The following is a 144,179-nucleotide window of genomic DNA, read 5'->3' on the forward strand; positions in this document are numbered from 1 at the left end:
TACTTTATTCATATAACCATGAATTGCACCACATTATGCAACAACCAAAGCTTAACCAGAAGCATGTAAAGTTGGTAGAATATCTTCAAAGTTTTAATTTTGTGTTGAAACATATAGCTGGCCAATCAAACAAAGTAGTAGATTCCTTAAGTAGAAAAAACATTTTAGTTCAGAAAAGTCAAATTCAAGTATTGGGTTTTGATTTTCTTAGGGAATTATATGAGAAAGATTTAGATTTTAAAGAGGCATTTGAAGCTTGTAGAAATCCTGTTTTGTTAGACAGAAGTAAGTGGCTGGATTAGTTCTTGCAAGAAGGAATGTTGTTTAAAATTAATCAACTATGCATACCAAAATGTTCTATGAGAGAAAATTTGATCAAGGAGAAACATAGCGGTGGAATTGGAGGACATTTTGGTGTAGATAAGTCTTATGAGTACTTGAACTAGTTTTATTTTTGGCTGAAGATGAGATCTGAAGTGGAAAAGTATGTGAAGAATTGTAAAGTCTGTCAATATGCAAAGGGAAGGAGACAGAACACAGGATTGTATGTTCCATTACCTATTCCAGATAGACCTTGGGATATGGTAAGTATGAACTTTGTTTTGGGTTTACCAAAAACTCATAGAGACAATGATTCAATTTATGTAATAGTTGATAGATTTTCAAAATTGGCACTTTTTATTCCATGTTATAAAACCAGTGATTCTACTCATGTTGCTAACTTGTTTTTAAGGAAATTGTAAGGTTGCATGGGTTAACTAAGAGCATTGTTTCAGACAAAGATACCATATTTGTTGGTCATTTCTAAAGGACCTTGTGGAAGAAACTTGGTACCGAACTAAGTTTCAGTTCTGCTTATCATCCTCAAACTGATGGGTAGACTGAAGTTGTAAACAGAAGGTTAGGTAATCTTATGAGAAGTCTTGCAGGTGAACATCCAAAACAGTTGGATCAAGTGTTGGCACAGGATGAATATGCTTATAATGATTCTCCTAACAGTAGTATAGGGCAGAGTCCATTCCATATAGTTTATGGAATTCACCCAAGAGGAGTGTCTGAATTGAGAGATTTGGGTAAAGCTGAAATGAGGAGTGCTCAAGGAGAAGATTTTGCTTCAAAGATTCAAGCAATACATGAATAGGTAAAACAATAGTTACAGGACAACAACACAAAGTACAAGAACAGAGCAGATTTGAAGAAGAGAGAAGTTAATTTTGAAGTTGGAGATTTGGTTTTGGCACACCTAAGGAAGGAAAGATTTCCAAAAAGGGAGTATAACAAGTTAAAATTTAAGAAAATTGGACCATGCAGAGTCTTAAGGAAATTTTCTGCAAATGCATATGAAATTGAATTACCCCTTGGTATTGGAATATCTCCAATTTTCAATGTTGCTAATTTGTACAGGTATGAAAAGGGATAGGCAGATGACACAACAGAAGACAAGGAAGAACAAGAGGTGGATTGGGTAAAATAGTTACCTACAACAAAGGCATTGCAACCAGAGAAGATATTGGATAAAAGAGTGTCTAAGAAGACAAGGGGATATGAGTATTTTCAATACTTAGTCAAGCGGAAAGATCAACCAATTGCTGATGCTACCTAGGTGACAGATGCCATGCTACAGAAGTTGGGCAGTTATGTAGAAGAGCTCATGTACAAGAGCCCATGAAGAATTTTGTCCTCAGGAGTCTAATGCAGGAGCATGAGGCTTGAAGACAAAAGGCTTCATTTTATTCCAAAAATCCAAAAAAAGTTTACAAGCGAAGGAGTGGGATCCTTTAGTTGTCAATTTACAAAGTTTTCTAGATAGGATTTGACCTAGAATATAAGTATTTGAATGATTTTGTAATTAATCCAAGTAGTTCAGACTTAGTTGAGATTCTCGAGGAGAATATCAAGTAGTTTAGGTATTTATCTAGGATTAGATAGATTCTATCCATTGATTGAGGATCAGATTGTTAGATGTAAAGTATTTATGTAAGCTTTGAACTATTGTAAAGGGGATTTGGCTCGATTTGGCTATGGAGAATTAGACTGTAAAAGAATTGAAATATCTCTTTATTTATGTGTATTCTATGCATGAAAGGTTAAATCCTGGAGGTTGAATTCCTTTGAAATATCTTTGTGTATTGTTGAATTCCAGTTTGGCCTATAAAATTAGAGTTCTGTATGATTTGGTGTTATCACATTTAATTCCTCATTCACTGTGTATTAAGTTAAACCAAATGTGTTTAGAGCCATAGAGATTTATTTAGCTAAGCTATGAATTCGATAGAGAAGAGCTAAACCTGGCAGAAGCGCTAAAATCACAGCGGAAGGAGAAAAGTATAATAAATTCACGAGGGAACCCGAAGAAGCATAGAAACGTTCGATCGACAGAACCATTAGATCTATGGTAGTTGCGTGCAAACAAGCACCAGAGTTAAACAGATGAGTAAAGTGGTCTTCATAGGTGAAAGCTATTTTCACGCGGGATCAAGGAGGTAAGTGGTATTTTGGGGTAGTCATGCGATTCCATTTAGCAGCAAACACGTAGCACGGAGAAACTGCTTTTCTCACGTGCTCTCGGCTTGATAAACATCGAAAAGAATTCCACCTGATATTAAGCGGCAACCGTTGGATCAAGCGGGCTTTATCAATTGTGGAGGATCACCCGACTATTTTGTGAGTGGGGAAAGCGCCAATTGTCAGATTAAAGAAAGAGGATCGATGGCGGAGAACTAATGCAATAAAGGTTAGGAGAAAGGCGGATGCGAGAAGTTTATGAACAATGGTGTTTTTTTCCTTTCGGTTCTGGGGTAAGTGAAGTTCTACTAATTTTTTAGGTAATTATAGCAATTCTGTTGTTTTAGTAGAATATCTAAGTTTTGAGGTGGATGACTAAAGTTGGAAAGGAAATTGAAGAAGAACTTCCACCTGCGCTTGAGGAAATCATTTCTGGATTTGAACAATTATCCCTTACACCTACACCCTTACCACCATGGGGGAATGCCAGTAAAGTTAGCCACAGGTGTCACTTTCTGTGGTGACATCAACATTTTTCTTGTTGAGGACCTAGGTACGAGTAAGTCTCAACTACTTCAGTATGTACATAAGTTGGCTCCTTGAGGTATTTATACAAGTGGTTGAGAAATGTTTGTAGTTGGCTTGACTGCTTATGTGTCAAAGGATCCTAAAGCTAGTGAAACTGTATGTTTAATGACTCTAATGTTGCATCATTGAATCTTTTAATGAGCAGCAATGGAACTATCACATCCATTGAAATGATGGATTATTGATTAGTTTTTGAATTTAATAGGTATTGGAAAGTGGAGCACTAGTATTGAGTGACAAAGGAATTTGTTACATAAATGATTTTGACAAGATGTCATATAATTCTCGAAGCATGCTACATGAGGTGGGATTTCCCTCTTCAAATCAGTTCACAAAATACTATGCATTCAATGGTTTTCTCTTGATCAAGATTACCAACATTCTATTGTATTTCCTACACCTTTTTTTCATTTCTTAATGTGGTATGCTATTTTAGGCAGGTGATGGAACAACAAACCATGTCAACTGCCAAGGTTGGGATCATAAAAACCCTTAATGCTGGAACATCTGTGTTAGCATGTGTGAACCCTAGTGGTTCACACTACAATCAGATATTTTCAGTCATTGATAATATCCAACTTCCTCCAACATTGCTCTCTAGGTAAAGTTTAGTCATTTTTGTGGGCATGGAATGAGTCCTTACGATGTTTTCTTACTTTCCAAATCCACAAATGTGTTGGAGGATCTTACCCATGGCTATGTTGAAATGTGCTAGAGGATCTTACCTATCAGCTTTATTCTTCTGCAACACCATGGGATTGTGAAGCGTGTCTCTATTCTTAGTTACTTCAAGGTTTTCTAGTAAGCATATGTTCACTCGACTACAATTGTCCTTGGGAAAATAAATTTATTACACTCCAAACCAATTAAATTGCACAACTACGCTAATGTAATTTTGGAAAAATTTTAATTTCTACTAGATGTCTCTGTTTAAATTCATTTTATTGGTGGAATTCTCATTTTTTTGTCTGATATAAATCTGATTCTTGATAATGAAGCTCTTTGCACAGGCCCAATATTTTTCAAATAGCTAATGGCTACCACCAAAGAGCTAATAATGCCATATGGCTAGAAATGCTATTGGTGGTGTTGGCATTATGATTCTGGTATGGCTTTATGAAACATATGTTGTACTTGATGGCAACCCACTCATCTCAGATGATAAATTATAGTGCAGAAAAGTTCACGCACTTATATGCAGAGAAAAGCTTATTCTATGTAGAGAAAAGTTCACGCACTTATATGCAGAGAAAAGTTTATTTCATGTAGAGAAACGTTCACGCACTTTTATGCAGAGAAAAGTTTATTTCATGTAGAGAAAAGTTTATTTCATGTAGAGAAAAAGTTCACGCACTTTCATGTTGGAGAACTTACCTTTGGTCCATGGTAGTTAGTACTTGGTATTTGAACCTATGGTTTTGGACCATGGTACCTCGTCAAAAGTGTGTATATGTTGGAGAACTTACCTTTGGTCCATGGTGGTTAGTCCTTGGTATTATTGAGCCCCATGTTTTTGGGCCCCTTGTATTGGTTATCTATGGTATTGATCCATGATTTTAGGAAGAAGCTTGCCTATATAAAGCGAAGGAGATCACTTGGCTAATTCATTCTTGCAAATCGAATATCTTAAGATCTGAAATATTCGGTTATTGTTTTAAAAGTTTGATCTATGAAAGGGAAGTTGAAAGCGAATCTGTGAAGGGTGATCTCTCGAGCGCTGCAGCTGCGGAAGTGCGGAGGTTCCACAGAAGGCGCAGTGTGGAGGCGCCACAGAAGGCGCAGTGCGGAGACAGCACAGAGGCGCCACAGAAGGCGTAGTGCGGAGACGCCACATAAGGCACAGTACGGAGGCGCCACAGAAGGCGCAGTGCGGAGACGCCACAAAGGCGCCACAGAAGGCGCAGTGCGGAGACGCCACAGAAGGCGCAGTGCGGAGGCGCCACAGAAGGCGCAGTACAGAGATGCCACAGAGGCGCCATAGAAGGTGCAGTGCGGAGGCGCCATAGAAGGCGCAGTGCAGAGGCGTAGTGAAGAGATGCCACAGAGGCACCACAGAAGGCGCAGTGCGGAGGCGCCACAGAAGGCGCAGTGCAGAGGCGCCACAGAAGACACAGTGCGGAGGCGCCACAGAAGGCGTAGTGCGGAGGCGCCACAGAAGGCGCAGTGCAGAGGCGCCACAGAAGGCAAAGGTGCGGTGGTCGCGGCGCCACAGAAGGCGCAGGTGCGAAGGGTTTTGGGTGCATAACTGATGTTTGGTTACTGGTATTGAGTTTAGATAACAACATGATTAATGACTTATCTTTATGTACTAGATCTGGTTGATAACTCTCATAATATCATTGTATATGTATGGATCTGGTGATTGGGTGATTCAGAAGGTTGTTTGATTATGAGCTTCAATGTTGTTGTTGGATCCAGTTTGAAAATTTATGAAAAGTGGTCCTTGAAAGAAAAAAGGGGTTGTAACTCCCTTCCAGGAGAGACTGGAAAACGAGAGAGAGTTGTAGCTCTCTGCAGGTTGCAGCCTGCGTACTGGTAAAGGACTGCACCAGTACAAAATCATTGTAATAGGAGTTTCTAATTTGAAAGAAGATAGAGACATATTGTAGCAGGTGGTTTTCACCCACATTGGGTTTCCACCTTATATCTGGTGTTCTTTGGTGTGACTATCTGTTTTTCTTGTTCATGCTCATTATTTTATGGTACTGATATGCAAAAATAATTCAAAGTGTAAATAAGGAAGATTTGTTAAAAGAACTTGATAATACTGATTCACCCCCCCCTCTCAGTATTATTTTCAACAATTGGTATCAGAGCAGGTCCTTCAGAGAAGCTTGATCGCTTGAAGGTAGATCATTCATCATGAGCAACTACGAGAGAGAAGCATCAATCAGGCCACCAATTTTTGATGGGACGAACTTCAATTATTGGAAGATAAGAGTTACTGCCTATCTTCAATCTCTTGGTACAGAAGTTTGGGATATCATAGAGACAGGCTACACTTTTCCTTCAGCTACTCCTACAGATTCGGCCGAGAAGAAGAAATATGAAACAAATGCGAAAGCAGTCAATACTCTATTGGGATGCTTATCCCAATCGGAATTCGTGAAGGTAATGCACTATAAATCCGCAAAAGAAATACGGGACAAAATTGTCACGAGCTATGAAGGAGACGAACAGGTAAAGCGTGCTAAACTTCAAACTTTCAGGATTCAGTATGAGAATCTCAGAATGTATAATGATGAAAGTGTGGCTAACTATTTCCTTAGGGTAGATGAAATTGTTAACTACATGAAAAACTTGGGTGAAGAAATAAAAGAGGCTATTGTGGTTGAAAAAGTCCTAAGATCCTTGTCCCCCAAGTTTGAATCTAAAGTGTCCGCTATAGAGGAAAAAGAAAATCTACAAACTCTCACCATGTCTCAACTACATGGAATTCTAACTGCTTATGAAATGAGAAAGGGAGGTCCATCAGACAAAAGAGAAGTGGCTTTCAAGGCTTCAGGCAAAGGAGATTACTATGAATCAAGTCACGTGCCAGAAGAAGAATCAAATTTTGTCAGAAATATTCAAAGGGGTTCAGGAAGGTTCAGAGGTAAGTTACCTTTTAAATGTTTTGCTTGTGGAAGAGTAGGTCATTATGCTACAAAATGTCCTTATAAGGATAAAGGAAAGGAACCTGCTAGATGGAACAAGAAACAGAGTGCAAACAAGAAAAGTTACTACACTCATGAAGATAGTGATGGTCTATCGATTAGTGATGAAGATGAACAAGGTAATGACTATAAACTGTTAATGGCATTTGAAGATGATGATTATATGGATGCTATAGATGTGGATAGCCTTTTTGAAGAAATTACTAGACTCAAGAGATGTATAGAAGAAAAGAATATGATCATTGATACTCTACAATTTCAAATTGATGAAATGGAAAAACATCTTGAAAAATAAGAAGGTGAAATTGTTGGTCTTAGAAAAGAGATTGAGAAAACAAAAGCTATTAATCTTAAGTTTGTCAAAGGATCTGAAACTTTGGATGAGATTATCAATGTACAACGTTCTCCACTAAACAAGACAGGTCTGGGATATAATGGAGAAACTTCTCAAGCAACCACTTCAAAAATTTATCTTGATGCAGCAAGAAGGAATGAGCAAAAGCACAATGAAGACCATCAGGCAAGGAAGGGATGAATTGCAAACAGAGACTATCAAGGGCAATCCGTTTTAAGGGTGAACAAAAGCTACAACCAGCCACAGGTAAAATCTTCTCAATAGAGTTCAAGAATGGATGACAATAGAAATTACAATCATTTGGCCGGTAGATTTGATAACCGCAGAAATTTCTTCAATGGACAATGTTTCTCTTGCCATAACTTTGGTCACAAAGCAGCTCAATGTGTTGCATATAAAACAATCATGACTAGAGAAGCTCAAAAACAAAGAAGTATGATCGGGATTACAAAAAGGACCTATAACAACTTTTCGACTCTTGAAAATGAAGTTGAATGTTCTATTTGCAATAACTTTGGTCATGAAGATTCTGAATGCAGGAGCAGGTTTCAGCAGACAAAGGAACAAGCCTCAAACACCAAAACATGGAGAATAAAGGAACCACAAACAGAAAGATGTGGGATAGCATTCTATGCAGAGGGACAGGAAAATCTATGGTACATTGACAGTGGATGTTCGAAGCATATGACAGGTGATAAAGAAAAACTTGAGTCATATTCTGCTCTAGAAAAGGGAAAGAAAGTTTCTTTTGGAAATGATACTCCTGCAACTATAAAAGGAAAAGGCACTGCTCAGTTAAAATAAAAGGTCAAGGCTGGAAATGTTTTGTATGTTGATGGATTGAAACATAATCTTCTAAGTGTCAGCTAGATGTGTGATCAAGGAACCGAGGTGATATTTAGAACAAATGGATGTCTTGTTCGTGATCTTGATACAGGTAAAACGGTGATCAAAGGTAAAAGAACTCCAAATAATCTATACGTATTTGAAGAAGGACAACAACAATGCTATCTAAGCAAGGATGATGAACACTGGCTATGGCATCGGAGGTTGGGGCATCTAAGCTTTTCACAAATAAGGAAAGCATGCAAATATCAGGCAGTTCGTGATCTTCCAAATATTAAAATTCCAGACAACACCATATGCAAATCATGTCAGTTTGGAAAGCAAACCAGAACTAATTTTCTAGAGAAGGAAGGATCAGCTAGCATGCCTCTTGAGCTAGTACATACAGATACATGTGGTCCATTCAGAAAAATAACACCTCGAGGAGAAGAATACTTGATATTATTCATTGACGATTTATCCAGGTTTGTCTGGTTAGGACTAATGAATCACAAAGATGAAGCATTCGAAAAATTCAAATCCTTCAAAGCCTTGGTTGAAAATGAATCAGGATACAAAATTATATGCCTCAAATCTGACAGAGGTGGGGAGTTTACCTCGAATGAATTTTTCGATTTCTGTGAAGAACATGGGATAAGAAGAGAATTCTCTACAGCTAGAACTCCTCAGCAAAATGGAGTTGTGGAAAGAATGAACAGAACATTCCAACAAATGGCTCGTGCTATGCTTGATGAGTCGGGTACTCCCGCAACTTTCTGGGGTGAAGCTGCACATGCTGCGGTTGTTATTCTCAACAAAACAAATGTCCGTGTTAACAGCACTCAAACCCCTCATGAGCTCTGGTGTGGTGAGACTCCTTCAGTGAGGCACTTCAAAATCTTTGGGAGAAAATGTTATATTAAGAATACTGATGAGAAACTTGGCAAACTTGAACCTAGAGCAGATGAAGGCATTCTTCTTGGTTATTCTCCACATAGCAAAGCATACAAGTGCTACAATAAAAGACTTGGCAGAATTGTTGACAACATTGATGTAGTGGTTGATGAGAAGGGATACATTCCTAGGCAAGTACATCATGAAGACATCGAAGAAGATGAAGGCTACCCTCAAAGACATAATGATGAAGAAGAAGAACCTCAAGAAGAACCAGAGGAGCAGACAAGAATAGAAGAGAAGACTCCATCCAGATATGTTCAGAAGAATCATCCAGAATCTCAGATTGTGGGGCAGAAAGAAGCAGGTGTACAAACAAGAAGAACAATTGCAGAAGCTTCAAGCTATTTGGAATTACTCTCTTCCACTGAACCACAAAATGTGAAAGAGGCATGCAAAGATGAATGTTGGGTCAAAGCAATGGATGAAGAACTTGAGCAGATCGAAAAGAACAACACTTGGGGGTTGGTTCCTAGACCAAAAGATAAGAATGTTATAGGAACAAAATGGGTCTTCAAAAATAAATTGAATGAAAATGGAGAAATAATTAGAAACAAGGCCAGACTTGTTTGTAAAGGGTATGCGCAGCAAGAAGGAATAGATTTTGAAGAAACCTTTGCTCCTGTTGCAAGACTTAAGGCCATCCGAATGTTCCTTGCTCTCTCAAGCTTTCAAAACTTCAAAGTATTTCAAATGGACGTGAAATCAACCTTTCTGAATGGAGACTTAGAAGAAGAAGTATATATTGAGCAGCCAGATGGTTTCATTCTTGGAAATGATCCAAATCTTGTATGCAGATTGAAAAAGGCTCTCTATGGTCTCAAACAAGCTCCAAGGGCTTGGTACTATCGTTTGGACAAATATCTTCATCAACAAGGTTTTTCAAAAGGATCAGTATATAGCAATCTTTATATAAAAGTTGAAAATGACAAATTGCTAATACTTGTTGTGTATGTAGATGACATTATCTTTGGCAGCAATGAAGAAGCTATGAGTCAAAGCTTTTCCTTGGTGATGCAGAAAGAATTTGAAATGTCCTTGCTGGGAAAACTGACATATTTCCTTGGTTTGCAAATCCAACCAAAGGAAGGAGGAATCTTTTTGTCTCAAACCAAGTATCTAAAACAGATTTTGAAGAAATATGGCATGGAAGATGCAAAACCAGTATGTACACCCATGGTCATAGGATGTAGCCTCAGTGCAAATGATGAATCTGCAGCAGTACATCAACCAACGTACATATCTATGATTGGAAGTCTACTTTATCTGACAGGTACCCGACCGGACATCATGCATGCAGTTGGAATAGTTGGAAGATTTCAGGCAAATCCGAAGGAGACTCATCTTCAGGCAGTGAAGAGAATTTTCAAATATCTTCAAGGGACTCAAAATTATGGTTTATGGTATCCTAGAGATACAAATCTCACACTTCATGCTTATACAGATGCCGATTGGGCCGGAAGCGTGGATGACAGGAAGAGCACAAGTGGTGGCGCATTATTTATGGCTTCCAGACTAGTATCTTGGTTCAGCAAGAAACAAAGTTCGATTGCCTTATCTACAGCTGAAGCAGAATATGTTGCTGCTGCATCTTGCTGCACTCAACTCCTTTGGATGATGCAGACCTTGCAGGATTTTCAAATCACTTGTACACCACCTATCTCCATCTTATGTGATAACACAAGTGCAATCAGCATCTCAAAGAACCCAGTCATGCATTCAAAAACCAAGCACATACCAATCAAGTATCATTTTCTTCGGGAACAAGTGCTTGAACAGAAGGTCAAGTTGGAGTATGTTCCTTCTAAGGAACAAGTTGCTGATATACTCACCAAACCATTGCCCAGGGAGACTTTTGAATACCTCAGGCAAAAGCTGAGGGTTGTTGATGCATCATCTTGTTGTTGAATCTCTTCTGATTGTTGGTTGTACGGGAATATGCGTACATGTGATGGGTTGCGGATTGGTTGAAGATAAAATAGCACTGGTTCAGGGGGAGCTTATAATGCATTGTTGGCATTATGGAGGATGTATAGAAGGCGATCATGGATGCTGATATGAATATTACTGCAATATGTCTCTATCTCTTTCATGGTCATTTATGGTGTTTGGTGGATTATGTTTCTTCTTTACAGATCTGGTTCATATTCAGGGGGAGCATGCTCTTAGGGGGAGCATAACCCTTTGCCCTTGATGTCAAAGGCGGAGAATGAGCTGAAGATTTTGAGGTTGCCATCAAGTCCAAAGGGGGAGATTTTTGGCATTATGATTCTGGTATGGCTTTATGATACATATGTTGTACTTGATGGCAACCCACTCATCTCAGATGATAAATTATAGTGCAGAAAAGTTCACGCACTTATATGCAGAGAAAAGCTTATTATATGTAGAGAAAAGTTCACGCACTTATATGTAGAGAAAAGTTTATTTCATGTAGAGAAAAGTTCACGCACTTTTATGCAGAGAAAAGTTTATTTCATGTAGAGAAAAGTTTATTTCATGTAGAGAAAAAGTTCACGCACTTTCATGTTGGAGAACTTACCTTTGGTCCATGGTAGTTAGTCCTTGGTATTTGAACCTATGGTTTTGGACCATGGTACCTCGTCAAAAGTGTGTATATGTTGGAGAACTTACCTTTGGTCCATGGTGGTTAGTCCTTGGTATTATTGAGCCCCATGTTTTCGAGCCCCTTGTATTGGTTATCTATGGTATTGATCCATGATTTTAGGAAGAAGCTTGCCTATATAAAGCAAAGGAGATCACTTGGCTAATTCATTCTTGCAAATCGAATATCTTAAGATCTGAAATATTGGGTTATTGTTTTAAAAGTTTGATCTATGAAAGGGAAGTTGAAAGCGAATCTGTGAAGGGTGATCTCTCGAGCGCTGCAGCTGCGGAAGTGCGGAGGCGCCACAGAAGGCGCAGTGCGGAGGTGCCACAGAAGGCGCAGTGCGGAGACGCCACAGAGGCACCACAGAAGGCGCAGTGCGGAGATGCCACAGAGGCGCCACAGAAGGCGCAGTGCGGAGGCGCCACAGAAGGCGCAGTGCGGAGACGCCACAGAGGCGCCACAGAAGGCGCAGTGCGGAGACGCCACAGAGGCGCCACAGAAGGCGCAGTGCGGAGGCGCCACAGAAGGTGCAGTGCGGAGACGCCACAGAAGGCGCAGTGCGGAGGCGCCACAGAAGGCGCAGTGCAGAGGCGCCACAGAAGGCGCAGTGCAGAGACGCCACAGAGGTGCCATAGTAGGCGCAGTGCAGAGGCGCCACAGAAGGCGCAGTGCGGAGGCGCCACAGAAGACGCAGTGCAGAGACGCCACAGAAGGCGCAGTGCGGAGGCACCACAGACGCCACAGAAGGCACAGTGCGGAGGCGCCACAGAAGGCGCAGTGTAGAGGCGCCATAGAAGGCGCAAGTGCGGTGGTCACGGTGCCACAGAAGGCGTAGGTGCGGAGGGTTTTGGGTGCATAACTGATGTTTGGTTACTGGTATTGAGTTTAGATAACAGCATGATTAATGACTTATCTTTATGTACTAGATCTGGTTGATAACTCTCATAATATCATTGTATATGTATGGATCTGGTGATTGGGTGATTCAGAAGGTTCTTTGATTATGAGCTTCAATGTTGTTGTTGGATCCAGTTTGAAAATTTATGAAAAGTGGTCCTTGAAAGAAAAAGGGGGTTGTAGCTCCCTTCCAGGAGAGACTGGAAAACGAGAGAGAGTTGTAGCTCTCTGCAGGTTGCAGCCTGCGTACTGGTAAAGGACTGCACCAGTACAAAATCATTGTAACAGGAGTTTCTAATTTGAAAGAAGATAGAGACATATTGCAGCAGGTGGTTTTCACCCACATTGGGTTTCCACCTTATATCTGGTGTTCTTTGGTGTGACTATCTGTTTTTCTTGTTCATGCTCATTATTTTATGGTACTGATATGAAAAAATAATTCAAAGTGTAAATAAGGAAGATTTGTTAAAAGAACTTGATAATACTGATTCACCCCCCCCTCTCAGTATTATTTTCAATAGGTGGGAAGGGATGTTTATGATCCATCTTATGCCTAATCATTATGGGATCCATAAAACAAATGTTCACCACAACCATAATGATTTTTTTACCCAGACAATTCAAGTGGGCTTGATAGGATATTGCATTTCAATGCCATTGTTTATAATCTTCTTCAAGTTGTAAGCTGTGATAGACTGAAATGAAAGAGATTAATTTCACAAGGCAGTCATTTTTCTGTATTATAGTTGAAAGAAGAGTGAAGTTGCAAGAAATGAAAAAAATCCTTTATACAGTCTAACATGAATTTATCTAGTATGGATATGAGTCTTGAACCTGGATATGGACAAAAGTTTTCTACAAGCTATAGTGATTACAATTTCAATGTTTCTCCATAAATCATTAGACTTGGAAGGCCTCTCTCTCCTTTGTCAAGGATTAGAGTTGGAAAACCTTCCTCTCCACTCTCTAGGTTAAGAGGTGGAAGGGTTGCCTCTCCACCAAGAGTTGTAATTGGAAGGGATCCTTCTCTATTAAGTGTTGTTAGTAGGAGTGCTCCTCTGGCATCATCAAGGATTGGAGTTGGAAGGACTCCTTCTCCATCAAGGATTGTTGGAAGCTTGAATGACAGGAATGTAGAGAAGGATAATGGGTGGGAAAGGCCTTGGGTTGGAAAGGTGATGGAGATCGCCTTAAGCAACTTGACACTACTAATACGAGTGTGGCATATGGTTCAAGGAATGGCTATGATTGGAGGCATCAACTAATGCATGGTGCTCTAATTGATGCATATGGAAATTACAAGGGCTAGAGATCTCTGAATGGACTACTTTCACTTGTACAACCACCTCAGGAAATTGATATAATATGCATTAGAATGGTGTCTAGAAACTGGCAAAATTCTGAGGAAGAAGAATACTTGTGGGAAGATTTGAGCCCAAGATTGGAAAATCATGGAAGAGGAAGTGATAACTCAAGGAAAGATGATTATTTTCCTGGTGATCTAAAGAAGTGGTTAGGCTTAGAGAGAGAGAGAGAGAGAGAGAGAGAGAGAGAGAGAGAGAGAGAAAACAATGGGTCTGGAACCTGCTCTTCCTAAGAGTGATTGGCATATGCATGGACCCTTGTCTCATGTGGATAGACCTATGATGAGTGAGAAGGAGAGACGACCTCCTAGAAAGGTAGGCTTCCTTTCTCCCTGCTCTCTCTTTTGATCTAATTATTTCGATGACAAATTATTACCCATTTCCTTTTTCATTCTTGTTGTTTTAGTGATTTCCTTAGCATGTAAAGATAAAGGATGTCTGACAATGATATTTTTCTTAATGTAGGAGTCTGAAGAGTGCCATCCATCTTCTCTTCTACAATCAGGTATTGTGTCTCAAAATATCAAAGACACTTCCACAGAGATATCATCTTTGCTGCAAAGTAGTCAAGGTGCATTAGAACTTCGACCTATAATGGGTCAGCCTCCTCACCAGTCACATCAAAATAATATCCCAACTTCACAATCAAGGTTGAGAACACTTCAATTTTTTGTTCTTGGTGACAACAATTCAAGTTCTAGCTTAGCATCTTCATTCAATTTAACATATTGTGTTGGTCACCCTGTGGCTTTAGTGAATGACTCTAGGTCAACAGGTATAGAAATTACATTAGGAATGGTACCAAAATCTCGTGAAAATGTTGGATCTTCCCTTGGCTTTGATACACTAAGATTTGAATTCTTGTTCACTGTGACACCATCACTGACCAACATTCCATTCTCACAAAAGCAACAATCACAAAGACTTTCTTCTGTCATCTATGACACAATCTGTATGGAATTTTATGCAAACTCTACTACCTCTACCTCCATCTACACCACTCCTTCAAAATCAATAGTTTCAAACACTAAACCATCAACATTAGAATAATTTCATGAATCCTAGTCAATCAAAAGTTCAAATTCCTTCTCTTTATTCCGAGGGTCATTCTTCACAGTCCTTTCAACAATCCCCATGATCATATTTTAGTGTTCCCTTCTTACTTTTTGTTTTAAACAGGAAAAATCAATGTGGATCGAGACTGGATGGGCTTTAGATAGTTGGGTTTATTTTGTATCACAACACATATGGCATTTATCTGGATTTTTCCAGCTAATTGGGATCTTTTTGTACAACTATAGAGACTAAATTATTTCTATTTATTTGGGTAATTCAACTTTGCTGCAAGCATGTCCTTTTCCAGTATGGGAATATTATGATGAAATATAGTTGGTTTAAAACCTTTGAAAGAATATCTTGGTTAAGCAGCCACATATGGGGAGTCTGCTCTGCCAGATATGCCAAGGGCTTGCACCTAGTCCCATATCCAACAAGAATTGCATACACAGGCATGATGACTTTCTTGGATGGGCAAGATGGCCCATGAGGCAAAGGGATATGAGATTTCATACCTCAGTTAGGGTATGAATCACACCCTCTTTATCATCATACCAAGACCCTGTTGACCGCTATAGTTACTTTTGATTGAGTTTTAACTGCCATTAGGATATATTTATGGGTGGATCTTCGAAGCCATGGTGAGAATGTGGGTGCCTGATAAGCATGAAATTACAAATGAACGTTGACTTTGTCTGCTTAAACACAAGTATGTATGCCTTCCATACTATCCAAATGCTTGAGAAATGCATTATGGCTACATGGATAACTTTTTTAGATCAATGACATCAACAATAACATTGTAGAATCTTATTGGATGTCGTTCAATATATTACTATTACACGACACACCGAATCTTATTTGATGTCATTCAATATCTTACTATTACAAGGCACACCTTCAGAAAATATTTTAGCATATTGCATTTGCCATTCTTGTGCAACACCATGGGCTTGTGAAGGGTGTCTCTGTTCTTAGTTACTTCAAGGTTTGCTAGTCAGTGTATGTTCACTCGACTACAATTGTCCTTGGGAAAATAACTTTATTAGACTCCAAACCAATTAAATTGCACAACTACGCTAATATAATTTTGGATTTTTTTTTTTAAATTTCTACTACGTGTCTCTGTTTAAATTCCCTTTATTGGTGGAATTCTCATTTTGCTGTCTAATACGAATCTGATTCTTGATAATGAAGCTCTTTGTAGAGGCCCAATATTTTTCAAATAGCTAATGGCTGCCACCAAACAGCTAACAATGCCTTGTGGCTAGAAATACCATTGGTGGGATGGGATGTTTATGATCCATCTTGTGCCCAATCATTCTAGTATCCACAAAAGAAATGTTCACCACAACCATAATGATCTTTTTACAAAGACAATTCCAGTTGGCTTGACATGATATAAAAACTTGTTCTCTTTGTTAGAAAATCAGAAAGGCATAAATATTTTCTTATGTTGATAATTACTTGTGATATTATTATGTTATGGTCTTGAATTACAGTGCCATTATTTGTGATAGCCTGGATCCTTTAAAAATTTCACCATATCCTTGTAGACCCTATCCATACATGACAACATATCATTTCCATCATCTGAAATGTATCAATCCTAAACCATAAGAAATGATTCATCACATTGTATTTATTTTTCATATCACATTTGGGCCATTGTTACCTTAACTAGTAAAGATACTTGTAGCCATAGTTACCAGACTCAGCTGAGTTAACTTGGCTAGTATGACTCAGCTAGGATCTAAATCTGAGCAAATCAGATGGAGTCGAAGCTTAACTTGGACATAATTTAGGGTCTAACTCAGACTTGAGTAGAACTATCTCAAGATTTGACTTGGGCTTGGGCAAGAATCAGGTAAAACTTGACAGTTAAAAAACAAAAGTTTTGTTCAAGTTATTTTCTTTTGACCAAATTTCTTGAATTAACTCTTAAGTCTTGCCTGATTTTAAGTCAAACCTTGTTTCTTTGTCCATGTTGAGTTGGACCTAAAGCTTTATAGAAACAATTTCCATAATGCTATTTCATAGAGACATATAATTGAGTTTAGGATTAGCTAATGTTTCCATCACCGTGCCTATCATTTAGAACCAAGATACAATACATTCATATTTTTGAAATTTGCGTTGCTTTAGAGATAAAACTTTGTAGCAATACTTGCAGGAGTATCGAACTTCAGGGCTTCCTACAAAGAAACATGAAGAAAGAGGAGTGTGTATCGGGAAGTGCACTACAATTGTTTGATACTTCCACACATTTTGAGGGCATTCTAATAGAAATGTCAATGTTGTTGGATACATTGGCATTGGCTAGTTTTAGAAAAGTTCTATTTGTCAAATATGTTGTTTTCATGAAGTAATATTTCTAACCAAGCGGATAAAGAATTGGCATGCCTACAGAATATTGGTGTTATTTATTGCCTTTATTTGTGATTTATTAGTATTCTACCACTAATAACTTCATTACATAGTTGTCCATTTAGTAGTATATTACAACAGTGACTTGTTAAAGGAAATAGATTCTGATTTGTTTGAATGTCATAAACTGGAAGGAAATTTAGCTTTAAATTAGAAAAAAATTTGATCAAATATAGGCATGTTGTTTGATCATTAAAAAAAATAGTCATGACAATAAGAAATGATTTTGGACATGATGAATTACATAACTCTCCAACTCAAAAACATGTTAGCATATTCATTTTTGTCTACATCAGAGAAAAATGAATGAGTAACATTAAGTTTTCTTTGAATATTTATAGAATCATTTCAGAGATTCTAAATGGAATTTGCATCTGCTAATATTTCTCAATTAACTATAGGGAAAAGAAGGTGCATACATAATTTGTTGGCTTTTGGGAATTCGATTCTTTTTACCCTGGAATAGTACGTTGACAATTGAAAGTTACTATATTGAATATATATTCCGAGTTAGTATCATAATTTTCAAAGTCTTGTCTTATTCTTTTTTAGTTTCTTGTTGTAATCTGTATTAGCAATACTTTGCTCCACCCATTAGATTTATATTGAACAATTTTATGGTTGAAGTGTTACTACTTCTTAAAGATAACTAGAGGAAACAATACAACCACAAAAATGGAGCATGATAAATTCTTAGTAGAAATTGCTAGCTCCGCTATGTTTGATTATGTTGGATAAAATCAAAATTGCAGTGTACCATAAGCATGGGAATTCGAAATATTGGGATAGAAATGTGTGCATCTATTTTCATTTATTACTTTAGTTGAAGATAACATTTCATCAACAAATGTTGTACAATGAGAACACATTAGGTAAAAAATTTATTCTATGGTGAAATTTTATTTGTTTTGTTTATACAGGTCGTTTGGCCACATAGCGGCCACTATTGCCCAACTGAAGAAAACTTGTCTGAGTTTCTTGATTTTATGGGGAAAAATGACAGTAACAATATTACTGATGTTGAGGTATATATCCTATAAATCCTTTATAGTCTACTTTAGTGTTCATCGAATTTCATGTCTTATACTCTGCATTGTATCTTTTTTTTCTCTTTCAGAAAAATGACTCAATATTGATGGTAAGAAGCACAGATTGAAGAGAGAGGAGAAAAATAGCACTAGAGCAACAAAATGCAAATTAAAGATAGAGAGAATAGAGCTGGTATAGTGGTATCTGTAAAGACAATATCTCGCATAAGACACACACACACAGATTTATGGTCAAATCTTTAGAGTTGGTGAATTCACCTATAATGCCTTGGCAACATATTGATAAATTTTTGAAGCGATGAAACAATATTCATGTGTAAATTATACTCCAACCAATATTAAGTTGGAAACTCATATTGTAATACTTGACATTTTATACAATATAATTTATGTCGTTGAAATTATTTATAGTGGCACTTGATATTACTTAGTATTGTAATTAACATGTGTAACTTTGCGTTTTCATATTAGGTGAATATGTACATTGTATGCCATTTTTTTTAATTTAGTTGAAAAATCATACTAATTAATTTATGTTGATTAATAATAAACACATAAAATCAATCTAAAACTACTAAATTAGTAATTTATGTTTATTAATGATGAACACAAATAAAATGAATATATGACTAAATTAGTTGCTTATAACAATTGTTAATGAAAGTAAATGAAATGAATATAAACTAATAAAGTAGTCATTTATATAATGAGTATGAAACTACCAAAAAAAATAAATGACTACTGCAAATGATAAATTTGTGATTACAAATGACGACTAAATTTTGCATATATATGACTATTAGTAGCTAATTTACAGTATCTTATAACATGACCAAAATTTAGTCATATTTCTTTGGTCATTAATTGGTTTTGAACGATGACTAAAATTTGCATATATATGACTATTAGTATCTAATTTACAATATCTTATAACACGACCAACATCTTGGTCATATTTTTTTGGTCATTAATTGGTTTTCTCGGGTGATCATTTAGTAATATATTTTGTTGTATATTTGGTCATTAATTGTGGCAATTAATGACCAAATCAGTGACTAAATTAATGACCACATCAATGACTAAATTAATGACTAAACTAATGACCAAATAAATGACCAAATATACTACTAGACAACAAAATTGAGACAACCAATTAATGACTAAGCTAAAAATGGCTAAACGTTGGTCGTGTTATAAGATACTATAAATTAGCTACTATTGGCCACCAACCAGAAAATAGTCATTTATATGAAAACTTTAGTCATATTTTTAGTAACTAATTGCCCATTTTGTAGTAGTGGGCACTCCACAAAGTCCTCTTGCTAGGGGAAACATTCACACCTTTGCATACCAAAGCAGTCCCCTCCATCACATATGTTTGCAGACAGTATCCCATGCTTGGGGGCATATGGTTTTCCCCTGGCCATCTTCTCAATTTATTAACATAAGTCTTGGCCTAGATCCCACTCGATCTAGGTATGGTCGATTATCCTCCCATTCCTTGGATAGTTCATCCTACCAGCCTCTCCGGCGAGCCATATGCACAATGCATATCATAGATGTTTGATACCATATGTTCAAATATTCTACTATATATCCACATAATCCTCATGTTTGACTTAGTGGGCGAGGATGATTCTAGAACTCCTATAGTTGTTCATTCTTTTTTTCCTCTTCCCTTAATTCTCCCCGAGGAACCATCATTCCAAGAAGCATTAAGGCCATCTTTAGATAAGTACGACCACTTTCCTGAAAGTTGTAGATCTTGATTCCAATGGTGGGTTTATCTATTATGATATTTGTATCTTAGTTTTATAAGCCATTAGTACCATTGGAAATCTCTCACCGAGCTCTCTAATGGGCCTTCCTCTATTTTTTATGATTTGACACTTCACTAGGAAGCGACTTTTCTAAGAAGGGTCACTTTGTCACCTCTCAAAATCGAATTTCTTCATAAAGGGATACTTGTACTTTGAGGTCCACCTCCTCTTAATAGTTTTTGTACCATATGTCGACTTTCATCATGAGTAACCATCATTTACTCATGTTTTCATGGTCCCCATCGGGCCTAGTCTGTGTGGCAGCGTCATCGAGTCACCCTTGTTTAGAGCATCCGTGATGAGTCACCCTTTCATTCTTGGAGTCTATTTCATGCCCATTATATCATGTCTCAGTATTCTATCCATATTTTCATACTGGTTATCCTATGTTGTCCATTTTGGCCTCTAGTCATATTTTCCCCATCCCCTCCAGAGTTGAGTCAGTCGCTGCCAGGTCAACCATGCACTTTATGCTCTGACAAGGGAAGTCGTCTATTTTTCCCCTAGTCCCATATTTCCTTTATCCCTAGTGTCAGTCCATCAGTCACATAGCTATTTTTCTTTGTGCGTTAGTCGAGGATCCTCATTGCCTCATCTATCGCGGGCCCTATTCTGTCGACATCAGCTCATTTATCCTAGAAGAACGGCCTAGAGGGTAGTGTATCTTGGTTCCAGCTTCCATTTTTGTTCGGTGCCTTGGATCGAGCAGAGGGTGTCATTATTTACCTTTGACTTGGTTGTTTCATGGTCGTGATTCATACACTTGATGGTCCTGTGATGTAGTAGATTATACCAGTGATTCTTGAGTGTGTGTGATATGTTTCAGAACTCATGAGGGGGTGGCCTTTCATTTAGCCCCCCACATGCCCAAAGTCATACCTATTGTGCTACAGCCTCAGATGTAGTTCTGTAGATTTGATGGGTTCGGTTCCTACCCATCACAGTGTCCATAGCATGCATGTTTCCTTCAAATGATCCATTCCGTTTTTCAAAGCCCTTTGATTGTTCTACCCTCCCTCCCACCCATTTCTTGAGGGAAATGGATTTCTATCTCATGTACTCAGATATTATTGTATTCTGTCATGGCTCATGTTTTTACTAGGTGCATTATGTATATGGGACACATTGTATTATTTTCTAGCTCTGTTATGCTAGCATGTCATGTACCATTCAGCATGTACTTCATTTCTCAATTTCATGTTTCCGGGTGAACCATTATTTTTGTGCTAAGTTATCTCGGTAGGTATGAGTATGCTTGCCCCGCCTCATTGAGGTTTGGTACCACAACATAAAAGGAGACTTGCATTAGTCTTGCCCCTTCTGTCCCTATCCTCTTTTAATTCAACTTCATTGGTCTCTCTCTCTCTCTCCTTGACTCCCCTATGTTGTCTAAGTGTTTGTGTCTTTACAATGTACTTCCATCATATGTTTTGCTCCTAACACTCTATGTTGGGTTTAATCTATTATCACCAAAAAATTTATCATCTAGCCTAATTTTCAAGATGGATCGAAGTACACCATGTAAAACCAATTTTACCATTGTAAAATTTCTTTCATTTTGAGAAATTACTTAATAAACCACCTTTTTGAAGTAATTTATAGTCAAACCCTTGAAGAATAATTAAATAAATCACTATTTATTTGATTTTCTTCTAGGAATAATTAATTACATCATTGTTTTATTATTATTCCTTGTTAAATTTGACCCAATCATGAAAAATAAATAGATAAATCATTACTTATCTTATTCTTCTCCAATAATAATTAATTAATCACTAATTAATTAGTTTTCTTTGTCAAATTTGACTAAATCCCTTAAGAATAATTAAATAAATCATTATTTGTTTATTATTCCTTGAGATGATAAATAAATCATTTATTTGTTTATTATTTCTAAATAAAAGTTTAAATACTTTTTCCCTCCTAAACAAATATAATAAAATATTCCAAGTGGTTATTCCAAGAATGGTATCAATAATATCTTATTATTTCTCGTTATTCGAGGATAACTCAATATTTTTTTATAAATAAAAGGGTTTTCCATTCATTATTCACTTTTGATTATTTTCATTGTTGCACTCACTATTGTAACTCTCATTATTTTCATTGTCGCACACCATATTTTTGTTGGGTTTATGCATTACAGAGGAGAGAGACTCTATAGAAGATGAAGACGTTTGAGGATAGCCAATAACCCATCCCATAGAGGGGGAATGGTAACATTTATCTATTCCCTTCACAAGTGTTATTATAAAATTATTCTTTACGTATCTGGTTTCCATTGGATAATTGGGGTTATTACTCTTTCTTTCGCTGTTTAACTATGATCGTAGCATAGATCAAAATTTTGGTAGGTTTTGTTTCTATTAACAACTGCAAATCTACAATGTTTAGCAGCCATTTATATTGTTGAGATTGTTTTTCATCCAAAATCTTAAGTGGATTCTTTTCGTACATCTTTGAGAAGAAAATGCTACAACAAAAATGCGCATGAGGAAACCATACTTAAACACTCAGTGATTTAAACGAAAGAATTTATAACATGAATTTATATGTTGAATGGACTAGATACTTATCTGGAAGTATGGATTGGAAATTGTGTCTAGGACTCTAATTTTCCACCCAACCTTAGGTTGGGCTACACAGTGTTGTTTCTTGCAGTCCAACCACCTTGAGCTAGATTCTAGAGCATGGAGTGAAATTACTCAAAGGATTGAACTGAGATTACTTAGCTGGAAGAAGGACTCCAAAAGTTCACTTACTTCCATCTTCCATCCAAAACACAACACTTAATTTTGCATATGTAAATTTGGTAGATTTTCTAGCTCCACCGACAACTACAAACGAAGTTAAAGGATCCTACATACTCAATCCTTTCTTAATTTTTTTAGCCATATTTTCCCAATATTTTTTGAAGGTTATCTGCACTATCACATTTCTATCTTCTTCATTTCTTAATGATCTTCGAAATTCATTTTCACTTTACTTCATAGTTTTCTCCTTGCCTCTGCGATCATCTCCAACGTACCCAAAAAGGTAGTTGTATTTTAATGTCATGCAACATCTTACACCTCACAGATATTAAATATTTTTTAGGCCTAAGACCAACTTAGATAAGGATGAAATCTAACTCTTAAAAGGGGCCTCTTCTTTTCCATGTATTGAGTCTCATCCAATGCTACTATTATATGATTGGCCAAACTTTCTCATCGTGAAACCAACTATGGCATCATGTATTTTTCATCAAGAAAACAATTACAACATATAGGAAAACTCATTGGTGCCTCTGAACATAGCGAATACTTCAAACCATGTCCCTTGTTTCTTAAATTTATTGACCTTATCGAGATCTCAAACCTTGCTCGAAATATTCTTTCCCACTAGTAGTTAGTGCCTACTATGACCTAGACCCTTAGAATCAATGAAAAGTGTCCCATCTATCCTCTGTCTCCAAAATTTTATGGTTGGACCTATCATTATATTTTTTTTTGTTGTATTTTAGTCTTACAAGCCAATAATTCTCATGCAATTTGGTCATTTTCCCCTTGTGCACACTTGTCAGCCTCCATGTCTTTCATCACATCTTAAGCAATTTACCCCTTTCCTCAGTTTTTGAATCCGTGTCCATAACTTAACCTATTTTTTATTTAATTTAATTTTCAATAAATGGGAAAAACAATTGGGGCTATCAAAAACCTCTCTGCCTTGGGAGAACGTCATCCTCAGTGTTCAATGACTATATGAGATATTATAAAAATACCAAACACAACTAATATGGAGCTTTATAGAGACAACTTGTTTCAACTTTTACAAAATGTATTATATGCATTGTGGCTTATCCAACAACTCAATAAATATTAATTTATAAATTCAATTATCTTCTAATTAACCTTTTCGCAGTCTTTTTGGTGCTTGGTGTATTTAATCCAACTTGGATCTATTCCCTTTTTCTGGAATCCTTCCTACCTCCAATGTCCAACACTGCTATAATTGCACTCCTTGTTCCTCTAGTGAACAATTCATAGCTTATTGTTTTTTTGGCACACCCCCAGTGTGCTTATGATTCCAATCAAATATGTTCATGACCAAAAACCAATTTATTTTCTAGCCTTCCCTTCTCTGCTTCCTAGTCCCTTGGGAAATTTAGTGCCCCCCCCTTCCATGTAGTCGCTCACCTTTCAAGTTTAGGCATAACCTTATTTTCTTCACAGTCCCTCGGGTGATCCATTCTTGGCAAGAGTTCCTTGCATTGAAGGTGTCAAGACCAAGGCATATCCATGCCTCAACTATCATACTACTCATAACATGCTTTAGGAAAATCAGTTGGCACCATAGGTGCTAATGTCTCATAATGGACCTATTCCTAAATATTTAGCTTTTGCATACTACTGTTGTTCAATATTGTGGCTAAATTTGATTTTCTATTCCTAAAATATAGACACATAGATCCCATGAGACTCATCATAAATGAAAATGTAATGAATGTAAATTATACCTTATTAGCAGTTTATCCTTGTAGTGAGCTTGAAATTTTTCATAATTCCTATAGCAAACCAGATTAGTGCATAAATCAAATCATCAAAAACTAAAACATATCATAAGGTTAGCTCAAAAATCAATAAATCATAATGATAAATCATACACATATTTAAAGGTTCATAATATTAGTAAATCATTGGTACTTATCTTGATTTGATGCCTTTTTCTTTTCTCGTACACACATGGGGCCGATTTCCTACCCTAGTAAGCACCTAATGATAACATGTTATCCATAGCCAAAGTGCCAACCCAAAGTGGCTACTCCAAGGCCCTAGGTACCCTCCAGATTATTCGTCAAGGTACCAACTCACCATTCATGTTTCTCTAGGGCTCGAGGTACTCTCTAGGCTAACTATGCAGGTATCCACCCCAAGTCATGCTAGATCAGTTTCCAAAGAAACAAGGGAATCCAAAGGCTCACCTCCACACTGAATCATCAAGGGAATGTAATGTTTTATACCCCTCCCAATGATGATTATATATATATATATATATATATATATATATAGAGATATATATATATATATATATAGAGATATATATATATATATATATATATATATATATATAGATATAGATATAGATATATATATATATATATATATATATATATATATATATCTATATCTATATCTATATATATATATATATATATATATATATATATATATATATATATATATATATATATATATATATATATATATATATATATATATATATAATCATATTTACGACTATGGGAAATACGAAACTAGGTAGTCTTCTATTGATAAAAATAGTGGGAATCCAAAGGCTATCCCGCCTCCACAAAAAAACAATACATAGCATGAGGGTCTACATAAGTAATAGACACATATACATATATTCATGGCACCATATCATGTACACATAACACAAACACATATATTACATGATACAATGTATACACATTTACACATGTATGGCATATGTATATGTATATGTATATGTAGAAGGAATAAGGGCATCCAAAAGATTATGCCTACAACTTAAAATAAATACAGGAATCTAGAACTCTATTTGAGCTACACCTAATACACAATAATAGTCTTGAGCACTTGCTCCACCTACATCTATTTTCCTTTTTGTATCACATGCATCCATATTTGCATTAAATGACTATAGTCCATCATTCATCCACAAGAATGACTCCTGACAAAACCTTCTAGTCAAAATGAAATCCTCATATATAATATGCGTTAGCATAATCATGTACAAAATATATAATAAAATGTTCAAATAAATTTATGGTTACGAGAACTCTCTTTTACCATTTTGTTATCCTACATTTCATTGGATTCAAACAACATACTTGGCTGTCATGCCACATTCCACTTATCATTTTTATTTTTCATATTCCTATTACCATGTTCATGCCACTTTTCCTCATGGTGTTCCATGTTACCTTTCCTTAGCATATTCTTATCCATGCAAATCATACATTACCTCTTCCTCATAAATCCATGGATTTCCTGCCACCCAACCATCTTGTCCCAAGGATACCAAGTATGTAGATCAAGGTAAAATTATAAAATCAAAAAGTAATGCAAGAGGTAAAATAAAAAGGAAACATTGAAGATGGAAATAAAATTTAAATCACAATCATCAAATAAAACGACACACAAACAACTTTTCGATGCATATTCATAAATCAAATCACGCAATTAAAGTTCAAATAATAGAACATTAATCACCAATTAAAGTAGTTCCAAATATTGACTCAATTTTTTGAGTCCAACATTCATGGCACCCTCCTCCATCATACCATGCATACATATGTGTAACAAAGTCAACTTCCCTTCCCTGTCTCCATCACTGGATCTTCCCATGTGCAGTAAATTCAACCTATTGCCCTATAGTTGTTCGTGTATCGATAGGATTGTTAGTATATGTGTGTGTGTGTCTATATATATATCGCAAACGAAAAATAGCATCTACATAAGTTTGCTTCCAAATTTAGGGACATAAATGTTGGAATGTGGATCACTAATAGGGGGGGTGAATCAATAGTGATGTTCTTTATATCAATTTTAATTCTTTTTTCCAGATTAATAATTTGAAACACACATCCACAATATTATCTTATAAAAACATGAAAGAAACAATAAACTCAAAGCATAATAACCATGGAAAGCATCAACATAAATAAGCACACATGAAAACACAAATATTTCTAGGAAAACCATTTCGGGAGAAAACCATCCTACTACTATTGCGCTCCTCAATTATTTTATTAATATATTGAACAAATTTTACATGGATTAGATTGCACCCATAAGTTGTAAGACTTCACTTCCTTCACAGTATGCTGGCACATATTAGATGGGAATTGTGTTTCTCTCACAGATCTCCCGAAATCTATCCTCTGAAATCTCCCATGACTAATCATCCTCGTGCAACTGCAATTAGACTGTCCAAACACTATTGGATGGAAAAATATATTCCTTCTACTGAATTTTCCAAATAACTATCTACTCTGAAGCCTCCATGCCTTCACTTCCTCCATGTGAACCACATTTCATAAATGTTTCGTATTGGATTCTCAATTTTTCTCAACATGAGCAACCCAACAACACCATCGTTCTACATATAATGTATGAATCAAAAACTCTACTCGTATAGGGTTACTTCTTCTCTTATACTTACCAAATATCTTCTATATAACACACCACAAGCTGCCATTTCATATCCTCTATAAACATTGTCACCTACAAAACAATTGCTCTAAAATTCTCCTCAAATCATTCTTTGAATTCTGCATACACGAATCTGATGTATCTCTACATGAGTAGCTGCTACAATATATACCTACTCATAATTCCCTCACAATGGAATACTCACACACTCTCAAAACAACCAATCAGATAGACTCAAAGACTTCCTCTATTTATCAATTTTCTATGATGATTAACTTACTAAACACTATAGGTTATGGACCAGTCAACAATTCTTTTCACACACTTCAGATTTGGTTGAGATATACTTCTTGACCAAATAAAACCACTAAGTCAACTATCCTTTCGATATCTTCATCTTTGATTAGCTTCTACAAATCCCACGAATTGTCTTGACTTTTTTCTGGAGAATTTTGACCATAAGCTTTGCCACAATACCAAAATTAGTTGTGTTGCATGAGGACTGCGGAGAATTTTTCATGAAAAATCTTATTTGCACACACACCACTAGAAAACCTTGACTGGAGCTCTTCAGTATCTTGCAAAATCATGTCTCCCAAAAACTGGAAACTTCCATTTGCTCTCATGGCCCATGATCCATGCGACTGGGGAAGAGGATGGTCAAAGTCATCTTTCCTCAACTCAGAACCTACGCAAACTTCTTACAGATATTTACAAGCCTCTATAGGACATCTGGAAATCATTGAAACCTCTGCAACACTTCACCAAGTCACTACCACATCACTATTATAATCATAATCATAATTCAAACTAGGTTGACTTGGATGCTAATCAACAACCATACTAGCTCCTGGGCCACAAAACTACTCCATGATGACTCTTCCATCAATATGTAGCTCCAGAACATGTCACACATCCTCCAACACCTGTACAACCATCTTAAGAATTTACTATTTCTAATAGGTCCTCTCCAAGTCCTATATCTCATAGCAACAACATGCATACCTAATCAGGACATGGAGATCTAATCAACAAAGCTCCTCAACTCTAACTCATGTATCAACCACCAAAACCTTTATGCAACAACATGATAAATAATATCATCACATATTCAAGCTATTACAAGTTAGTAGACATTCCAAGGACCATCTATACATAATATATACACAAGCCACCTGCAGCTACACATACAAATTCATAACCAACTCACATGTAACCAAAGCAACCAGGTTGACATCAGTGCCAACCCACAACACATCTGCAACACTCATCAATTCCAAACCCCCCCACCCCGGCCCCCACTCCCCCCTCCCCTTTGGCATTGATGGGAACCCAGCTGAAACAATCATTTGAAATTGTCCTTTGAAAACTGATCAACATCTTCACATTCTCCCCTTTTGACATCAATGGTAAATGGATAAATATTTCAAGGACAAATGGTATTTTCTCCTCTCCATTCAATGGGCTCCATTGACAAAAAATTATACTCTAGTCATTAACATATGCAGGTGATGAACAATGGATTTCAAGACTGAAAGATAAGAATAAAAACAACACTCCCCTACATAACTAAAAAATATGTGCACCGAACTCTCCCCGGACATAAGCTATGCCTAATCAACAACGTAAGAGAGCAGCAACATACATATTCTATCAACAATAACAATAAAATATCTCACTCCCAAGGAAACATGACAATAACCAGCAACAACAATAATTGAAATGCATGCTCTCTCCCCTAAAGCAACAACAACATAATTCATGTCATCATAGTAATAAAAAATCAAATCACCAAACGTATAGCAACAATAACAAAATGTTACCAACTAGCAACAAAAATGTTGATCAACTCCTTAGTATCTACAACATATATCCAACCAACTCTAAAACAACAAAATCAAATACATCCTCTCCATAATGTACTCTCCAACAACAGAAAACTCATATATCAGCAGCAAAAATGACTATCTAGAAGCAACATCTCTCTGAAGTAGACATGGTAATAGAAAATACATGATGAAAGGTCACAACAGTATGACCAACCATACTCCATTGAATGCAAACATCTCCATGGATGAATGTAAACTAATATATATATATATATATATATATATATATATATATATATATATATATATAGCTACCAATGCCTCCTTTCCATATGAAAGAGGCTACTCCACATGGACCAATGACTATGACCAAATGATATGCAACAAAGTACAAGGCTTCACAAGCCTATTACATGGCTTCCAAAATGATAATACATGATTTTACAATGACAACATAAGCCCATATATGGCTGAACCAACCCTCATGACTTACTATGAAACACATGCCAATCATGGCTCATGACTCTATGACCAATACCAAATGGCTTATAATAAGAATCTATGATTTCATGAGCATAATATAAGGCTCCATCATTGAGATATATCACTGATAAATGACACCAAGTGATGTAGCATCAGAATGCATGGTTGAAATATACACTCACTACAATGGCCAAACACCATGTCTCACCTCTTGCATGACATAAATAAGTATATGACATAAATGATCAACAATATATGACTTGTATGAAAAGAAGATAAGAACAATGCATATCATATGAAAACATGGTCTAGTCTCTCTAAATCACCAGCCATAAATGAATATCTTAGCAGTAGTAATCAACAACACATAATAATACACAGTGGCCCAACAATAGTATGTATCAACAACATGAATAAGAAATATAACATACCAATCAACTCTCTATGGAAAAACATAGCAACAACAACAATCATCATATGTAGCATGAGTCTATATAATATAACTTAACTGGCAGCAACACCAAACATATAATGATGTAGTGACAGCAATAATATCATATCAGCAAAACATCCTCATAAATATAAGCATCATGTACCATCATCATACTAATCTCCATGGCACCAACACATGCATAAAATCATCAACCCAAAATGCATGATACAAGCCAACTGCATATGTAGCATATTATCCATGCACAACCAAAATGCAAGTTCTTGCAACTACCTTATGTCAAATAAGAACATAACATGGAACATATAGTAAACTCCTCCAAGGAACCATGATGCCATCAATATCATTGAAAAACATTGGAGGCATATGAGATGCTCCCCCTGAGCATGTGCCATCCTTCTTCCTAATCATAATAACCTTAGCAAAAACAACATCATTAGAAAAAATCCATCATCAAGAAATCATAATCAAAGAGATAAGAATCATTATCATCACAACCTAACTGCATGCAAAAGCAAAATGTGTCATATACTCCCCATAAGCCTATAAAGGCCTCACATTGATTTTTCAGTCCAAAAGATCTATCATGTAAGAGCAAACTACAAAATGTGTTGGTTTCTTCTACTTAGAATATGAAGATGAAGAGTACTTCTTTGATCTCCTTTCTTTGCTTACTCTTCCCTTCAATACATAAACATTATTTCATGTCTCGACTCCTTTAATTATCACCCTTGTTGATCCTTATTTCCGAATGAAACAACATTTGGAGTTGAATACCACTTCCTTACCTCCATCAACCATTTGGCTCACACTTAGAATATTTTTCTTAATATCTTCAACGAGCCATACACCTTCTACATTGGTCCTCCTTTCACCAAGGTTGGCCTTGCAACTTCCCAATATTCTTGTTGGCTCAATCCCTTAAGAAAAAATATGGCCACTTTTGATTCTCTTCAAGAAGTGAAATTTGTTACTATCTCCTAGCATATTATGTGAATATCCAACATCAGTATACCATTTATCATCCTCATCATGCGAAAAAAGAGCAATACCACACTTTCCTAACCATTCCTCCTTTTTCTTCCACATAGCTCCTAGTTGGTTCCTTCGTTGTGAACGCTTCTTTAGTTTTTTTTTTTATACCAAAGGTCTCATGGAGCTAGGCATTTGGAAATCCTTGGCCATGTTTCCAAATTTGTGACACATATAACACTCTACATGACCAAGATAAGAAGCCAAAGGATCTGATCTTTTGTTGCTCATGCTAGGTTTCCATCTTCTCGTACTATATCTGCAATCAATGGCCTTATGGAAAAAAATATAACAAGAGTAACATAAACCATTAAAAAAAATTGTATACCTGAAATAATATCCTCTTATTTATTGTCCACGTTACTGCATAGATGTGTCAAATTTATTCCTACAAATAGCTACCACATGTCCAAACCGGTGACAATTGAGACACTCAATCTCGTTCAACAAAGGGGAAAATGAGTTATGATTTATTCTTTAAGCTATGCTACTATCAACTATAGGAGTGTATTATTTTCTTGTCATGGAATCTCCTTTTGATTCTCTTATTTACTATTGGTGATGAGTTTGGTGTCTCGTTTCTCCAATATTTTCATGGTTGCTCACAATCTTTGTTGTAGGCTTCTTTGATTTTTCTTTGTTAATATTTCCTACATCCAAACTTGTATTTCCTCTTTGAAAGTTAGGCCTAGATCTATTCATTGCTATGCTTATCTTAACATTTTCAAGCTATTGGTCTTTTTATTCAAGTTGCTTCCTCAATTTATCTACTACATTTTCGAGTGCTTCTACATAGTCTTTATTTTCCTTTTGTTTGTTGCACATTACTTCTTCAATTATTTTTGAGTCTGCCAGCTGGGTCCTCAAGGTAGTGAGCTCCTCCTTGAGATTTTTCTCCTTCTCATCACAAATCTGCAATAGTTTCTCATGATCTCTACGTGCAACAGTTAGTCTATCCACTTGAATTGCTAATTATTTTATTACAACCATTGTTGATTCAAACTTGGCATTAACAAGAGAAATATCCATGTAATATCCACTATGTAGCTCAACAAAATCATCAGAATCATAATTAAAAAATTGTTCTAAAATATTACCACATGACACAACTAATTTGGCAGAGATTTTAGAATTTGTTGCTTCATTCTTAGTGGACTAAATATTTTCCTACTCCAAACCATTTATATTTTGGGACATTTTCTTCTTGCTTCTAGACATGATCCATGATATACTCTCTAAGTAGTTAAGCTTCACTGAAGAGAACCATCTCTGATACCAATTATTGGAAACTAAATCACTACTGAGGTGGGGGGGGGGGGGTGAATGAATAGTGATGGCCTTTATATCAATTTTAAATATTTTGAAAGATTAACAATTTACAACACACATCCACAATATTAGCTTATCGAAACATGAAAACAACCATAAAATTAAAGAATAATAACCATGGAAATCATCAACACAAATAAGCACACATTAAAACACAATATTTCTGTAGGAAACCCTTTTCGGAGAAAACCACCCTGATATTGCTACGTTGCTTAATTGTTTTATCAATTTTCTTCTTTTTTTTACGTGGATTAGATTACACACATAATTTGGAAGACTCAACTTCCTTCATAGTATTCTAGCACCTATTACACATGAAATATGTTTCTGTCATAGATCTATGGAAATATATCCAGTGGAAGCTCCCAAGACCGACAATCCTCACCCAACTTCCATTGAAATATTTATCCTCTATTGGGTGGAGTAATCTATTCCTTATACTGAATCCGCCAAATCACTATCTACTCTGAAGCTTCCGTGCCTTCACTTCCTCCATGTGAACCACATTTCATAAGTGTTTCATACTGGGTTCTCAATTCGCTCAACATGAACAACCCAACAACACCATCATTCTGCACATAAAATATGAATAAAAAACTCTTCCAAGAAGGGGTTACTTCTTCTTTTCTACTCACAACAATATTTTATTTGTAACAAACCACAAGCTTCCAATTCTTCTCCTCTTTAAACACTTTCACCTGCAAAACGCAAGCTTTGAAACTCTCTTCAAATCATTCTCGTAATTATGCATACACAACTCTGATATATCTCTACAATATTTTGTGAGTAGTTGCTACAATCTCTACTTACTCATAATTCCCTCACAATTTCATACTCACACACTTTCAAAACAACCAACCAAATAGACTCAAATCCTTCCTCTATTTATCAATTTTATGCGATGATTAACTTTGTAAATTCTACATGTTATGGACCACTAAACAATTATTTTAACATGCTTCATATTTGGTTGAGATAGGATTGTTGACCACATAAAACAACTCACTCCACTAGCCTTTTGATATCTTCAAATTTGATAAGCTTCTAGAGACCCCACGAATTGTCTTGACCTTTTTCTAGAAAACTATGACCATAAGCTTTGCCAAAATATCAAAATTAATTGAGTTGCGTGAGGAATGTAGAGATTGTTTTATAAAAAAACTCAATCACATGCACAACACTATCAAAACTAGACTAGAGATCTTTAGGCGCTCACACTAGCCTGTCTCCTAGTGACTGAAATTTTTTAGTCACTCAAATGACCCATCATCCATATCACTGGGGTAGAGGATGGTCAAAGTCATATTTCCTCAACTCAGAACCTGCCCAAACTTCTTCCAGAGCTTGACAAGCCTTTGTAGTAAATATGGAAGTCACTGACACCGGTGCAACACTTCACCAAGTCACTACCACATCAATATCATCATCATAAGTCAAACTAGGTTGAATTGGATTCCAATCAACAACCATACTAGCACGTGGGCCATCAAACTGCTCCACAATGAATTTTCCATTAGTATGCAGCTCCAGAACATGTCATACATCCTCCAGCACCTGTATAACCATCCCAATCCTTTACTAGAACTTATAGATTCTCTCCAAGCCTTATGTATCATAGCATCAACATGTGGACCTAACCAGGACATGGATACCTAATCAACAAGGCTCCTCAACTCTAACTCATGTAGCAACCATGAACACCTGTATGCAACAACATAATTAAAAGGATCATCACATATCCAAGCTATTCCAAGCTCGTAGACATGCCAAGGACCATTTACACATCATCCATGCACAAGTCACCTACAACTACACTTAAACATGAATAACCAACTCACCTGCAACCCAAGAAGCTAGGTTGACATCAATGCCAACGAGAAACACATCTGCAACACTGCAACACACATCAATGCCAACGACATATGCAAATTGGTCATAACTATTATTTGCATCTGTAAATGTTAGATCCATGCTAAAATGGTAATCATAATCATCCAATTTTCCAAAATAACCATTAGCACCTACCAATTCCTAGGATCAACTAGCATGCATCATATTCTTAATATTCACATTCATAAAAAAAGGAGTGCATCATAAATCCTACAGGAAATTTCATGTTAGCAATTAATTAATAGACGATCCAACATCATAGCACTATAACCACACTTATCAATAAGCATTGATCAATTACTTAACTTTCTATAATATACCTCTAGTTAGACAAACCATGGGTTTTCCCCCATCCCCTACAGAACCATTCAAACAGAAAGGTTGGCATAAATAGTTTCAACAATGCACTAATGGGTCATGGCTATAATATCTTTAGCCCATAAATGAAAAAAACATACTTGGCAATTGATGTTACTTGAAATATAGTTCAAATTGATTGTAGTCAACAATAACTGGTCTAAAGTTCAGTTATATAAAGAAATCATATATCAAGCCCTTCCTTCATATGTTATAATACCATATTTGGGAAGTGTTTTAACTAGAATCCATTTACGTATTGCTTGATCTAATGGAAAGTGTCAACCACGACTTACTTGGTGGTATAAAAAATATTTTTGTCAACCTAATCTAAGTATATATCGTAATTAACATTTGAGTAGTAGTTTCCAAATGCATATCAACAATTCTCATTGACTGTATACTAAAGATTTAGTTTTAACAATTCTTATATATCAGGTCTTTTTCTGGTATGTTAGAATGCCATATTTGGGATTTGTTTTAACTAGAATACATATATGTGCATATATATTGCTTGATATAATGGAAAGCATCAAATAGGACGGACTTGGTAATATAAAAATATTTTTGTCAACCTAATCTAAGTATATCTCCTAATCAATGTTTGAGTAGTAATTCCCAAATGCATGTCAACAATTCTCATTGACTGTATACTGAAGATTTAGTTCCAACTTTATGTCATTTTATCTACTAACAATTTAGTTATAGAAGAGCCTATCTATCATTCACATATTATTATTCAACCTAGTTTATATATATATATATGGAGAAATCAACACTCATTTTATATTTTGAATATTCCTACATCAACTTGTTAAGACCATTAACAATTTAATGTGCATATTTACATGAACCATGAATTTAAGGATGCATACAATTTCCTTAAATGCTACTCCATTTGACATATATTTCTAATAACATCATAGACAATGAATAACTATTATATGCAACTCCAGTTAAACACAACGTGATATAAATGGGTACTATCAAATGGATTTGTGATAGAAGAGAGTGAACTCTATGCATTTAACTATTTAGCATTGGAAGGTCCTTGTCGAAGAGTTTCTCACATATATGATATGACTCGTAGTGTCATATACATATTTATATTTGGATTCAAACAAGCTCAACAATAGTCAATAATAAAATAGATCAACAAGCATCAAGGGAGAAAAATTTATCAATCATTGTCCAATACCTGTAGAAACTTCCCTCACAATCATAGGAGAAACAATATTGTTTTTACAATTACTGCATGCCATGTATTTCCCTAACTATAGAGTATAAGAAACTATGATAAAACTATAAATCTAAAAATATATGCACACAATTCATGACAAGTAAAACTCTAAATATACACTAAGTAACACTAGCATTCCATGCACCATGCTTCCACTCCAAGGCCCTTAATCTGGAGGTATCTATGAATATGGCTTAGAATTAATTAACTAATACATGAATTTTGAGGTAAAAAATGGACCTCAAAATAGAAACAGGAAAAACAAGACATACTACAAAAGTCAATTTTAAAAGAATCAATAGGATTCAAGATGATGATGTCAACCATAATGGTGAATATATAATAAAAAATAAAGAGCATTATGAAAATTTCATACCATAATAATGTTGGAAAAATGACATTACTAAGAGGTCGGGGGGTGGTGAATCAATATTGCATTATTATCAATTTTTACTATTTTCTTTCAAAGATTGAATCAACCATTCATTAGAAGATTAACATGTGAGAGTATCTATGTGTAAATATGTATCATATGTAGATATAACATGAGAATGTGAACATATCAAAACATACACATAAATCATCAACACAAGGAGACACAAATATATCTGGTGGGAACCCTTTTAGGAGAAAAGCCACCCTTCTTGTTGATGCATTTATTTGAATATTCTATTATGTGTCAAGAAAATTAGATCTTTTACATAGATTATTGGCCACCACCAACTATGATACTCAACCTCAAACGTAGTTAGATGGCCACCACCAGCAAGGAGACTTGATCCCAAAATACAGTTAGTGAGCCAACACTAACTATTATCTAACCACTATTCTCATAATATTGTGGATAGCCAAAACTAGCACAAAATCACTGCTCCAACTTGGCAAGACACCACTTGTTGGGAATTATGATTGTCATTAGATGAAAACCTGTAGGTGTTAACCAAGAATCACATTGTAGGAGATAAGGATCCAAGAGAGGCGGTTAATCCATGTCGTGAAACACATGGGGAGCATTGGCTTATCCAATGTCCAACAATTCCCCCCCAACATGAGCTAGGTTTGTATCAAACTCTTGACCTATGCTCTAATACCACATGTTGGGAATCACGATTGTTGTTAGACCAAAATTGGCAAGTTTTAGTCAACAATTGCATCATCAGAGATAAGGACCCATGAGAGGTGATTAGTCCATGTTGTGAAACACACGGTGAGTGTTGCTTTATCTAGTGTCCAACACCACTTTCCAGAGGTCACTCCTTCATAAACTGTATGAGGACTTTGTTGCAAAATTTTCATATTATATCCCCAAGATACTATGCCCAAAATAATCAGCTCTACTATTAAACACCAGTAGCAAGACACTTTCAACAATATCAACATAAACAACCAATAGAAATACTACAACTCACAATCCCTCAATAAATCAGAAACTTAACATACATGAAATGATTCTCACACACAAATCCATATTAGTAAATCAAACCCTCATGCAAGAATCCTCCTACATATTAAAATCCTACATAAAATGACCATCAGTAGTGTCGCAATCTAAAAACAGGAACTGATCCAAATAATGGCATATCAACCATATCAATCAATGTCGCAACCAAGAAAATGAATATTTTCCCCAAAAATCACAAAAACATCAGTCACATAATCATGGAGCTACAATAAACTCTTCATCTTTGCCATTAAGCTCTGAAGCAACACATTCGGTCTCTGATTTTTCTCTACTACAACTTCTTCAAACATTGTCACTACCCGTAGATCGAACTCTACCTCTTCCACTAATATTGGCCTCTCCATTCACCTCTTTGTTCTATTATGCATGCCATTACCTCTTTGTCTGCACATGCTTCAATAACTAAACCTTTGTATACTCATATGTTGCAAGAGTTGGAACTTCTCTCTCTACACTCATTTTTGTTTGCCCTACACTCCATTGTCTAACATATTCTTTTTGACACCCTAATATTTCATAATTGATGGAAGGTGCATTTAATATCCATCACTAATTCTTTTTATCTTTGACGTGATCACCTCTAGATGATAGTTAACCTTTTCTAGCCTTTTTATCAAGAGTCTCAATAAAAAACAATCTGAAAAGACCCAAAAATAATTTGAAGTGCATGCATAATCTAGAGAAATTCACTTCGAGGATGTACATGTAGTTTACCTTCATAAGACCTATGTATTTCCCTCAAAACTCAAGTTTTGAACTCTACAATGGCTCGAAACTTCCAGAAGTTGATCCCCTACTTCTCTAAGCATCTCTCAATTCTATAGATCTTACATAAGCTCATGTAAGGCGTCTAAAACATCGCATCAAAGCCTCAAGCCTTGTTCATTAATCAACATGTCAAGGCCTCCAAACTTGTTGACTTCAATGTCACCAAGTCATCTGCTCTTCCTTAGACACTTGGACACCTTCAACACCTCTGCAAAAGTCTATAGAAAATTTTTGTAGCACATCAATCAACCCACTAATCCATAAAAGCCAATTTGACTGTCTCACTTCGCCAGGTTGACATCAATGCAACATGGTTGACATCAATGCCATCACAAACCAACTACAACCATGAAAATCATAATGCCAACAATCTCCCCCTTTGGCATTCATGGAAACCGCACACAAAATCTAGACCTTCTTCCTTCTCTTCTCTCTCTCCCCCTTTGACATCACTGGAAAAGGGTTAACTCCTTTTGATAAGGGAACAAGAGCTTTGTAACACAAGCACAAGAGCTAAACCATCTGAACTCTATATGGCTGAATAGTAATGCATATAAACAAATATCCATGATTTTCACATCATCAACAATAAGTAGCATACCAGACCAATCATCAAACAATCTCCTATGAGTAGCATGTCAAACCAATCAATATCTAGCAGCAAAAACAATATATCAATTAATATGCACATGATGTAACCACATATAGCATCAATGAACAACATCATAATGAATAACAATGTGGCAACTATGAGAAACATCCATCAAAATATGCAACAATATCGACATGAGGAAACAACCCCTACTCTCCACAGTAGAAAACACACAGAAGTATCAAAATATGCTAAATCAATACTTCTGCAATAGCCACCGACCATCTCTGAATTCATATCTCCAACAACAACATCAATAGCCAATCATCAACCTCTCTGCTCATATAATGAGGTCAAAAACCCAGGCAATCATAACATAGCATGAGGCATATGATGAGAACCTCCAAGCATACCATAATTCCAACAATATATGGCTGAAGTAAATAACATCATATAAGATGCTCCCATGAACACATGCCATCTCCAAAATAATCTCCAAATTGTAGTGAACTGGTTCCGTTGCAATCATTGCTTCCTTTCCACAAGAAAGATGGACAAGGTGGACCAAGGACCCATATGACCATGAATAATTGACATATAACATAGTAAATGCATCACTATAGTAGTGATACAACACCTCATACATGACTATAACATGCCTTCATGAATCTCTTTCAAATGAATGCCCAATTCTTGGACCAATCCACTAGTAGAGCCAATGATAAAGACAATATAAGCACATGGCTTCCCAATAATTTTACATGGTTTTATCAATGAATTACATTGCTTCTATAACATCTCCTATGGACTAATGAGCCAAAAACATAACATGATATGGCTGTTACAACATCATTAGCCCATACATATGGTTGTAAGAAGACTTCATGAGACTCCTCCAAAAACATGCCTATCACCATGAAGACTCAACTCACTAATGACTAGACTCTCAACCAACATAATATGATGAAATAATAATAATTACATGGTTGTAATGATGAGCATATAACATCCCACACATGGATGGTCCATGTCTCAAGTCACTCTATGCATGTCATTTCCATAATGCCTCCAAGCTCAGGTAAGGTTAGTTGAAAATTAATCAACGAAAGTTGCAACAAGGCTAATAAAGCATGTCCTTCCACTCATAAACAAGAAATACACCAGCTATATGAAATATGAGTGAAAATAAATATAATTATAAAACAAATACTTGAAATCCTATAGGTAAGAATATATGCCCCCCGTGAGTCAAATATACCTCATACGAATATGTTGATCATGTTGTATTGAAAATGCATGAAAGCACTAGATTAAAATTTGCTATTGTTTGTATTCATCAAACTACCAACACTCCCCATGATACCATTCTAGTCTCATATGAAACTATGCAGTCAAGTAGATCTATTATGAAAGAATGGATTGCAGTAGGGGTTGATCTCTCCTACTCATAATATAATGAGGAAGATTCCTCCCTTGATCTCTTCCTTCTGCTCACTCTTGCATTCAACACATACATATTATCTAATGTCTTAACTCCTTTCGAAATCAATCTCTTTGACCCTTATTTCCAAAGAAAACAAACTTTGGAGTTGAAGAACACTTGCTTGCCTCAATCAACCATCTATCTCAAAATATTGTGCTTCAGGACTTCAATGAGTCACACATCTTCTGCATTGGTCCTTTTCTCACCAATATTGGATTTACCACTTCCCAACATTCTTTTCGGTTCATTACCTTCAAAAACAACATGGTCACTTTTGATTTTCTTTAGAAAGTGAAATATGATCCTATATCCTAACATATGGTGTGAATATCCATTATCAATGTACCACTTTCCATCCTTATCACATGAGAAAAGAGAAATAACACACCTTCCTAGTTGCTCCTCCTTTTTCTTCCACATGGATCTTGGTTGGTTCCTTGGTTGAGTACTCTCCTTTGTTTGGTACTTTTGACTAGATGATTTGAAGGATCTATGAATCTTACAATATTTGGCCATGTGCCCAAAATCGTGACATACATAACACTTTATATGACCAAGATATGAAGCCAAATGATTTGATTAATTTTTTCTTATGTCCGATCTCCATCTCCTCATGCTAGATCTGTAATCAATGGCCTTGTGGAAAAAACATGGTACAAGTATAACAATAACCATTAAATGAAATTGTATACCTGAATTATGGTCCTCTTGTTAACTTATAAAACTACTTCATAGATGTGTGCAATCTGTTCATACGGGTAGATGCCACATGTCCAAAATTGTGACAAATGGACTGCTCAATCTTGTACATCAAGGGGGAAAATGAGTTTTGACGACTCCTCTGAAATCTACCATTATCAACTATAGGAGTGAATGATATTCTCTATGTGAAATACCTCTTGGTTCTCTTCTTTGTTGCTACTAATAGATCTATTGTATTTTTCCTTCATTACTATCATTACTAGTCCCATTTTTTTCTGCACGCTTCTTTGGTACTTCGTTGTTGCCCTTGCCTAGTTGCATGCTAGACTCACCAAAGCCGAGACCATATCTATCCATAGGAGATCTTTGGCTTTGTTTAAAACTATCCAAGAGCTTGGTGCTCCCATATTTCTTCAGTTCAACATTCTTATTCTCTAGTTGTTTCCTCATGGAGATCACTTTTACTTTTAACTCTTTAACTCGACCCTCTTTCTCCTTCAACTTATTTGATAAGACATCTTCGATTCTTTTTTATTCTTCTAGCTGGGTCCTCAAAATAATGAACTCCTCCTTGTGATCCTTATCCTTTTCATCACAGATCTACAATATCTTATCATGCTCCCTACCTGCATTTCTTAGTCCACCAACTTCTCTAGAAATTTTTTCAATGATATTCATGGAAGATTCATATTCAATCTTAAGGAGCATGAAATTATGACCAACATATTCTTGACAAACTAGATTTGAATTATTATCATCACAACTATCTAAACCAAAACTAAAATATAAATCATTATGCCTTATACCTTCAAATTTGTTGTCCTATAGCACAAATGATTCAACCAAAGCTTCTTCCTTCCAGGATCTCTTCTTCTTCTTCTTCTTCTTCTTGGTCTTATCTACTTCTTCATTACTGTTGGTGTTGCTGGCCCCGTATTACATAAGTAGTTTGTCCCAAATTTCGATGGAAAATTTTATATCTGTTATTTTGTCAATATATGTAGTATGCATATTATCACAAATAATGCCCCTTGCTCGAGAATTTTTTTGCATCACACTTGTTGGCATGGAATTCTATCCACATCCTTCACAAACACATTGTCAAATGTCAACACCACAATTTACCAATTGAGATTTGACTTTTATTTCCCATACTTGGAACTTTGTAGCAATTAGCACACATACTTGATGATTCATTTTGAAAAGAAAATGTCAATATTTTCCAACCATCCTCCCAAGTCTACTCTTCAACAACTAAGCTTCTACCAAGAGCCCCGCTCTGATACCAATTGTTGAAAAACTAGAAATACCGCGAGGTGGGTGAATCAATATTGCGTTATTACCAAAATGTACTCTTTTCTTTCAAACCTTAAATCAACCATTCATTAGAAACTTAACATGTGAGAGGATCTATGAGTAAACATGTACCATATGTAGATATAACAAGAGCATGTAAACTTATCAAAACACACGGATAAATCATCAATATATGGAGACACAAAGATATCTAGTGGAAACACTTTCAGAAAAAAAACGACACTTGATATTTTTGCATTGCTTTGAATCTTCTATTATGTGTCAAGAAAATGATATCTTTTACATATATTGTTGAAAACCATCAGCTAGGAGATTCGACCTCAAACATAGTTATTTGACCGCCAATAGGTAGGAGACTTGATCTTAAAATATAGTTAGTTGGACACCACCAACCATCATTGGGCAAAAGCTAATACTCTTGCAATACTGATGCTAGCCACCACTAGCATGGAATCACTACTCCAACTTTGAAAGCCACAACTTACCAGAGGCCACTCCACAAACTCTATGTGGATGTTGTTTCAAAAATTTCTAACTAGATCCCCAAGATACTATGCTCAACAAAATCAATTCGACTATCAAACCCCAACATTAAGATATTGTTAACAACATCAACATAAACAAATAGTAGCAATTTTATAACTGATAATCCCTCAATACATCGTAATCATAACTTACATGCAATGGCTCTAATGAACAGAACCATATCAATAAATCAAACCCTCATGCCAAAATCCTCCTGCATATAAAACTCCTGCATCAAATCACCATCAATACCATCACAATCTAAAAAAAAGAACTCAACCAAATAATGACAGATGAACTATACAAAGTAATGTTACAACTAAGCAAATGAATTGTTGGGTTGTTATATTCTTTCCACGACTAGCCTACATTGGGAGACCTACCTATGGTTTTGTGCATGGTTTTCGCACATGGTTTTGGACGCGATGGTTTTCGGTCCATGGTTTTGGACTTGATGGTTTTTGGTCCATGGTATTGGACGCTTCGGCATGTATAAATATGTATTGTAACATTGAAAGGAACATAATGAAAAATCAAGCTGGTAGTCCCGGTTTTGGGATCTAGGGGAAAATCTTTGTGTATATGTGTTTTATGTGTTATGCTCTCACATTGTTTATTTTCTGTGTTTTAGAATTCGTATGCAGGGAATTTATGTATGGGTTAAAACCTACATGAATCTCTACCCCTAAAATAAAAAAAAACAACAGTCACGTAATCATGGACCTACACTAATGTCTCTAGCTCTGTAATCAAGCTTTGAAACAACACATTCCACATCTAATTTGTCTTTACTACAACTTTTGCAAACATTGTCACTAACCGCAGATCAAACTCTGCCCCTTTGCCACTAATATTGGCCTCTCCTTGAACCTCTTTGTTATCTAATGTCTACCATTATCTTTGTGTATGTACATGTTTCTGTATATCAGCCTCTATATACTCATCTGATGTAGGATCTCAACCTTCTCTCTCTACACTCACTTCTTCTTGCCCTACACTTCATTGTCTAACATCTTCTTCTTGAGACTTCAGGATTTTATAATTGATGGAAGGTGCACTCAATATCCATCACTAATCCTCATTATTTTTTACTTAATCACCTTCTAGATGATGGTTAAGATGTTGAGACCTTTTTATCAAGAGTTCCAATAAAAAAACCATCAAAAAAACCAAAAACACACTTGAAGTGTACGCATAATCCAGATAAATTCACTTTTACGATGTATTTGATTTTTTTTACAAAGACTTTCATATTCTCTCAAAACTCAGGTTTTCAACTCTTCTTTGGATCTAAACTTCTAGAAATTGATCCTTTTCTTCTCTAAGCATCTCTCAATCCTATGGATCCTCTATAAGGTCATGTAAGGCCTCTAAAACATCACATAAAAGCCTCCAACCATGTTCACTTATGAACATGTTAAGGCATCCAAACTTGTTGAATTCAATGCCAACAAGTCATCTACTCTTCTTTAGACACTTTCACACCTTCAACACCTCTGCACAACTCTATAGCAAGAACTTTGTAGAACATCAATCAACCCACTAATCCATCAAAGACAATACGACTTGCTCATTGAACTAGGTTGATATCAATGCAGCGTGGCTAGGATCAATGGCAACACAAACCAACTTCAACCATGAAAACCATAATGCCAACAAATAAAGTTAGAAAATGAATTGTTGGGTTTTGTTATATTCTTTCCACGACTAGCCTACGTTGGGTGGACCTACCTATGGTTTTGTGCATAGGTTTCGCACATGGTTTTGGATGCAATGGTTTTCAGTCCATGGTTTTAGACACAATGGTTTTTGGTCCATGGTATTGGATGCTTCGGCATGTATAAATATGTATTGTAACATTGAAAGGAACATAATGAAAAATCAAGCTGGTAGTCCCAATTTTGGGATCCAGGGGAAAATCTCTGTCTATATGTGTTTTATATGTTATGCTCTCACATTGTTTATATTCTGTGTTTCGGAATTCGTATGCAGGTGATTTCTGTACGGGGTTAAAACCTACATGAATCTCTACCCCTAAAATAAAAAAAACAACAGTCGCATAATCATGGACCTACACTAATGTCTCTAGCTTTGTTATCAAGCTTTGAAACAACACATTCCACCTCTAATTTGTCTTTACTACAACTTCTGCAAACATTATCATTAACCGCAAATCGAACTTTGCCCCTCTGCCAGTAACATTGGCCTCTCCATGAACCTCTTTGCTATCTAATGTCTACCATTATCTTTGTGTATGTACATGTTTCTGTATATCAGCCTCTATATACTCATCTGATGTAGGAACTCAACCTTCTCTCTCTACACTCACTTCTTCTTGCCCTACACTTCATTGTCTAACATCTTCTTCTTGAGACTCTAGGATTTTATAATTGATGGAAGGTCCACTCAATATCCATCACTAATCCTCATTAGCTTTGACTTAATCACCTTCTAGATGATGGTTAAGATGTTGAGACCTTTTTATGACGAGTACCGATAAAAAACCATCGAAAAAGCTGAAAAATCACTTGAAGTGCACGCATAATCCAGATAAATTCACTTTTAGGATGCACTTGATTTTCTTTTACAAAGATTTTCATATTCTCTGAAAATTCAGGTTTTCAACTCTTCTTTGGATCTAAACTTCTAGAAATTGATCCTTTTCTTCTCTATGCATCTCTCAATCCTATGGATCCTCTATAAGGTCATGTAAGGCCTCTAAATCATCCAACCATGTTAACTGATGAACGTGTTAAGGAATCCAAACTTGTTGACTTAAATGCCGACAAGTCATCTACTCTTCTTTAGACACGTGCACACCTTCAACACCTCTGCAGAACTCTATAGCAACAACTTTGTAGAACATCAATCAACCCACTAATCCATCAAAGACAACATGACTTGCTCATTGAACTAGGTTGACATCAATGCAACGTGGCTGGGATCAATGGAAACACAAACCAACTTCAACCATGAAAACCATAATACCAACAAATAAAGTCAAAAATTTTGAATTTTTTACCACTTATTTCTTGTAGTTCAAGATGATTCATTTCAAATATGAGAATGGACAATGAAAGGGTGTTCTCACCTTTTCTGTTAGGTCCCTATACTACTAGTCTAACCCCTTATTGTTTTAGTAAAAACCCCTTATTATATTGTTGTGCCCATATAGTCCCCATATTCTTATTATTGTGCCCCATAGAAGCCCACTATTGTTATTTTTGTGCCCTTACATTATTATTGTTATGTTGGATTTGATTATATTATGACCCCTTAGACTCCTATATATAGAAAGGAGGTCTTGTCATTTGTATCATCAAAGAATTTTTCATTTGTGTAATGTAAAGGAGGTTCCCCCCTTGAAGAGGCTGATTTATAAGGCATTGATCTTTATTTTCTATCTTTTTGTTAGTTGGTTTCATAACATTTGGAATGAGAGCTTTGGATTCTAGGGTTTTGTTGCTCCAAATAGGTCATTGTCGAATTTTCTGTATAAATTTTTTTATGCAATGTTTCGGAAGTGAAACAAAAAACCCATTTGAGATGAAATCGTTTTGAAAATTTGTTCTGAATTTCAGAGCTTGTCTCACTATATTTTCGGAGATATGATCTGAGGAAGTTAGGGTTTTTGCGGACTCTCAAATTACATCCCAAACAGGTGACCTAGGGAAAATCATCATAACTTTTGTTCTGAGCATCATATTGAAACGTCACAAGAATTTTTAGAAAGAGGACGACCTTTATATAAGTGTCAGGTACTAAGGTCGAAACAGTGACATGTGGTACTTTGTACAAGTTCATACTACTGAACTAGTCTATAATCAGGTCATCGTGGGAGATTTGGCATAACTCTTCCTTGGAGAATCCAAGCTTGATTAGACTTGTGGGGTTAGAAAGAGGACTCAAAGGGATATTGTATTATGTCATTTTAGATATTTGAGATCTGCAATCACAGAGATACAATAGGTTCAATAGCGAGCTCTTACAAAGTGAAGAAAAGGTGTGTAGTTTTTTTTAAATTTTACATAAGATTGGTTTGAAGAATTAGTTTGAAGGAATTCAAAGGGAATAGTGAAGAATTATTAGCAATAATTGATGCCCCAAATAAATAAAATGGAAACACCTAGTAAGCAACCTAGAATCTCTAGGATGACTCGTGAAGAAGAGGAAGAAATGCAACATGATATATCAAAATTACAAGATCAAGTACAAAAAATTTCACTTTCACAAAAGGTAACTGAAGCCAAGATGAATGGCATGGAAGCTAATATGAATGGAGCACAAGTTAAGATGGATGTCGTGGAAACTATGATGGATGGCATGGAAGCTAATATGAATGGCATGGAGACTAAGATGAATGGCATGGACGCTAAGATGGAAGAATTGAAGATAAATTTGAATAAGTTGCTACAAGAAATGGTTATTAATGGTGAAAGGGTAGTAAAGGAAACTGATGATGAGAACAAAAGACATGTTAATCATGATTTCATAGACTCGAATGTTGGATTTAGACCCACCATGTTCCAAAAATCGATATGAGGAAGTTTGATGGAAAGGATCCCAGAACATGGATACTACAAATGGAGCAATTTTTCGATCTCCATAATGTGAAAAACACAAAAGGTACGTATTGCAACTTTATATTTGGAACCAAATCAATTTGTACGATATCGATGGATTTTCTCTAGTAAAAAACTTGTCACTTGAGGAATTTTTACAGAAGAAGTGATAGCACATTATTAGGATACAAAAAGCAACCCCTTTTCTAGACAATTGATAAATCTCAAACAAAAGGGTTCAATGATGGAGCACATTGAGGACTTCCAAAGATTGAACATAAGGGTAAAAGATATTCCAGAGGAGCATAGGATTGACGTCTTCATAGGGACTTTAAAGGATAATATCCAGCATAAGGTTCACCTTTAGGAACCTTATTCATTAGAGAAGGAATTTAGGTTAGCAAGAAAAATGGAAAGCAAAATTATGGCAACCGAGAAGCCTACCACTCACAACTATAAAGACGGAAGTGTTGCTTCCCCTAGCCTTCCACAACCTACAAGGTTGACACCACAACAATTGGAAGAAAAAATAGCAAAAGGGATTTGTTATAGTCGTGATAGCAAATACACTAAAGGTCATAAGTGTGCTGAGAATAATTTTTTCTACATAGATTGTGAAGAGGAGGGAGAAAAGGAACAAGAAATGTGAAAAGAAGAGGATATACTCCAAGAAAAAACCTTATATAAAGAAGAAACGAATCGGACCATATCTTGTAATGCATTGGCTCGAATTACCATTCCTGAAACTATCAGGATAGAAGGATATATCAAGAAGATAAAGGTAATAGTGTTGATTGATTCGGGAAGTACCCATAAATTTATTCATTGTAAGATAGCCAAGGAATTGAATTGCTTCCTATATCTAGAACCAGAGTGTCAAGTGATGGTTGCAAGTGGAGGAACCATAAATTTCTCTAGAAAGTACCATAATATCAAGCTATCCATGGGAGAATATGTATTTAATAGCCCAATGCTTCCCATTCCAATGGGTGGTGATGATGTTGTATTAGGAGTCCAATGGCTACAATCCTTGGGACAATAGCTTTTAATTTTCAAGAACGTTTCATGAAATTTTGTGCGGAAGGAAAGGAAGTTGAATTAAGGGGTATTGCAGGGAAACTGAGAAATATAATCAACTCTAAAGGTATGACAAAGCTTCTAAACAAGGAACAATGAGGCATAATTACGCAATTAAGTTCGCTAGAGGTTCCCACATCGAAATCATCTATTTCTCCAAATCTCCAAAAAGTCTTGGACAATGATTCGAAGGAATTTGAGACTCCCAAAGGTCTCCCACCTATTCAAGATCATGATCATGCTATTCATTTGATTCTAGGAAGTGTTCCTCCAAACATCAAGCCTACAGATATCCCTATGCCCAAAAGAGTGAAATTGAATGTATGGTTGCATAAATGCCAGAGGTTGGTATAATTCAACCTAGCCAAAGTTCTTTCTCTACTCCAGTAGTATTGGTTCACAAGAAGGATGGATCATGGTGCATGTGTTTGGATTATAGGGAGCCCAACAAGCTCATTATTAAAGATAAATTTCCCATTCCTGTCATTGATGAATTATTGGATCAATTGCATGGATCAATTTACTTCACCAAGTTGGATCTTCATTCAAGATATCATCAAATCTAAATGAAGACTGAAGACATTCTGAAAACAACATTTAGAACTCATGAGGGTCATCATGAATTTTTGGACATGCCTTTTGGCCTTACCAATGCACCTTCTACATTTTAAGGTTTGATGAATTGCATTTTGAAACCCATACTTAGAAAATTTGTGTTAGTTTTTTTTGATGATATACTAATCTACAGCAAGTCTTGGAAGGATCATGTTCAACATGTTGACAGGGTGCTCAAACTATTGGAGGAGAAACAAATATATGAAAAAATCTCCAAATGTTTCTTTGGAGTACAAGAGGTGGAATATCTGGGTCATATTGTATCTCATGAAGGTGTTAAGGTAGACCCTATAAAAATTAAAGCCATTAAGGAATGGAAATTCCCCACATCCATAAAGAATCTATGAGGATTTCTCGAGTTGACAGGGTATTATTGCAAGTTTGTTAAGAATTATGGGAGAATAGCAGCACCTCTAACAACATTATTGAAGAAAGATGCATTTTCATGGACTCCAGAAGCAACAGAGGCCTTCGAACATCTTAAAGAGGCAATTTGCCAAGCACCGGTCTTAGCTACGCTGGATTTCACAAAAACCTTTATTGTGGAATGTGATGCTTTAGGAAATTGAATTAGTGTTGTTTTAATGCAATATGAAAGGCCATTGCTTTCGAAAGACGTCCAATCAAAGGAAAATCTTTACACAAAGATATTTATCAGAAGGAAATGTTGGCAATACTACATGCACTTAAGAAATGGCAACCTTACCTAATGGGAAGACACTTCAAGGTAAAAATAGATCATTATAGTGTTGTTATATCTTCCGGATCCATTGCATTTTGTTATTTTATGCATCGACGTTTCGAACCATCCTCTGTGGTTCATCATCAGGATTTAGATTTGTGAAGAAGTCAGAGACAGATGAAGATAAATAAATAAAGGTTAAGGAGGGTAGTTTAAGGAGCCGACAAGTTTTTATGAAGGTAAGGTTTTTTAATTCATTTATGATTAATTTAATTTTAGTTTAAATTTATATTTAAATTTTATTATGATCTTTGATTTAATCTGATTTTATTTAATTTAATTTGGATTTAATGTAATTTTCTAATAATTTAATTTAATTTAATCTAACCTAATTTATTTAATTTTGATTTAAATATTTTTTTTTTCTTTCTATTATGATTTAATACAGTTTATATTTATTTGGTTTTAATCTAATTTAATTTTGATATATTTTTATTTAATTTAATATAATTCAACAATAATAATAATATTTATTTATTTATTCATTTTTTTATTTTTTTTTTATTTTTTTTTATTTTTATTTTTAAATAAAATCGTCATGTATTTTTATTTAATTTAATATTAATATTATTATTATTATTATTATTATTATTATTATTATTTAATAATAGACTAGAAGATTTAATTTATTTTAATTATAATTTTTATTTCAATTTAATTTATTTTAACTATAGAAGATTTAATTTATTTTAATTATAATTTTTATTTCAATTTAATTTATTTTAAATATAATTTATTTTAATTGAAATTTTATTTTAATTATTAATTTATTTTAATTATAATTTTATTTTAATTATAATCATATTTTTGTTATAATTTGTTTTAATTATACTTTATTTTAATTATAATTTTATTTTAATTATTAATTTATTTTAATTATAATTTTATTTTAATTATAATTCATTATTATTTTATTTTATTTTATTTTATTTATTTATTTATTTTTTAGGGTTTTAACCTGGACTAGGGAATTTAATTTGTTTTAATTATAATCTTATTTTAATTATAATATAATATAATATGTTTTAATTTTATTTTTAATTTAATTTAATTCCAATTATATCTATATATATACAAATATGAAAAAAAAACAAATATGTACATGTATGTAAATTTTTATTTTGAAATAGATTAAATTAAATTGAATTAATTAATTATAATTTATTTTAATTATAATTTTATTTTAATTATAATTTATTATTATTATTATTATTATTATTATTATTTTAACATGGACTAGTAGATTTAATTTGTTTTAATTATAATCCTATTTTAATTTATAATTTATTTTAATTATGATCTAATATGTTTTAATTTTTAATTTAATTTAATTTAATTCCAATTATATCTATATATATAAATATGTAAATGTATGTAAATTTTTATTTTGAAATAGATTAAATTAAATTGAATTATTTAATTGATTAATTAATTATATATATATATATATATATATATATATATATATATATATATATATATAATATGATTTATTTTAATTAGGTTTGTTATAATTTTAATTAAATTAATTAAATTATGTTTTAATTTGGTTTTGATTTAGTTTTAATGTAATTAAATTATGAAGATGAGCGAGTTTAATTTAACTAAAGATTATTAAGGATCGGGATATGTTTAGGATGTGGTGGACCCCCCTGTTAGCGTGGGAATCCAGTTATCACTTATTTTCCAGTTGTCATCACGATTAAGGTTATTGGGGTCTTTTCTTATTTCGATAGCTTCTCTAAATTTTTTGTGGTGGTAATGCTCTATTTTGGCCATAACATAGGAGTTTTCGATGCAAATGTGATGATTGGTTTTACTAGAATGTTCAGCCAAAGCCGAGGTTTTGGTGCGGTTATGGTTGATGTCAGCAGCATGTTCTTGAATCCTGGTTAATATAGATCTGCCGGTTTCACCAATGTATGTTTTGCCACATGAACAAGGGACCAAATAGACCCCTTTGTGGTGTTTAGGGTCAATAGGATCTTTTACGGATTTAAGACATCTGTTAATTGTTTTCATAGGTTTGAAAGTGGTTTTTATGTTGTTCTTTCTTAAGATGTGTGAAATCTTATCAGTGGTGCCTAGAATGTAGGGAAGGTGAACTGTACCAGCATAATCATTCTTATGTTGTTTGTTTATGGGATTCTCAACTTTCTTGAAAACCTTAATACCTTGGTGTCTTTTGTATCCATTCTTTTCGAAAACATCCAAGAGGTGGTTCTTTTCCTGCTCAAAATTATCATGATCTGAAATACGGATTGCTCTTGTGGCTAGAGTGTTTAGCACCCCAAGTTTCTGAGCCGGATGATGGTGAGAGTTAGCATGCAGGTAATGTTCAGTGTGTGTTTTCTTACGATAGACCTGTTGAGATATTGTGCCATCCTAGTTTCTTTTGATAAGGATATCAAGAAATGGAAGACAACCATTTTTTTCCACTTCCATCGTAAACTTGATGTAATTTGATTGGCTGTTAAGGTGTTCTAGGAATTTGTTTAAATTTTCTTTTCCATGAGGCCAAATGACATAAGTGTCATCAACATATCTTTCCACAGTTTAGGTTTTAAGGGGGAAGACTCAATGGCCTTGGTTTCAAAATGTTCCATGAACAAATTAGCAATGATGGGAGACAAGGGTGATCCCATGGCCACACCACAAGTTTGTTCATATATCTCATCCTTGAAGCTAAAAAATGTTGATTTTAGACAGATTTCCACTAATTTAGCTGTGTTGGGGTCAGTGATTTTGTAAACAACATCCATGGCTTCATCTATAGGAATGTTGGTATAGAGGGCTTTTACATCAAAGCTCACTAAGATGTCATCTTGGTCTAGTTTTATCTGCTTGATTTCATTGATGAAATGATTGGAATCTTTGACAAAGGAGCTAGTGTTACCCACCAAGGGTTTGAGCTTTTTAGCAAGATGTTTCGCAAGGTGGTAAGTAGGGCCTCCAATCGTGTTGACAATGGGTCTAATAGGTATACCTTCTTTGTGAATTTTAGGGGCTCCATATATCCTAGGGGTGTAGGGGTTGGTTTCAATAAGATTCTTCATATTGTGTTCATTGCTTAATTTTATTAAGTTATTGACATTCTTGGATATCTTCCTTATGGGATTCTTTTTTAATTTGATGTAGCAACCACTATTGGTCAAGTGGTCTAGCATTTTCTCATTGTAGTGTTTTGTGTTCATTATAACCATCGCACCCCCTTTGTCCGCCTTTAGGACCACAATGTTAGGGTTTTGGTTTAAAGTTTTGAGAGCTAGGTATTCTTGTTTTGAGATGTTGCTTCTGGGTGGTTTGGCTTTTCTGAGGATTATGGAACAATCCTGCCTTATGATTTCTTTGATGTTGTCAGGCATGTCCTTGATCCCATATTCTATGCTGCACAAAATATCTTCTTTGGGGATGGTGCGAGGAGAAATAACAAAATTCAAGCCTTTTTCTAGAAAACCTATTCTAATTTCGTCAATGTGGGTGTTTGAGAGATTTATTATACTTACTTTTTCATCTGCTGTTTTAGTTTGACTGTTTATTTTAATTTGTTGAGATTTTAATCTTTCCTTACTCATGTCATCCAACATGAGATTAATTTCTTCATGAGGGGATTTATTATAATCTTCGTTGGCGCTAATATCATAATTGTTGTTCACTATTTCATTATTTATATTACTGCTTTTAATCCTACTGATCTCACTGTCATATGATGTATCGATCCATATATGGTTGTTCAGTGAATGAGGTAGCTTGATTCCCCCAATCTTATCTTCCCCTAGATTCGATGACTCAATATTAAACAAATCTCATAGCTCGGTACTGTTATTTACCTGTAGTTTTCGTGACAAGGTTGCTTCGTTTTCCATGTTGTTCGGTATTTGCAGTGCTGTATTATCTATTGGATATGCGCTCTCCAGCAGATGTGCGTGTGTCATCTTACAACTATTAACAGTGCCGTTTGTGATGGTTCCATTTTTGTTGGTTGTTTCTATGAGAATCGAATGTGGATACAGCGTATTATCCTCACTGGCATCGTTTTCTTGATACGGTGATGCATAAACCACATCTGTTTGCATGATCTTTCCACTGTTTTCCACGCTGTTCATAGTTTCAATTTTTAGCAGATGTGCATTCTCCGTTGACTGTGCGTTACCTACAACATCGTAATTGTTGGACTTAATGCCTCCAAAGATGGGTTTAGATGTTGTTTCATTCCCATCTCTACAGTGTGTTTCATTATTAGAGATTAGTGAATTAAGAAATGATATCTGTGTAGGTACGATTCTGGAACATGCATGAGGTATGGCAACTACGGAGGAGTTTGTACTAGTGCCAAATTTCTTTTCTAATCTTTCAAATTTTAGGGCTTGTTTTTGTTTCTTCCATTCTTCAGCTTTAATGGATTTAAGAGTTGCACATGAGTCTATTCTGGACCATAGAGGATGGTTGGAAACGTCGATGATGAACCACAAAGGATGGTTCGAACGTCGATGCATAAAATAACAAAATACGATGGATCCGGAAGATATAACAACACATAATGCAGATCGCAGAAGTCTCAAATCCATTAGATCATTATAGTCTTAAATACTTTTTAGAACAAACAATATCCTCTAAAGGGCAACAAAAATGGGTCACAAATATGTTGGGCTATGACTTTGAAATCATCTACAAAAAAGGGAAGAAAAACTTTGTGGGAAATGCACTCTCAAGAAAGGATGAGGATGTGGAAGAATTACTATAGGCCATTTCTATTATCTAACCAGATTGGATAAACGAAGAAAGGGATGAATGGAAGAATGATGAAGAAGTGTGGGCACTCATTCAAAAGGTGCAGAAGAGCCCAGTTCAAATAATATTGCTAGAACTTGATGAGGAAGGAAAAATCATATTAGAACCTGAAGTAGTCACAGAAACAAGAAATTGACAGCTACGAAATCGATCAATTTTAGAGTATCTCATCATGTGGAAGAACTTACCCGTTGAAGATTCGACATGGGAGGATGAGAATTTTATACAGAATCATCCAAAACTACTCAAGTGTTGAGGACAACACTTTTTGAAGGAGAGGGGCATGTTAGGTTCCTATACTACTAGTGTAACCCCTTATTATTATTAGTACAACCCCCTTATTATATTGTTGTGCCCATGTAGTCCCCATATTGTTATTATTATGCCCCATAGAAGCCCACTATTGTTATTGTTGTGCCCTTACATTATTATTGTTATGTCGGCTCTGATTATATTATGACCCCTTAGAAGTCTATATATAGAAAGGAGGTCTTGTCATTTGTATCATTGAAGAATTGTTCATTTGTGTAATGTAAAGGAGGCTTACCCCTCAAAGAGGCGGATTTCTAAGGCGTTGATCTTTCTATTATATCTTTTTGTGAGCTAGTTTCATAAAATTTTCCATATGCACAATAAATATATTCATGATAGCAAATGTAATCTCAACAAGAAATAATTTAGGGTTGTGAATATAGTAAACTCTCATTTGTTTCAAAGAACTCTTGCCCTACTGATGTTAAGAGAACCAAAAATTAGATCACAGCAAGGCCAATTACTGATGCTTTCAACCAACTTTGTTCTACCCAAAATTTGTAGAGAATGATTTGCATGTTTTGTATGGACTAATAGGATTTCGAGTTGATTGTATGAGTGATATAGCTCCTAAAAGCTTAAATGTTTGAGTAATTAACAAAGATATAGCCTTATTCTATGGATCAAGATTATCTTGAAACAAAACCTCTACAATAATTGATAACCCTCACAAGCCTAGCAAAATCTGCATGAGAAAGGAATATGTTGCCATATTAGATCATTCTTGGGATGGGGTCCCTGGGTCAATTTTGTTGAGATTTTGAATCATTTTTGTAATATATTTTTGTAGCGAAGGTAAATTCTCCATGAGTAAAAGGGGCTTTAGTCCCTTAGTTGGGTAGGTGATAGAGTTGTTTTGAGACCCGCCCATGGTCCGTGGACCATGGTATTGTAAAGAAAATGCTATAAATAGATGATTGATAGTGAGTCTGAGAGATATATTTGAGGAACAAACCATTGTAAGGGCTAGGTGCTAAGGCAGGAAAAGTATGTTTTGTGTACTTAGGCAAAAGGGAAGGCTCCTACAGCTGAGTGCACAAATACCTTGACAAGTCCGCAAGTTGAGTGTGCACCCCCTACAACTGAGTGCGCTAGGAGGAGAAGTCTGTAATTGAACACTTATTCATAAAAAAGAGTGTTTGGGAAGCAATTTTAATGCATCTATGCCTTGTTGTTTACTTTTGTTTAATCTTATGTATCTTTGTTCGGTGATCTATTTTATGTGAATTAATTTTATTTATTTCCTGAAACATGTAGATCTATAATATTTATGCATAATAAGTATAATTAACCACCTTCGCGAAGATCGGGAAGTCATTAGATAGATCTGTTGTAGTTAGCTTTTTGGAAAGGGTAGATCTGTGCGACGACATATTTAGGCCATAAGGGCTTCAAAATGCACATTTACTACAAGGAACGGGTAGATCTATAATATTTATGTATGATAAGTACAATCAAGTACCTTCGCTAGGACATGAAGGTCATCTGAATAGAGTTGCAATAATTGACAGTCAGAAGGAATAGATCTGCGTGAAAATAATTGACCGTCAGAAGGAATAGATCTACATGAAGGTAGATATAAACCCTAGGAAACTTAGGAAACCATCACAAAGGCCTCTGGATGTAGAAACCTGGTTCTAGCATCCCCCAATATTGCTTCAGGTGAGACTACAGCATGCGCTATGCAGTTTGTTGTCAAAAAGGCCAGCAGTTAGGGTTTTGTTACTTGGTGCAGTTAAAGCTGAACCTGGGTCAGGCCCCATCAAGCCAACAAATGGTTCTGTTGTCAGGATTGGGATCAATCTAAGGAATGTGTGATGTCAAATAATTGGTTCCCTGCTAAGAAATAAATTGAGAAGTGGCTTGATCAACAAGAACACTCATTCACATCTCAGGAGAATAGAAACCCACAGTTGTCCATTGAATAGTGATTGAATAGATACCCATACTCAGAGGAAACCGATTTTTTTTTCTATTTCTTCCCTTGCAAATTACAGGAGTAGCTATCTAGATTGTCAGATAGTCAGGGTACATGGAGACTTGACGACCCTATTGTGTGGACTCTAGAGTGGGTGAGGCTCTTGGAAGCTTCAAAAAATAACATTATGCAAGCTTTGGATCATTGGATTGATCGTATCATAAGAGGATTCGTCACTAATCTCACGATTGATACGGCCATTAGTTATAGTGAATCAAAGCGCAATCTCTTCAAGGGACCACGAGGTATGTATTTAAAATCTTTGAAAGCTTAGATTAAGATGTTGTTGTGTGAAAAATAGGTTATGTTTTTACCTTGATGTTTGGGACTACACAAAGCAGAAAACCCTTTAGAAGGATCGAAGAATCGGGCTATGAATATAGTTTTCTATTGGGATCCTCTTCAAGCAACGATGAAGGAAATATTCTGAATACACAATGTAGTGCACTACAGTTAATAAGTTAGGGTTTCCTGTAGATACCTCATCCATCCACTCCACCTCCAACTCCACCTCCACTGCATAAACCTACACATTCATCTCCACCTCCATCTCCACCTCCACCTCCACCATTCAACCTGGAAAACACAATAAAGATGTCGATCTTTAAAGGTGCAGGGAGTGAAGACCCCGAGCAATTATGGTTTGTTGCAAATGTTGTGTGGACAGTGCAGCAGATCACTTATGATGATGTAAAGAAATCACAACTAGTCACAACACTGCAGGATAGGGCACTGACTTGGTATATCAAGTACTATCAAGAAAAACCTGGCGCAACATTGGTAGAGACTTAGCAAGTGTTGAATAGTGAGTTTAAGAAGCCTAAGTCTCAAGAACAGTCTGTTACAGAATTTAAGGAAATACAAAAAATGGTAAATGAATCCTCGTGGGATTTTGATCAAAGGCTAAAATTCTTGATCCAGTAGCCTAGTATGAACATCATGGATGAAAAACAAAAATTTTGGTACATTTCTTCATTGTTTCCTCACCTAAGATTACCATTATCACAACAGAAGGTAGTAACAAAATTTGAAGTTGCTGACATTGAGAAGAGATTGGAAGCCTCACTAGTACAAGCTACAAACATTGGAGTACAATAGATTCACTCACAGCTGGAAATTATGCACCTGGAGTTGTACATCCTAAAGAAGGGAAAGAAATCATAGCTTGAAGTTTGCGCAGAAGTTTGGTGATTGAAATGCAAGTGCCATGGACACAATAAGGACCATTGTCCGATTTATCATAATTATCTTATTGGGGGGCTCCTGTCCACCTGAAGCCAGAAAATATCATTGGGCTAAGCATAGGAGTAGTTCCATGGTGTGCTATTTGTCAGGTTACAGGATAGCATGCACCAAACAATTGCCATCTACAAAATTTTGTACGCACTCGTCAGCAATTGTTTTGTAATTTCTGAAAATCTGTAGGTCGTGATGAGTGCCATTATCGAAGTTATGAATTAATGATGGATAGAACCCATACATATCGAAGGCAGGAAAAAACTTAGCCTTAGGATCAAAGCGCGAGTGCAGCGTGTAGAGGATTTCTAGGTCATGGTGGAGGAAGGGGAGGAGGGGATAGAAGAGGTCATGGACAAGTTATTTTCTATAACTGTGGAGAGGTTGGACATTTTGCGCATGACTGTACGAACCTAACATATCCATCTCGTCAATATTGTAGACAATTCAACAATGTGATAGAATATTTCCCTATACTTATAGCAAAGATGAAAGAAAATAAGATGCAAACCCATCAACCTACCTAGAATAACCAGATGATGAGGGTGGAGCCTCGCTAAGAGAATCATAACATCAATGTCATAACATGTAGTGGTATGGCCACAAATGAAGATAAGGGAAAGCAGCCAGAAATCGAGCTATGGGTGTGCAAGGCTGTTGAGAAGGAAGTTGGGTTTGACCTCAACCAGGCTAATGAAACGCTCATGGAAGCTAAGAAGAAATTTGCTGAGACTTCTACGTTGGGGAGTCAGGAAAAATGGGTAGAAATAGTGAAGTGCACGATGTGGATCCTTCGATGTTAGCCACTTTTCTCAAAACTTATATGAAATTATTGAGGGATCAGAAGGCGGTAGAAAGGCTCCAGGAGATGATCGTAAATTGTATGAGTAAGACTAATATTCCTTCAGAATAGCATGATGTGAGGAAACTAGGTAAGCATAAGAAGTGAATAGGATGAGAGATGAGGTTGACTGCGCAAATAGGAGAGTATGAAATGGACAAAGTCATCCTGGATTTTGGTTCTGATGGGAACGTGTTGCCTAAACAGACATGGGAAAGGATGGGGATACCTGCACTGCAATTGTCTCCTATACAGCTACGCATGGTTAATTAACAGAAGATTATTCCTATGGGGCGCTTGTACGGGGTAACGATAGACATTGAAGGAGCAAGCACATTGGCTAATTTTGAAGTAATTGAAATTCTGGATGACAACAACCCTTACACTGTGCTACTAAGAATTTATTGGGCCTTCAACATGGATGTGATTATTAATATGAAGAAGCAGAAGATGACATTGGGGAAGAAGGCGCTCAGGGTTATTGTGCCACTAGACCCTGTTGAAGGAGAGTGCTACACTGAACCGATCCACGACTATGAGGAAGATGATGATTTGGATCAAATCTATAAGATTACTACACATGATGATGATTGGATCAATCCCACTACATATGGGTGGATGACGTGGGATAGAGACAACTCCTGTACCTAAGACTCATATGAGGAGCTCGAACACTAGAAAAATAGGTTGCATGAGGTCTCTACGCTACATTGCAATATCATGATAAAATCGTCATGGTGTGTATCTATAAAGGTAAGAAAATTTCTGCATTATTATGGCTTAAATGATGTTAATCTATTTTTGGATGAGTTTGAAAGGGAGGCACCTAAGGAACATCGATTCCGGGCACTTGATCAGCACTACATGCTATGCCTTCCCGATGTTGGGGTACACATAAGGAAAGCTTCGCTAACTAGAAGGAATACAAGTGAATGATGAAGCTGAGTTTTGGATACGCTAATACCTAGATGACTGAGAAATATAATGGAAGGGATGATCTGCACGAGCACTTGGTGCAGTGGACGAAAGCTTGGGGAGAAGTGCTGCAGCTAGAGTGGGTAAATATCTTCTTTCACACGCTAGATACTATTCCAATAAATTGGTTTTTGGAAACAGAGCTATGCCATGGGATGACCAAATGGGACATCATGAGGGAGAGCTTCTTATTAAAATTTAGCTTTGAGGCCATTATCTTTAGAATGTCTGAAGAACTGATGGAATGGGTACCACTAGACTAGAATACACAGGTACGCAACGCACTAGAATGTTACAATGTCATTTCTAAAGAAGAAGAAGATGATCCAAGAAAAATCAACATTCCAGAGATTGAGGGACAATGCAAGGTTAAATGACCTTAAGAAAAGAACCCTGATATATCAAAACCTTTGAATATCAGACAAGTAAATATTAGGTCCGAGGTGCATCCAAATTTTGCAAAGATAGACGATTATTGGGATGAAGATACAGTTGATAAAGTCGCAAAGCTGTTGCACAAATACTAGGACTTGTTTCCTACCAAGTTCGCGTACCTGAAGGGAATAGTAGGGGATTTGGGAGTAATGAAGATCACTTTAAAGCCGGATGTGAAGCCCATAAAACAGTGACCCTATTGACTAAATCCTAGGTATAAGGAAAAGGTGCACAAAGAGCTCGATAAAATGCTGGACACAGAATCATTGAACCAATTGAAGAATCTGATTGGGTAAGCCCTATGGTGGTTCAAGAAAAGAGGAAGAGGGTGAAATTAGAATATGCGTAGATTTGAGAAAGTTGAATGATGCATGTGCTCATGATCTGTTTCACCATTTACATATGAAGTTTTAGAGAATGTTGGAGGACAGGAGGTGTATTCATTCACTGATGGGTTCTCAGGGTACCATCAAATTACGATTTCATCTGAGGATCACAGAAAGACAACCTTCGCGACCCAGTGGGGATGTTTCCAGTACATAGTGATGCCATTCGGGCTAAAGAATTCACCAATGAGCTTTTCAAGGGTCATAATTTCCACGTTTAAAGAATTTATCCATAAATTTCTCGAAGTATATTTTTATGACTAAAGTGTGTTCAGATTGGTAAAGCACCATGTTGCAAGTCTGCGAATGATGCTAGATACTTGTCGTGGATATCAAATTTCACTGTATTTGAAGAAATGCATATTTTTTATGCCATATGGAATCTTTCCAGGTCATGTGGTCTGCAAACAAGGGTTAATGGTAGACCCCGCGAAGATAGCGGTGATCATCAATTTAAAAGCTCCGAGGAATGTAAAGTAGTTGCATGCAACATTAGGGCACACTAGTTATTATAGAAAATTTATCAAGGCTTATGCTTAGATAACTGCATCGATGGGAAAATTACTTAAGAAGGACACGACCTTGTGTTGGGATGAAGAGTGTTAGCACAATGTGGATGCATTAAAGGAAAAGATGATGACTATGCCTATTTTGGTGTTCCCAAACTGGAAGAAAGAGTTTCATGTGCATGTGGATGCTTATTATATTGCACCATGTGCGGTACTAGCTGAAGCAAGAAAAGTCAAGATTAATATTCTGATAGCCTTCGCAAGTAGGAAACTATCTAAGGCCAAGAAAAACTATTCAACTACAGAGCACAAAGGGCTGGCGATGGTCTATGCACTGTTGAAATTGAGACACTACTTATTGGGTGCATATTTCAAAATATATATAGATCACTCCGCTCTCAAATACCTGGTCAATAAGCTTGTGTTGTGGGGGAAAATCTATAGGACTCATGGAAAATTTTAGGGGCTAATGTTCGCCCAGTGGGCTAATTTTCCATGATTTTTCCATAAAAAAGATTCGCCAATTTCCAATTTTGTAAAAGACGATTCGCCCAAATTTTAGAATATAAAATTATTTTACCTTAAAAATCGCCAACATTATATAGAGACTATATATAAAATAATTATAAATTTGAATAATTTTACAAATATATCAATAAACATTTATAATTTGCATATTAGGGATTAGTGAGATTCACCAATGTTTGAAACTTCAAGAAAATTTTCCATCCTTAAAATTTTCCTTGCTATAGGTGGTTACTACTATTTCAGGAATATGATTTTGAAGTGATTTTCAAGCCTAGATGGTTGAATGAGGACCAGATCATCTATCCAAGATTGAGACAAGTGAAGAGCCAACTAATTTAGATGAAGGGTTGCTGAATGCGCAACTCTTTTCTATACGAGTATTAGATGATCATTTTGCAGATATAATTCAGTTTCTAACTACTGGAACAACTATGGAAGGGTATTCTACTCAGTAGAAGAAAGAATTGGTGTTGTGCGCTGCTGAATTTTCTGTGATAGTGGACACTTGTATAAGATGGGTATTGATGAAATATTGTGCAGATACATTATGGATTTTGAACGCTCTAGTGTCCTCACCGAAGCACATGGAGGAGTGGCAGGAGGACACTATGAGGGTAGAGCGATTGTGCAGAAGATTATGCGGGTAAGGTTACGGTGGCCAACAATGCATAAGGATTCTAAGGCGTACTATAAGGCATGCGATGCGTGCCAAAGCATGGGAAAGCCATCACGAATACATGAATTACCCTTAAATCCTCAAACTTCATTACAAGTGTTTAAAAAGTGGGCTATTGACTTTATATGTCCGATACGACCATCGGGTAAGAAGACAGGTGTATGGTACATTATTACTATGACTGAGTATTTGACAACATGGGAAGAAGCACAACCAGTGAAGGACTGAACCACTGCTATAGCCGTGAAGTTCCTGTTTGAGTATGTGTTGATAATTTTTGGGTATCTGAAAATACTGATGAGTGATAGGGGTACGCACTTCCTCAATGAAACTATTTCCACGATGCTTGAATAATTTCAGGTGTGTCATCAGAAGAGTACACCCTATCACCCTTAGGAAAATGGGACAGTTGAAGAATTTAATAAGATCCTGGAGAATGCATTGACTAAGGCCTGCAATGTGTAGAGGATCAATTGGGATATGTGCATATTAACGGTCCTATGGGCATATAGGATGACATGTAAGAAGCTAACAGGACAAACCCCATTCAGGCTAGTCTATGGGATAGAAGTAGTCATGCCGATGGAGTATATTGTGTCAAGTCTATGGATTGCAGCATTGACTGAGATGGTTGATTGTGAGACCATGGAAGAGAACCTTACGTAGTTACTAGAACTTGAAGAATACTAATTTCTAGCCGGATTTCACCAATAGGTGTAGAAGAAACGTGAGAAGGCCTAACATGATAGGCATATTAAGTTGTGCACCTTCAAGGTAAATGATCTCGTGCTGCTATATGATAGCAAGTCCACAAAGTTTCCAGGAAAATTTCAATTTCATTGGTTAGGGCCATATGTTGTTAAGGAAATCACAGATGGTGGTGCAAATCAGCTTGTGAAGTTGAATGGGGAACCATTCCTAGGAAGAGTCAATGGAAGCTGACTGAAGTTGTATCAAGGAGATCCTACCCCTATGTGATGACTATATGATGAAAAGATAGTCTTAGTACTCCAGGCATATGCAAGGAGGTATGAGACTATAAACTGCACTATCGAAATAAGGGGGAAATGAAGTAAGGGGTTTGCGTGAGGAAAGAAAGTAGAGTGCTAGGAGGAGGTGCACTAGGAGGGTTGCGCCATGGAGGCTGGTGCTATGCAGCTGGGTCCAAAACTAGTCGTATAGTGCACTGTAGCTAATTTGATGGTGAAAATCCCATTAGGAGGAGTGGGTATGTGACATTTATGGAAAAAATATTTGGCAATATGCTGCCAAAGATGCATTTATGATAGGATTTTGGAGGGAATGGTCAGATTTGAATTCGAAATTACCTATAAATCTGGCATGCTCGCCTGCATTACAACACTTTTCTTTTAGCAAATTTGTTGCCAGAAAGATTACTATATGTCTATGAACTGAGAAGATTGGGAAGATATTTTTAAGCATCCAGGGCTAGCTAACATATCTGAAACCTTCCAAAAGGCCTTTGTAGAAAACATGATAGCCACTAATCCCTCAAAAGCGGTGTCTCTGAATCTGCTCTATCTGAAGCAGCTGTCTCTTACACCGCAGCCCCTGAAATTGCGATGATGGAAGCTACACCATCTTTACCTACGATGCTGAGGTTGCCTAGGTCGAAGCCATCTACTGCTAACAAAAATCAGAAGAAACCCCAAGCTATTCCAGTGAGGTAGTCACCGAGGAAGAACCCTGCAGAGGTTCAACAAAAAGGAAAGATGGACAAGAAAAAACATCCATATGAACCCCTAGATCCAGACGAAGAAGAGCTTCACGACAAGGTTGAAGAGTTGTATGATAAGGAGCATGAGCCTATCACTTGGTTCCTAGATTATATCCCTCCATGAAAGGGCAAAGCGAAGGTAGAGAAGGATCTAGATTCTGGCAAGTTTATGGTCTCTACCCCACTATTAACAGAGAAAGTACCATTTGAAGGCCCGCAGTTAGGATGTATCCTTGCACTAAAAATGGAGGATTAGGATCTCGTTGATCACAATAAATTCCCGCATCTAGCCACAAGCAAATATCCAACAAAGATATATTATGAGGAGAATGGAGTCACGCGATTGGAGATGATGAAGTGGGTCATGGGGGTTGAAAAATCCGAGTTGCTGAATATGTTATGGGTACCACACATTAGCTTATCCACTATCAACATGGTGTGCATACTCCAACTGCTTGCATTCACACGTGATGGGTGTCTCTGGCTAGGAGAAGCCATCCCCATCACAGATATGATGATCCACCATATCACAAGGTTTCCCTGCCAAGCGTTGGATCCTACCAATGATTTTGGAGGCAAGAGTCAAGAGAAGCAAATTGCGGACAAAATGAAGTGTGAGTATGGCTTAATCAAGAAGTCACACAAATACTCCATTTTCTCCATCATTGATAATGTTAACACCCAGGTTGTTCCCTATGACTCCCAAGGGAATACGGCCGGGGTAACCACTAACCAATCTTTGGATCACAATTTCTAGCCAAACTGTAATCAGAGAGGGCTCTCTCTTTATGATTTGTCTCTGTTATGATGGTGTTTTAGGCTAGCTATTATTCTCAGATTTTGGTTTATGTTTTGGTTGAAGGATTTCTTTCAGGGCTTAAGATGTAGTGTTTAGAGAGTAATATATCATTGGGCAATGGAGTCTGGAGTTGTGAAATGCTTTGAAATGCAGGATTGGTGGTGTTCAAACTGCAGGGCCAATTGTGTATCTCAGACAAACAAATTTAACTTGAATGGTGAGGCATGTCAGCCAACAGAAAGCAATTAAGAATTTTCTATTAAGCTGGTGAGGTGAAACTGAAACACGTTGCACAGGAGCAAACTTGAATTCCTGTGACAAAGGTCACTGTGAAAGATGTATTCTGAAAGTGCATCAATTAAGAATTACACTTATCAAGATTACAGCTGAAGAAAAACATTCATTAACAACACAGATTGAACTCAGGGTATTCATTGAATAAATCCTGAAAGTTGTTCTTTTTCCTTGTTGCTAAATATTCAAAGTTAGAAAACACATATGGATTTCAAAAAATCAAAAATACATAACAGAGAGAGTTACAGAGACTTATTGTATTGTGTAATACACAGGAATCCAGCTGTTTTCAACAGACACCAGAATGCATTCAACACTTTAGAAATCCGAGAAATTCCATCACTTTCTTTATTAAACTTCTGAAAGGATTACAGCATAAGAACTTCTTCAGGAGAAATCAACAACAACCCTTGCAAACTCATGCGAAGGGGACTTTATAGAAGTGTTTATACAAAATATCTCAGGCATTGAGTCATCTGAGAGAGAAAATATCTTCATTACTTCGTACAGAAAAGTAGAAAAAGAAGTTATTACAGCTTTGAATGCAGCATAACTGCTCTTTAAGTCTGTCAGAGGATAATTTGACCTTTGGAGGTCCTTGAGTCGGTTTAACTGCTTTGTTTTAATGCTGGAAATGCGTCTTTACTTTTTTGCTGCGCTGTATCTTCTCGGCTCTGCCAGCTGTGGTTTCCTACTCTTGCTTTGTTGGCCAAAATTTTTTGCTAAGTTGGCTCAGCTTTAATCTTTAATGCATGCTGATTTTGTTAAACTGTGCTTTGCATAACAATTCATATTTAAAAAACAAAATTTGGTGAATGGCTCACTATTTATAAATTTTTCTGTATTGTATTTGCCCACCAGTCTTGTGTAGGGAGTTGATGCCTGAGAATTGCATCCATAGTCTCCTCTGCTTCTGTATACTTGTAAAAATTGGGTGCCACATCAAACATGTGATTGATCTCATTCATTATAAAAACTAGACTTTCTACCTTGTTGTAGATAGTATGTCCTGTAGCTGGCCCTGTTTCTTCTGAGCTGTTGGGCTTCTCATGGATTTCATTTGTGGCAAATGCATTCACTCTCTTGGCATACTGCTCATGAATGAGCAGTCTCCCTGCGCTGTTCAGTAAGCTAGGGAGTCCTCTGTTTTGCAGCACCAGGAATTTATCCATGAATCTTTTTACCTCGGTCTGCATGTCCTGGGTTCTTCTCTCCAATGTCTGCACCAAATTTCTCAATGTGAGAACCCTTTTGATCAACTGAATGGCCTCAGTTCTATTGGGAATTCCCATGTTTGCCAGCTGAGTACTTGTTCTATTATTCAGCACATTGATCATCGTGGTGGCAACTTCAGGCATGTTGCCTAGAGCAGCCCTTGACTTGTGAATTTCAGCTTGTGCTTTTGGGATGAGCTCTAGCTGCTCATGGATTGTCTCTATATACTGCCATTGGTCAGTAACAGACTGGCCAATGTTGGCCCATAGCATTGCCTTAATACCAGCTATAACTTTATCTAATTTGAGCTCATTTTCTAGCTCTTTTATCCTGTCTTTGAGGGCTTTCACCTCCCTGCCCTTCTCTGCCACCGCTTGCTTGGATTTGTCATATCTTTCATTCACCTTGGCCAATTTATCCCTGGTCTAATTTATCTCTGCCATTTGAGCTTCCAGGGCTTGAATTTCATTTTTTAGCTTTTGCATGTCCAAGCTAGGGGCCTGTTCTATTGGTGGAGGTGCTGAAGTAGGTGGTGCAGCTTAATCAGTTTGTTGGGGGGGAGGAACAGTAGTTGGGGCAGCTTCCTCAAGGTTTATGATTTGAGGAGGAGCCTGAGAGGTCTGCCCTTCTTCTCTTTGTTTTAAGGCTACCTGTAGTGCTGTTTTTGCAGCCTCCGATTCTCCCAGCTTTTCCTGAGTTTGGATTAGCTGCTTATACAGAGATATCAACAAGGTTGTGGCCTGTTGATCATGTCTTTGTTGGGCAACATCATCTGTTTGAGGGTGAATTGTGGCTGGGAGTTTGATCTTTCTCCTCAAGGCTGCCATGTCTGCATCCCTCAATTTTAATATCTCTTGTATGCCCTTGATATCTTTGGGATCATGCCCCATTTCTATGATGATGTCCTCCAAGGACCTTATTCTGTTGTCCTTTGCCTGGGATGATGCTCTCTCCAACTCTAGCTGAGAGGCTGTATTGTTAAGGCTATTTTGTAGCCTGTAGTTGTCCAACGTTTGGTCTGCCAAGGAAGCATAGACCATCTCACCCGTTTGCTTATGCAGTTCTATCTTATCCATTGGGTGGATATCCTTGGCAAGGACTTCCAGGTTAGTCCTCAAGTAGTCAGAGGCAGATTGGGGTTGCACTGCTGTTGGCATAAAATGACTCATGATCATTTTGCCTTCCTGCACATCATATGCAGACATGAGTCTTTGTTGATTGGTGGGAGCCATGTTCAACAGATGGTTATATAGCTGTATCTTGATGGGCTCATTTCTCCTCTTAATGTCGACGAACTGCTGCTTAATGCTGGGTCCACCTTCCCTTTGCTGATTTGAGGAACTCACCTCTCCCCCCATTGCTCTCTCCTGCTCCTGTTGAAAGGAACTTGCTGATGCTTCCCTGCTGGGTGGGACCATACCAAAAGACTGTCCTATTGGCATTTCTTCCTCTGAGAAGGGATTAATTCTCTTTCTTTTCTCCCCATGAGATGCTGATGTGGTAATGGGAGTCTCTCTGTCCCTTTTCCTGCTTGTATCCTCCTTTTGTGGAGTTTGGAGGATTGATGCCTCAGCTGAAGTTTCTTGCCTTGGAGGCACAGTTTGTTCAGTGGATTTAGGGGCTTCCACTGTTTGCTCTTGCTGGACAGGTTGTTCCTGCCTTTGTTCTTCCCGTTGTTGCTGTTCTTCTTGCTGTTGCCCTTCTCCTTGCTGCTCCATTTCTTCTTGTTGCTGCACTAGTGTTTCCATCTGTTCCTCGGTCATAGGAGGTGGCTGTTCCACCTGCTTTTCTTTGCCTTTGCTGGTTGTCTGTGGAGTATTCATGGCAGCTTGCTGATGTGTTGTTGAAGCTGAGGAAGCTGCTCCAAGTTGTCTTTTGTATGAGAGGGGGACCTGTCCACAAGTTTCTAAGTCAGTTTCCTTTTGAATATTTCTGGCCTCTCTTTCTAGTAGCTCTTCACTAGTGATTTCCTCTTCTAGGGTGCCCTCTTCCCAGCTTAATGCATTGGCATACTGCTCAATCTCAGGCTGCCTTATATGTGAATAGGTACCCAATTTGTATCTTATCCTCCTGAGGGAAACAAAATGATTGGGGTCATAGGGTATCCACTCAAAGCTAGTTTGCAGTTTGAGGACCTCTAGGATACTGTTTGCCTCTTTCCATCCCTCCTCTTTTCTGTTATATAGGAAAGGGCCCAGCTGGCTCCTTACCTTCAACTGTGCCTTCTTGTTCTTACTTTGGAAGTGGAGGTAGTTGGCATTCCCAAATTTCCTGAACTATTCAAGGGCAAAAAGCCTCATGGGGACATACCTTGGCAGCTTAAAAGGCTTCAACTCACAGCCATATACTCTGATGACTGTGTGGTCTTGGTAAAGGTACCAATTACCAATGCTGTAGGTTTTGTTTAGATGGAGAATTCTCCTCATGTCATCAGTTAGCCTTGGAGGGGGAACACCACACAATAATGTCATAGCTGGATGTATGAATAAGTCTATGAACTCACAGTATGTGTATGGTGACACAGAGGTGCAGTGAAAGACAGAGGTCCAAAACACAACTGATCTTGGATTCCCCTGGGCATTAACTTGTTTCAGGGGAATAAAGAAGCTGCCTGGCTAATTAAACAAGAATAGATGGTAAATGAAGGAAGTATATCTGAACAGTCTTTCCCTTTGCAGATTCATCAGCTGGTCATGGATCCTATCTGCAATATATGTGGCATAGTCATAATGTACAACTGGAGGCTTTCCAGGAGAGAATATAGACAGCATTGCCATTATGATTTCATCCACATCTTCCATTCCCTTGAACCATAGGACATAGCTGATCAAATCCACTAGCATTCTGCCCAATTCATTTAAGTATACATATCCAATAGGAGGGGTTCTGATGGTTTCAGAGCCTGGTTGTACAAACAGCTGGTTGATTTTGATGATCTGGTCATTTGACAACTTATTCCCCTTCTTTATCAAGTTCTGCATGTAGAGGGGGGTCAATGGTTTTGCATTGTGGAAATGCAGCATCTCATTTATGCTCTTTGGGGTGATATGGAACAGAATTGATCCTGTAGGGCTGAGGACAGCTCTTTGGCATGGATCATAGCACTCCTGGCATCTGTGGATCAACTCTGGCATAGAATTTACCTGGGGGAGGTTGTAGATGGGCAAGTTTGAATCCCAAATCCCTAGGGTATCAGCTCCACTAAGGTGTTGGGCTTTCAACTCATTTAGCATCTGAGTATTGTATTTGGAGCCTAATGGAAACCAGTCCAACATTTGATAATCCATATCTCCCAGGGCTTTCCATTCTAACTCCCTATGAGGGGCATTGAGAGGCTTGATGTTCAGTGCAATTGGAGTTTCCATGGTCTATTAAGCTTCTGTTTTGCAGGTGAACCGTCTGAAGTAGGCAGAACAACACTGAAGTAATTACTTGCAAAAAGTGTGAATTTCAAGGACCAAAGGGTGAAGAGGGCACATAGCAATTGAAATACTGTCTGAATTATGAATAAGACCAATGTCTGGTCTCACTTTGTCTTCTGTGGCAGGTTTTTAATGGGTTGACCAACTGTTTCACGATTGCGCGAGCAGTTCACAGTTTTTTTATAAGAACTCGGGAAATCAAGGCTCAACTGGTGGTTTTCAAGCTTGCAGTGGTAAATGGGGGCTAGGCATCAAGATTCACCGGTGAATTTTGAGAGTTTTACGTCGCTTAAGCTCTTTCGAGGGAAATAACAAACAGAGTAGGTATATGAAGGTTTTTAATGGACAATACCTGGTAAAGAGCGAGCAGTGGTCATGAATGACTGTGGGAATGGTGCGCTGGACGTCTCCAAGTCGGCTTCAACAATGGTGGTGTAACTTGGACGTAACAATCATGCAGAGAAAGAAACAGTTCTGGTAGCAAAAGTACGAAAAAACGCAAAAATTGGCCTAAATATGGACTTTTGGCATTTTGGCGCGTTTTCTCAGATGACGTCAGCATGACGTCATAGGGTGGGGTCAAGCTCAGATGACATCAGCATGACGTCACCGGGTGAGGTGGCGAGCTACTATTGGTCCATGGGGATGATGCGGTGGCAGACACGCTGGCACAGGGGCGGACAAGAGTACTGATGCGATGGCAGGGTGGCGATGACGTGGGTCTGACGCGGGACTAGCGAACCGGGCGGTGAGTGAGACAGCGGTTACGGTTAAGTGCCATAGCGGTTACGGTTTCTCGGAGCGGTTAGGATACGGCCCTGGTTTTGTCAGAGGCCGCTCCGAGAGACCCGAGAGGGTGACGCGTGGCCGCGCCATGACGTATCCCTTCGTCATTTTCTCGGGCGCTAAATGTTTGTCGTGGGGGTCGCTCCGATATCAATGAGGGCCGTCGGATCCCATGGGTTCGATCTGACGATGGACGGGAGGACGATGTGATCGGTGGATACCGATGCGGGCGGGTATAATTTAATATTTGTTTTTGAAAGCAGCGCCCGGCGGAAAACCTTAGGGTATGGGTTTTTTGTAAGGTTTTCGATGTATTTGGAAAATCACATATATGCGCCAACTTTGGTTAAGCGGTGAAAGTGGGTTTTTCTTTGCAAATGATGGTTTGATGAGTGGAATGACTTGAAACAAGGGGGTGAGAGGAGGTATAGGTTCATCAAAGTGACCAGATGTCATTTTGATTCCTTTTTTAAGAACATATGGCTATAATGCCAAGGGGAGGGATACTTATACACAATTTGGGGTTTATACACCATGGTGTTACTACTAGTAGGGGAAAGGTGATATAGGGGATTTACATAGTAAAGTTAGAGTTAATATGGATGAAAGAAGTGGATTAGGGGAGACAAAGCTAAGTTTATTTGAGGAACACTTAGCTTAGGGAGTAGATCAAAATGAAAATATTTTTACACAAGAAATGTGGCTTTTGAAGGAACAAGAACCACCATGAAACCATAATCTTCTTCCATGAATCTCAGCTGATGAGGGAGTGTTAGTAATGAAATGGAAAGGGGAAGAAGGGAGGTTAGACATGCTTCCTTCTTGCTGCAACTTAATGAAGAAGAACACCTTCTCAATTGATTGACTTTGCTTTGGTAAACAAAGTTAACACACCTGCAATGGTAAAGATAACCTTTCTGCAACCCCAACTACTTACCCAGCTACTTGCCTAGCATTTTTTATTTCTTCTTGGAGGGTGCACTTGGACTTGCAGACCCTTACCTGCCTTTTCTTTTCTTTGGCTTTTTCTCTTGTTTTTTCTATCTACTTCTACCCTTATTTCTTCCAAGGTCCCAGATTGAGCTGTTGGGAGCCTTTTCTTCTCTACCTGAACTATTTGTCTGCCAAGATTAAACAGTTTGGACAAACTCCTTTCTCTATTCTACAACTGAAAAATTTAAAACATGACATGATCCAGATTAGACTGTTGGACCATCCATCAGAATTTAAGTCCTTACCAAGCTATAAGCACAGCTTGGGTTCTTTTGGAAATATGTGATCTTTGAATCATCAAAGCAGAGCATATTTGGACCTTTTCATAGCAATCATGAAATATGAAACCTATTGGTATAGGTAGCTAATAGTGGCTCCACATGGGGATGGTGTTTCATTTGAAAGACCAAGAACAACAGGTCAGATTGCCTTGCTCCTTGACTGCTCTTGCCAATCTTGAAGTTTGCTGCTTTGAAGTGCCAAAATTGTGGGCTTCTCTTCTTGGTAGACCTCTGATTCTATTTACCCTTTGCTGGCAGATTTAAGAAAACTTGGAGAAATTTCATATTTACATGTTATCAGAAAGTAATATATACATTTGGGTATGTACAATGGAAGCTCATGCTCTACTTATGGGTGGTAGTCAAAATAGTGCTTCAGCATCCTACCATTCACAGCACCTTCATATAGGTGAGTTTCAGTTAGACTTTTAAGGAAATAGGTATTGTTTCCTTGCACTGCTTGGACAACAAATGGTCCTCTCCAAAGGTAGTCAAATTTTCCATGTTTTCCTTTGTCTTCTCTTCTTGCATCCCACTTGAGGACTTTGTCTCCCACACTGAAATCTTCTGCCTTAGTTTTGCGGTCAAAAGCCTTCTTTAGCTTTTCTTGTAATACTTGAGCTCTGCTGAACACTTGATCTCTGGTTTGCTGCAAACATATGATTTGATTGATTCTTCTTTGCATATCATTTGGTTCAGCTTGGCTTTCTTGAAAAAGCTTCATAACAGGCACTCCTAATGATGAGGGGAACTTGGCCTCTAATCCATAAACCAACTCATATGGGCTGGTCCCAATTGATCTTTTGGTTGTTAGTCTATCTGCCCATAGGGCATTCACAAGCTTCTTATGCCAATTCTTTTTGTTCTCTTCTAGCACTTTCTTTATGATGTTTACCAGACTTTTATTTGATGAATCAGCAAGGCCATTTCCTTGGGGATAGTAGGCAGTGGAATGGCCCAGAGTGATGTGAAATTTATGGCAGAAGTTCACCATTTTCTTGGATCTGAAAGCAGCAGCATTGTCTGTTATTATTTTGTCAGGACGGCCAAATCTATCCAATATGTTGTTCTCCAAGAACTGAATAATTATTGAATCATTTGCTTGTCTGCATGGGGCAGCTTCAATCCACTTAGTGAAGTAGTCTATTGCTGTTAAAATCCATCTGTGTTGGCCTGAAGATGAGGGATGAATTTCCCCAATGAAGTCCAATCCCCATTGTTGAAAAGGTCTCTCTGTTGCAATAGGCCTTAAAGGAAGTGGCAGCAACTGTCTCTTTCCCTCAAACACTTGACATTTATGACATGAGGTGATGAATTTCTTGACATCAGAGAACATGGTGGGCCAGTAGTATCCAGCCCTTAGTATCTTGTCCACAGTGGACTTCCAGTACAAGTGCCCACCACAGTCACCTGCATGAAATTCTTTTATGACATTGTCAGTTTCATTTTCAATTAAACAGTGCAGCAATATACCTTCATGGTTTTTCCAAAGTAGATTGCCATCCATCACACAAAATCTTGAGGTTTTCATTTTTAAGAATCTACACTTAGTTCTGGACAATCCTGGGGGAGCACACAGGTTTTGTAACACATAACAGATATCAGAATACCAGAGGGATTGTTCAAAGGCTACATTGATCTTTGGAGTCGCCAGCTCCGGTTCACTGTCCAGTTGGTTAATGTCTAAGGCTTGAAAATTTGTTTCTGTCATTAATTTGTCCAAGCCTTGCCCTTTTATTAGTTTTGTAGGTTTTATCTCAATGTCAAATTCCAAGATGTTGGCAATCCATTTTCCTCTTCTGCCCTCTAAATTTTCTTGGGTGAGAATGTCTTTGACAATAGGACTTGGCACATATGCTATTACATGGGAATAAAGGATATAAATCCTAAAGTCTTTAATGGCTTTGACTAAAGCATAAGCTTGCTTTTCCATGATTTGATACTTTAAAGGTGCATCTCTAAGAGCTTTGCTAAAGAAAGCAATTGGCTTCTCATTTCCTTGGTCATCTTTTTGCAATAAAACAGCAGCAATTGTATGCTGGGAGGCAAAAGAGAAAATGATAAATTCTCTGTCAAACTGAGGATTGGTCAACACTGGGGTTTGGGTAAGGGCCAATTTTATACCTTCAAAGGCTTGATTGGCTTCAACAATCCATTTGACTTTTGAATCCTTTTTTAGCATGTTATTTAATAATCTGATTAGTTCTGCTAAGTTTGGGATAAACCTTCTTAAGAAATTGATTTTTCCCAAGAATCCTTGCAATTCTTTGACATTTCTTGGGTGGGGCATTTGCAGGATAGCCTGTATCCTATCTGGGTCAATTCTAATGCCATCTTTAGAAATGATGTGGCCCAATAGCTTACCTTCCTCTAAACCAAATAGGGATTTCTTGGGATTCAAGGAAATTCCATATTTTCTGCATTTTAGGAAGATCTGTCTCAGATGTTTTATATGTTCTTGGTCTGATTTTGAAAAAGGTGTAAGGTCATCTAGGTAAATGACTAAAAAGTCATGAATCTCTTTGGCAAAGGCAATATCCATGGCTCTTTGAAAAGTTTCCCCTGCATTTTTCAATCCAAAAGGCATCTTTACATATTTGAAAGTTCCCCATGGGGTTGTAAATGTTGTTTTGTCCTGATCATCAGGGTGAACTAAGATCTGGTTGAAACCTGAGAATCCATCAAGTAGAGAAATTCTAGAAGCCCCCACTACTCTTTGCAAAATGTCATCCATCTTGGGTAAGGGGTAATTGTCTTTGAGGGATACTTGGTTCAGATTCCTTAAATCCACACACAGCCTAATTTCACCAGTCTTCTTTCTTGTGGGGACTAGGTTGGAGATCCATTCAGAGAATCTGATTGGTGCTATGATGCCTGCCTTGAACATTTTCTGTACTTCTTGTTCCATTGCTGGGAGAAGCATAGGATTGATTCTCCTCAGTTTTTGTTTAAAGGGATTTTGATCAGGTTTGAGAGGGATTGTATGCTGGATAACAGAGGTGTCATAGGACTTTAAGTCCTCATAACTCCATGCAAAGACGTCCTGGAACTCTTTAAAGAGGTCAATGTACTTAGGCTTTTGGTCAGGAGGTAAGGAAGCAGATAATTTAATTATCTTGGGTTTGTCAATTGTACCTATGTTGCATTCTTCAATGGCTGCATTTAAGGGCTGCATTTTTGGTTTTCTAGGGATATCATTTGAATCAAAGATGTCTTCTAGTGGGGTTAGGCCTGTTGGTAGAAAATTGTCTTTCAGCTCGATGATTTCAGTTTCAGCATTGGCCACCTCCTCACCATTGATTGATTGAATTTGCTGAATGTTGTCTATGTTGAAAATAGTTGGATTTAGTATTTGTTTTGTTGTTCTGGGTGATATTGGGTGAGCAATCTGTTGAAACTGTATTTGTGATGGACTTGCTCCATCAAATATTTGTGATTGACTTGCTGTCTCAAGTATTTGTGATTGACTTGCTGTATCAGTGTCAATATTTAGTCCTGCAAATTCTTGCTGCAGAGTTAAAAAATGGTTTATTTGCTTGTCATCCTCAAATACTTGCCAATCATTGATATTGTTTGGAATGGAGGGTCTGTGTTTTACCTCAGCTGTAAAACAATGATGGGGCTCAAAGGGCAACTTGCAGGTACTTGCAAAGGTGGCTAAACTATGAGCATGTAGATTGTGGGTTCTGGGAATTTTAGTAATTTGGAATTTAGAGAAAAAGTTTAGTACCTCAGCAACAGCAGACCTATAAGTCCTTAGTCTTTTGTCATTGGTGACAAATTTTCCCTTCACTTGTTGGATAACTAAATCTGAATCACCCATGATTGAAACCCTGGCAGCTTGTAAGAACTTTACTAACTTGAGGCCTAGTGAAAGAGCTTCATATTCTGCCATGTTGTTAGTACATCTGAAATTCAATCTATAGGCTCTGCCTTCTGCATGACTATTTTCGTTATTGTGTACCCAAACTCCAGCTCCGGCCCCTAATTTGTTGACTAAGCCATCAAATTCAAGGAACCATAGAATATCCTGTTGGGAAGGTGTTATAGACATTTTTGTGCCTTACAGCATAGAGCATGAAATGTCAATAATCTGAGGGATCCAAAGTCCCTAAACATGTTGTTCTTACCCTTAGAGGAACAAGGTCAGCAAACCACAACACTGCAAATCAGTTCTCCACTGAAAAACACTCAAAAACAGGTAAATTTTGGATCAAAGCAGCTGCTCCACTAGGCATCTGCGCTGAAAGTCAAAAGCTCTGTGGTGTACCTGCGCTGCATAGCAAGTGCAACAAAGGCTACCTGCGCTGGGCGTACTTTGACATGTGGAGGAATCTTTTCTCAATGTGCCAATGCCCAGGAAGCTTCCAAATGACACTTGGATCAGAAGATTCGCCTAATGATGAGTTAAGAGCTTCTAAAACTCCAAGTGGAAGGTAGAAACTCCAAGTGAAGGACTGAAGAACAACTGGAGTTGAAGAGGACAACAAGTCACACATCAAGCTGACTTATCTTCACTCCAAAACTCTATATAAGGATCTCATCCCATGGGATCTAGAGGGCGGAATTCGGTGCAAAGAATTGCTGTTGGTTTACAGTTGAGAGTATTGGGTGATTGCTTGAGGGAGGTGAAGAATAAATTTCTCTCCGTCGGGAAGGTGATGCTGGATTGGACCTCTCATGGTTGTATCACCGCCTGAACCTTACTTCCATGGAAAATTTTAGGGGCTAATGTTCGCCCAGTGGGCTAATTTTCCATGATTTTTCCACAAAAAAGATTCGCCAATTTCCAATTTTATAAAAGACGATTCGCCCAAATTTTAGAATATAAAATTATTTTACCTTAAAAATCGCCAACATTATAGAGAGACTATATATAAAATAATTATAAATTTGATTAATTTTACAAATATATCAATAAACATTTATAATTTGCATATTAGGGATTAGTGAGATTCGCCAATGTTTTAAACTTCAAGAAAATTTTCCATCCTTAAAATTTTCCTTGCTGAAGTTACTTCCATATATTAATAAAGCATTTGAGGTTCTTCTATTCGCATGTGTTTCAATGGTGTATTGTCTTACTTGCGTCTTTGATTTATGCTAATCCTTGAATCGATTATGAATGCATGCTTCTTGTAGTTTCCTTTTCTTGTCTTATTTGCAGGATCTCGTGTAGCTGGGCCCATGAAAAGACTTGGAGCTGGGAGCAAGAGGCAAACAAAGGAGATTGGATCGACCATTTTCGCAAGACATCGGTAAGTGGATCTCTCCCTTTTATCTCTTGCATGTCATAAAGAAGAAACTTTAGATAGCTTTGCTTTCAGCTGTTGCTAAGGAACTGTCACCCTTAGAGTGGGTTAGGGTCATTCCGAGTTGGATACTTTCCCCCACAACAGACTGGCGACTCCGCTGGGGATCGTGTCTTGTTGGTAGCTTGTGTTTCTTGCTATTCATTTCTTAAACAAAGGGAGTACCGAATCGAACTGCATTCGTGTCCTTCGAATGCAAAGTAGAGGGCAGCTACTCTAGCCCAGTGCTAGGCATGTTTATGATTTGAAGAGCTGATCCACAAGGACTCTTTTTAGCTCTTTGTGATAGTGTTCATCTTACTTTAATCATCCTCTAGTGTATACTTGACTGACAGCCTTTGATCTGGCCAAAAACCACTGATTTTTGAGCAAACTGTGACCCGGAATCTGAGAGAGACGAGAGTTGTCTCTTCAGTGCAGCTGCAGCAAAGGCTACCTGTGCTGCAACGCAGGTCCCGAAGGGGCTACCTGCGCTGCATCTCAGATTAACAATGCAGCACCTGCGCTGATCCAGTTTTGCCTTGTGCAACTGGGATTCCCCACTGTCTGTTGCCCAGTTTTCAGTATTGTTTTTGCAGCCTGTTGTCAACCTGTATACCCAGCTGAAACTACCTTTCTTTGCCTTCATTCCGCCTCAGTTGTATGAAGAAACCATGATTGTTCTTATTGTATTTCTTGTTGTCATTCATAGTTTCCCATAGTGAAAGTGAACTAGTCTTGCTATGACCTCTTGGATCTAGACCTGTGAGAAAGTGTCGTTGTGATTCTAAGAGCTAGTTTATTGCTGTTCATAGCTGCTTGAGCATTTTCTTTCGTTATACGATTCGAATTTCAGTATTTCTTGTGTTGAAACGAGTGAATCTTAACGTTTTCTTTTGATTATTGGACAAAACTTGTTTGCTTTCGCTTGAAATTGAATTCAAAATTATACAACAGCTTTCTTTTTGTAATACATCAACATTAAGGAAGAAGAAAAGAAATACTTGCATTGTGCATGTGCATTTTGACAGCTTGCATGTCGATTTAGGGAAAGTGCATCAGTGTGTGCTCTATGATCTGTTTGAAAAGATGATGTCTTTCTTTTCCTTCAGTAGTTAAGGTTTTCATAAGTTGAAAGAATTGAAAAAGCTTGCTTATCATTCTTAGACTGCATTTAGGAGTTGTATCATACATCACATGGTGATCCATAAAGGCAAACTGCTAAGCAAGATCAACCTAAAAAGAACTGAATTTATCTAACAACGCTTTGAAACATAACGAAACACAGTAGAGGTCTAGGTAGAGACGTGAACCGGCGTCGTTAAACATAGTGACTGTCGATCTCTACGAAGGTGGGTGATTCCTCCTGAGGGACGATAGCACTAATACGGACTTGTGCCCCCGCGTACCATCGCGTATATTGGGGGACCCCTATAGGAACAAAGCCTTTATCCATAGGAAGCCATGTCAGCCGCCCTACTGATCGCGATGCAGTGAACACAGCATTCACGAAGATCGACCACTCGTACCATAAAACGTATTCTGTGGTTTCGCGAAAGGTTTGGCACACCCTTTGCCTAGAACTCTAGAGTAGTTTCTTTTGGCCTTTTTCAAACTCTATAACTGAAAAAGTCCATCCGAGCATTTGTCACTTCGGGCTCGTTAATACATCGAAGGAGACTAGAGTCATCTTTAGCTTTTTCTCGACTCTTAAAAAGTGAAAAAGCAAGTTGTGTCTAAAAGCGTCGTCATATAAAATTCATTCTAAGCGGAACATAATCACCCCTTATTCCTACGTTGATCTTTAGGTTGAGAACATGGAACGCACCAACCAAGGGATTCCACATGATGGGACCCCTAGCCCTTTCTCCTCTTGGGGAGAAGTTGGTGCGCCTCACATGGCCACATTGTCGCTTCCAGGACTGACAATTGGCCTGCCAGTTTGGCTATTCTCAACCGCTGTAGTTCAGACCACCACGGTTCCTGAACAGTCGAGTCAACAGTTAGACCAGTCTAGAGCTACCCTCCAGCCTTCCACTTCTTATACGCCTTCCTCCGATCCTTCTTCTTCGAAAGGTCAAGCCGCCAAAAGCGGAGCTCCCATAGAGAAGAAGAAGGAAAAGAAGAAGAAAGAAAAGAAGCAGAAGCAGCCAAAGGCACCTGGGGGCAAGCAAAAGGTATCTAACGAAAATCCACACACAGCACGGACCGGGCCCAAATCGCCATGTGTCATATGTAGAGGAGACCACTTCCACAGTGATTGTCCCAGTATTCCCCGGATACTAAGGGACTGGTCCCCTCGTTTGCATAGTTCGGGAGCGTCAACCTCTGACAACCAGGTTGAATGCTCACCGTCGACCAGCGAAAGTGAAGGTTCTAGACGACGAAGGGGAATGAGATTCCCCTGCGAACTGTGTGAAGGCAATCACACCCTCCGCCATTGTCCCTTCTTAGACAAAGCAAAGAGAGTTTTGGAAGATCAACCGGTTGCACCGTTGCTACTTCCTCCTGGATATCAAAAACTCGCGCCAAGTCCTTCGCTGGTTGAAAATACAGCTGCCCCGCGCATAGGGCCAGCTGAAGTGTCAGTCACTGAAAGTGAACCTACTGAATCTGGACCGGACGAAAGTCCAAAGGTCGAAACGACAGTTGACCCGGTTCTCCCTTCAGAAGTTTCATCTTCAGATACCACAGTCACTGAGGATTCATCTTCAGCTGACACCCCTACCGAAGAGAGTAAGGATGACACCGTCCAGATTCTTTTCATCAACACTGATTCTGATGAACATCAGGGCAATGTGCCCACTCCTTTATCGCAGGAAGGAGCATCGTCAGGGTCATACCCGGCCTTATATTCGGTCCCACCACCAAGCAACCTGGTTGTGTCCTTTGATTGGAACCAACTAGGCAGACCCCGGTTACCAGCCAGTATACCATTTAGAATTATAGTCCAAATATACAAAATGGTGATGGTTGGAACTATCATTGATGAAGGGGCATCTGTGAGTATCCTGTCCTCTATTGCTTGGAAAGCGCTGGGTTGCCCAGCGCTTTTACCTGAGATAAGAAATCTCTTGGGTTTTGACAAAGGAACCAGTCGGCCATTAGGGATTCTACCTAATGTGCCTATTACCTTGAAAGGGAAGGCTGTCAAGATGAATTTGATGGTCGTCTAAGGACCCTTGGATTATAACCTACTCCTTGGACGAGACTACATATATTGCATGGAAGCAATAGTCTCCTCACTCTTTCGAATAATGTGTTTTCCATACGAAGGAAGAATGGTCAAGCTCGTAGACCAACTTTCACTTCCGGGATCACCCATCGCAAATAGTCACATACCTATCCTGAATGGACTATTTGATCAAGAAAGGTCTCTACCTCCGGTTCTTCTTCCTGACGAGTGCGAGTAATTCGGGAAAGGAAGGCCGGAACCCAGGGGGCATGCATCCTGGTCTGCTCTGGAGGCAGAAAAAACCTTGGGTGTAAAGTAGAATTTCCGCGGGAGAATATGACTAGTCCGTACCCCGTCCCCTCCTTCTTCTTCGTAAAACAGAAGAGCCGGCAAGAGCTCTCATGCGGAAGAAGGGGCAGTTAGCAATGGGGTTGTTCTGGAAAAAGATTCTTTTGTTAAAGTTATGTGTGTGGCGGAGCGTCGTCATTCACCTTTGTCTAGAAAAGTGGGCTCTGCCAAAGAAGGGGATCCGTTTGCGGCAGCAAGTAGTAACCATCTTTGGATAAAAGGCAAGCCTCACCCATTAAAACAAATGTTTTAGAGGATAAGTAGGGGCAGCCTCCAAAGAAAGGGATTCAATTGCTGCAACAAATTGTAACCATATTTGTGTAACCTAATGATAGACATCGCCGAAGAAAGTTCTGTTTGAAAGAATTAGTAGAACAATCTTTGGGTAACCTGAAAGAGGTAAGCCTCACCTGTTGAAAACAAAGGTTTTTAACGGAAAAGTAGCGGCGACCTTGAAATTAGACTTACACCTGGGGGCATGCAAACCTCTTGGAATGCAAGCGCGGGCGGTTTTTAGTTTTAGGTAGGACTAACCCCGCTAACCCGTAGATAAGCCGATACCCAGCTTGCACAAAGAGAGGATATGGAGCAAAGCGTAGGGAGATGAAGATCCTTAAAAAATAGCAATCTTCCAAGAGACCTTCCTACTTTATGACTGGTAAAAACGAGCAGTTTTGGAAAAGTTCATGCTCGTTAAAAAATAAACGCAAGATCCAAGCAGTTTTAACGCGGACTTCATGCTCGTTAAAAAATAAACATAAGCATGTGAGCAAGCTCCCCCCCAGAGTTCAAGCTCATCCAGAAAAAATGAACTGGTAAATAACCATTTGAGACCGTAAATTCATCAGCCATAAAAGGCTTGGTCGTGTTTGTGCACCGTCACCTCCACTTTTCATTTAGCCGATCATTCACATCCACTTGATTGTTTACCTATTTTGAGGAACAGCTACGAAGAGTGATTCCACCTAGCCATCCTTGTAATACTGCCGTGATTGGAAAATTCCAACCTGTACCGGGAATCTGCTGCTATCCCTGTTTATCACTCGTTCCTCAAAATATGAGTCTTCTTTGAGCTCTTTTCACTGACTCGTAAAATATGAAAAGTTTGCCGAGTTTTGGCCTTCCAGCTCGTTAAAAGGACCGGAAGAGCTATCCCTCCTCTAGATTTTAATCTTTTTGGACCCGAGGGATTATTGCACGAAAAGGTCGAGCGCTTGTCTAGTTCGGCTCGATAAAGCTATCGAACATTCATCCCTTCTGTATTGTTTTATACTTTTTCAGACTTAAGGGATTAGATGACGAAAAAGGACCCCTGGAGTCTACTTTATGTACACTTTTCAGACTCTCTAAAAATGAAAAGGACCGAGCTGTCTTTGTCACTGGGCTCGTTAAAAATATTAGATAGCGACAAACTTGTCTTTAGACGAGAACGAGTTTCCCTATCGCTAGGCTCGTTAAAACATAGCGATGGGCTTGCCCGAAGGGCAGGTTATAGAACAAGCATATGTTATCCTCCTCAAGCTTGACAAAAATAAAGAGGTACTGGTCAGAAATGACTGGGGAAAAATTGGGAGAACCTCAAAGCTTAATGGTAGCAGATTGCTCTTGAACATGACACTTTTGCCTCCGTAAATATCGGGTTGGGTTATTATCATTCACCGGTCCCTTCACCATGGTCTCGCCATACCATCCATACATGGGGTAATGCTACCGATCCATCACATCAGTGTCGTTATATGTTCAAGAGATGTCATTCAGAAAGTATCAACCGGGTCCCATCCACTACCATACATCATATTTCATCCTTCCATGACCGCCACCCTGAATCATATTTCACAGATCGTTTTCACCGTCATCACTAGCTCCGTTCCGTGTCACTGATGTGGGATTCATTAAGGCCCTCCTCTGACGGATCACTTCTTGTCGACATCAGCTCATTATCCAAGAAGTTGGTCTAGCAACACCCCCTCAGTACTTTGAAGCTTGCATGCCTCAATGGCAAGTTTCTCACTCCCGGCGATAGGTATACATTAATGACCTTCGACCAGGAGACTTTGCGTGGTGTTCGACGTCAGATCCTATATTCACACCACGTGAATTGTACTGCAGTACCTTGAGGGTAATCATCATTATCGGTGATTCCTCTCGCGCTTGTTAACAGTTTACATTATTGACTGGTAATCAAGCGATGTCTTTCCATGTTCGACTTCAAGAAATTCTCACATGGATCGACTTGTACTAGAGTGAAGATCGGACAAGTTTGAAGACCCCGGATCTAGTTTCATCCATCCGGGCTGCGATATATATTCAGGAGATAAAAACATAGACATGTGCAGCAGATGATCATCCTACTAAAAGGATGATAATTAAAAGCAGAGAATTATCAGTCTATTATCAGACGATCATCTGTCTATGTACAACAAATGTATTTATAAAGCTGAGCATGGGAAATGCCCGCATCAGCTAGATCATGAAAAGAAAGTATGAAAAGATAATGTATTGTATTGTATTTTGTTACAGGTCACCTCCCGATGATTGAATGAACTTCGGATCCTCCTAATAAAGCATTTCACCCGATAAACGACCTCATACTTTAGGGGGCAACTGTTATAGACATTTTTGTGCCTTACAGCATAGAGCATGAAATGTCAATAATCTGAGGGATCCAAAGTCCCTAAACATGTTGTTCTTACCCTTAGAGGAACAAGGTCAGCAAACCACAGCACTGCAAATCATTTCTCCACTGAAAAACACTCAAAAACAGGTCAATTTTGGATCAAAGCAGCTGCTCCACTAGGCATCTGCGCTAAAAGTCAAAAGCTCTATGGTGTACCTGCGCTGCATAGCAAGTGCAACAAAGGCTACCTGCGCTGGGCGTACTTTGACATGTGGAGGAATATTTTCTCAATGTGCCAGTGCCCAGGAAGCTTCCAAAATGACACTTGGATCAGAAGATTCGCCTAATGATGAGTTAAGAGCTTCTAAAACTCCAAGTGGAAGGTAGAAACTCCGAGTGAAGGACTGAAGAACAACTGGAGTTGAAGAGGACAACAAGTCACACATCAAGCTGACTTATCTTCACTCCAAAACTCTATATAAGGATCTCATCCCATGGGATCTAGAGGGCGGAATTCAGTGCAAAGAATTGCTGTTGGTTTACAGTTGAGAGTATTGGGTGATTGCTTGAGGGAGGTGAAGAAGAGATTTCTCTCCGTCGGGAAGGTGATGCTGGATTGGACCTCTCATGGTTGTATCACCGCCTGAACCTTACTTCCATATATTAATAAAGCATTTGAGGTTCTTCTATTCGCATGTGTTTCAATGGTGTATTGTCTTACTTGCGTCTTTGATTTATGCTAATCCTTGAATCGATTATGAATGCATGCTTCTTGTAGTTTCCTTTTCTTGTCTTATTTGCAGGATCTCGTGTAGCTGGGCCCGTGAAAAGACTTGGAGCTGGGAGCAAGAGGCAAACAAAGGAGATTGGATCGACCATTTGCGCAAGACATCGGTAAGTGGATCTCTCCCTTTTATCTCTTGCATGTCATAAAGAAGAAACTTTAGATAGCTTTGCTTTCAGCTGTTGCTAAGGAACTGTCACCCTTAGAGTGGGTTAGGGTCATTCCGAGTTGGATACTTTCCCCCACAACAGAAGGAGATTTGATGATCTGTTCATGGGCTGGCAATGTGAGTAGAAGTTGTGGTTTTTAATCTAGCTTGTCTTCTAGGACAGTTTCATCATTTGATTGGGTATGCTTGAGATTTAGAACAGCAGCAGTATCTAGTGTTTGATTGACTGTTGTTTCATGGGTGGTGATACTTTCATTTGAGTCTTTCTCTTGTATTAATATCTTGGTTTCAACCTCACCTTTTGAGGGCGTTGTGGTGTCATTGAAGAGAATGTATGAGTCTGTGTCTGAATGGACAGCATATATAGGAAAGTTTTGAGGCTTTTCTTCACTGCTGACCATGTATTTCATTAGTGTTTCTCTGTACAGTCTTTTTGGTTGCCCAAAAACAGAGATAGTGGAATATGACATGTCTAATTGCAGGGAACCTTGGAGTTTAGCTCCCCATGATCTTGATAACAACATCCCATACTTAGGTGGAATATCAGCAACTACCACGTCCATTAGGATTGTCTTGTTTGGGTATTGGACCAGAGATACACATAAATATTTTATGAGACCTAGACACTTGACTTGGCTGGAGTCAAAGGAAAACAGGTCCTTGTATGGTCTTGTTATGTCTAGATTCAATCTTTCCATGACTGCTTTTGGCATGAGATTGTGAGAGGCACCTGAGTCAAACATTGCATTATGTAATATTTTATCATGAATATGTAAGCTGACATAGAAAGGTAATACCCCTGTGACTACCGTTTTTCCATCCACTTCTGGGCCAAACAGGAGTTCTGGGGTATCATCCAGCACATTGACATCATCTTTGTTGCTATTGAGTTGAAGGGACTTTTTGATCTGTAATTTATAGATGTCATGTTTGGCTAGTTCCGAGAGAGGAATTGCTATCTTTAATTTGCCAATTTCTGTTTCTAGATCAAAAGGTTTTTCAGGTTGGGTCTTGGGGTTATAGGTGACAGTCTTCTCCTTGTTCATTGAATTTTCTTCTTGATTTTTATCTTGACTTTGGGACTTGCCTCTTTTACTCATCTCTTGAGGAGTAGTAGTTGAAATGGGTTGAGAAGGTTCAGTGGCCATAGGCTGCTGTTTTAAGGACAGTGGTTCAGTGATCTCCTCAACAATCACTTCTTATGTATGTGAATTCATCTTGTCATTAGGTTCTGTGACTATAACTCTTTCAGGCTGCTGATTATCCTTTTTCTTTTCAGGCTCGTTAACATTCACAGTTCTGCTCCTCAGCTTGTATTGTTTATGGACTTCATAAACAGCGGTGTCATAGCCTTGTTTGAAGTCAAAGGATTCACCTGATTTAGTTTGGAACAGTTTGATTTCATCATCCTCATGATCTTCTTGTGTTAAGAAAACTTGACTTTCACCATCTAGACCCAATAAATTAATCTCAGGATCTTCATTGGGCTCTGTTGATGTGGAAGTTTCTGCATAATTTTCTTGGAAAGGGGGTCTTATGTCTTGGTCAGCACCGGTCTTGCTGACATTTGGGTTTTGAGTTCTCCTAAAATTTGGATTCCTAGGAGGGTTATTTTGTGGTGGTTCCCATGATGATTTTCTTTCAACTGATTCCACTCTCTCCCCCAATCTTTTCATTCCATTGAGTATTGCATCCAGCTTCTGATCAAAGGTAGAGGGTTCCTCTTTGAAAGCAATCCTTTTTTCCAACCTTGCCCTGTTCCTTTTGGCAATAAGGTTGGCTTCCACTATGACAGCAACCCTTTGGGCTGCTGCAAGGGATTGAGGATCTCTTTCCTTCAATTGATAGGCCATGTCAGGGTCAAAACCATCAGGGAATTTGTATAAGGCTAAATCAGGAGGAGGTCTTAAATTTTGTGGAATTGCATTATATACATTGTTAAATCTTGCACAATACTCCAAAACAGTCTCTTGGGGACCTCTTTTGATAGTGTCATATTCCCCAAGTATGTGCAGAGGATCTTTCTTCTTCTCCCATCTACTAGTAAAGGCTTGATACAGTTCATCAGGAGTTGTGATGGAGTTTGCATTCAGGGATCTAAACCAAGTTCTAACATCCCCCGTTAGGCTTTGAACAAACATCCTCATTCTGACACTGTCATCATCTATTTCATAGGTCTCAAAATGGTCGTGCATCCTCTTAGCATGCTGAACAGCTGTTAGAGGGCCATTGGAGTCAAAATATGAGATTTTGGTTTGGTAATCTTGCGGTAGAGCTGTAGCATTAGCTGGTATCTGCAAAGGTGCATATCTATTAGCCATATTTACAGGGTTTAGAGGATTAACAGGGGCAGCTGGGATAATAGGAACAATGGGTACCACAGGGGTGACAAGTAGGGGTGAACCTAGAGTGTTGGTCAAGGGGATATGTGCAGTGGATGAAGATGTGAGAGGAGGACTTTGAGATGTGGATGGTGAACTAGGGGAATTAGGGGTAGACCGAAAAAGGACCTTGCATGGGGTAGAGATAAGGCTAGGATGATCTGAATCTGAGGTTAAAACAGCAGGCTGCTCCTACTTTTGCTGCCTCCTAATGTTTCTTGGGATGGTATTTGGATTATCAACAATGATGGGTGGATTAGGGTCAGGATTTGCCCTAGTGTGCCGTGGATTTTTCTTAGGAGCCAGTTTCTAACTGTTTTTCAGGATTTTACAGGAAGTTTTTATATCTGCAAGGACTGGATGAAGATTTTGGAACGGCTATATATATTTCAAAACTAAGATGAAGATTCCCTAAAATGCTCCTCCCTAAAGCTATTAATGTGATACAGAAACAGATTAAAGGCCTCTTGACTGATTTCAGGCTTTGACAGTAGCTATGGAAGATATATAGTAATTGAAAAAAACTCAAGCACTCCCCAGTGGAGTCGCCATTTATGTTAACACCCAGGATTTTCCCTATGACTCCCAAGGGAATACGGCCGGGGTAACCACTAACCAATCTTTGGATCACAGTTTCTAGCAAAACTGTAATCAGAGAGGGCTCTCTCTTTATGATTTGTCTCTGTTATGATGGTGTTTTAGGCTAGCTATTATGCTCAGATTTTGGTTTATGTTTTGGTTGAAGGATTTCTTTCAGGGCTTAAGATGTAGTGTTTAGAGAGTAATATATCATTGGGCAATGGAGTCTGGAGTTGTGAAATGCTTTGAAATGCAGGATTGGTGGTGTTCAAACTGCAGGGCCAATTGTGTATCTCAGACAAACAAATTTAACTTGAATGGTGAGGCATGTCAGCCAACAGAAAGCAATTAAGAATTTTCTATTAAGCTGGTGAGGTGAAACTGAAACACGTTGCACAGGAGCAAACTTGAATTCCTGTGACAAAGGTCACTGTGAAAGATGTATTCTGAAAGTGCAGCAATTAAGAATTACACTTATCAAGATTACAGCTGAAGAAAAACATTCATTAACAACACAGATTGAACTCAGGGTATTCATTGAATAAATCCTGAAAGTTATTCTTTTTCCTTGTTGCTAAATATTGAAAGTTAGAAAACACATATGGATTTCAACAAATCAAAAATACATAACAGAGAGAGTTACAGAGACTTATTGTATTGTGAAATACACAGGAATCCAGCAGTTTTCAACAGACACCAGAACGCATTCAACACTTCAGAAATCCGAGAAATTCCATCACTTTCTTTATTAAACTTCTGAAAGGATTACAGCATAAGAACTTCTTCAGGAGAAATCAACAACAACCCTTGCAAACTCATGCGAAGGGGACTTTATAGAAGTGTTTATACAAAATATCTCAGGCATTGAGTCATCTGAGAGAGAAAATATCTTCATTACTTCGTACAGAAAAGTAGAAAAAGAAGTTATTACAGCTTTGAATGCATCATAACTGCTCTTTAAGTCTGTGAGAGGATAACTTGACCTTTGGAGGTCCTTGAGTCGGTTGAACCGCTTTGTTTTAATGCTGGAAATGCGTCTTTACTTTGTTGCTGCGCTGTATCTTCTCGGCTCTGCCAGCTGTGGTTTCCTACTCTTGCTTTGTTGGCCAAAATTTTTTGCTGAGTTGGCTCAGCTTTAATCTTTAATGCATGCTGATTTTTTTAAGCTGTGCTTTGCATAACAATTCATATTTAAAAAACAAAATTTGGTGAATGGCCCACTGTTTATAAAATTTTCTGTATTGTATTTGCCCACCAGTCTTATGTAGGGAGTTGATGCCTGAGAATTGCATCCATAGTCTCCTCTGCTTCTGTATACTTGTAAAAATTGGGTGCCACATCAAACAGGTGATTGATCTCATTCATTATAAAAAATAGACTTTCTACCTTGTTGTAGATAGTCTGTCCTGTAGCTGGCCCTGTTTCTTCTGAGCTGCTGGGCTTCTCATGGATTTCATTTGTGGCAAATGCATTCACTCTCTTGGCATACTGCTCATGAATGAGCAGTCTCCCTGTGCTGTTCAGTAAGGTAGGGAGTCCTCTGTTTTGCAGCACCAGGAATTTATCTATGAATCTTTTTACCTCGGTTTGCATGTCCTGGGTTCTTCTCTCCAATGTCTGCACCAAATTTCTCAATGTGAGAACCCTTTTGATCAACTGAATGGCCTCAGTTCTATTGGGAATTCCCATGTTTTCCAGCTGAGTACTTGTTCTATTATTCAGCACATTGATCATCCTGTTGGCAACTTCAGGCATGTTGCCTAGAGCAGCCCTTGACTTGTGAATTTCAGCTTGTGCTTTTGGGATGAGCTCTAGCTGCTCATGGATTGTCTCTATATACTGCCATTGGTCAGTAATAGACTGGCCAATGTTGGCCCATAGCATTGCCTTAAGCCCAGCTATAACTTTATCTAATTTGAGCTCATTTTCTAGCTCTTTAATCCTGTCTTTGAGGGCTTTCACCTCCCTGCCCTTCTCTGCCACCGCTTGCTTGGATTTGTCATATCTTTCATTCACCTTGGCCAATTTATCTCTGGTCTCATTTAGCTCTGCCATTTGAGCTTCCAGGGCTTGAATTTCATTTTTTAGCTTTTGCATGTCCAAGCTAGGGGCCTGTTCTGTTGGTGGAGGTGCTGAAGTAGGTGGTGCAGCTTGATCAGTTTGTTGGGGGGGAGGAACAGTAGTTGGGGCAGCTTCCTCAAGGTTTATGATTTGAGGAGGAGCCTTAGAGGTCTGCCGTTCTTCTCTTTGTTTTAAGGCTGCCTGTAGTGCTGTTTTTGCAGCCTCTGATTCTCCCAGCTTTTCCTGAGTTTGGATTAGCTGCTTATACAGAGATATCAACAAGGTTGTGGCCTGTTGATTATGTCTTTGCTAGGCAACATCATCTGTTTGAGGGTGAATTGTGGCTGGGAGTTTGATCTTTCTCCTCAAGGCTGCCATGTCTGCATCCCTCAATTTTAATATCTCTTGTATGCCCTTGATATCTTTGGGATCATGCCCCATTTCTATGATGATGTCCTCCAAGGACCTTATTCTGTTGTCCTTTGCCTGGGATGATGCTCTCTCCAACTCTAGCTGAGAGGCTGTATTGTTAAGGCTATTTTGTAGCCTGTAGTTGTCCAACGTTTGGTCTGCCAAGGAAGCATAGACCATCTCACCCGTTTGCTTATGCAGTTCTATCTTATCCATTGGGTGGATATCCTTGGCAAGGACTTCCAGGTTAGTCCTCAAGTAGTCAGAGGCAGATTGGGGCTGCACTGCTGTTGGCATAAAATGACTCATGATCATTTTGCCTTCCTGCACATCATATGCAGACATGAGTCTTTGTTGATTGGTGGGAGCCATGTTCAACAGATGGTTATATAGCTGTATCTTGATGGGCTCATTTCTCCTCTTAATGTCGATGAACTGCTGCTTAATGCTGGGTCCACCTTCCCTTTGCTGATTTGAGGAACTCACCTCTCCCCCCATTGCTCTATCCTGCTCCTGTTGAAAGGAACTTGCTGATGCTTCCCTGCTGGGTGGGACCATACCAAAAGACTGTCCTATTGGCATTTCTTCCTCTGAGAAGGGATTAATTCTCTGTCTTTTCTCCCCATGAGATGCTGATGTTGTAATGGGAGTCTCTCTATCCCTTTTCCTGCTTGTATCCTCCTTTTGTGGAGTTTGGAGGATTGATGCCTCAGCTGAAGTTTCTTGCCTTGGAGGCACAGTTTGTTCAGTGGATTTAGGGGCTTCCACTGTTTGCTCTTGCTGGATAGGTTGTTCCTGCCTTTGTTCTTCCCGTTGTTGCTGTTCTTCTTGCTGCTGCCCTTCTCCCTGCTGCTCCGTTTCTTCTTGTTGCTGCACTAGTGTTTCCATCTGTTCCTTGGTCATAGGAGGTGGCTGTTCCACCTGCTTTTCTTTGCCTTTGTTGGTTGTCTGTGGAGTATTCATGGTAGCTTGTTGATGTGTTGTTGAAGCTGAGGAAGCTGCTCCAAGTTGTCTTTTGTATGAGAGGGGGACCTGTCCACAAGTTTCTAAGTCAGTTTCCTTTTGAATATTTCTGGCCTCTCTTTCTAGCAGCTCTTCACTAGTGATTTCCTCTTCTAGGTTGCCCTCTTCCCAGCTTAATGCATTGGCATACTGCTCAATCTCAGGCTGCCTTATATGTGAATAGGTACCCAATTTGTATCTTATCCTCCCGAGGGAAACAAAATGATTGGGGTCATAGGGTATCCACTCAAAGCTAGTTTGCAGTTTGAGGGCCTCTAGGATACTGTTTGCCTCTTTCCATCCCTCCTCTTTTCTGTTATATAGGAAAGGGCCCAGCTGGCTCCTTACCTTCAACTGTGCCTTCTTGTTCTTACTTTGGAAGTGGAGGTAGTCGGCATTCCCAAATTTCCTGAAGTATTCAAGGGCAAAAAGCCTCATGGGGACATACCTTGGCAGCTTAAAAGGCTTCAACTCACAACCATATACTCTGATGACTGTGTGGTCTTGGTAAAGGTACCAATTACCAATATTGTAGGTTTTGTTTAGATGGAGAATTCTCCTCATGTCATCAGTTAGCCTTGGAGGGGGAACACCACACAATAATGTCATATCTGGATGTATGAATAAGTCTATGAACTCACAGTATGTGTATTGTGACACAGAGGTGCAGTGAAAGACAGAGGTCCAAAACACAACTGATCTTGGATTCCCCTGGGCATTAACTTGTTTCAAGGGAATAAAGAAGCTGCCTGGCTGATTAAACAAGAATAGATGGTAAATGAAGGAAGTATATCTGAACAGTCTTTCCCTTTGCAGATTCATCAGCTGGTCATGGATCCTATCTGCAATATATGTGGCATAGTCATAATGTACAGCTGAAGGCTTTCCAGGAGAGAATATAGACAGCATTGCCATTATGATTTCATCCACATCTTCCATTCCCTTGAACCCTAGGACATAACTGATCAAATCCACTAGCATTCTGCCCAATTCATTTAAGTACACATATCCAATAGGAGGGGTTCTGATGGTTTCAGAGCCTGGTTGTACAAACAGCAGGTTGATTTTGATGATCTGGTCATTTGACAACTTATTCCCCTTCTTTATCAAGTTCTGCATGTAGAGGGCGGTCAATGGTTTTGCATTGTGGAAATGCAGCATCTCATTTATGCTCTCTGGGGTGATATGGAACAGAATTGAGCCTGTAGGGCTGAGGACAGCTCTTTGGCATGGATCATAGCACTCCTGGCATCTGTGGATCAACTCTGGCATAGAATTTACCTGGGGGAGGTTGTAGATGGGCAAGTTTGAATCCCAAATCCCTAGGATATCAGCTCCACTAAGGTGCTGGGCTTTCAACTCATTTAGCATCTGAGTATTGTATTTGGAGCCTAATGGAAACCAGTCCAACATTTGATAATCCATATCTCCCAGGGCTTTCCATTCTAACTCCCTATGAGGGGCATTGAGAGGCTTGATGTTCAGTGTAATTGGAGTTTCCATGGTCTATTAAGCTTCTGTTTTGCAGGTGAACCGTCTGAAGTAGGCAGAACAACACTGAAGTAATTACTTGCAAAAAGTGTGAATTTCAGGGACCAGAGGGTGAAGAGGGCACACAGCAATTGAAATATTGTCTGAATTATGAATAAGACCAATGTCTGGTCTCACTTTGTCTTCTGTGGTAGGTTTTTAATGGGTTGACCAACTGTTTCACGATTGCGCGATCAGTTCACAGTTTTTTTATAAGAACTCGGGAAATCAAGGCTCAGCTGGTGGTTTTCGAGCTTGCAGTGGTAAATGGGGGCTAGGCATCAAGATTCACCGGTGAATTTTGAGAGTTTTACGTCGCTTAAGCTCTTTCGAGGGAAATCACAAACAGAGTAGGTATATGAAGGTTTTTAATGGAGAATACCTGGTAAAGAGCGAGCAGTGGTCACGAATGACTGTGGGAATGGTGCGCTGGACGTCTCCAAGTCGGCTTCAACAAAGGTGGTGTAACTTGGACGTAACAATCATGCAGAGAAAGCAACAGTTCTGGTAGCAAAAGTATGAAAAACGCAAAAATTGGCCTAAATATGGACTTTTGGCATTTTGGCGCGTTTTCTCGGATGACGTCAGCATGACGTCATAGGGTGGGGTCAAGCTCAGATGACGTCAGCATGACGTCCCCGGGTGAGGTGGCGAGCTACTATTGGTCCATGGGGATGATGCGGTGGCAGACACGCTGGCACAGGGGTGGACAAGAGTACTGATGCGATGGCAGGGTGGCGATGACGTGGGTCTGACGCGGGACCAGCGAACCGGGCGGTGAGTGAGACAGCGGTTACGGTTAAGTGCCGTAGCGGTTACGGTTTCTCGGGGCGGTTAGGATACAGCCCTGGTTTTGTCAGAGGCCGCTCCGAGAGACCCGAGAGGGTGACGCGTGGCCGCGCCATGATGTATCCCTTCGTCATTTTCTCGGGCGCTAAATGTCTGTCGTGGGGGCCGCTCCGATATCAATGAGGGCCGTCGGATCCCATGGGTCCGATCTGACGATGGACGGGAGGACGATGTGATCGGTGGATACGGATGCGGGCGGGTATAATTTAATATTTGTTTTTGAAAGCAGCGCCCGACGGAAAACCTTAGGGTATGGGTTTTTTGTCAGGTTTTCGATGTATTTGGAAAATCACATATATGCGCCAACTTTGGTTAAGCGGTGAAAGTGGGTTTTTCTTTGCAAATGATGGTTTGATGAGTGGAATGACTTGAAACAAGGGGGTTAGAGGAGGTATAGGTTCATCAAAGTGACCAGATGTCATTTTGATTCCTTTTTTAAGAACATATGGCTATAATGCCAAGGGGAGGGATATTTATACACAATTTGGGGTTTATACACCACGGTGTTACTACTAGTAGGGGAAAGGTGATATAGGGGATTTACATAGTAAAGTTCGAGTTAATATGGATGAAAGAAGTGGATTAGGGGAGACAAAGCTAAGTTTATTTGAGGAACACTTAGCTTAGGGAGTAGATCAAAATGAAAAGATTTTTACACAAGAAATGTGGCTTTTGAAGGAACAAGAACCACCATGAAACCATAATCTTCTTCCATGAATCTCAGCTGATGAGGGAGTGTTAGTAATGAAATGGAAAGGGGAAGAAGGGAGGTTAGACATGCTTCCTTCTTGCTGCAACTTGATGAAGAAGAACACCTTCTCAATTGATTGACTTTGCTTTGGTAAACAAAGTTAACACACCTGCAATGGTAAAGATAACCTTTCTGCAACCCCAACTACTTACCCAGCTACTTGCCTAGCATTTTTTATTTCTTCTCGGAGGGTGCACTTGGACTTGCAGACCCTTACCTACCTTTTCTTTTCTTTTGCTTTTTCTCTTGTTTTTTCTATCTACTTCTACCCTTATTTCTTCCAAGGTCCCAGATTGAGCTGTTGGGAGCCTTTTCTTCTCTACCTGAACTATTTGTCTGCCAAGATTAAACAGTTTGGACAGACTCCTTTCTCTATTCTACAACTGAAAATTTAAAACATGACATGATCCAAATTAGACTGTTGGACCATCCATCAGAATTTAAGTCCTTACCAAGCTATAAGCACAGCTTGGGTTCTTTTGGAAATATGTGATCTTTGAATCATCAAAGCAGAGCATATTTGGACCTTTTCATAGCAATCATGAAATATGAAACCTATTGGTATAGGTAGCTAACGGATAACATAGTACAGTTCGTTGTTCAGATCTTGGCCTGCAAGATCATGAGGAAATGCCACACAGATGAAGTGTTGGTGCCAGTAATCTCATTAGTTGCACAATGCATGAAAGGGGTGTGATATAAGTGGATGCATTACCTATGCAAATAATTCTTGTTGAACCGTCGTCAAGCATAGGATGATGGCAAGGCTTTTCACTATGCCTAACTTTTGTTATCAATTTTTCTCATCACATGGAGACTCCTAGAGGATAGCCACTTCCATCCACAGGATGAGGATTTACACGAGGCAATGAATTTCTCTTCGCTGTGGGCAACAAAGGACCCAGAAAGGGTCATGGAAACAAAGCTATTCTAGGTGCTGATGGAGATGGACCTTCGCATCGTGATCAATCAGAGGCCAAGGTTGTCACCAACATTGTTTGGAAAATTGGAGGCCTACATGGAGTTTAAAGTCGATTTTCATAATGTATTCATCTGCGAAAGTAAAGACCCTAAGAAAATATGGTATAATATACCATACATAGTAATGGATGTAGATGTGAAGGAAATCATCAGAAAGTGGCCAACTGAGTGGAGGCAACCATCAGATCTTAGCGCAGGAACAAGCATGGAAAGGAAAAGTTCCACTGCGCATGCCACAATAATGCAGAAGAAAAAAAAATTGCACTGCTACTTGCGAGAAGGTAGTGAAGAAAAAGAAAGAGGCCGAGCAGGAAGCAGCCAAAGAAAAAGAAGAATGGGAAAAGAAGGAAGTTGCTGCTAAGGTAGCCGATGATAAAGAGGACATTGCAAGGGAGGCCACAGTGGAAGTATAGGCATCTGCTTCTTAGCAGACAGGAGACAAGGAAGGGTCCAAGGAGGAGGAAGGAGGTGGTGGTAAGGAGCAGAGCACCCCCTTCAAATTGTAGAAGTGGACCAAGGAGACGAATTCTGGACCCAGGAAGAAGAAAAAATCAGATAAGCAGGCATGTGCAGATCCAATGGTCCTTACTGAGGGGGACTTGGATGAGATCAAGGATAAGTTCTGTGACACAATGAAAGATATGTGGAATCAATTTGAGAAGCAATACATGTAGATGTTGGGGAGTGTGAAAAAGGATATGTGCGAGTTTTAGATTCAAACACGAAGAATTAAGGTGAGCGTGGGACAAGAAAATGGGATTCAAGTGAGCCTATAGTAAGCTAGCACTTCGGTATTATGTGCAGAAGGGACTCTAGACCTCAGAGTCAGTCCATTACCAGAGGGATCACTATGTGCAAATGCAGATGAAGTAAATACCCAAATTGGATACATCAAGGACATCGGTATCAGCTTAGCTACGCTTCCCATTCAGACCCTCCTTGCACTTTATGATGGGGTCTCATATGAGTTTGGGATCGGAGAGAAATGCAAGTTATTAGTCATCAGTGAGGTCAAGATGAACAGTGAGCAGATCTTTGCAGAAAAGGCTCACGTGCTGAAATAAAAGGAAGAAGTGGGTGCGCGAAGCCAAAGCTTGGAGGAAACAATTGCACAGGCATGCAAGACGTTGCCAGAACTTCACATTCTAGAGGATGTAGAAGAAGCAACGAAGATCTGGAATTTGGCTGCCAAAGTCAGAGAATCAAAGGATGAGATTGGCCGAGTAACATTTGACTTCCAAATGAAGATCATAGAGATACATTTGAAATTGCAGCCAACCACTCTGCCAAAGGTCCAGGAGTAGTGTAGAGCAGCCATCAGGGAGAGCATGGGAAGTTTGGATGCAACAGTCACAAGCTACATGCTGATATTTGAATAGGCCATGGAGCTATGGACAACTTTGCAAGAAAACCCAAACCTATAAAGACTTGGCATAGACATGCGGGAGACACAACATTAGTTTGATGAAACCAGGGCGATTGTGTGCACTATGGCACTAGTCCAGCGCCTCGCTCAGTTACAGGAAGGAAAAAAAATGCAACCAAAAATGGGAGAGTTGCAAAGAAAAGAGGTCATTTTAAAGGAAAAAATATAGCCATGGAAAGAGGAAGAAAGTCAGCTTACTCTGTCAATCCAGGAAAAGTTGAAGACACTTTAGCAGAAATAATGAACGATGCGCCTGGCGGTGGAAGGCCGGATGAAAAAATTCTTGTGGAGGAAGTGCAGCAGGCTATAATATAGTGTTCTGCTGACATAGCAACATTAGAGATCGAGTTTAGTGAACTCTGCAAAAATATTGAGGTGCCCGCTGTTGGGAATGGGTTCCCCCAAGAGCCGTTTTGGGGCTAAAAGCCCATGTTTTGGGACAATTTTGTAATAAAGTTGTAAAGTCTCTGCATTTTGTGGTCTTGGAGTGCGAAGGTGTCAAGAGTCATAAAGTGTTGTCCACCCTTATTTTGTAAAGTGTCAAGTTGGTTGTAAAGATCTACCCATGGTCTGTGAACCATAGGATTGTATAAAAAGGAGCTAAGTAAGTAAGATCTAGGCAGTTAGAGAACAATTAAGCTTTGGAAGCTTTGGCAGAGAAGTCTAAGTGTTTTCGGGTCTTAGCATGGTAGAGGCTCTACAACTGAGTGTGTAGAGGCCTAGGGTGGTAGTTTGTGGCTGAGTGCACGGACCCCTATAGCTATGTGCATAGGGTGGATAGAGTTTGTATTAAACTGGAAGATATCAATAAAGACAATTATTCTGCAATTACTATGTATCTAGTCTCTGTTAATGCATCTGATTATATTGCGATATGGGTTTATCTTACAATGTTTATTTGATGTGCTAATGTATGTGATTATATCTGTTAATTGAACACAAGTTAATATACCAGTTTACATGATGCTAACTATAATTGATTGGTAAGATAACTAAAACACTTGAGATAACTTGGGAACCTATACAAAACATCATCATAGCTGCGAGAAAGTACCTGAACCATGGGTTAGGGGAAATCATACATGTTCGGGGAGGTATTGAATGATGGAATAAGGGGTAGATTGATAGATCCCTAAGGCTTAGCGACCTGCACGAAAGCATGAGTGGGGGGTATAAATTGACATCATGACCATCTCTAGGTGCAGAAACTTGGTTCTAGCATCCCCCCATACTGCTTCAGGTGAGACTTCAGTCCTCACTCCATGGGCTGATGCTGAAAGGGCTAGTAGTGTAGGGATTTGTTTGGATGACTAACACTGAACCTGTGTCAGGGCCCACAAAGCGAACAAATGGTTCTATTTCCGGGAGCCGAAATTTGCATGAGAGATGTGTGATGTTGTATCACTACAATCTAACTAAGTAAGAGATCAGAGAATGGTTGGATAGGAGGATCCATGAATTCACAATGCAGGAGAACATAAATTCGTGGCTGACAAAAGAATAGTGGCTAGACAGATACCTGTATACATAAATCCATGAGATCTTTTTCTGTTCCTTTCTAGTTGAGTTATACTGGTGGATTACGAAGCTAGTGGATAGCCAAGGAAGGTTGAGGCTTGACAGTCCTATTGTCTGGACCTTGGAGTTAGTACAGAAACTGGAAGCCTCTGAAGATAAGATCACCTACACTGTCAATCGTTGTCTCGATCGTATCATAGGAGGATTTCTGACAGAATTTGTGGTCGATACCTCAGCCAGTTACAGCAAGACAGAGCAACGCTTTTTCAAAGGTCTGTGAGGTAAGTACTTTAATTCTTTAAATACTTGGATTAAGATGTTATTGTGCGAAAAACGGGTTATGCAACTACCTTGATGTTCGGAGCTACGTGAAGTGTAAAGACTTACAAGAACAAAGGGTCCTAAATATAGCCCATTGATTTCACTTCCTTTGAGTGATGAAGAGGGAGTAGTACAGGCTTCTCCGCGAAGTGCAGTTAGTTGATAAAACAAGGGTTCCTGCAACTACCACCTCCAGCCACATCACCTCCACCTTCACCACCATTGCCTGCGACTTCATGCACACCACCACCACCTTCACCCTAGTTCAACATGGCGAATTCAGTGAAGCTGCCATTGTTTAAGGTATTGTGAAATGAGGACCCGGACCAGTTCTGGTTCATCGTAAAAGCTGTATGGGAAGCTCAAGACATCACAGACGATCACATGAATAAGGAAACATTGGATAGTGATTTGCAGGATCGTACGCTAACTTGGTACATCAAGTACTCTAACGATAACCCAAACATTGGGTTGGCAGAGGTCCAGACCATGCTGAATAAAGAGTTCAGTAGGCCTAAATTTGAGGTGCAGTCAATTGTGGGGTTCAAGGAAATCGCGATGAAACCAGGTGAGACACCTTGGGAGTTGGATCAGAGATTGAAGTGTAAAATCCATGAAGCTAATATGAACTTAACAGATTGACAGCACTGCAAGTGGTTTGTGGCTTCACTCCTGCCTCACCTAAGGGTTGCACTGTCACAACAGAAGATTATGACTCAGGAAGAGGCCTTGGAGATTGCAATAAGACTACATGAAACACCGATGCATGATATGAATCTGGGGGTTCAGTAGATCCATGCGTAGTTCCAAAGTCTTTGCTTTGAAATGAAAATCTTAAAGTAGGACAAAACAGTTCGACCGAAGGCACATGAAGAGATATGGTGCATGAAATGTAAAGGTCAGGGGCTTGACAAAGACCATTACCCAGTATTTTAGAACTATATTGAAGGAGGAGGACTGATGCCTTTGAGTCCAGAAGCCCAATCAGGACCAAGCACGCGGCCTGCGTTGTGGTGCACTATATGTTAGGTAGCAGGGAAACATACCACTGATAATTGTCATTTATTATAGAAGTTTGTACAAACACCACAACAACTGTTCTCCAACTTCTGTAGGTCGGTAGGGCATGATGAGCACAACTACTGAAGTTATGAATTGATGATGGACATAACGCCCTCCTATAGAGTTCAAGCAAAAACACAGCCTCCTGAACAGAGCACTGGGATGGCGTGGACAAGCTTTTAGGGGCGAAGACAAGGCCGAGGTAGAGGAGGACCTGACAGAGGTCGAGGACAACTGATCTGTTACAATTGTGGAGGACCTGGGCACTATGCCCATGAATGCACTAACCCAACATGTCCATAGTGCAAATATTGCACTTAGTTTGATCATGAGACTGAGGAATATCCTACACTGATAGCAAGGATACGCGACAAAGGGGCACTACCACCGTAGCCAAATCAGAACCCATAGATCATGAAGGCTGAGCCTCTTGAAGAGGACCAGAATGTGAATATCGTACTCTGAAGTGGAATTAAAACATGAGACAATAAGGGGAAATAGCTTGAAAACAATGTGTGGGTTCCCGAAGCTCCAGAAAAGGAGGTTGAATTTGATTTGGAGCACGCACATGAAACATTCATGGAATTAAAAAAGAGCTTCGCTGAGGCCTCTACCTCAGGGGTCCGAGACAAACCTATTTAGGGAATGGACCCTTATATGCTTACGACCTTTCTAGACACATGCATGAAGTTGTTGTGCGATAGCAAGGCTGTAAAGGGATTAAAGGAACTTATAAATAGATGTGCCAGAATCACTCTGGGTGAACCACATGTGGTACAGAAGATCGGTAAGCATGAGGCAAGAACATGACAAGAAATGAGACTCACCACGTAGATAGGAGAGTATGAAATGGATCAAGTTATTCTGGATTTGGGGTCAGACACGAACTTTTTTCAAAAGCAGACTTGGGATCAGATGGGGAGACCCACGCTATAGTGGTCTTTGATTCAGTTAAGGATGGAAAATTAGTAGAATATCATCCCCACGAGACGATTATAGGGAGTAATTGTAGATATTGAAGGCATGAGCGCATTGAAGGATTTTGAAGTAATAGAAATTATGGATGAGAGCAATCCCTACCCTACACTCCTTAGCATTGATTGGGCTACTCACATGAATGGAGTAATCAACCTAAAGAAGTGAAATATGATATTTGAAAAGAAATCACTTCGCATAATAGTACCCTTAGATCCTGCTGAAGGATCATGCTATACTGAATCAATCCGTGACTACGAAAGTGATGATGATTTGGACTGCATATATAAGATAACAACACGAGACAAAGAGTGGGTGAATCCAATAGTGGATGGAAAAATTACATGGGATCACGAGAGTTCCTGCAACTCAAACTCGAACGCAGAATTAGAGCGTTGGGAGAATTGGCTACATGAAGTAACCATGCTTAGCTATAACATGATGACCCAGTCGCTACGCTGCATGTCATCAGAGGTAAGAAATATTCCCACTTATGATGGCTTGAATGATGTGGATGTGTTTTTGGATTCATTTGAGAGGGAAGTACCAGAGAAGCAATGCTTTCAGGCTTTAGACTAGGCACTACACACTACGCCTGCAAGATGGTGGGGTACGCACAAGGGTAGTTTTTATGATTGGCGTGAGTGTAGGAAGATGATGAGAACATGCTTTAGGAAGCCGAAGGTACGAGTGACAGACAAGTATGATGGGAAGGATGATCCATGTGCACACTTGGCCAAATGGGCTAAAGCCTATGCAGTGAAGCCCCAACCTGAATGGATGCACTTGTTCTATCACACCCTGAATGGCATCCCGATGAACTAGTACTTGGAGACAGAGCTCCACCATGGCACAAGAGAATGGGATATTCTACGCGAAGGGTTCATAATGATGTTCATCTTTGAAGATGGGTTTGACTGTATTGACAAAGCGCTACAAGAGGTTAAAGCAATGTTCTTTAGGATACTGTAGCATCCTTTAGATCTTATTCAACCCTATTGGACTACTCAACTGAGCCACGCACTGGAATGCTATAACGTGACTGCTGAAGAAGAAGATGAGGACCCATGAAATATTAATATTCCTGAAACCGAGGGTCACCGCGAGGTCGAGGGACTACCGATCGAGAATCCTGATATAACCGTGCCACTGAAGACTAAATAGATAAATATTGGTATGGAGGCGGAGCCCAAATTCGCAAATATTAGAGATTATTGGGATGAAGCGATGGTAGATAAGGTCGCCAAATTGCTCCACGAATACCAAGATTTGTTCCCTACCAAGTTTACAGAGTTAAAGGGGATAATAGGAGACCTGGGCATTATGAAGATACCGTTAAAACCTGACACGAATCTAGTTAAGTAAAGACCTTACCGTCTCAATCTGAAGTATAAAGATAAGGTTCGCTTAGAGTTAGATAAGATGTTTGTGGCAGGCATCATTGAGCCCGTAGAGGAATCTAATTGGGTGAGTCCAATGGTGGTATAGGAAAAGAAGTAGAAGGATGAAATAAGGATATGCATAGATCTCAGGAAGTTGAATGACGCTTGCATGCATGATATTTTCCCAAAACCATTCACTGATGAGGTATTGGATAATGTAGGTGGCCAGGAATCGTACTCCTTCATTGATGGGTTTTCTAGGTACCATCAGATCAAAATTTCACCTGAAGATAGAAGCAAGACTACCTTTGAAACTGAATGGGGATTTTTTCAATGCACCGTAATGCCTTTCAGATTAAAGAATGCGCCTGCAATTTTTTCACGTGTAATCATTGCTGCATTCAAAGAATTCATTCATAAGTTTTTAGAGGTGTACATTAATGACTAGACTGTGTTTAGGTTGGTAAAACGCCATGTGGCAAGTTTGCGCTTAATGCTAGATACCTATCAAAGGTACCGATTGTGCTCAATCAGAAGAAATGTCTGTTTTGTGTCCCTTTTGGTACTTTTCTGGGTCATGTGGTATGTAGACAAGGATTGATGGTAGATCCTGTAAATATCACAATGATAATTAACCTAGAGGTGCCGAGGAGTGTTAAACAGCTGCGCGCAACCTTGGGACATACTGGGTACTATAGGAAGTTTAGCAAGGGCTATGCCCAGATTATTGCACCTATGAAGAAGTTGTTGCAAAAGGATGTCACGTTCTATTGGAACGAGGACTATTAGAAAAGATTGGATGTGCTGAAGGGAAAAATGGTCACTGTGTTGATTTTAGCCTTCCTATATTGGAAGAAGGAGTTTCATGTACATGTAGACGCATCATCTATAGCATTGGGAGCAGTACTAACATAGGCTAGCAGAGGAGAATTGGATCATCCTATAGAGTTCGCAAGAAGGAGATTATCCAACGCTAAGAAGAACTATTCCCCCACCGAGCGTGAAGGATTAGACATGGTATACACACTCCAAAAGTTTAGACACTATTTGCTAGGTGGAAATTTTAAGATGTATACAAATCATTTTGCGTTGAAATACCTGGTCAATAAGCCTGTGTTGGGGGACAGAATCTGTAGGTGGTTGTTATTGTTCCAGGAGTATGATTTTGAAGTTATTGTGAAACTTGGATGACTGAACGCGAGACCAGACCATCTGTAGCGCATTGAAATGGGGGAAGAGCCCACTAATTTGGAGGAGGGATTTCATAATGCACAAATCTTGTAGTGCGCGTTGCAGATGGTCATTTTGAAGACATCATACACTTTCTAATGACAAGAACTACCCTGGAAGGCTACACCACCTAGTAGAAAAAGGAGTTAGTGGTGCACACGGCAGACTTCTCTGTCATTGCTGGACATCTGTACAAAATGGGGTATGATGAAGTATTATGATGATATGTAATGGATTTTGAAAGGAGTAGTATCCTCACAGATGCTCATGGGGGTGTCGTGGGAGGGCATTACGTAGGAAGGGCCACTACATAAAAGATCCTACGCGCAGGGTTGTCGTGGACAACCCTCCATAAGGATTCGAAAGCCTATTGCAAAGCATGCGATGTGTGTCAAAGGACTGGTAGGCCATCGCAAAGAGATGAACTACCTCTGAACCCATAGATGATGTTACAACCTTTCGAGAAATGGGTGATAGATTACGTGGGACCCATTCAGCAACAAGGAAAGAAGATGGGAGCGCGGTACATTATCACCATGACTGATTATTTGACTCGATGGGTGGTGGCATAACTTGTGAAGGACTGCACAGGTGCAGCTATTGTGAGGTTTCTCTTTGACTATGTACTGATGCGATTTGGGTGTCCAAAGATTTTGATGAGTGATCGTGGTATGCACTTTATTAACAAAACGATCAGTGCGCTAATGGATGAATTTCAAGTATATCACCAAAAAATCACGGCTTATCACCCACATGCTAATGGGATGGTGGAAGCATTCAATAAGGTACTGGGGAATTTACTGACCAAGGTTTGCAATGCTCAGTGAAGTGATTGGGACTTGTGCATACTCGCAGTACTATGGGCCTATCGAACGACATGCAAAAAGTTGACTGGACAAACACCCTTTAGGCTTGTATATGGTGTTGAAGTAGTGATGCCCATGGAATACATTGTGCCTAGTTTGTGCATAGCGGCACTCATGGGTATGACGGATCACGGAGCCCTAGAAGAGAGGCTCACATAGTTTGTTGAGTTTAAGGAAGAAAGCTTTCTATCTGGATTTCACCAATAGGTCCAAATGCAGAGTGAAAAAGCATGGCATGATCGACACATTAAATTGCACACCTTTAAGGTAAATGATCTAGTTTTGTTATATGACAACAAGTTTGATAAATTTATAGGGAAATTCGGGATGCACTAGCTATGTCCCTATGTCATTAAGGAAATTACTGATGGTGGAGCAGTTGAGTTGGTTAAATGGAACGGAGACCCCTTCCTAGGAAAGGTGAATGACAGTCGATTGAAGCCATACACCGGTGATCCAGCCAGGTGACTATATGATGGTATCATAGCCTTAGTGCTCAAGGCAGCTGAAAGGAGGCACTAACTATAAAATACACTGCCCGGCTTGGGGAACTGCACGATTGGAGGATTGTGTGGAATGAGGAGATGTCACAGGGTTCGTGACAACGCAGAGAGAGATGCGCTACCCAAGGAGAAATTGTGCAGATCAGCCAGAAAGTGATCGTTAAAGTCATAGTTCATGATTTGACAATGAGAATGCGGCCAAATGGAGCGGACAACCGACATTTAAGAAGAAATTTATGGGTAATATCCTTGAAAATATACCACCAATCTGGCATTAATAAATAGAGTTTAGGGGGAACAGTCAGATTTGAATTCAAAATGGCTTATAAATTACATGTGGTCACCCAACGAAAAACACTTGGCATTTTGAGCATTGAGTTGGTGAGCTCTCAAACGTGCATGGACCATGCATTTTTCAAAGAATTGCTTGACTCCCTATCTTTTGGTCGATTTCCAAAGTCCGTTTGCAATTTTAACCATGACATTATCTCAGGATCAAAATCTATGGACATCGAAGCAGTGACAACCGAGGGGGCTATGCCCGAGGTTGTTATGGAGGCAGAGGGAGCTACTCTGGAGGTTGTAGAGGTACTACCTAAAGTCCCCAAGTCACCATGGATGCCTAGACTGAAGCCTACCCCAACCAAGGAGTCTGCGAAGGATAAGAAGGGAAAGTAGGCTGCGATATTGGTGCACACGTCGCCTAGAAGAAACACATAAAAGGATAAGCCCATTGCATAGTAAAAGGGAAAAACTATTAACTTGGAGCTGAAGGAGGAAGAGATTGAGGACATCTCGATGGATGATGAGGATTTTGGGGTGGAAGTGGACGATGTTAAAGTTTAGGTTTCTAACCCTATCACTAAGTTCCCTGAATATGTTCCTCTGTGCAAGGGCAAGACCAAGGTGCTAAAGGACATTGACGAAAGAAAGGTCACCTTGCACATACCTCTACTGTCGAATGAGATTGTCGTTGAAGGACGGTGCTTGGGGCAAGTTCTGTTGTTGAAACTAGAAGATTGGAACTTAGATCACACTTAGAAGTTCCCTCACTTGGCGAAAGAATAACCAATGTACCGCATTGTTCACACAACCACCGGGCTTACTGCATTGGAAGCACGGAAGTGGCTTAGAGGGGTAGACAAGGAAGGTCTACTCAACCTGCTATGGGTGTCGCACTACAATCGCACACCCATTACAATATTGGTCATCAAGCAATTGCTATGCTTGGTGCATGATGGGTGTTTGTGGCTAGAGGAGTTGATACCCATCACTGACAGGTTGATCCATAGGATCACACGACTACCCTATGTAGGGGAAAATCTGGCCATGATGTTTGGCAAAAAAGGTGGCGAGTAGGCCCTTGCAGAGGCCATGAAAGAGAAATTCAAGCTCGTGAAGAAGCCGTGAGGCTATGCCATCTCGAGTATCCATGATCTTGGGGTAAAGGTGGCCACACAGATTTTGACAGGAAAATTTATGAGGAAGTGTCACACAGATGAAGTTCCAGCACCTGTCGTCTCTCTAGCGGCCCAATGCACCGAAGGAGTTCAGTTTAATTGGGCACACTATCTTTGCGGTGAGTTCCTTGTGAACTTCCGCGAGGCATAGGATCTAAGAAAGACCTTCCACTATGCATGGCTCTTATTTTCCATTATGTTGGTAGCTTGGGAGTTGCTTGAAGATAATCAATTCCCCTCAATCATGCCAGACTTGCAAAAACTAGTAAAGTATGCTTCATTATGGGCGACAAAGGATGCTCTGCACAACAAGGATAGTAACATCTTCTAGATCTTGATGGAAATGAATATACACATGGCTATCAATCATACGCTGTGAATGTTGCCTACTGTGTTTTCCAAACTATAGGAGTACGTGGAGTTCAAGGAAGAATTTCAGTGCGTTTTGATCAGGGTATGGAAGGACCCTAAGCAGAAGTGGCATGATTTGCCTTAATTGGAAACTGACAATTTGATTGGTTTAGTTCTTGATTGTTGGCCGACAGAGTGCTGCACTGCCTTAGACTCAGTGGTGGGGTCGAGAAAGTCTGCCGCATAGCACAAAAAGGAGGAGGCCAAGCTCAATATGCGCAGCTGGCCGAGAAGAGGAAGAAGGAGGTCAGTGACAAGGCGCAGGTAGAGCGTGATGTCGCACAGTAGGTGGAAAAACAGATAGGTAGAACAGAGCGCGACTCTCACAAAGGTGCAAGGTCACCCTCGCCCAAAACAGAGGAAGAAACAGACGAGAAGACAGAACAGCACGAAGCAGACCTGCAGACAACGTTGTACCATATCAAGCATCCAAGGGGACAAGAAAAGTGAGGCCATGAAAGAAATCCAAGGCCAATAAGATTTCACAAGACCCAAGCACCCTAACAGAGGGAGATTTGAATGACACTAGAGATAGGGTGTGGGATGTCACTGCGGAGGTACTACAAAAGTTCAAGCAGTAGCAACAACAACAACAAGTATTGGGGGGCATCTAGATGGGTCTGCATGAGTTGTAGATCCACGCATCATAGGCTGTCGCGGTGTCAACCAACCTCACCATCGGTACTTTGGAAGCTGCCATGATGTTTTGTGTGAAGAACTCCAAAGCAATAGTTCTACCGGATGGAGCATTGACCACATAAAACGAAGCTGATATGCCCAGTGTCAGCCCCCTCAAGGGAGTAGGGTTGAACTTGGCAGTGCTTCCTAGCGAGGTGCTCCACCTACTACAGGATGGAGTGATCATGAAGTTGAGGGCCTACAAATAGTGCATCGTGCATGTGATCAGTGAGCTAGAATTCAATAATGTGTAGCTAGCCCTTAGTGAGACTCTGCCATCACCACCATGACAGATGTAACCGACCGAAATAAGCGCATAGTTCAGGTCGTGGAGGAAGCGTGCCAAATGGTCCAAGAGTTGGCCATTCTTGAAGGAGAACTGGTAGAGGTGCACATTCGCAAGCTTGTTACGGGGGTGCGTGATGCTCACATAGAGTTGGATAAGGTTTAGCTGGAGCTAAACCTATAGATTGCAGATTTGTAGTTGAAGGCCCAACCTTCAACTCTTCCAGAAATAAAGGAGCAACACACAAATGCTACCATAGAGACGATAGTGGCAGTAGACAATGCAGTAGCAGATTTCACACGATTGTTTGAAGATTTGTTTGTGGTCCTGACCAATCTTCAGGAGGACCCCAATGTATAGCGGATGGAGATTGAGGCGCGAGAACTACAACAATGCTATGATGAGATAAAAGGAATAACGTGCACCATCGCTCTCACACAGAGACTGGTGAAGCTACAGGAGGCCAAAACATTGAAGGAATAGGTAGATGTAGCACAACACAAAGAGGTAGTGTTGAGGGTGCGCTTGAAGCCTTGGTTGAACGAAGCTTAGTCAGTGATGGCTTCCATTGAAGGCAAGCATGCTAGTCTACAAGCGACTCAGCAAAAGCTTCCGGGTGACAGTTCAGGACCAGTGACAAAGAAGTTGGTTCAAGAAGTGAAGTAGGCGGCCTCGCAATGCATCGTTGAGGTTTCCATCATATAGGTTGAGCTTGGCAGTCTTCTCTCCAAGATCTATGCGCCTGTAGAGTGACTCTAGGGAGAGTCACCATGGGTTCCCCTAAGAGCAGTTTTGGGGCTAAAAGCCAATGTTTTTGGAAAATTTTGTAATAAAGTTGTAAAGTCTCCGCATTTTTTGGTCGCGGAGCATGGAGGTGTAAGGGGTCATAAAGTTTTTTCCATCCTTATTTTGTAAAGTTTCAAGTTAGTTGTAAAGATCTACCCATGGTCTGTGGACCATGGGATTGTATAAAAAGGAGCTAAATAAGTAAGCTCTAGGAAGTTAGTGTTAAGATTAGGTATGTTCTATGCTAGAGCAATTTATTTAAATTTTCACAGTTAGCAATCACATCAGCATTATGATAAACTGCAGATAGAACATAAATATAAAACGTAGAAGACAAGCCAAGACAAGAGGACAAAAGATGTGGCGCAAGCCAAGGACAAACCCCACGATGTGTGGGGAAACCCTTTGATCAAACCTTCTTTTATCTTCAAAGTTCAGTAGAGAAAGAGAGAGAGAGAGATAGTATATTTACAATAGAAGTCAACACTTTGACTTATCTAGATCTGAGCAAAGACCATTTAGTATAACAATGAGATCAGTTGAAGACACTCTGCTTCAACTGATTCTTAAGGTGCTGCATCTTGTCCTCTTGCTGCACCATGCTGCACTTATCATGACCATGTTATGCACTTCATGTTGCTGCTTCTATCACTGAGCTGCTCCAATCATTGAGCTGCTCTTTGATCACTGATCTGCACTCAATGACTTATATGCTGCACTCATCAAACAACATCCATCATCACTTTGTTGCCCCATCATGTTGCAACCAACACCTTGCTGCATCCTTGTCATCTGAAATACCCTCAACATAGTCATAATAACCCATGACAATAGCTTTGTCCATCTCACATTATAGCAGTGTCATACAACCATCTAATAGCTTGAGATCTCAACAATATTAGACACGACAACTCCATGTATTATGCTAATGATCTGAGCCCTCACATACTCATACGAAAAGCTTGACTGTGGTGTTATGGCCTGCGGCCTAACACACAGTTTTCCTGTAGCAGCATAAACGTTATACTTGTTCTTCCAATGATACCTCAACAAGTTTGTTCCACTGCTCCATTTAACTCGGCCTTCTAACAAGAAGAAACCACTCTCAAATGGTTGCACAAGGGATGCTCAAACAGTCGCTTAACCTTGTTGCATTATGGTTCCTTCTACTGCAGCTAGGGCACAATAGAATCCTTACTTCAACTGTGGTTAGAACTCATGGTTGGACTGCGGCTTGAACAGCAGATCTGGTCTCCTTTTTATCAGCGTATCAGGGCCTCCTTATTACTGTGTATAGGGCTGCTGATCAGCCCTTCCTTTGCTGCGGAATTTTCCAGCATGGTCTCTCTGCCCTGCGTATAAATGATGAGGGTATTATGTTGACTGTGTAGAGAGCATAATATATCATGAACCATGAAATGCGTATATATATATATATATATATATATATATATATATATATATATATATAGATATATGTGTATATATCATGAATCATGAACAATGCATATATATGTCTCTATATATATCTTGAACCATGAACAACATAATATGTCCAGCGTATAAATCATGAACCATGAACATCATAATATGTCCAACGTATAAATCATGAACCATGAACAACGTATATATATGTCTCTGTATATATCTTGAACCATGAACAAGATAATATGTCCAGCATATAAATCATGAATAGCATAATATGTCCAGCGTATAACATAAACCATGATCATCATATATATATGTCTCTGTATATATATCTTGAACAACGTATCCAGGTATGCCTGTGGCTTCAATTCATGACAGCGGCCAACATGCCTGCGGTTCTTAACTTCAAACTTGACTGCGGCCAGATTTTGCGGCTAGGGTTTACTGCGGCTAGATCTATATTATATGACTGCGTTCCTTTGCTTCATCACTGCGTATAGACTGCGTTAGATATAGTCATGACAACATATATACATATATTCTTCATTGTTGTGCATATAGATGACAGCGTATAAGTGCCTGCGGAACAACGTTAAGATTATACTGCGACATTTCCATATGACAACGAAATAGATACATTGAACGCCTTGTGGAATGACTGTCTCCATAACCTATATATATTAGCGTATGACTTGTCTCCGTGACCATCGTTTTACCATGACTGTGTTGTACTGCGGCTAGAGCATTTTCATAAGGCCAACATATCACTCTTGGTTTATCACTCCTTCTCCAAAAGCCCAAGACGTGGAGAGGAGGAGATCACTCAAGAATATGTGATTAAATGACATAAAATCCTCATCTATTTATACTAAAAATGTAGAGGTTGAATAGACACGTCGGTTGGGCTTCTAGAGCCTACATAAGAGCTGGTCGGCTTGACTATAAATACATAAACAAAATAAATTCATATCTCCATAAATACTTATCGGAATCGGATGATCTTTGGATCAATCCTACACCTCTCGGCGAGAGGGATCCAATAAAAATATCAGCTGCCATAAATAAGCCGAACCACATGGAGTTTGGCCCTAGTTTCCAATTTAACACTCCCTCTCAACTAGGGAGAAGTCCATCTACTGATCCATGTGTACGTCTGTACTATCTCTGCCATCAGTGCCCTACACTGTTCTGCTCAGCCCTGTTGGCTCTGTTCTACTCTGCTCAGCTCTGCTGGCTCTGCTCTACTATGCTCAGCTCTGCTGGCTCTGCTCTGCTCAGCTCTGCTAACTTTGCTCTGCTGGCTCTGCTCTGCTCATCTCCGCTGAACTATGAAGAAGAAGAATTGATCGAGAATGAGTCATATCATTCTCCACTGACCTGAAGTCAGTCTCAGAGTGCATACCACTAGTCCCATACTAGTCTCAACTGACCCGAAGTCAACTTCATAGTAAGTATCACTCCTACCATTGGTCCCAGACCAGTATCGCAGTATCAGAGAGTGTACCACTGGTCCCAGACCAGTCTCAACCGACCCGAAGTTAGCGTCATAGTATGTACCACTCTCACTGGTCCCATACCAGTACTGCACTAACACGAAGTCAGTCTCAGAGTATGTACCACTGGTCCCAGACCAGTCTCAGTCGACCTGAAGTCAGCGTCATAGCATGTACAACTCCTACCACTGGTCCCAGACCAGTATCATTGATCCCAGTTCAATGGAGGACATCCTAGCGTAGGGAGTACGGTAGATACAACGATGCGTCCATCGGTATTACTATGGTCCCTAACTTCATTTCCCTGCTTATTGATCAGATGAGAGCTACTTCCCATGAGTCCCAGATTGCATGGGTAGGAAGCCTCGACAAGAGAACTTAATCAATCCTGTCCTCACAGGAGAACACATCAATCCTGCTACAATTTCCATGGAGAACACATCAATCCAGGATGCCATGGAGAACACATCAATCCAAGCCTCACAGGAGAACACATCAATCCTGCTACAATCGCCATGGAGAACACATCAATCCAGGCCTCACAGGAGAACAGATTAATCCTACTACAATCGCCATGGAGAACACATCAATCTAGGCCTCATAGGAGAACACATCAATCCTGGCCTCACAGGAGAACTAATCATCCTGCTACACAAGAGAGCGAATCATCTTGTCCCACAAGAGATTGAATCATCTTGTCCCACAAGAGAGCGAATCATCTTGTTTCAGTGTGCACCACCAGGGGAGGGTGAGTCACCCTGTGGTCGTATGTTGCTCCAATAGAACTGCAAGCCCCCCAAAGCTCCTAGAGCTCAATGTATGCAGCATGCAGGACCCTTTTACAAAGGTCTCTCGACGACTCCAAGTCGTTCGGGAAAATCACAAATTTGATATTTCCTCAGGGCTCTGTCCTGTACATCATCTCAGTGTGATAGAGCCTCCTTGATCATCGACTTACCATATCCCAGATAAGGCAGAAGTTGATGTCTATCTGCTAGAGAAATTGTCAAATACGGGATTCCTCAATAATCGAATCCCATCTCTGGTTGTCACAGAGATTCACAGTGGTATTCATCATGTGTACAAACAGCTTACTGAAGAGCTTCAGCAACTAGACTGCCTCATAGAAGGCCATACTATCAACAATGTATTCTGCCTTGGTGGTGCTCAGAGTCACCGACTTCTGCTTCCTGCTCATCCAGGATATCAAGGCAGATTCCAAACAACACTGAGAAGTGCTCTAGTGATCCTCCATACTTCCTGCCCACTCATCATTCGAATAATCATGTGGTTTCATATTTCCGGTAGTGTATCTCAATTCATGAGAGATTGTGCCCTGAAGATATCTTAGAAGATTCTTGGCACCAACCTAGTGAGGCTCAACCAAATATGGGCTCACCATGCTAACTGCAACACAGATGTCTGGACGGAGGTTCTCCAAGAACATCAACGCGAATGAGTTTATGAAACTCAGAGGCATTTACCAAATCTGGTCCGACATTATTACCATATAACTTCTGAAAGTTAAGATCCTCGAGGTAGTCACAAGCTTGCATCTTATCTTCCCACATTCAGAATCCATCTCCCTCTGTCTCCTATAAATGAGAGGGTCAGCACATGTCAGACATAGGTGCCGGTACGAGAGGTGTATCATCCACAACCTTTGAGTAATGGTTTGGATCAGTTTCACTCCTAGTGAATCTCAGCTGCATTAGACAGCTATCAATCCTCTCATATTATGCCTGAGGTGTTTTTCTTCAAGCCATAGAGGGCTTTCTTCCACCTATATACATGAGATTCCTTGATCATGATTCTCAAACTCCTCGGGTTGTTCCAAACCTATGAACCTGTTGCATGAGGGGAATGGTACCCTTATAATATTTTCCTTTGGTACATTTCAGACATGTACCTTCATGCTTCCTTTCGAATTCAGGCATCCTAGTCACCATTTGACTCACAAACGTTGAGTCAATGGACATGGTCACCAGTGGACTTCCTGCAACTTGATACAACCCTGAACTCAAAAACATCTTTAAAAGATATATTTTCAAACACGTACCTTTCCATCGATAAGTGCCACCCTGCAACCTTTGACTTCCATTTCCGAGATGGACATCAGGTTCGATCAGGTACATAAAAGAGATTTTGGGGTTCCTTGCTTTCGTGGAAGAGTCGACCATTTCCTTGATGACCTGCATTACCAGTCATTCTTTTGATCATAGAATATGTCTCAGGAATGATTGTTATCTTGATCAAGAGATGTGTCTCTGCCATGCACAACGGCCGAACTTATTTCAACAAGGCATCCGCTTTTCCTTCCACCCTTAGATCCGAACTTCCCAATGAAGTGATCATTAGATGGGCCATCAGAAACTTCCACTGCGCCATTCTGATAACATTCTCTGGTTCGACTTCACCCTAGGTGAATTATGAGGAACCTATTGATCCTTATGTCTTGTCCCAGTTGTCTTCAGTGATTACTCTTTCACTCTTGCTTGGGCGTTGTCTTCACCTCTGCTCTAATACCATGTTAAGATTAGGTATGTTCTATGCTAGAGCAATTTATTTAAATTTTCACAGTTAGCAATCACATCAGCATTATGATAAACTGCAGATAGAACATAAATATAAAACGCAGAAGACAAGCCAAGACAAGAGGACACAAGATGTGGCGCAAGCCAGGGACAAACCCCACAATGTGTGGGGAAACCCTTTGATCAAATCTTCTTTTATCTTCAAAGTTCAGCAGAGAAAGAGAGAGAGAGATAGTATATTTACAACAGAAGTCAACACTTTGACTTATCTAGATCTGAGCAAAGACCATTTAGTATAACAATGAGATCAGTTGAAGACACTCTGCTTCAACTGATTCTTAAGGTGCTGCATCTTGTCCTCTTGCTGCACCATGCTGCACTTATCATGACCATGTTATGCACTTCATGTTGCTGCTTCTATCACTGAGCTACTCCAATCATTGAGCTGCTCTTTGATCACTGATCTGCACTCAATGACTTATATGTTGCACTCATCAAACAACATCCATCATCACTTTGTTGCCCCATCATGCTGCAACCATCACCTTGCTGCATCCTTGTCATCTGACATACCCTCAACATAGTCATACTAACCCATGACAATAGCTTTGTCCATCTCACATTACAGCAGTGTCATACAACCATCTAATAGCTTGAGATCTCAACAATATTAGACACAACAGCTCCATGTATTATGATAATGATCTGAGCCCTCACATACTCATACGAAAAGCTTGACTGTGGTGTTATGGCCTGCGACCTAACACACAGTTTTCCTGTAGCAGCATAAACGTTATACTTGTTCTTCCAATGATACCTCAACAAGTTTGTTCCACTGCTCCATTTAACTCGGCCTTCTAACAAGAAGAAACCACTCTCAAACGGTTGCACAAGGGATGCTCAAACAGTCCCTTAACCTTGTTGCATTATGGTTCCTTCTACTGCAGCTAGGGCACAACAAAATCCTTACTTCAACTGTGGTTAGAACTCATGGTTGGATTGCGGCTTGAACAGTAGATCTGGTCTCCTTTTTATCGGCGTACCAGGGCCTCCTTATTACTGTGTATAGGGCTGCTGATCAGCCCTTCCTTTGCTGTGGAATTTGCCAGCATGGTCTCTCTGCCCTGCGTATAAATGATGAGGGTATTATGTTGACTGTGTAGAGAGCATAATATATCATGAACCATGAAAAGCATATATATATATATATATATATATATATATATATATATATATATATATTATATATGCGTATATATCATGAACCATGAACAACGCATATATATGTCTCTGTATATATCTTGAACCATGAACAGCATAATATGTCCAGCGTATAAATCATGAACCATGAACATCATAATATGTCCAGCGTATAAATCATGAACCATGAACAGTGTATATATATGTCTCTGTATATATCTTGAACCATGAACAGCATAATATGTCCAGCGTATAAATCATGAACAACATAATATGTCCAGCGTATAACATGAACCATGAACAGTGTATATATATATGTCTCTGTATATATCTTGAACAGCGTATCCAGGTATGCCTGTGGCTTCAATTCATGACAGCGGCCAACATGCCTGCGATTCTTAACTTCAAACTTGACTGCGGCCAGATTTTGTGGCTAGGGTTTACTGCGGCTAGATCTATATTATATAACTGCGTTCCTTTGCTTCATCACTGTGTATAGACTGCGTTAGATATATTCATGACAACATGTATACATATATTCTTCATTGTTGTTCATATAGATGATAGTGTATAAGTGCCTGCGGAACAACGTTAAGATTGTAGTGCGGTGCTTCCATATGACAACGAAACAGATATGTTGAATGCCTTGTGGAATGACTGTCTCCATAACCTATATATATTAGCGTATGACTTGTCTCCATGACCAGCGTTTTACCATGACCGCGTTGTACTGCGGCTAGAGCATTTTCATAAGGCCAACATATCACTCTTGGTGTATCACTCCTCCAAAAACCCAAGACGTGGAGAGGAGGAGATCACTCACGAATATGTGATTAAATGACATAAAATCCTCATCCATTTATACTAAAAATGTAGAGGTTGAATAGACACGTCGTCTGGGCTTCTAGAGCCTACATAAGAGCTGGTCGGCTTGACTATAATTACATAAACAAAATAAATTCATATCTACATAAATACTTATCGGAATCAGATGATCTTTGGATCAATCCTACACCTCTCGACAAGAGGGATCCAATACAAATATCAGCTACCATAAATAAGCTGACCCACATGGAGTTTGGACCTAGTTGCCAATTTAACAGTTAGAGAGCAATTAAGCTTTACAAGCTTTGGTAGAGAAGTCTAAGTGTTTTTGGGTCTTAGTGTAAGTAGAGGCTCTGCATTTGAGCGTGCAGACGCGTAGGGTGGAAGTCTGAAGTTGAGTACGCAGACCCCTGCGGCTGTGTGCGCAGGGTGGATAGAGTTTGTATTAAACTAGAAGATATCAATAAAGAGAAGTATTCTACAATTACTATGCATTTAGTCTCTATTAATGCATATGATTATATTGTGATCTGGGTTTATCTTAAAATGTTTATTTGATGCACTAATGTATGTGATTATATCTATTAATTGAACACAAGTAAAGATATCATTGTACGCAACACTAACTGTAATTGATTGATAAGATAACTAAAACACTTGAGATAACTTGGGAACTATACAATACATTGTCATAGCTGTGTGAAAGTACCTGAACCACGGGTTAGGGCTGCACGAAGGTCAATCATACACCTTCACAGAGGTACTGAAGGGTGGAATAAAGGGTAGATTGATAGAGCCCTAAGGCTTAGCGACCTGTGCGAAAGCATGAGCAGGGGGTATAAACAAACATCTTGACCATCTCAGTGTGCAGAAACTTGGTTCCAGCATCCCCCCATACTGCTTCGAGTGAGACTTCAATCCGTGCTCTGCGGGCTGATGTCAAAAGGGCGAGTAGTGTAGGGATTTGTTTGGCTAACTAAATTTGAACCTGGGTCAGGGTCCACAAAGCCAACACTAGCTGAGTGACTTGAGGGAGAGTGTCACCATATTTTTGTTGGGGACCTGTTGGGATGGGGTCCCTGGGGTCAATTTTGTTGAGATTTTGAGTCATTTTTGTAATATCCTTTTGTAGTGAAGGTAAAGTATCCATGAACTGTGGAAAGCAAAACATGAAGCTAAGTAGAGTCAAAGAGGCTTCAGTCCCTTAGTTGGGTAGGTGATAGAGTTGTTTTGAGACCCACCCATGTTTCGCAAACAATGGTATTATAAAGAAAATGTTATAAATAGATGCGTCATAGCGAGTCATAGAGGTATATTTTGGGAAATAATCATTTTAAAGGCTAGGTGCTAAGGCAGGAAAAATTTGTTTCATGTACTTGGCGAAAAGGGAAGGCTCCTGCAGCTGAGTGAACAGAGACCTTGGTAAGTCTACAAGCTTAGTGCATGGGCCCCTACAAATGAGTGCGAAGGGAGGAGAAGTCTATAATTCAGTGCTTATTCATAACAAAGATTGTTTGGGAATGAATTATAATGCATCTATGCCTTGTTATTTTCTTATGTTTAAGCTTATGTATCTTTGCTTTGTGATATGTTTTATGTCAATTAATGTTTATTTATTGCATGAAATTGGTAGATCTATAATATTTATGCATAATAAGTATCATTAACCACCTTCACGAAGATCAGGAAGTTGTTAAATAGATCTGTTTAGTTAGTTGTCCGGAAAGGGTAGATCTGCGCGACGGTAGATCTAGGCCATAAGGGCTCCAGAATGAACATTTACTCCGTGGAATGGGTAGATCTGTAATCTTTCTACATGACAAGTAAAATTAAGTACCTTCGCGAGGACCTGAAGTTCATCTTGATAGAGTTGCAATAATTGACAGATGGAAGGAATATATCTGCGTGCAGGTAAATCTAAACCCTGGGAACCTTAGGAAGCCATCACACAGGCCTTTGGATGCACAACCCTGGTTCTAGCATCCCCCAATACTGCTTCAGGTGAGGCTGCAGCCTGTGCTATTCAAGTTGTTTCTGAAAGGGCCAGTAGTTAGGGTGTTGTTGTTTGGCACGGTTAAAGTTGAATCTGTGTCAGGCCCCATCAAGCCAACAACCATACACTTCCTCTATTCCATGTGAATTTTGGTGAAATATTTGAAAATAATTTAAGGAATTAGTTCTCAATATTCTTCTAATTATGTCCATTAGAGGAACAATTTCTAGACTATCTTCTTCTAATTCCATTGTTCTCAAATGAGAATTTCATCCCACAAACCCTGAATTTGGCGAGGTAAATATTGGGAAGAGGATCAATAAGTACATTGAAGGATGTTGTATGCCTACTAAACACTGTGACAACAGTTTCCATGTTTCCATAAATTAAGCTACACCAACTTGGTAGAATCCTATCCTTACCTATATTGAGTTCCCTTATTCATTGTGAATAAGGGTCGTTTATGCATAATATCTTACTTCACCAAGGACAAGCTAAGGAAAATAGAGGGTTCAATTTTAAATTCCAAATAATTTTTTTTTTGTTTTTTTTTTTTTTTTTTTCAATTAGATTATATGATGAAGTATTTGGTCCAGAATGTGTTCCCATGCTAAGAAATGGAATCATCAAGATGAATTCCATTTCTATAAATCTTAACCATTATAAAATTGGTTGTGGAGCAAGTTTCTATGATCAAATATGAAGTTATGATCAGAAGCACAATTGTTATCAGTCCATATCTATGAATTTGAATCTACAAGTTGTCCCAGATTCATATGAAATTCTCAAAAATTGGGGGGAGTAAATAAAAATGTTTGTCAGTGTCAACATCCTGTTGTAATGGAGAATAGTGGCATAGCATAATTATCTAAATAAATGACAAGTATTCTACTATATTGGAAGCTAATATAACCACTTGCATTAGTTAACAGGGGATTAAAACAAACAATTCAAATATAATGCCACTCTAACTACAAGCCACATTTCCAAGCTTATAGAAACATCCTTCAAGAATATCATGTGTTATGATTACTTAGGTGATATGGGTTTTCATGCAATGTACCAAACGGGAAAATACCCAAACCTAGTGCAAGAATGGTGCTATGGGTACATGGAAGGGAGAGGTAGAGGAAATAATGATTCCAACTCACAAGCATGCTCTACAACCCCATCTACTTAGTTGTATAAGGTTACACCTTTAACCCTTACTTATTTTTTCATAAAGACCATTTAGTCCAAGTATTGACTGTGAGAGCTTTTATACCACTCTATAATACATCCCCTTACATAAACAGAGGTTGACACTATATTAACTTGAGACTCGATGTGCGGTTAAGAGATTATATTGTCTATTTATTATAATTTACTAATATCCAAACAGTTGTTTTATATGATCATAATCCAAACAATCGTAGAAGTCAAAAATTCAATCACCATATCCATTCAATTTTCTTTTTGTAATGGCATTGAAATTTTGTAATGACATCTTACAACCTTTTATTGCTGTGGAATATTACTCTCAGCAAAGGGTGCACTGTGGTTCCTAGGCTTTTAAAAATTTGAATTGTGAATTTTCTTTTTTTTTTAATCTACAACAATTAAGCATGCATCTTAATTTTCACAGGAAGACTTTCTACTGCCACAAGGTCAAAGACGCCCATAACTTCATGACTAGTCTTGATCATCTGCCTCAATTCACCTAGATAATCCTATTTAGTGTGATAACCTCGATTTTGGTTGGGACTAGACCAAAGTTCCAAACCTTTCATCATTGAGGGTTATATATTTTAAACCGATGTCTCTTCTCTTCTATAGGTCAAAATCATCTCTACATACAAACTACCTACATATAGATTATATTTACATTCTTCCCCTCACCTCTTGGTAATTAAGAAAAAGGAGGGAAAGGTTTTCTTGGAGGGCATCTATTAAGAATGCCTTTACTATATGGTCACTATACATAGGGATTTTAGCCTAAAAATATTATTTCAAACTAGATATATCCATCTTATAAGGGTATCTCTATTGTCTTTAGTCTCAAGGGTTATCATACCCTCTTGGAGAAAACAAAACTTCTCTTCAACTTCACCTTAAGATAAATTGTCATATTTGAAGAGGCAAGCACATCTATAGGCCCTGCTTTAACCTTTTTGATAGAGGAATCCAAAGAATACTTGGTCTCAATGAGATAAATCATTATTACCTAAATATCAACATACAAATCCATAGAAATCACTCTTCAAAAGCCAAATATGGAGACATTTTGTCTTTTGGTGATCTGAAAATGATATCTTAAATCAATATTAAGGTATTACAGACTCATGTTTAGGAATGCCTATATTACTTAGTGCAACGGATTGAAAATATTGCGAATAATATAGATAGTTAACAATAAAAAAACATAACATACGAACACATCAACACAAGAAAAATAATCAAGGAGGTCACCAGACTTCCTAGCTGCATCTCCTGGTCTAGCTTTAAGTGTCGACCTCTATATTATGTATTCAAGAGCAGATGATTACAAGTGTGAGCTCAATCAGAGCCATAACACAAAAACAGTGATATTACATAGGGATTTCACTCGAAAAACCTTGAGTTTAAAGAGTACACATACTCTCCCTCTTAGTGCCTCTGATCAACTGTTTGTAGCTACATTTTATCTGACTCTCTGTCTCTGAGAAACTAATTCTCTATGTCTTTGTCTATGCCATTGAGTGGTTTTTAAGCCTCTCAGCCTTATCTGTTCACCTTCCTTTCCGGGCTCTCTGCCTCCCGGTCTTTGTCCCTTCATCTTCCTGCCAAGCGTTAAAAACTTATTGCAAAATGCTTAAGGCACATAGGTAGCCATTCACAAATGGAAAGATCTTGGGCGAGGGTGAAAATTCCTTGAAATGACACTTCTCTGTTTACACAGATAAATACCAGGAAAACACTAAAAACACAGGAAATCCCGACCAAAACGCTAAAGTCGGACTTCAAATGACATAAATTCCACCCCATAATCCTTTCGGGTCTACGCTTGATCACTATCGCAAGTCCACCATTGATCCACGATCTCCCAATCTAATGGCTAACAACCATTCCGCGTGGCCTATGTGCATGGATATTACTCGCCCAAAAAAGTGGTTTTCTCTCTCCTTGATGCTTGCTACATGTTGGTCGGTGTATGGGATCGGGCAGAGCCCGTCCATTACCACTTACCACCTGAAGCTTGCTCGAAATACCATTTACCTTGGAACTTAAAGAATATAAGGCCGCATTTATAAATCTTTCGGGTCCACCATTCTATCGCAATATCGCATTGTATGTGGCCAAACATCAATACATGGGGAAATACAAAGAAATCTGAAAAAACCAGACTTCAAATATATTTAAATTGTGTCCATAATCCCTATCGGGTCCAACCTTTATCGCATGTCGCAAGGCCCGTGGTCATCTTCACATCACCCCTTTGTTATATTGCAATGCGATATTGTGATGCGATAAGTCACAATCGCATATCGCTTGTGTCTCTGGCCTGCGGTAAGTCCTTCCCTTTTAAATTTGCGATGCGATATATGTGGTCTCCGTCGTTGATCTACGCACTGATTCGACGACCCACGTTATATCGTTGGATCGCAGTCGCAACTCACTCAAGGTTAGCACCGATATGCCTCGTTGACCTCCGCCGATGCAATATCGTTGATTTGATATGGACCGTTGATCGGCCCGATCCAACGGCTCCTATGCAATGCCATTTCAACCTCCGCTTAGCTCTATTTCCTCCAATTATTAGTGTTTCTCCATGTGATAGTGTTTCCCGATATTATGTATATGAAGACTTATAGGTTTCAATATCAATTTTGGATCACGCCTTCCCACTGAAAAGATTTTGGACCACCAAAAGTTGGTTTTAGGCATCGATCAAGTGAGGATACAATTACCTCAGTTGTTTAATTTATATCTATCACGCCTTGCTTGGATTTGAACCTTTGAGCCCTACTCTTAGGTACTCAACATCCCCTCGACGCATAGTTCTCACCTTCCTGTACAGAACTGTGTCTTCCTGTAACTTATTGAGATACTCAAGCAACATATCCTCAATAGAAGGCAGCTGACTTTTCTCTTCAGGATCCTCAATCATTGATGGTTCATACAATCTCAATTTTTGCACATTAACGACTGAATAGATCTTCATATTAGCTAGGAAATCAAGGCGAAAAGCATTTTCACGAATTTGATCAAGTATCTTGAAAGGTCCATACCTTATTGGTTTTAGTTTCTTACCTTCACCTTGCATTCTGTCTTTGTTGATGTATAGCCAAACTTGATCACCAACTTGAAAACTATGCTCAACCCGATGCTTGTCATGTATTTCCTTTTACTTGGCTTGACTTCTTTCTAGCTGTTCTTGTACTACCTGGTGAATTTCCTAGATTTGTTCAATGAACTTAGTTGCTTTTTCCACATCACTGTGTCCATCAACTGCTATGTCTTTACCAAAGACAAAATCCAAGGTAGACTTTGGTATAAAACCAAAACAAGTCTCAAAAGGAGATCTCTAAGTAGAAGAGTGCTTGGCATGGTTGTAAGCATGTTGCACATAACACAAATGCTCATCCGAAAGCTTGGGATGCTTGCTGCAATAACTTCTGAGCAACTGGATCACTGTCCTGTTGACCACTTCTGTCTGACCATCTATTTGTGGATGAAATGTTGTGCTCTTCTTCAACCTGGTGTCCATCAACTCCAATAGATTTGACCAAAACTTCCCAACAAATCAGGAATCTCGATTAGATACAATAGAAGTGGGTAACCCAAAATGAACCATACATCCTGAAAGAACAACTTTGTTGTTTGTTCAATTGTAACCTGCTTGTTACATGGTATCAAAATACACATTTTACTAAACCTATCCATAACAACATACAAATAATCATGACCTTTTCTAGATTTTGGCAATCCCCCAACAACATCCATGGAAACACTTTCCCAAGGACGAGAAGGAATTGGAAGTGGAGTGTAAAGCCTAATTTTCTATTACTGGGCTTGCTTGTAGCACACATAGTACACCCTTTCATATATCTAGAAATTGTCTCATGCATTATTGGCCAATAATAAAACCTTTGCAATTGTGCAACTGTTTTTCTTACACCAAAATGACCTGATATGAGAGAAGTATGTGCTTCTCAGATTATGTTAACTCTTTCAGTTTTTGGAATGCATAACTTTCCCAAATGGTATAAAAGTTGGTCCTTTACATAATAATCCAATTCTTCTACTTGCTTGTCATGACTTCAAGTTGCACATACATCTTTAAAATCTACATCTTGATCATATTGTTCAATGTAACTTTCATGCATTACTGAGTTATGCTTAAGTATAGTAGATGCATTTATGATTGGTCTTGATAACATGTCTGCAACCTTATTGTGTATGCCCTTCTTATATCTGATGACAAGATGAAATTGCTATAGAAAACCCATCCATCTATAATTCCTTGATTGTTGCACTTTAGTTTGTGAGTGCAAATATTGAAGTGGTCGATGATCTATATGTATGATTGTTTCTTTACCCATTAGGTAATGTTTCCACTTTTTTACACTTTGTACTAATGCATACAATTCTTTATCATATGTGGGATAATTAACTACTGTAGAAGTGAATGTCTTAGAATGATAACATATGGGTTTTTCATGTTGCACCAACACTGCTCCCATGGCATAGTCGTTGGCATTTGTCTCAATCTCAAATGGATGTTGAAGATTTGGTAGTGATAGTACTAGTCCTGTACTAATTTTCTCTTTTAAGGTGTTGAAGGCTTTCTGTTGTTTGCCTCCCCACTGAAATAACTATTTCAATCTTGTTAAAGCATGTAGTGGAGCTGCAATCAATGAAAAGTTAGCAATAAACTTTCTCCAGTATTGTGCTGCCCCTAGGAACTCCTAACCTCTGTAGCAGATTTGGGTTTAGGCCAGTTCACAATGACTTCAACCTTAGAGGCATCTATCTTCAATTCACCACACCCTACAATATGACCCAAATAGTTTAAAGATGTTCTGCCAAATTCACATTTTGACAGTTTTACATAGAGATTTTCTCCTTTTAAAACATCTAAAGTCTGCTTTACATGATTTACATGGTCTTCCCATGTCTTACTAAAAACAAGAATGTCATGTAAATAAATGATTACAAAATCATCAATAAATTGTCTGTGTACATCATTCATAACTCTCATAAATGTAGCAGGAGCATTAGTTAAGCCAAAAGGCATAACCAACCATTCATACAATCCTTTCTTTGTCTTGAAAGCAGTCTTCCATGCATCTTGTTCTGCAACACTGACCTAATGATAACCACTTCGCAAGTCTAACTTAGAAAAGTAAACTAGTTCTTTTAATTGATCTAATAAGTCATCAATATGAGGAAGAGGATAACGATTCTTGATCTTTATTTTATTTAGTTCTCTATAATCAATGCACATTCTCCACGAACCATCTTTCTTTCTCACCAACACGATTGGAGATCCACATGGTGATGTGCTTGGTCGTATAAACCCTTTATCGAGCAACTCCTGTACCTGCTTCTTTATCTCTGCATTCTCTAAAGATGACAACCTGTACATTCCAATGTTAGGTAATGGAGCATCTTGCTGCAAATAAATATCATGTACTATTTCTCGCTTGGGTGGTAGACCTTTTGGTTCTTGAAATAGAACATCATACTCTGAAACAACTTTAACTAAATCAGCTTTCTGTTTAGAATCACAACCTTCAAAAGCAATAGACTTTTCAGGATCCTTTGCCTTTACAACCATTAGTAAAAACTTCTTACTTGAATTCACAATTCTTTTCATCTGTCCTAAGTTTATGAGAGAATAGTTACCTTTGAGTTTATGAGCTCTTACTATATATTCCATTCCATCTTTAGTGAGTTGATACTTATTTTCAGCTCTATAGAAAATAGCTTTCCTATCATACAAGTATGGACTTCCTAAACTAATACCACATATATCCAATGTAGCTATATCTAACTCAACCTCATCTACAAATGTTGATCCAATAACAAACCTAAGTTTACATTGTCTCATTACTTGTAGCTTTGTTTTATCACACACCCAACCTAATGGATATGTCTTATCATGAGGTTTTGTTTGTAATCCCAACTTCTTTACAATTGTTTCAGAAATCAAGTTTACTTGTGATCCACTATAAAATAAAGTATTAATCTTATTATGCTTGGAAATTACTCTAGTACGAAAAGGCTCATTTATTTCCCTCTCATTATTTTCATTATCAACAGATTGTGCAGAATTAGTTGTGGATGCTTCAGAATATTTACCTTTAATACTTGTGGCTGTAACTGTTGTTTCATTGCCTGAATCTGATCCCAAGTCTTGCTGAATAGTAGCAACATTCTTTTTCTTCTTTCCACTAAACTTCTTAGGTCTCCATTTAGGATGCAAAAACCAGCAGTGTGCCTCATCATGTCCTTCTTTCTTGCAATGTGTGCATGAAGGTTTATCCTTCTGTACAATGTTTTCTTTCCTCTCCTTCCATTTTAGTTTCTTCTTTTCCTTGCACTTGCTTATAGAATATTTAGATGTCCCCCTCAACCTCTAGGTTTACATTCTTACCTCTAGCTTCTAGATGTATGGCTTGAACTGATACATCATCTAAGCTAGTGGGATTAAACATGAGAATAGTATGCTTTAAATAGCTATGAAGACCACCTATATGCTTCAATAAAGTCTCAGGTGAATCTAATGATATACCTAGAGTTAAAGCTCTCTTTCTGAATTCCTGAGTATAACTTTGTACGCTTTGACCCTTCAACTAACGAAGAGTTTGCCAACTCATCATTCCCTATTGCATTTAAGTTAAAGGATAGAATGCTTTTTGATAGAAGAAACAAATTCATTCCAGGTAGAAATGATTTTACCATGTTTTTGTAGATCAGCTTGTGTCTTGCCTTCCCACCATACTAGTGCAGTTCCTCCAAGTCGAAGGCTAGCCACCTGAATATTCTTCCTTTCTGAATCAATGTCCTATACCCTGCAATATGTTGGCATTATGACACGTGTGGCACTATCGCATAAGTGTTGTCCTTGATGGTAACTATCTCAAGTGGCAAATCATAGTTCAGGCTCTCAAAATGATAGAAAATGAGATACTCGCAGGTGCGCCGAAAAAAAGCCGCAGACCCGCAGGTGCGAACATACCCATAGGTTATCCAAACAAAAAGTGCGGACGTCAAATTCACACACTTTCATGCAGAGAAGTGCGCGCACTTGGGAAATTTTATGATTGATCCATGTTATTTAGTCCGACGTTTTTGATCCTATGGTTTTGGTCCGTGGTTTTTGTTTCTAAAGTATTGAACCCTAGTTTTGGGTCTCTTGTATTGGCTTTCTATGGTTTTGGTCCATGGTTTGAGTAAGGGCTTGTCTATAAAAAGGAAAGGAGATCATTTGGCTGAGCACTCATGTGTTGAATATCTTAAGGAGACCAAGATCTAAAATTCTGGTGATCGGTTGGTGAGTGATAGCTGGATCTGAATCAAGGAGAAACCTGAGCTTTAGAAGGTAGACCTACTAATGGGTCGAGATCTCCTTGGCGCATGATCAGATCTATAAATCTGATAGTTTGGGGTATACTTGAAGTCTGAAAAACTCTATAACCGCAGGACCACAGGTGCGACACGGTGCAGGTGTAGAGATCCACAGGCCAGTGAAGGAGAAAGTGCGGAGATCCGCAGGTATATCAAGGAAAAGGTGCGGAGGTTCGCAAGTTTTTCACACCGCAGGTGCGGAGGTTCGCAGGTTTTACACACTGCGGTGCGAAGTTCGCAGGACTGACACAGTGTGGGCACAAAGACCCACAAATTAGACTCAAAGAAGCCACAGATGTGCGCAGGTTTCTATTGGTTAAGTTGCGGACTTTTCTTGAAATCTGTTTTAACTGCTTCTTTCTGTTACTGATGTGTTCTGGGTTTTGAATTACTGTCTAGTTACTGGCACTGTGTTCTGAGAAGTTATTGATTCCGTAGTTGCACAAGGAAGTTGATTAATTGTAGATCTATTTGAAGTTTGATTGATATTCATGGATCCAGTCTGAAAATTCGTGAAAGGTGGTCCTTGAGAGAAAAGAGAAGGCTCTAGCCTTCTATAGGTTGAAGCCTGCGTGCTGGTATAAGAGTGCACCGGTACAGAAGCATTGTAAAAAGAAGTTTCTAATTGAAAGAAGATAGAGACATATTGCAGCAGGTGGTTTTCACCCACATTGGGTTTCCACCTTATATCTTGTGTTCTTTGGTGTGATTGGTTGCTCTATTTTTCTTGTTCCTGTTTACTGTTATATGGTTCTGACACTCAGATTAATGATCCACATCTGAAGAATATATTAAATTATAACTCTGGAAGGTATACACAAGTTTCATTAGTCAGAACTGCAAATATTTGTATAAATTGAAAAGAGTTTGATAATACTGATTCACCCCCCCTCTCAGTATTATTTCCAACAATTGGTATCAGAGCAGGTCCTTTAGAAGAAGCTTGATCGCTTGAAGGAAGATCTATCATCATGAGAAACTACGAGAGAGAAGCATCAATCAGGCCACCAATTTTTGATGGCACCAACTTCGTCTATTGGAAGGTAAGAGTCACAGCCTATCTTCAATCTCTTGGTACAGAAGTCTGGGATATCATAGATACAGGGTACACATTTCCTTCAGCAACTCCTACAGATTCGGTTGGTAAGAAGCAATATGAAACAAATGCAAAGGCTGTCAATACTATATTAAGATGTCTATCTCAATCAAAATTCATCAAGGTTATGCAGTAAAAATCCGCAAAATAAATATGGGATAAGATCTTTCTGAGCTATGAAGGAGATCAACAGGTAAAATGAGCAAAACTTCAAACCCTCAGAATTCAGTATGAAAATCTCAGAATGTACAATGATGAAAGTCTGGCTAACTATTTCCTACGTATAGATGAGATTGTTAATTGTATGAAAAACTTGGGTGAAGAAATAAAAGAGGCTGTTGTGGTTGAAAAGGTTCTAAGATCTTTGTCCTCTAAGTTTGAATCAAAAGTTTCTGCAATAGAAGAAAAACAGAATCTACAAAACCTTACCATGTCACATATGCACGAAATCTAACTACTTATGAAATGAGGAAAGGAGGACCATTAGACAGGAGAGAAGCTGCATTGAGGGCTTCAGGCAAAGGAGATTACTATGAGTCAGGACATATGTCAGAAGAAGAGGAAGAATCAAATTTTGTTAAGAACCTTCAAAGGGGTGCCGGAAGACTTAGAGGTGAGTTTCCTTTCAAATGATTTGCTTGTGGAAGAGTCGGTCACTATGCTTCCAAGTGTCCTCATAAAGATAAGCTTGACAAAAGTAAGGAACTTGTTAGATGGAACAAGAAACATAATGTAAATAAGAAAAGCTATTACACTCATGAAGACAGTGATGGACTTTCAAATAGTGATGAAGATGAACAAGGTAATATTATAGACTTTTAATGGCTTTTGAAGATGATGATTTCAAGGATTCTATAGATGAAGAAGGTATTTATGAAGAGATTTCTAAACTCAAAATTTGTTTAGAAGAGAAAAATATGATTATTGTTACTCTGCAATGTCAACTGGTTGAAAGGGAAAAACATCATGAAAAGTTAGAATGTGAAATTGTGGGACTTAGAAAAGAGATTGAGAAAACTAAAGCTCTTAATCTTAGATTTTTTAAAGGATCTGAAACGTTAGATGAGATTATGAAAGTGCAGCATTCTCCACTAATCAAGACAGGTCTAGGATATAATGAAGAAACAACCCAAGCGCAGAAACCATCTACCTCCAAAAGTTATCTTGATGCAGCAAGGAGAAGTGAACAAAGACCCAATGGAAATCACCAGGTAAATCAGGGACAATTTACCTCAAGAATGAACAAAGATTGCCAGGTAAATCGGGTGCAATCTACTTTAAGGACAAACAGAAGCTACAAATAGCCTCAGGTAAAACCTTCTCAATTTGCCTCAAGAATGGATGTCAATAGAAACTACAATCTTTTGGCTGGTAGATTTGATAATCACAAGAGTTTCTTCAATGACCAATGTTTCTCTTGTCATAACTTTGGCCACAAAGCAGCTCAATGTGTTGCCTATAAGACAGTCATGACTAGAGAAGCTCAAAAACAGAGGATTATGACTAGGATCATGGAAAGAACCTAAAATAACTTTTCTTCTCTTGAAAATGAAATAGAATGTTCTATTTGTAACAATTTCGGTCATGAAGATTTTGAATGCAGGAGCAGGTTTCGGCAGAAAACTCAGAAGGAGCAAGCCTCAAGTGACAAAACATGGAGAATGAAGGAACCACAACTAGAGAGATGTGGTATAGCTTTATATGCGGAAGGGAAAGAAAATCAATGGTACATCGACAGTGGATGTTCGAAACATATGACGGGTGATAAAGAAAAACTTCAGTCATATAGTGCCTTAGAGAAGGAGAAGAAGGACTCTTTTGGAAATGACACCCCTGTTCTCACAAAAGGTAAAGGTTCTATTTAGTTAAAGGAAAAGGTCAAAGCTAGAAATGTCATGTATGTTGATGGCTTAAAGCATAATCTATTGAGTGTCAGTTATATGTGCAATCAAGGAACTGAGGTAATATTTCGATCAAATGGATGTAGTGTTCGTGATCTTGATACAGGGAAAACAGTGATCAAAGGCATACGAAGTCCAAATAATTTATACATATTCAAAGAAGGACAACAACAATGCTATATAAGCAAGAATGATGAACATTGGCTATGGCACAGAAGATTGGGGCATCTAAGCTTCTCACAGATAAGGAAAGCATGCAAATACCAAGTAGTTCATGGACTTCTAGACATCAAAATTCCAAACAATACAATATGCAAATCATGTCAGTTTGGTAAGCAAACCAGAACTAACTTCCCTGAGAAGGAAGGATCAGCTAGCAGACCGCTTGAACTAGTCCATACTGATGTATGTGGTCCATCTACGAAAAGGTCACCTTGAGGAGAAGAATACTTTATATTATTCATTGACAACTTTTCCAGGATGTGTTGGATAGGACATATGAAGCACAAAGACGAAGCCTTTGAAAAATTCAAATCTTTCAAAGCCTTGGTTGAAAAAGAATCAGATCACATAATTAAATGCCTAAGGTCTGACAGAGGTGGGGAGTTTACCTCAAATGAATTTTTTTATTTTTTGTGAAGAACATGGAATAAGAAGGGAATTCTCTGCTGCAAGGACTCCTCAGTAAAATGGAGTAGTGGAAAGGATGAGCAGAACAGTTCAACAAATGGCTTGTGCTATGATGGATGAGTCTGGAACTCCCACAACTTTTTGAGGTGAAGCTGCATTTGCTGCAGTTGTTATTCTCAACAAGACAAATGTCCATGTGAACAGCACTCAAACTCCTCATGAGCTTTGGTATGGTAAGACTCCCACAGTAAAACATTTAAAAAAAATTGGAAGCAAATGCTATATTAAAAATACTGATGAAAATCTTGGCAAGTTTGAACCTAGAGCAGATGAAGGCATTCTCCTTGGATATTCTCCCCACAGCAAAGCATACAAGTGTTACAATAAAAGACTTGGAAGAATTGTTGACAACATTGATGTAGTTGTGGATGAAGAAGAAAACATTCCTAGGCAAGTAAAGTCTGAAGATTTTGAAGATGATGAGAACTATCCTTCAACATCCAATCAGACTTATGATGAAGAAGAAGTTCAAGAGGCACCAGAAGAACAGACAAGGATAGAAGGGAAGACTCCATCCAGATACGTTCAGAACAATCACCCAGAAACTCAAATTCTGGGGCAGAAAGAGGCAGGCATACAAAAAAGAAGAATAATTGCAGAAGCTTCAAGCTATTTGGCATTACTCTCCTCCACTGAACCACAAAATGTAAGAGAGGCATGTAAAGATGAATGCTGGGTCAAGGCAATGGATGAAGAACTTGGGCAGATTGAAAAGAACAACACTTGGGAGTTGGTTCCTAGACCAAAAGACAAGAATGTCATAGGGACAAAATGGATATTCAAAAACAATTTGAATGAAAATGGGGAAGTTATTCGAAACAAAGCCAGACTTGTTTTTAAGGGATATGCTCAACAAGAAGATATCGACTTTGAAGAAACTTTTGCTCCCGCTGCTAGACTTGAGGCCATCAGAATGTTCCTTGCTCTCTCTCGCTTTCAGAAGTTCAAAGTATTTCAAATGGACGTGAAATCAACCTTTTTGAATGTAGACTTAGAAGAAGAAGTGTACATTGAGAAACTAGATAGATTCATCCTTGGGAATGATCCAAATCTTGTATGTAGACTAAAAAAGGCTCTCTATGGTCTTAAACAGGCTCCAAGGGCTTGGTACTATCATTTGGACAAATACCTTCATCAACAAGGTTTTTCAAAAGGATCAGAAGATAGCAATCTTTATATAAAAATTGAAAATGACAAATTGCTAATACTTGTTGTGTATGTAGATGATATTATCTTTGGCAGCAATGAAGAAGCTATGAGTCAAAACTTTTCCTTGGTGATGCAGAAAGAATTCGAAATGTCCTTGCTTGGAGAGCTGACATATTTTCTTGGTTTACAAATCCAACAAAATGAAGGCGGTATATTTTTATCTCAAACCAAGTACCTCAAGTAGATCTTGAAGAAGTATGACATGGAAGATTCGAAACCAGTTTGTACCCCTATGGTTACAGGATGCAGCCTCAGTGAAAATGATGATTAAGCAGTAGTGCATCAACCAACTTATAGATCCATGATTGGAAGTTTGCTCTATTTAATAGGTACCCGACCAAACATCATGCATGCAGTGGGAATGGTTGGAACATTTCAGGTAAATCTAAAGGAAACTCATCTTCAGGCAGTAAAGAGAATTTTCAAGTATCTTCAAGGAACTCAAAACTATGGCTTATGGTATCCTAGAGATACAGATCTCACACTTCATGCTTATACAGATGCAGATTGGGCTGGAAGCGTGGATGACAGAAAAAGCACTAGTGGTGGTGCATTCTTTATGGGTTCCATATTAGTATCTTGGTTCAGCAAGAAACAGAGTTCAATAGAATTATCTACAGCTGAATTAGAGTATGTGGTTATTGCATCTTGTTGCACACAACTTCTTTGGATGATGCAAACTTTGCAGGTTTTTCAAATCACTTGTACTCCACCTATCTCCATCCTATGTGATAATACAAGTGCAATCAGCATTTCAAAGAACCCAGTCATGCATTCAAATACCAAGCATATACCTATCAAATATCATTTTCTTCGGGAAAAAGTTCTTGAACAAAAGGTCAAGTTGGAGTATGCTCCCTCTAAGGAACAAGTCGTTGATATACTCACCAAACCATTGCCCAGGGAAACATTTGAATACCTCAAACAAAAGCTAGGAGTAGTTGATGCATCATCTTGTTGTTGAATCTTGTCTGTTGTACGCGAATTTCATATGGGGTATATGCGTACATGGTTTGGTCAGAGACCAGTTGGCACAGGTTCAGGGGGAGCATATATTCTTCTAAATATGCATTGTTGGAATTATGGTAGAAGATCTTGGAGGAGCAAGTACAAAAGAAGAACATGGATGCTGATCTGAATAATGCTGCTAATTTTTTTTCTCTATGCCTTATATTTCTTTTGTCATGGTCATGTAATGGCCTATTTTGGTTTCCCCACTATGCCTGGGATGAATGATATAATGTTCTTGGTTGTTATATGTAGATTTCTAGATGATCCTCACTTGGTTGGGTGATGAATGTATGTATAGAGTCTTTTGGTGATAGGAAGGTAATTAATGATGGATTATGGTTCTTCTTGAAGAACATTTTTTTGCAAATCTAGCCTACAGTGAATGGGAGCACGATCAACACATCAGAACAGAGTTTTCAGCATGTTCTCAGGGGGAGCATAACCCTTTTCCCTTGATGACAAAGGGGGAGAATGACTTTGAGGATCTTGGGGTTGCCATCAAGTCCAAAGGGGGAGATTGTTGGCAGTATGACACAAGTGTGGCGCTATGGCATAAGTGTTGTCCTTGATGGCAACTCTCTCAAGTGGAAAATCACAGTTCAGGCTCTCAAAATGATAGAAAATGAGATACCCGCAGGTGCGTCAAACAAAAGCCGCAGACCTGCAGGTGCTCCGAACAAGAGGTGCGGACATACCCGCAGGTTGTCCGAACAAAAAGTGTGGATGTCAAATTCACACACTTTCATGAAAAGCTATATCACTAGTAGATGAAAAGCTACCAGTAACTTCGGAAACAGACACTGATTGTGGATTATAATCTGCTACTAAAGCTTGAAAATCAGGATGTACCACCAATGAAGGCTCTCCTTCTTCAGGTTACCCAACTCTACTGTCTCTAGGAGTTACGAGGACTCGCAACCCTTCAGGCCGGCTTGGTGAAAACTCGGGAGGTTGGCCCCAAAGTCTACGGGACTTCCTCGGTAATTCAGCCACGTTAAAAAATTTTAACTACTTGACACGCAAACAAAGTAAAATCTCAATAAAAACCACCTAAAGCCTCTAAAGAACCAAACAAATTTGAATCACACGCCTAAAGAATCTAGGAGATCAAACACACACAAACAATAACTTTCCGTACTAAAAACACTAGTTGGTGATGAAATCCATCGTCGCAGAGTTCAATGCAGAAATGGCGATTAGAATAGTTACCCCGGAAACCTGCTTAATGAATAGACTGGAACAAGTTCCTCCACCTAACCATCTCGAGTGAAGAGAACCACCCAGAAAATCCAAGTGAGTCTAGCCGACGTCTGCTCCAGGTACAGTGGGATCTTCCCACCACTGTCACCTTAGGAAGAATCCTAAAGAATATGGCCACTAAGGTTACCAACTAAAACAAATATACCTTGGGGAACAGTTTACGATCCGATACGCATGCAAGGGCAGAGTAGCAAGCTCAATCCCCTTGAAGGCTCCTTGACATAATCCAAGGTTTACCAACAAGTGACCCCAGGCTCCTCGACAATGGTTAATCCGAGGTTTACCGTTTTTAATACGTGAGTATCTGGCATCGTTCCCAATGAGGAAGGATTGATTTCCACACTGGTTCGGACACGATCTCGTGCTTCTCCTTTAAGAGGAGCTTTCCCAGAGAATAAATGCAACAATTGGATTTCTTCCCTACCGCAAGATACAACTACTTGTTTGTTTTTACTGTCTTGGAGAGTTAATTACTCTCCTACTCCAAGACACTAGCCTAAGCTATGTTTGTGTATTAGAGCCCTAGAAATAAAATATTACTAAATGAATTTTACTTTAAGCGTTATTTTTATTGGTTTTTGTTTAAGTCAAAAGGTGCGGAGATGAAACTTGTGGTATGAAGACTCGACTCAAAATCACTAAAAATGCACTTAAGATGATTAAACAATCTTTTCCCTTCGATGAACTTCTAGCTAGGAAAGAGTTTGAGAATGCAAATATTTTGTAAACACAAATCTTTCTTAACAAACAAATTAAAAGAAGAGCTTTTGTCCTTTCCAATGCACTCAAAACGAGACAACTAGTTATTTTCACAAAAATTTCCCTTTTCTTTTCAAAGCACTCAACCACTACAAAAACAAACATTTTCCAAAAGAGATTTTTTATTTTGCTTATAAAACACTCAAAACTATGCAAACGACTAACTTTGAGATCTATAAATTATAAAAACCTATTTGAAGTCAAAGCCTACAAGATGTCTTTTTTAAGGATGTTTTACTTAGCTAGATGTAAACTAAAGACCAATTTATGCAGAATCACAAATCAGTAAGAAACAACCAATTTTGTTTTCTTTTTAAAAATGAAAATCCAAACTTTTAAACACAAGCTTTTTGAAGTTTTGTAAAGAGAAAACACAAGGCAGATTCTTCAACAAGGGTAGATTTCACAAATGGTCAGACTCATAAGAAGGCTGGTAGAATCCAAGGTGATCTGAGGTTCCTATAGGTTCTAAGCTCAGAGCTACTACAAGACCAAAATGAAAAACAAACTCAACAAGCAAAACTTCTAGGAATTTCACCTAAAACCCTAACACCAATGAAATCAACCTAAGGAAAGCTTTTGACAGGTTATATGCAGGTCTGGGCAGTGGATAATAACTTCTAAACAAAAACTAAGCTGGCTAACAGAGGAAATCTTAGGTTTTTCAAAATTTTGACAGGGTCCGCAGGTCCATAGTTAACACAGGTGTGGTACTGCTCTGTGCTAAAAGAAAAAGTGCGGATAAGTACGCACTGCGTCAGAAGGCTAGGGTGCGGTCCTCTCCCAAAGTTATGAAACACAAAAAATAACCCTGGATCTACTATTTCTACCCAATTCCACACACAACAAGCCAAAAACAGAAACAAAAACACAGTTTCTCAGGTCAAAGTAAAAACAAGGAAAAAATCAAGTTCCCCAGTGGAGTCGCCATTTTGTCACATGGAATGAGTTGATCTTGCGGACAAGATAGACCTTCCTAGAATCTAAAGAAGACCTAATGACAAGAAAACCAATCACAAACTATATTTCTCTAAATATGCATTTATAAACAAAGGCAAACAAGTGGTTTAGGCCTACCTTGGGTCCAACGCAAGTTTGTGGAAGTCTCGTTCCTTCGATCCAAATGAGCTCCCTTGTTGTGAATCTGCAAACACAAACAAGAAAAAAAATTAAATAGCACCTAAATAGCCAATATCATACAACATATTTAACATGAAAGTCAAGGAATTCATGAAACAAATGACATGAGACAATTTGTTGAGAAAAATGAATCTGATTGTATTAATTCAAATCAAAGAAGAACTTTACAACTTGTGCCTTGACGCTGTACAAGCTCCTCCCAGGGTCCAGCAAGAATTCTCCTCTACTTTGACAAGTTTCAATCTCTTCCCAATGAAGCCAAAAAGGTATGTGATCTTTCCTCTCAAGCTTAACTAGGAAGTCTTAATTCCACCAGCATTTACCCTCAAAAATGTTCAGCTTCTAACCTCTCCAGCAACTAGCCCAATGCCTGAATTTATAGTGCAATGGAGGGAAGTTACTAGGTCCTCTTTCAAAGGGATAAAGCTATCCTTCAAAGGGATAGCTCCTCTCATCAAGGGATTAGCTCCTTCTCTTTTGGGATGCATGAACGACCTAAGAGCGGCCAATCCACGTCAAAATTCCTTCTAGAATCTTCTAGAATTAACCCAAAGTGAGTTTTTTAGAATAAACTTGCACCTTTTTTACTTTCACAGGGGTCCGCACCCACACCTTTAGGGACAGAGCAGGCAGGTCCGCAGTTTTTGTAAACAGGAGGTGCGAGACTGCAGGCAACAGCGAAAGAAAGTGCAGAACCAGAGCTTTGTTTATTTTCAATCTCTCATTTTCAAAGCTTGACTTGAAGAGCTGAGGTCTGAGACTTGCTTATGAGGACAGTAAAAGTGGTGATAGACCCATAATGACTGCAAATAATCATGGTGACGATATTTTTGTGTAACACGAGGCATGTGACACAACGGTTTATGTTCAGAATCTTAGTCCACATCGGATACTTGAGAGTAAAACACTAGAGGAAGCTTATTCCAGTAAGAGGCCAGATGTTGGTCACTTCAGGATTTTTAGGTCATCAGTTTATTGCCATGTGACCAAAGATGCATGGAAGAAGCTTGAGACAAAAATAGAGTTGGAGATCTTTGTGGAGTACACTGATACTCCCCACAACTATCGGGTGTACATGCAAACCAGTCGAATGACAGTGGTTCATAGGGATGCCAAGTTTGATGAGGAGAAGGCCATGTGAGTATCCCTTGAGAGGGAGCTTGAGCTACATGTGGAGGAAGAACTTTTAGTTCCTAAGTTTGAGGAGCCTCAAATCGATGTGGAGCAGCCACATGCAGAGGTTTCGAGAGTGGAGATACCACTCAGGAAGAGTCCTCTAGATAGGGAACAAAGCGCACTACAAAGGCTGACAGATTGTTGAATGATGCATGGGAGAATGTGGGAGAACCCTCTTCTCAGCGGAGATAGAGGAGATCACTAGAGAGGTACACTGGATACATGGCACTTATGGGTGCATGTGTTGTGACAAATCCATCTTCCTTCCAAGAGGCAGTGCATTAGCCAGTTTGGGTTGATGTGACGGTGGAGTTGTATGACTCCATGGTTCAAAACAGTGTTTGGGATGTGGTCCAAAGACTGGAGGACAAGTCAGTTGTGAGCTCCCATTGGCTTTACAAGGTAAATCAAGCTACAAATGGTAGTGTGGAGAAGAATAAGGCCATATTTGTGTCCCGTGGCTTTTCACAAGTAGAGGGGATTGACTATGATGAGACCTTTGCTCCTATTGCAGGGTACTTATCTATCAGATCTATTTTGGCACTATCTACACAGATGGGATGGAGTATCCATCAGATGGATGTGAAGGCTGCCTTCCTCAATGGCATGATTGAGGAAGAGGTGTACATAGAGAATCCCGAAGGTTTTGAAACCTTGGACTGTGAGTCGCATGTGTGCCAACACAAGAGAGCATTGTATGGGCTTAAGAAAGCACCTCATGCTTGGTACAATAGGATAGATAGGTACTTCACTGGGTTGGGCTTCATGAAGAGTGAAGCAGATGCAAGCGTGTATCACATAGTGGTGGGAGGTAAGCTTTTGATCATTGTAGTTTATGTAGATGATCTCATACTGATAGGTGATGAGAATCTCATCAAATCTTGCAAGGAGGACCTTGCAAGAGAGTTTGAGATGAAGGAAATGGGGCTCATGCATTACTTTCTTGGCATGGAGGTATGGCAAGGAGACGGGGAGTGGTTTGTTTCTCAAGGCAAGCATGCTAATGAGATACTCAGGAGATTTCGCACGGAGAGCAGTAAACCCATGGAGACTCCTCTAGCTAGTAACTGGAGGAAGGAGGATGCTACTTCAGGAGAAGTAGTAGAAGCTACTGCTTACAGGCACCTTGTGGGTTCACTCATGTATTTGGTGAACACATGACTAGATATGTGTTATGCAGTTAACCAGCTCAGTCAAGAGATGGTTAGGCCTGCCAAGATGTATTGGAAGGCGGCAAAGCATGTAATGAGATACCTCAAAGTAACTACTTAGTTTGGGTTATGGTACAGGAGGACAGATGGAGTGAAGCTTTGGGGCTTCACCGATGCAGATTGGGTGGGGAGTCCATCTGAAAGGAAGAGCACATCAGGAGGGATATTTAGTATTGGGTTAGCTGCAGATTCTTCGTACAACAGGAAACAAATATCGGTTGCACTCAGTTCGATAGAGGCAAAGTACATGGCTGCAAGTCAAGAAACATGTGAGGCTATCTGGATGAGGAAGATCCTGGCTGGTTTGTTTGGTCATCAGATGGATCTAATAGTTATTTATTGTGATAATTAGAGCTGTATCAAAATCTCTGAAAATCCAGTTTTTCATGATGAGTCCAAGAATATAGATATCGGTATCATCATCTCAAAGATTGTGTATTGAGGAAGATCATGTTCTTAGATTACATTCCCACAGAGGAGCAAGATGATGACATCTTGACAAAGGAATTGCCAAGATGTAAATTCGAGTTTCACAAAGACTGTCAGGCGGAAAGAGTCCATAGTGCAGACACAACCAACCTCCCTAGGAGCCTAAGACTCTCTAGTGACAAACAAGACAAACAAGAGAAATCCTTCTCTAAACATGCATTTACTATATAAGAAATCAAGTGTTTAGATCCTACCTGTAATCCAACGTTGTTGTAGCAGTCCAGCCTCATTGATCCAGATGAGCTCCTCCTTCACTTTGAAACCTGCATCCACTAACAATCAAACGATTAAATAGCACTTGATAATCTCATAGAATAAAACATATTTAACACATAGACCAAGGAGTACATGAAACAACTCATAAATAACAAGTTATTGAGAAGAATGGACTCATTTGCATTAATAGGAAACAAAAGGAGCAATTACAACCTGAGCCTTGGTGTTGTGCAAGTCCCTCCCAGGGTCCATCAAGAGTTCTCCTTTACTTTGACAAAGCTCACCCACTTCCAAATACAACAAGCAAAGATGGCAATCTCTCCTCACAAGTTTCTAAATGGGAGTCCTAATTCCAACAACATCTACCCTTAGAAATGTTTAGCTTCCAACCTCCCCTCCTTCTAGCCCAATGCCTGTATTTATAGTGATCTAGAGGAAGTTATTCAGGTCCACCATCAATGGGATAATCCCCTCTTTGGATGGGATAGCTCCCTCATTGATGGGATAAGTTCCTCTTTGGTAGGGGTACATGAACCATCTGGAGGCGCTCAATACACGTCGAACAACCTTCTAGAATGCTCTAGAAATGACCACAAGTAACTTTTTAAAGATGAAACTTGCGCATTTTGACCTTTACAGGGGGACGCACCTGCCCCTTTACATACAGAGCGTACGAGTACGCATCTTTTGTGAACATTGGGTGCGTACCCGCAGGTAAGGTTGAGAGAACCTGCGTACCCAGAGATAAATACATTTATAAAGACTTTCTCTCTTTTTGGAGTTTGACATGGAGAGAAGAGGCATAAGACTTGCCTAAGAGGATAGCATGACTGTTGATAGAGCCATACTAACTGTAAATAGCCATGGTGACATTTTTTAGTGTAACAAAGACGGGATCGGGGTAGTGGATAATCCCTTTCTTGTTGAGAGGGAGTGTTGAGAAATTGCAACAAGAAATTCTAGTTTAATTTGTCCTTGAATTAAACTGTGAATTAAAATAGAATTCTTTTCTCATAACAATTTGAAAATAATTAATTAACTTAAATTAGCTTATTTAATTTAGGAAATTCTAATTAGAAGTCTTTTAGAAGAGATGTATATGTTCTCCCTAACTTATAGGAGTTCAAGATGAGTTATGAATGACTTGTAATTAGTTAACTCAATTCATTAAGTTAATTCCATTTAAATTAGTTCCAATTAGTTTCAGGAACTAATAGTGAGTAAACAATCAATTGGGACACCGGTGACCTAATTAGTGCTACTCTAGTTAACTGTAGAATCCTCCATCAGAAACTCATGCATGTCAATTCTGAGAAAGACCCAATTGAGACTAGAATGCAGGGATAGTGTACTATTTGTTTTAGATAATTTTGAGTTGCATTGACAGTGCATGCAATCACGAACTGATCCTTGAGGGACTGCGCTATTTTTAGAGGCTTTATTTCCCTTTAAATACAAGTTATCCTTCATGGGAATTACACATTGGAATAGAGAATTGGACAGCTTGTGAATTGGCTAAGATTCGGCCTTGAGCTTGCTTATGAGTTGGAGATTGAATTTTCAAAGTGCTGGGATTGTTCTTGAGAGAACAAGCATTGTAATTTCATCTTGATTTTCCGGATTAATACAAAATAGATAGTGGGGTTTTGAGTTGTGGCTTTCCCTGGATATTTATTGTGTTATGTGCCTTTGATTCTCTTCCTCTATTTATTATTGTTTGCTTGATGTTTATTGGTTTCCACTGTAAAGAGTAGAAGTAGATAATTGTCTCCTTCTTTAGCAAACTGCACTAGCTTGTGAATCTATAGGTTTTTCTACAATGACATGTACAAAAGATCACATGTACACAAAAACACCTGCCATTAGAGGAAATTTTAGCCTAAAAGTGGCCTCCTAAGGAAAAATAATAAAATAAGAGTTATGAATTTTGGAGGGAAAAGAAGAAAACTACTTTTTTAATTGTAATTTTGGCTTATCTCCTTATAGGTTTACCCAAGTTTCAAGCGTAGACACTCGTTGGATGTGGAATTAAATTCCACATCTAATGAGTACCCATTATGCATACTTTTGAGAAGACCTGCAATGATAAAAAATTAATATAAATTAAAAGAGTGTGTTAGGCACTTTTTTAATGTATCTTCAATTTTTATCAATGTGTGTCTTCTCAAAAGTATGCATAATGGATACTCGTTGGATGTGGAATTTAATTCCACATCCAACGAGTATCTACACTTGAAATTTGGGTAAACCTATAAGGAGATAAGCCAAAAATACAATTAAAAAAATGTAGTTTTCTTCTTTTCCCTCCAAATTTTTTACATGTACCTCTTTTTAAATTTAAAGGATTTTGATTGGTTTACATATTATGACATGGAAATTACATGAAAATTTCATAGACATTTTTAGGCTGAAATATCCTCTAATGACAACGTGTACACAACACCACATGCATGCAACACCGCATGTACCTAATGTACATAACACTTCTTGCACACAACACCACACGTACAACATGCACATTGCACCATATGTACACCACACTCCATATACAACATGCATACAACACTATAGGTACAACATGTACACCATATACACAACTGTAGTATTGCACATCTAGATACCACACACTAACTCTACCAAGAAACCTTGCTTCTAGTCTCTTTCCACTCTTCATGCTTGTTCCAACATGTCGCAGATCGCACAACTTTTATTTCGTTGATGTATCCCTCAACATAACTTGTCCATAACATAAACATAGACATAGTATAATACATAATATCAATTCATATCCACATGACACTAACCTCATAGATATTCTAGGGCTACTCTACCCACTTGATTCCTCATAAACATGGAACCTCTTCATGCCATTCACTTACATAAGCAATCATTCCTCCACAAGAGTGATCCCTGGAAACCTGTCAAACAATGGAATACATACATATAGATATACATGTAATCACTAGAAAAAAAAATCATGATCCCTGAAAACACTAGCATAAACAAATTGTGATCCCTGATGACCCTATCAGACAATGACATACATACATACCTGTATACATATATAGACATCAGTATAATCCTAATCACAACACAATTATCAGATATCATAAGGTCAAGGTTAAGAGAACTTCCATTATTTGTGCACAACATGAAAACCATTGAGAACAACAATTCCCAACATAGCCATGGCATTTGATGCCTCAAAATCCATTTAATTTACCTTTCATGTTACCTTTCTTATGATTGTCTTGCCACCATCCTTTTATCCCAATGGACCCAACCAATCCAATTGGTTGTCACATTCTTGCCTTCAAGTTCCCTTACTTATGCACCAAGCTTCATCTAGGTATTACATTACCTGTTTGATTTCATTCATCTATCCCCGAGCTCCACTAACTTTCCTCTTTCCCCAACCAAATCCCAAGGCTCTCAAAACATAAAGTCAAGAAAAACAAGAAAACACGAAGAAAAACCATGAGAAACCAATAGCAAAGTGGTATGGACATACACTAGACATAAACAAAACTGCAAATCAAGCGCAAACAAATCACAAAGCACCAAAAGCATAAGACTAGAAACAAGCACCATGACTCAATCCCCATGGGTTCCCAATGATTCCAAGGAAAATCTCAACCTGATCCTTTTTTTAATATTTCATAGCAGCCTCTTTTTCCATGCAGTTCCTTGCATCGTACTGCCATAAACACATAATTGTCGGTGCATAAATAAACATAACAAAATACCAATTACATTACCATGTTGTGTCAAGCATGCTGCCTTGTAACTGAAATCATACACATATCATTTCTCAAGGTATTCCAATTCCTTAATGAATCCAACCATAATTGGAAACAAACTATTATACCTGTCAAATACATGTTCATGAATATAACACATATCCAAATCATGTTAGACAAAATCAAGGTTAAGAAGACTTCTTGTATTCATGAAAAGCACTTATTTGTTTGGAATTGTGGTTTCCAAACATAGGCAAAGGAATTCTCACCCAATTCTTTTATTTTAACTTTTACTTTTCTGTAATTAATTCTTATTACATGTTATCAGATCACCTAGTTGTTAGCTATATAGACAAATAAATTGTTATCTTATCATGCTAATACCAAGCATGTTACCCTGCAATTGTTCACACATGTCAATCGCACGTTCCAAAGATCAAGACATCGATCTATTAATTTGAAATCATCAGGCTTTACCAAGACTGAAAACCATGTCATAATCTAATCACATTCATTAGTCATAATACTACAACTAGCACCTACTTACACTCAAGTACATATATGTTGACTCAACACATATCATGTTAGTACAACTGTCTGAAAACAAGATAATTCCTTCATGCAATCTTATAGAAACACATACTCACATCATGCAGTTAATCAAACATTTAGACAATCTATAAACATGCCATGTTAGATAAACCAAATAGACTACATAACCAAACTCATACCTCAATGTATCTTAGGGGAGGCTATCACATTTGCACAAGTCAGTCCAGATTAGTACAACACAATATCACAAGTATATTGAATCATACCTGAATATCATAACCATAACCATTTGCATAGGATAATATAGATTAAAATGATACGTATACGTCAAGAGCTTAAATGTAATCACCATAATCATCATGCATATGACTGTAATGCATATAATAACAAGTTACTACCATGAATGACTATCTAACAAATGTACATATGACCACACTGGACACCTAGAATATATCATGCATGTAACCACAACAACAATAGAATTACAGGAATTCGTATAACCATAATGAATATAACAACCACTAACCATTATGTTGGCTTGTATGGGCCTGACCCAGGTTCAGAGGTGATGTACCCAAGCAAATCTCGGTACTACTGGCCGTTTCGGTAATAGTCCGTGGAGCATGGACTGAGGTCTCACCCGAAGTAGTATGAGATGGTGCTAGAACGAGGTTTTCGCACCCTGGGGATGTCTTATGAGCTTTTGGCAGTTCACGGTTTGACCCTGTCGCTACGCGCACCAGTTAGTTCCCCGCAACTTGTGATGCTGCTTTCGTGTAGCCCTACTCAGGGCGCGACCTGTATTATACACAAGTTCCTTGATATTTAATCTGTTATTACCCGATTACTCAACTTATTTGTGTAAGACTAGTGATAATTAACAGTATATCAACAATCATACAAGTGCGCACGATAAACAAAACAATATAAATGTAAAGAAGGCGATATACAAACAGATGCATAGAAATTGGGATCAACTTCTCTTTATTATTCTTCATTCAAGATTACAGACTCGATACCACCTTGCGAACTCAGCTGCAGGGGTCCATGCACTCAGCTGCAGACTCTACTAAGCCTCTGTGCACTCAGCTACAGAGCCTCTTCCTACTACTATGAACCAATACACTTAGACTCTTACTCTATGCTCGAACCATTCATATTCATCTATCTCTCTAATTCGGTATCTTTACAACTTAGAGCCTCACTCTATTTATACAATCCCATGGTCCACAAACCATGGGTAGGCTGACATGACATTACATTACTTTACAATACTTAGGGTAGACAACCCTATGACTCAACCTATACTTCGCACTTCGCTCTCAGTGCCCGCAATTCGCAGATTCTTACAATACATTTGACCAAAACTTGGGATTTTAGCCCTAAAAGATGTTGTGGGGGGATTCCATGCCCAATAGGCTCACAACACAATCATCACGACTCGTTGCGAGTCACTCTATTGGTGCAACGATCTTGGCACAGAGCCCCTCCAACTAGTCCCGTACTGCTCGGAGGTCTGCGACACACTGTTTTGCGGTTTGCTGGATCTGCTTCATGTGCTCTTTCGATGCTTCTTTGTGAGGATCAAATGCTTGCCTTAGCACATATAGTCCCTGCATTTGTGCGAGATTTCCCTCGATATCTACCGTAATGGTGAAGGCCTCATCAATCCATGGCTGGACGCACACTTTGAGAAGTGCCTCTTTCTATATTGTGACATCCACCTGCTCTTTCAGTGCCCTTGCTTGTTGCATCTTTGCCAACCGTTGAGTGAGGATGACTGTCTGCACAGTTCCCCTTACATTATCGTACTACTCCCCAAGCTCGCGCGCCTTTATTTTCAGGCGTTGTATGTTGGGGTCCTCCTGCAAGTATGT

The 144,179-nt window shown here is 38.7% G+C and overlaps 1 pseudogene; it reads right to left on the bottom strand.

Annotated features, from left to right (window-relative positions):
• Window positions 1-55,227: 55,227 nt before the first annotated feature.
• Window positions 55,228-117,635, bottom strand: LOC149143482 (uncharacterized; annotated as a pseudogene).
• Between the last annotated feature and the right edge of the window lie 26,544 nt (window positions 117,636-144,179).

This window comes from Pinus tabuliformis, chromosome X (assembly GCF_031772625.1).
Source record: "Pinus tabuliformis cultivar Carrire ecotype Pingquan chromosome X, CPIR1, whole genome shotgun sequence".
Classification (NCBI taxonomy): Eukaryota; Viridiplantae; Streptophyta; class Pinopsida; order Pinales; family Pinaceae; genus Pinus; species Pinus tabuliformis.